Genomic DNA, 144179 nt, shown 5'->3' on the forward strand with positions numbered 1-144179 from the left:
GAAGTCCGCTGTGTGAGAAACGCTTCAGTGGCTCAAATGAGATAGCAACTCAGAGGGAGAAGGCAGCAAACACACTGCAGTATGAAATAAGTCTCTGTTGTAGCGTGCACGCTTAAAAGAAAAACTCGCCTCTGTAAAAGTTTATGTAGGCAAAATGAGCATATGAACCGGCAGTAAAAATAAGTAATCCCAAGGTAGTAGCTGGTTCAGAAATTGGAAGAAAAGCAGACTGGTTTGTTTTCAGAAAAAACACACAGCAAGTGGAAAACAGACAGACTTCAGAGCTAGTCTAGAAACTTAATAATTAAGCACCTGTCTGCAGTCAGCTGATGCCTTAAGTACAGGTAAGGCTGAAGTCAGGTGAATGGGAAAGGCATAGGTAAAACATGGAGTGGAATCCATACATAAGGTGAATGGGAAAGGCATAGGTAAAACATGAAGCGGAATCCTTACACAGACTATCAAAGGCAGAGCAAAGGATCTCGGACCTCGAGGACCTTACGCTATCCCAAAACACGAAATTGGAAACCTCTCTATCTAACTGGGTTAAATTACAAGACAAATTGGAAGACTTAGAAAACCGCTCAAGGCGGAACAATATAAGGATAATTGGGGTCCCAGAGGAAGGGCAGTTTGAGGACCTCAATAAACTCTTAACCATCACCTTACCACAGCTATTACAAATACCACAGTCTCAGCCACAGATAGTACTCGAGAGGGCACACAGGTTAGGACGGCCGTTAGAGGGTAAAGAAATTACTAAGCCCAGACCTATTATTGCTAGGGTCTTAAACTTTCAAGATAAAACCATGTTACTACAATTTTTTCGAAAAAATCAACCCATATATATACAAGATTCAAAAATCATGTTGTTCCAAGACTTTTCAGCTGAAACAGCTGCAAAGAGGAGGAAACTTGCTCCGTTATGTACAAAGTTAATTAACCAGGGGGTTCGTGCCACTTTAATATACCCTGCTAGGCTTAAGATTTGGGTGGAAAATAAGGCACATTTCTTTGACTCGGTGGAAGAGGCAGATAATTTTTTGGCCCAGATAGGCCCCTCAGCCCCTTGAGGCTATATGGTTGCTATGGGAAATTAGTACTGTAATACAATGCATAGTTAATATGTATTTTAGGTTAATACAGGTTTTTAAAGAAGTAATCAGAAACTCTTTGCTTTACCTTTTTTCCACCTTAATGGTCAAGGTAGTGGAATGGTTCCCTTGGATGTCAGCGGCTGGCCCCAGGGAGACAAGGGGTCAGGCAGGGCAAGGGTCACTTGACAAGATGGGCGGGGGGGTGGGCCGGGAGCAAAGAGGGGAAGTGGAGGTAAACTTCCCCCAGCAGCTTGCTTGGAATGGGATAATGTTCTATGTTTAATTGTGATTTTGTGTTTTTCGGGGGGGGGGGGGGGGTTTTGTATTGTTTTGTTGTGTTGTCTTGTTTTGTTTTTGTTTTTGTTTTGTTTTTCTTTTCCCCCAATATTTCAATATTTTTTAAATTCATATGGCTATTGATAATAAATTTAAATTAATTTCCTGGAATATAGGAGGCCTTACCTCACCCATTAAACGAAAGGCAATATTAACTTTTCTGAGGAAGAATTATGCTGACCTGGCCTTCCTTCAAGAAACTCATTTAAAAGCTGAAGAGGTGCTTAAATTAAAAGCCTCTTGGGTTAAAGAGGTAATATTTTCTGCCTCCTCTAACAGAAAGAGCGGAGTGGCAATCCTCCTGGGGAAAAAACTCTGCTATGAGATCATACAGGTAGATACAGATCAGGAAGGAAGGTACATTATTGTAAAGATTAAAATTAATAAAATTCTCTTTACCTTGTGTAATGTTTATGCCCCAAACGTTTTCAACTCCTCCTTTTGGGATATTCTTCAAAACAGGCTCATGCTATGTGCAGCAGGCTACCTAGTTCTTGGTGGTGATTTTAATATGGCCCCAAAGCATCCTCTAGATAGACTCAGGCAAAGTTCCCACATTATAAAAACTAAAAGAGATAATCTGGAAACAAAGCTATTTAATAAAATCTCACATAATTTAAAGATTACTGACATTTGGAGACTGAAAAATCCGGAAGCCAGAGATTTTACTTGCCACTCAAGGGCCCATAAATCGCTATCACGGATAGATTTGTTTTTGCTCGATGATAGGCTTTCTAACTCTAACATAATTGCAGAAATCTTTCCAATCACTATTTCGGACCATGCACCAATCTCTCTGCAGTTTCAGTCAAGCCCCACCTTTTTTAGAAATACGGGCTTTCGGTTCCCTCGTTATTTAGCCACAGATAACAAGTTTAAAAATTGGCTTATAGCCAAATATCATGAATTTTCATTATTTAATTGTGAATACATTACTAAACCGGCTATCTTTTGGGAGTCAGCTAAGGCGGTCCTGCGAGGCGAAATTCTAGCGTACACCATAGCAAGGACAAAAAAACTTAAGGTAAGAAAAAAAGAACTACTGAAATCAGTTACAAATACTTATAATCATTATATATTACTGAAATCATCTGAGAACTGGAGGAAGTATACAACTGCATTACGTGAAAGAGATTCATTCCTTCTCTACCAGTCATCCCAGAAAGACCTAAAGATGCAGGCAAAATTGTATCGCTTTGGGAGCAAAACTGGGAAGCTTCTTGCGAATCTGGTTAGTCGCGACAGGGCCTCTCCCTTAATAAGTTCACTGCGCCATGAAGGCAAAATTTATAAGACAGCCGAAGAAATCCTCGATATCTTCACTGAATACTTTAAATGCATATATGCACATAAGATTTCTGATTTTAAACAAAGGGAGGAATTCTGGGGGGAAACACATTTTCCAAAATTAACTTCTCAAATATTGGATCAGATCTGTGCCCCGATAACAGAGATTGAAGTATCCGCCTCAATAAAGAAGCTCAAGCTTAATAAAACCCCGGGTCCAGATGCCCTTCCAAATGAATTTTATAAGATTCTAATGTCAGAAATAACACCCCACTTAACTTCACTTTTTAACGATCTCTACATCAAAGGTAACACCCCCTCCTCTGATTTTGTGGCTTCATTCACTTCCCTTATTCTTAAACAGGGTAAAGATCCAGCTGAAAAAGAGTCCTATAGACCAATCGCGCTTCTCAACACGGACTACAAACTTTTGTCATCAATACTAGCATATAGGCTTCAATCTCATTTGCCTAGTATCATACACGAGGATCAAGCTGGTTTCCTGAAGAAACGCAACTCTTCAGCTAAAATAAGGGAAATGTTTCTTGTAATAGACTATTTCAAATCAGGGGAGGGACAGCGAGAGGTGGCTAGAGAGGGCACCCCTGACCTGGCAATTCTATCAATAGATGCAGGCAAGGCATTTGACTCGGTTCATCATGATCATATAGCATTTACATTACAACAATTTGGATTGTCAGGTCACTTTCTGACTTTTTTTAATAATCTATATAAGAATGCTTATACGAAAATAATAGTTAATGGCTCCCCCACTCAGGCCATAAAATTAGAAAAGGGTACGAGGCAGGGGTGCCCTCTCTCTCCGCTTCTCTTTGATCTAGCTATCGAACCTCTTGCTAATCAAATTCGTCAGCAAATTGAAGGGATTAAGATCAATAGAAAAGTCTTGCACAGTGCACTTTATGCTGACGACGTATTAATATATATGTCAAATACACAAAGAAACATTCCAAAACTCCTCTCTATAATTGAAAAATTTGGGTCTTTCTCAGGATACTCTGTCAATTCTGCAAAGTCAGAACTTCTTTGGATTAAACAAACCCAAAACTCACCTATATCTATCCCTTTTAAAATTGTTCAGGACTCTTTTAAATACTTAGGTATCTGGATATCGGCTAATCCGGAAAATTGGTACTCATTGAATATACTTCCAGTGCTAGGTAGCGTTAAAGAAGCGCTAAAAAACTGGCAAAATCTCCCACTATCAATGTCGGGCCGTATAGCTTTGTACAAAATGTCTCTCCTCCCCAGAATTCTTTATGTCCTTCAGAATACTCCCTTGCTTCTTAAAACAAAAGACGTCACTTCATTTAATTCTGCCTTACGAGTATTTATCTGGCAGAGGAGAAGACCCAGAATCTCGTTAGCTAGATTAGCTGTACCGAGAGATCAGGGAGGACTTTCTCTACCGGATCTTCGTCTATATAATCAAGTATTTCTGGCACGAATCATGGTAGACTGGCTTTCTAATAGTAATTATATTACAAGCGGGGAACTAGAGAGTAACATGATACATCCCTACTCATTAGTAGCACTGACTCATTGTAATAGTAAAATAATCCCTATTGAAATAAAGAAGATGAGCTCCATCTATAATCCTCTCTCCACTTGGAGAAAGATTGGCTCGGCTCTTCATATAAATACTGAAGTCTCAAGACATCTCCCAATTTTGAATAATCTCCAGTTTGTAGCAGGCGTACAGTCAGCTGTATTCTCCAAATGGGCATCACTAGGCCTGGTAAGACTGGAACAAGTATTAGATTTCGAGAGGAGATGCATTAAGTCTTTTGATTCTCTCAAACAGGAGTTCGCTATTCCTAATAATAATTTCTTTGCATATTTGCAGGTGAGACATTTTGCTCTCAAGCAGATAACTGACTACGGATGGGAATGGTCTCTGGGAGACTTAGAAAAGTGGCTGATATTATTTAAAAATGGGCTCACATCAATCTCTTACATCTATCAAATTCTGTCTGCTCTTAAAGGCCCTGATGTTTTGGAGAAACTCTACTATAGATGGTCCCTTCTGCTCCAACAGGACTCTTTGGACCCAGCTCTTCTCACTTTTTCGATTCAGGAAACTCTCCGGGTTACTCTCTCAGCTACGTGGAGGGAGTCACACTTAAGACTTCTCCACATGACTTACTTTACTCCTGAGAAAGGCTCTAAATGTAGGAATTTGGGGTTCAATAAATGCCCCAAATGTTCATATCCATCCGCTGGCCTGATGCACATGATTTGGGACTGCCCAAAAATCCACAACTTCTGGTTAAAAGTTCAATTTTGGCTTAATAACATAGTCAAGGTCCCTTCTTTCACATTTTCCCCCAGGAGGATAGTATTCTTTGCTGATGACCCCACGCCACCATACCATATTAGCAAAATTATAAGTATGGCCATCCTCGCGGTTAGATATTTGATTTTAAAGAAATGGAAATTAAAAGCCATCCCGAGCTTAACTGAGGTCAAAAATTGTTTAAAAAAGCAATGTATCATTGAGCAATTGGATACTAACTTGCAAAAAGATCAAGATATAAAGAATTTCTTTTCCAAATGGTCACAATTTATCAAAGCACTTCCTCCCAGTGAGATTGAATACATAATTTATCCTTTTAAAGATAGTGAACTTGTCTTACTAGGAATGTGGTAAATTCTAAGCATACCTTATTCCCCGGAAGCTGAAATTAGACTACCCTCCCCTCCCTTTCTCGTATAAGTTGGGGTTTTTCTTTTTTTTTTTTTTTTCTTTTCTTCTTTCTCTTTGTGTGTTTTGTTTTGTTTTTATGTTTTTTGTTTTTTTGTCTTGTCGGTTTTTTTTATGTCTGTGTCAAGCGTCTTATCTTCGTAGAATCATTGACCCCCCTGTTTGTAGCTGTGATTTATTCTATCTGACTTTGAAAACCAATTTGATTACAGCTGTTTGTTTAAAAAACAAGAAAAACCTTTTTTGGGTTCCAGTAAGGGGTTAACAAGACGAGTTTAGGTTTCATTTTAGGGTACAATGCTATGCCTTGCCAGAATTAGAGATGGATCTATTCTGGCTCAAATATTCTTGTTCTGTTTTAGGGGAGAGGTTATTATGAATTATCTATATACTTACAACGAGACCGGGATCAAGGCCTCACATTTTGTTTACTATTGTTTTCTCATTGGTCTGATTTTAAAAGCTTGGTTGTAGCGTATCCCCTGATATGTAATCACTGCTCTAAACCTTACTCCTTTTCTTTCTGTACCCTCATATGGATTACCAATAAAAAAATTAAATAAGAAAATTACATTCCCTATTTAAATCATGAGTTTTTTCTGGACTTGACTGTCCCTTTGAGGCTGGATTTATCAAACGCTTCTCCACCCTTTGACTGCAGGTTCACACAAGGGAACCTGTATTCAGGATGTATTAAGCATCAGACTGCTGCCCTGTTCTCCACCTCTTAGATGGAGAATTTCAATCTCCACGGTCTTGTCTGAACGTGGTGATTGACAGCTCCTGCCCGTGCATGATTGGCTGTGCATGGGCAGGGGGCGAAGTTGCACGCAAGCTGTTAAATGCGGGCAGCAGATTTCTGCCTGCCAGAGGAGAAGCCGGGTGGACAAGAGAGAATATGTTCACCCCTGTCCACCATGGAATGATAAATGGAATCCTAAGTATAGACATTTTTTTAAGACTTCTACCAGCTTTTGTTCTCAATTAAACCACATACCTATGCCACTGACTTTTTAAATGTTCATAATGTCATTATACTACTAGATGAAGCTCCTATGGTTTGGGTTCACCAACTCCTGGAATTAAACGGCTCTTTAGATTCAGTTTTGTCTTGGTCTATCTGAAGTCATTAAAGTTGAATTGGTACGGGTTGGAACTCCTACCTCTCTGAAGCCTTTGCTTTGTTGATCATTCAGATTGATTGAAGGATGTGAGAGCACAGACTAGAGAGGTATAATCTACATGTACGTGCTGATACACCTTCTGCTCATCAGGCACCTCAATCTTAACCTCCTCTTGCTCCCATATCAGTAGCTATGCCTGAACCAGTAGAGATTGGTATTGCCCGGGACCTCTTTCAGCTGAAGAATGGGCTAGAAAAAGAATGTTTAACCTTTGTATGTACTGTGGTAGTGCCAACCACTTGATTCACTCCTGTCCTTTAAGAGGTTGTTAATCTTCTGCTAAGTCTCAACCCCTGCCATCACCACTCCTTATACTGTCAATATCAGAGAATCCCATTTATTTTAATGTCTCTCTCTCTTATTACTTATTTGATTTGGTTCAGTCACCCATGTTTCCTCTGGTATTGAGTCTACCCTGACTACATCAACATAGTCCTATGGTGAATTGGGCCTCTGGGACCATTTAGTTTCCTTTCCTGAGTGCCTGGCACAATGTGCTATATTAACAGTTAACTCTACACCTGAAAATTCCTTGTCTTCAAAAAATAAGCAGTTTCCTGAGGTTCATATGTCTTTTCAAGATATTTTAAGCAAAAAAGATGCAGAAGTTCTTCCTCCAAATTGGCCATACGATTACCGTATAGATCTTCTTCAAAGAGCACCCATTTCCTATGGCCATATTTACCCACTTTCAGAGCCGGAATTAGCCACTTTAAAAACTTATTTAGATTATTACATTGCTAGAGTATTCATATGTTCTACAGCGTCTCCTGCTGGTGCTGGGATCTTTAGTGTGAGTAAGAAGGATGATTTCTTGAGTCCCTGTCTCGACTATCGACAGCTAAATAACATTACATAGAAAAACATGTCAACCTTTACCTTTATTACCAAAGCTTCTTGAGCATTTACGCTCAGAATGAATATTTTCTAAGCTCAACCTTCGAGGTGTATATAATCTTGTCCACATATGTAAAGGAAATGGATTTTGAATATTTAGTGATGCCTTTTGGATTATGTAATGCCCCTTCGTGCTTTTCAAGCTTTTGTTAATTATATATTCAGAGATCTGTTGGATACATGCATGGTGGTGTACATAGATTACATACTTATGTATTCACCTACTTGAGAAGAATATCAAAGATATATGGTCAAGGTACTCTTTTCAGATAATGTGCTCAATGCTCGTATGCAAAACTGGAAAAATGTACTTCTGAAGTTGATATCATTAAGTTCCTGGGATACATTATTTCACCCACTGGTATACAAATGGATCATCAGAAGGTCTCAGTGATTAAGGAATGGTCATCCTTCCTTGATAAAAAAAGAAGAATAGCGCGTTATCAACTTTGCCAATTTCTATCAGAGATTTATCAGAAAATTTTCTCCACTAATTATGGCTCTCACTGCCCTTATATGTTCTAATGTACTGTTTGTTTGGTCATCTGAAACAGCTATTAAAGGACCAGTCAATACAGTAGATTTGCATAATCAACAAATGCATGATAATAAGACAATGCAATACCACTTAGTCTAACCTTCAAATGAGTAGTAACTTTTTTTTAAATAATTTGCAAAGTTATGTCTATTTCCACTCCACCTGTATCATGTGACAGCCATTAACCAATCACAAATGCATATACGTATATGCTGTGAACTCTTGCACATGCTCAGTAGGAGCTGGTGACTCAAAAAGTGTAAATATTAAAAGACTGCGCACATTTCTCTTGTAAAGGTGTATCCAGTCCACAGGTTCATCCATTACTTGTGGGATATTCTCCTTCCCAACAGGAAGCTGCAAGAGGACACCCACAGCAGAGCTGTCTATATAGCTCCACCCCTAACTGCCACCCTCAGTCATTCTCTTGCAGCTCTCGACAAGAAAGGAAGTATCAAGAGAGATGTGGTGACTTAGTGTAGTTTTTACCTTCAATCAAAAGTTTGTTATTTTTAAACGTTACCGGCGTTGTACTGTTTTTACTCTCAGGCAGAAATTGGAAGAAGACTTCTGCCTGGAGGTTTGATGATCTTAGCGGTTTGTAACTAAGGTCCATTGCTGTTCTCACACATAACTGAAGAGTATGGAAAGAAAACTTCAGTTGTTGGGACGGTCTGCAGATTGCCTGCTTTGAGGTATGTTCAGTATATTTTTTTCTAGAGAGATAAGGTCTAGAAAATGCTGACAGTGCCTGGTATATTTAAGGTAAGCCTGATACAGTGATTTAACAACAACTGGGATCATGCTTGCAAAAAGGGATAATATTCATGTTAATACTCATATTACTTAGTGTAAAAACGTTTGCATGATTTATAAATAAAAACGTTTTTTCTCTGAGGGTGATAAATCTTTATTTGGGGCCTAATTTCCACATGGCTTGTTAGATTACTCCTAGGAGTACTTTTTTAAGGCCCTCTGACTTTGAGTGCATGGTGGGAGGGGCCTATTTTCGTTTTCAGTCTGAGAGATCCAGCTTCCCTGAAGGAGCCCTCTGGCTTATAGGACCTCTATAGAGGGTTTTGATCCTGCAAAAATCGTTTTTAAGGGCAGGTAGGAGCCACAGCAGAGCTGTGGCAGTGTGTTTGACTGTTTGTTAATAGGTTTAATGTTTTTCTAATTCGTTTTTGGGCCTGATGGGTTAATCATCCATTTGCAAGTGGGTGCAATGCTGCTTTAGTCCCTTATACACACTGTAAAAATTTCGTAGAATTTACTACTTTTTTTCACTGTTTTGCAGTTTATGTGGTAGTTTTTTTGTCTTAAAGGCACCGTACCGTTTTTTATTATTGCTTTTTTCACATTTATTAAAGTGTTTTCCAAGCTTGCTGGTCTCATTACTAGTCTGTTTAACATGTCTGACATAGAGGAAACTCCTTGTTCATTATGTTTAGAAGCCATTGTGGAACCCCCTCTTATGTGTACCAAATGCACTGACCTTTCTATAAGTTATAAAAACCATATTATGGCTTTTAAAGATTTATCACCTGAGGTTTCTGAGACTGACAAAAGGGAGGTTATGCCATCTAGCTCTCCCCACGTGTCAGAACCTATAACTCCCGCTCAAGGGACGCCAAGTACATCTAGCGCGTCCAATGCGTTTACTTTACAAGACATGGCGGCAGTTATGAATCATACCCTCACAGAGGTATTGTCCAAACTGCCAGGGTTACAAGGAAAGCGGGACAGCTCTGGGGCTAGAACAAATACAGAGCTCTCTGACGCTTTAGTAGCTATGTCTGATATACCCTCACAATGTGCAGAAGTTGAAGCAGGAGAGCTTCTATCTGTGGGTGACTTCTCTGATTCAGGGAAGGCGTTACTTCAGTCTGACTCTGAAATGACAGCATTTAAATTTAAGCTTGAACACCTCCGCATGTTGCTCAGGGAGGTTTTAGCGACTCTGGATGACTGTGACACCATTGTAGTCCCAGAGAAATTGTGTAAAATGGACAAATACTTTGCAGTGCCTGTTTACACTGATGTTTTTCCAATCCCTAAGAGGTTTTCAGAAATTATTACTAAGGAATGGGATAGACCAGGTGTGCCGTTCTCTCCCCCTCCTGCTTTTAAGAAAATGTTTCCTATAGATGCCGCTACACGGGATTTGTGGCAGACGGTCCCTAAGGTGGAGGGAGCAGTCTCTACCCTAGCTAAGCGTACAACTATTCCTGTCGAGGACAGTTGTGCTTTCCTAGATCCTATGGATAAGAAATTAGAGGGTTTCCTTAAGAAAATCTTTATACAACAAGGTTTTATTCTCCAGCCTCTTGCATGCATTGCCCCAGTCACTGCTGCAGCGGCTTTCTGGTTCGAGTCTCTGGAGGAGGCTTTACAGGTAGAGACCCCGTTGGATGATATCCTTGACAGGCTTAAAGCTCTTAAGTTAGCCAATTCATTTATTTCTGACGCCGTTTTTCATTTAACCAAGCTAACAGCTAAAAATTCAGGTTTTGCCATTCAAGCACGTAGGGCGCTATGGCTTAAATCCTGGTCAGCTGATGTCACTTCAAGGTCTAAACTTCTCAAGATCCCCTTCAAATGGCAGACCCTTTTTGGGCCTGGACTGAAGGAGATCATTTCTGATATTACTGGAGGAAAAGGCCACGCGCTTCCCCAGGATAGGTCCAACAAGTTAAGGACCAAACAGACTAATTTTCGTTCCTTTCGAAACTTCAAGAGTGGCGCAGCTTCATCTTCCTCTTCTACAAAACAAGAGGGAAATTTTGCCCAGTCCAAGCCAGTCTGGAGACCTAACCAGGCTTGGAACAAGGGGAAACAGGCCAAAAAGCCTGCTGCGGCATCTAAGACAGCATGAAGGAGTAGCCCCCAATCCGGGACCGGATCTAGTGGGGGGCAGACTTTCTCTCTTCGCCCAGGCTTGGGCAAGAGACGTCCAGGATCCCTGGGCTCTGGAGATTGTTTCCCAGGGATATCTTCTGGATTTCAAAGCTTCATCTCGAAAGGGGAGATTTCATCTCTCACAATTATCTGCAAACCAGATAAAGAGAGAGGCATTCTTACATTGTGTTCAAGTGATCCTCCCAGTTCCAAAGGAGGAACAGGGGCAGGGCTTCTATTCAAATCTGTTTATAGTTCCCAAGAAAGAGGGAACTTTCAGACCAATCTTGGATCTCAAGATCCTAAACAAATTTCTCAGGGTCCCATCCTTCAAGATGGAGACTATTCGAACCATCCTACCTATGATCCAGGAGGGTCAATATATGACTACCGTGGATTTAAAGGATGCTTATCTACATATTCCGATACACAGGGATCATCATCAGTTTCTCAGGTTCGCCTTCCTAGACAGGCATTACCAGTTTGTGGCTCTTCCCTTCGCGTTAGCCATGGCACCAAGAAACTTTACGAAGGTTCTAGGGTCCCTTCTGGCGGTTCTAAGACCGCGGGGTATAGCAGTAGCCCCTTACCTAGACGACATCCTGATACAGGCGTCAACTTTTCATATCGCCAGGTCCCATACGGACATTGTTCTGGCATTCCTAAGGTCTCACGGGTGGAAGGTGAACGAAGGAAAGAGTTCTCTCTCACCTCTCACAAGAGTTTCCTTCCTAGGAACTCTGATAGATTCAGTAGAAATGAAGATTTATCTGACAGAGGTCAGGTTGTCAAAACTTCTAACTTCCTGCCATGCTCTTTATTCCATTTCTCGTCCGTCAGTGGCTCAGTGTATGGAGGTAATCGGATTAATGGTAGCGGCAATGGACATAGTTCCGTTTGCCCGCCTACATCTCAGACCACTGCAACTTTGCATGCTCAATCAGTGGAATGGGGATTACACAGATTTGTCCCCTCTACTAAATCTGGATCAAGAGACCAGGGATTCTCTTCTCTGGGGGCTATCTCGGGTCCATCTGTCCAAGGGAATGAGTTTCTGCAGGCCAGAATGGACTATAGTAACGACAGATGCCAGCCTTCTGGGCTGGGGTGCAGTCTGGAACTCCCTGAAGGCTCAGGGTTCATGGACTCAGGAGGAGGCCCTCCTTCCGATAAACATTCTGGAACTAAGAGCGATATTCAATGCTCTTCAGGCTTGGCCTCAGCTAGCTGCGGTCAGGTTCATCAGATTTCAGTCGGACAACATCACGACTGTAGCCTATATCAACCATCAGGGGGGAACAAGGAGCCCCCTGGCAATGTTGGAGGTTTCAAAGATAATTCTATGGGCAGAGGTTCACTCTTGCCATCTCTCAGCTATCCATATCCCAGGAGTAGAGAACTGGGAGGCAGATTTTCTAAGTCGGTAGACTTTTCATCCGGGGGAGTGGGAGCTCCATCCGGAGGTATTTGCCCAGTTGATCCAACTTTGGGGCAAACCAGAACTGGATCTCATGGCGTCTCGTCAGAACGCCAAGCTTCCTTGTTATGGGTCCAGGTCCAGGGATCCCAAGGCAGCGCTGATAGATGCTCTAGCAGCGCCCTGGTCCTTCAGCCTGGCTTATGTGTTTCCACTGTTTCCTCTGCTCCCTCGTCTGATTGCCAAGATCAAGCAGGAGAGAGCTTCGGTGATCTTGATAGCCCCTGCGTGGCCATGCAGGACTTGGTATGCAGATCTGGTGGACATGTCATCCTTTCCACCATGGACTCTGCCGCTAAGGCAGGACCTTCTACTTTAAGGTTCCTTCAAACATCCAAATCTAATTTCTCTACGTCTGACTGCTTGGAGATTGAACGCTTGATTCTATCAAAGCGTGGTTTTTCCGAATCAGTCATTGATACCTTAATTCAGGCTCGAAAGCCTGTCACCAGGAAAATCTATCATAATATATGGTGTAAATATCTTCATTGGTGTGAATCCAAGGGTTACTCATGGAGTAAGGTCAGGATTCCTAGGATATTATCTTTTCTCCAAGAAGGATTGGAGAAGGGATTGTCAGCTAGTTCCTTAAAGGGACAGATTTCTGCTCTGTCTATTCTTTTGCACAAACGTCTGGCTGAGGTTCCAGACGTTCAGGCGTTTTGTCAGGCTTTAGTTAGAATCAAGCCTGTGTTTAAACCTGTTGCTCCGCCATGGAGTTTAAATTTAGTTGTTAAAGTTCTTCAAGGGATTCCGTTTGAACCTTTGCATTCCATAGATATTAAGCTTTTATCTTGGAAAGTTCTATTTTTAGTAGCTATCTCCTCGGCTCAAAGAGTTTCGGAGTTATCTGCTTTACAGTGTGATTCCCCTTATCTGATTTTCCATGCAGATAAGGTAGGTAACCTGGGTTTCTGCCTAAGGTGGTATATAATAAGAATTTCAATCAGGAGATTGTTGTTCCTTCCCTATGTATTACTCCTTTTTCAAAGAAGGAACGTCTATTACACAATCTTGATGTGGTTCGTGCTTTAAAGTTTTATTTACAAGCTACAAAAGATTTTCGTCAAACATCTGCTTTGTTTGTTGTCTACTCTGGACAGAGGAGAGGCCAAAAGGCGTTGGCAACTTCTCTTTCCTTTTGGCTAAGAAGCATAATTCGCTTAGCTTATGAGACTGCTGGCCAGCAGCCTCCTGAAAGAATTACAGCTCATTCTACTAGAGCAGTAACTTCCACATGGGCTTTTAAACATGAGGCCTCTGTTGAACAGATTTGTAAGGCGGCGACTTGGTCTTCACTTCATACCTTTTCTAATCTAAATTCTATAAATTTGATACTTTTGCTTCTTCGGAGGCTATTTTTGGGAGAAAGGTCTTACAGGCAGTGGTGCCTTCCCTTTAAGTTTCCTGCCTTGTCCCTCCCTTCATCCGTGTCCTAAAGCTTTGGTATTGGTATCCCACAAGTAATGGATGAACCCGTGGACTGGATACACCTTTACAAGAGAAAACAAAATTTATGCTTACCTGATAAATTTATTTCTCTTGTGGTGTATCCAGTCCACGGCTCGCCCTGTCATTTTAAGGTGTTTTTTATTTTTAAACTACAGTCACCACTGCACCCTATAGTTTCTCCTTTTTTTCTTGCTTGTCTTCGGTCGAATGACTGGGGGTGGCAGTTAGGGGACGAGCTATATAGACAGCTCTGCTGTGGGTGTCCTCTTGCAGCTTCCTGTTGGGAAGGAGAATATCCCACAAGTAATGGATGAACCCGTGGACTGGATACACCACAAGAGAAATAAATTTATCAGGTAAGCATAAATTTTGTTTTTGTTAATGGAATTAAATTGGAAAGTTGTTTAAAATTGCATGCTGTATCTGAATCATGAAGTTTAATTTTGACTTGAGTGTCCCTTTAACAAGCTCAAGGGCCTGTTCACTCAAGCACCATTTTATTTGGGAGGAGGTTGATGCCTCAGGACATGCTGTGGGAGCTGTGTTATCCCAATGTCAGCCAACTCAGAATTATTTACGTTCAATTGCCTACTTTTGTAAATGTCTAACTCCAGCGTAAGTCAACTATGACGTAGTGGATCTTTAGCAGTCGCCAATAAAATCTGCACTTGCAGAATGGAGACATCTTTTGGAAGGGGCAAAACATCCTTTCACCATCTATACAAACTACTAAAAACTTGAAATACCTTTGTACAGCTTGTCGCATCTGTCAAGCTTGATGGGCATTGTTCTTTTCTTGATTTCCGTTTCGCATTACTTGCTAGCCTGGATATCATAATGGAAAAGCAGATGCCTTCACTCAAATTCATGCACAGCCGAATGATACCTCTGAGTCCATTCTTCCATCTCATAATTTCCTTGCTACCCACTCTTGTCTGTGGTCAAATCCAACAATTACCTGATGATCAAGCTGTTCCACCTGTAGAATTCCAATGTCAAAAGAAATATGGACTGTTCTTCTTTCAGAACAAATTATATGTACTGTACCTCTTCCTTTTTAACTAGAAATATTACGTATGGTTTATAATGCTCCTCTGGCAATTCATCCTGGTATATGTAAGACAATCCATGTTCTACAGCGGCATTTCTGGTGGACAGGCTTAAAGAAAAAGGTTACTAAATATGTTTCCTCCTGGGACACTTGTGCCAGGGCTAAAAATCCTGTATCAAGTTTCTGTGGACTTCTTGTTTCTCTGCCTGCTCCAACTAAACCTTGGGCTTTATTAGTTATGGATTTCATTGTGAATTTGCTTTCTTTCTCTGGTCATAATACTATTATTGTAGTCATTGATTGTCTAACTAAGATGGCACATTTTATTCAATTAACCGCCTACTTTCTGCTGCTCAAACAGCCTCAGCTTTTATCAAAGAGAAAGTCAGACTTTCTTGTTTCTGGAAATTTTTTTATCATCTGTGGCATATTCAGTCTTCAATCACTACTGCATATCATTCTCAAAGTAGTGGTCAGATGAAAGAAATTATCAAACTTTGGAACAATATCTCCAATGCTACTGTACTTATTACAAGTTACTGGTATTCTCCTTTTTTCTATAGAAGAATTTGCATACAACAACTCCCAGAATGACTCCACTACTCTTACTCCTTTTTAATGTAATTATTGCCTACTCTGCCTACCTCATCTTCTATGACTGAAGTTTCTGAATGTTTACAAAGATTGAGAAATATACATACCCTTGTTCAGGAGCTCTACAAAAAAAGCCCAATAAATGTATAGACCATTTACTGACTGTAGATGTAAACCTGATCCAATCTACAGTGTAGGAGATAAAGTGTGGCTATTTACAAAGAATCTGAGACTCACTTGTCCCACCAAGGGTGCTAATTTTGTGGAACCTTTCTCTGTTTTGGCTTCGATAACTTGTTATAGAGGGGGATTGCCAAGTATTTTGGGACTGGACTGCACTGTTTAGTCAGGATCAGACTAAAATACTACATGAAAGTTCTTCTGTGTTAAAGGCACATGTTGAGCAAAAAGAGGCTACTCCTTGGGTGGTAACTAGCCATAGAACAAGATATTATTCTATTGTTTGTTCCCAAGTTGAGCTCTTCTCTCTTTTTATTTATGCAAATTATGACCCTGAGGGAAGTCTCCCTAAGGGTGATGCGGGAAGACAGATGTGAACCCGTTGTTTAGTGTTCCTAGAGGGATATGGCTGCACCTCACTGACAAGGCCCACACTTGGCCGAAACATACATTTGGGGTTTTCCGTTTCTCTTGTTCAGAGGGGGATTGTCTGGTATTTCGGGAATGAACTGCACTATTTAGTCAAGATCAGACTGATATACTACTGGAAAGTTTTTCTCTGTGAAAGGCACATGTTGAGCAAAAAGAGGCTGCTCCTTGGGTTGTATCTAGCCATAGAACAAGCTATTATACTATTGTTCATTCCCAGGTTGAGCCCTTCTCTCTTTTTATTTATGCAACTTGTTAACTACAGCCTGCTTCCTACAAGATCCATCCTGTGTTTCATACATCACTCCTCAAAGCATTTGTCTCAAACCCTTTCCCTCCCCATAGTCACCATGCCTGTTGTGAATGGAGAGTGTGAGTGTAAGGTTGAAGCTATTCTAGGTTTAAGAGTAAGTGCTGGCAAGCTTGAGTACCTCATTCACAGGAAGGGTATGGTCCTGAGGTGTGCTCTTGAGAGCCTGTGGACCATCTGCATCCAGATGCCCTTGTTCAGGCATTTCTTGTGGCCCATCTAGATCATCCGGGTGTTGTCAGGAGGCCAACTCTTAGGAGGGGGCACTGTTAGGTACCTATCCTGATGGGTCAGTGGGTGTTCATCTCTGGTCGATGGGGTCAGGAGGCCACCTCTTAGGAGGTGGCTGCTGGTGTTCGTGTGCTGCACCCATGTGGAGATGTTTCTGGGTCTAGCAGTGTGACAGGTGTTTTTTCTTTCTCTCATGTTCGCTATCTGCATGCATGCTCTTCTTGCCTTCCAGGAGGTCAGCGTCATAAAATACTATGCTTATGCACTCATGCAAGTAGTGTCAGTCTGCTTTTGCGTTGCTTGTTTGTTTTGACTAAGTTACCTGTTATAGCATTATACCTGTTCTCTGTCTGCTTGTTCTTGTACAGCCCTGACCTCAGATTGCTTAACAACTTTGCCTTGCTAACCACCAGCTTTTCCCCTGACTCTTGCAACCCCGGTGTCATGAATACCTCACTTTGTTTTTTCAGAAGAAATGTGTTGCTGTGTTTTCCCGTAGATAAGCCAAGCTAAAAACATTTGTTATTTAGAAGAAATGTGTTGCTGTGTTTTCCCTTAGATAAGCCAGAGTCTTAATAAATTGTTTGTAAGATCCACAAGAGAGAACTTTATGGTCTAGTTTTTCAGTTTATTGGCCCCAACCTTTCAGCACCAAATGATGGAACACAGTGCCTCTATCCAGGAACTATACTGAGGTCATTGACAGGACAACCAGTCTTGCAAATAAATATACTTTTATATATTATAATGCCTCAAAAACATAAAGAATGCAAAATATATGGTGTTTGGTATCAAAAGACTTCTAATGACTTCAAAAGAAAGGGGATTGCCTATCTGTGTGTATGGGTTAGATATACATAACAGAAGATATAAGGTGTTCTATAATTTCAGCCAAAGACTCTGAACGTTATGACATGTCGTAAAAGAGGGGAGTGGATACTTCTGGCAAAAGAGGGGAGTGGATATTTCTGGCCCCTCTGTAAGTAGGTTGGGTCAAGCAATTTGATATCAGAGCGACAGATATAAAATGTTGTGTCTAACAATATAAGTTGTTCATTCTACATGGGGGGCTGTATACCAACAGAGTGAGTGAACATCTTTTCCTTCCAATCTCCCTGGCACAGACAACTAAGCTAGTAAAGTATAAAATCTGTTATTTCTCCTTTTTATTTTTAAAACTCTTTGCTTGTGTATAATTCTATTTGTCTGTTAACCCTTTCTGTGCAAAACATGTGACTGGTGGGGGTTGGTTAACCCTGGTCTTTACACCCGGCCTCTGTTTGTTCTAAGTATACTTCTGTCACTGTCACTCCTGTTTTAGGCATCCCTCCACCTGATTCCGACTAGTGGACAGGAATAGTGAGGGTAAACTTTAACGTTGTAGTTTTATTGGCGATCCTGGCAGTCTGTCTCTTGTAGGTTTTTGCATTTTTGACAGAAAGATCTTGTATGCATAATTCAGACAACTTAAAGTGCCATAAAACATGTTGAGATCTGTGCATATCCTAAAAGTGCTAATTAAGTAAAAATAGTTTGCATAACAAAAAAATTAAAAAAAATTGCTGGCAAGTATTTTAAAATAATTTTCAAAAATAAGCAAAAATACTTAAATAGTCATGCTGTCTAGAGAAGTTTACTCCACCCCCCCCCCATCAGTGTTTAGATGCAGGCATTGTATTTCACCTGAGTTCACACCTTTTAGGCATGCTCCAGCAGATAATCACTGTGTACTTCTGCATTCTACCAAAGCAACAATAGATATAGATACAGCCAAAAAAGGAAATGTGTGGGGGAATTTAGAGCTTTACAATTCGGAAACTAAAATGAAAGGGTTAATGGTGAGACACTGCAGCATAAATTTGCAGGTAAAGTAATTCAAGTGCATTTTATTATATTTTGTCTCTATTCCAACTTGTTTTATGTCCCTTTAACTAATTAAAAAACTATGGCTATTCAGATTGCTCAGAAAATCATTAAAGCTCAACACAATGGCGAAGATCCTTTTCAACAGGCTGTAATGAAGTAATTAGAAAAAAATAAATAACAGCAGATTTTTCACAGAAGCTCCATTTAGCAACCTGATAATACTACTATTATTTAGTGACTGAACACTATTTGCTTCTCCTACAATAATAGTTCTTATGGCAGAATTCTAAGGCCAGCTATCTGACACCAGCTTACCCAACTACTATAGCACTGGTACCTGTATCATGCAGTTTTATAACTAATTAGCCCTATCCAGCTCTGGCCTGATACACCCTTCACAATTAACCCTTAAATTAACATTCCCCAAGCAAATAAACCTAACTGTACCTCCTGATGCCTCCATCATAATAAGCCTTAACTGTAACCTCCCAAACTTAAAATAGATCTAACTGCACTGTGCTTATGCATCTTACTAAAATTAGCTCTTAGCCGTGACCTCCACCACCACCACAAATACCCTAATGGCTGACTCGCGATCTATCTATCTAACAGTTTATTTGAGACTGATGCTAAAAAATTTGTGGTTTTCCATGCTTACACTCACAGGGCCAGTCCTCATGGAATTCTAGGAAAAATGGGCTATCCCTGCAAGTGGCGAGATGTCTGCCATAGAAATAATGAGAGCTCTCTGCTATGTAAAAGTTTGCAATGGACAACGAAGTACACAGGGAGACCCCGGACAGATAGCTCAGCATGCTAAGCACTGTGGCTAAGCTCTGTAATAGACCAAGGGTTGCAGGTTCAATCCCGGCGAGGTCCACTCAGCCTTTCATCCTTTCTGAGGTTGATAAAATGAGCAGCGCCTTGAGACCCTTATGGGTGATTAGCTGCTCTTTACAAGTACCCAATACATACATAGTATGCCTAATACAAATAAAATTATGCTTTTTTTCAGTGCACAATACTTTAAAATCACTGTTATTTCCATATGCATAGGTTTACCTTTCAGAGTAATTAATGCTTTGAGTATTTTTGATAAAAGCTTGTCACCTTTTAATTTGCTAGAAAAAACAGTGAGATCTGTAGAGCAAATATGTTTAAATAATTTCATATATTGGACACCAGCTAATTTTACAGAACAACAACAATAATGCTAGGTATTTTGTACTTCTATGTGTTTTTTGCACATCCAGTGAAATTGCATTTATTCTGTGCATATTTAATACAATTTATTCCTGAAATTACATGCAAATTTTAGGTTTTTGATCAAATATGATTTTTGGTGAACACTTTTTGTTACGATTTTTGATGCATCTTAACAATAACATTTTTTTCTTGTTTTTTATGATTTTTAAATTACCATTTTTATTGAGCACTTTTGTAATGTATGCATCTACTTCCCATACGAAAATTCTGTGGCTTTAGATAATTCCACCAGAGGAAAATAAAGCTCAAAGTACTGCTATTTTAATTTAATTCCAAAGCTACAGACTGCAACTGCTTAGACCCCCCCCCCCATATTTAGTTTTAACCATTTCACTATTTCAATATTTCATGCTCGACTGGGCTATACTCAGTCTGAGTATACCAGGGATATATAGAGATCCTATCATTGCTGTAAAGAGGGAGATAGCATGGAGCATAAGGGATAGTAACGTATACATTAAAGGACTCCACTTATCAAGCTTTGAAGGCAGCTTTGGAGCCCTTCCAATACTAACCCTGAGTTAAAAAGCAGGAATAATTAATCTGGGGTGATTGACAGACCCTTCTCCTGCCCGATTAGTTGTGAGAGATCAGAGGGTGGGGCTTCACAAGCATTTACTTGCATAATAATAAATGTAAGCACTGCCTGTTTACTGTGAATGCAGACAGACAAGTTCTCTTTTGGGTATTATTTTTCACCCACCACTTGATAAAATGAGCCAATAGTTTTTACTGAAATACTGTCTAGTAAGTATGAATTAAATATACACACCACAGAGTCTGTGATATGAACAGTTGCCAGCACATGTAGAATATACTTTTATCATTTTTCTTACTATAATGTCTGGTTTTAAATGCTAGCTTCACTGCATGCTGAGATTTATGTTTTAATTTAAATTCATTTTACTCCCTCAAACACAATGGTGGGACACCATATGGCTAAAGGTATGTAGACACGTGGCCATCACATGAGTGAAAATAACATTCCTTTAAGCTGAGCCTTTTATCAATTGATTTTTTTTTTATTGGGGGGGGGGGGTTAAAATGTATTTATGATAATTATTTTAACAAATCCTTATTTTTTAGACTAATTAAATATGGTTAAGCTCTTCTTTCTTGAAGTCTTTAATCATCCATAATAATACTATTTTATGAATTGGGTTGTTTAATTTTCGTAAATTTGATTCAAAGTCCTAAATATCACAAAATTCTATTATCTTCCGAGCCTTTCAAGTTGTTAACTGTAAAATCTCTCTAGATTTGTCTCATGTAAAGAACATGCACCATGCACATTTCCCAATATACAATGGTATAGATATTCCCCAAAATATTATCTTTAATAAATTTGCTCTCTAGTTCATGTGAGTTCTATTTGTAATAATATTAATGTATTTATTATTGACACTTTATTCAAAAAATTAAGTGAGTGCAAACCATTTTCAACTGATTTTATATTATCTCTGTTTGATTTTATATCTCGCTTAGGACCCTGGTTATTGTATTTAATTTTTGGTGAGGTGGCATACCTTCTGGATTTTTATATATATCCACAACAATACCTTTACTATTTTATAGACAGAATTCTAACAAATTGTTTTAGAAATTCCTTTCAAGCTATTGTACATATTTAATCGCAATAAAATTACATTTTATTCATACATTTATGTCCTTTTACCATTGACAGTATCCTATAAGTCTTTCAAGCTTCTGAGTGACACTGAACGCTAACATGTATGTATGTATGTGTATATATAGATATATATATATGTATATGTGTGTGTGTGTATATGTATATATATATATATATATATGTATATATATATATATATATATATATATATATATATATATATATATATATATATATATATATATATAAATGCAATTGCTGAATTCGTCCTCCTGGGTCAACCAACTGAGCTTGCACTCCAGTAATACATCCACAACACAAACAGTGAAGACACAGGAAATTTTTCAAAAGTTTAAATATAATTAATTAAAAATTTCCTGTGTCTTCACTGTTTGTGTTGTGGATATATATATATATATATACACACACACACACACATATATATGTTTTATTTTTTAATTAACTACACCCCTGTCCTAATTACACAAGGTTTGGAATTTACCCCCAAGCTCCAATATATATATAAATACATATACATACTGTAATTCACAAGATTCACAACCTCCTTTCCCAAATCTTATTGCATTGTCATACTCCAGGTAATTTGTATATCTGTGTAGCAATTAAAGGGACGGTCAACACCAGAATTGTTGTTGTTTTAAAAGATAGATAATCCCTTAATTACCCATTCCCCAGTTTTGCATAACCAACACAGTTATAATAAAACATGTTTTATCTCTGTAATTACCTTGTATCTAAGCCTCTGTAAACTGCCCCCTTATTTCAGTCTTTTTGACAGACTTGCATGTTAGCCAATCAGTGCTCACTCCTCGGTAAATTCACGTGCATGAGCTCAATGATATCTATATGAAACACATGAACTAATGCCCTCTAGTGGTGAACAACTGTTAAAATGCATTTAGATTAGAGGCGGCCTTCAAGGTCTAAGAAATTAGCATATGAACCTCCTAGGTTTAGCTTTAAAAGTAAATTGGAAAGTTGTTTAAAATTGCATGCCCAATTTGAATAATGAAAGTTTTTTTTGGACTTGACTGTCCCTTTAATTAAAGTGTTGTAAAATCATATAAACAATTAGAAAGAAACACTTTTTTAGCTTTCACTACAAATATACATTCTTCTTGGAATAACATTTAAATTACACAAGAAAACAGAAAGGGGAAAAATCTTGCCTTTTATTTTCCCTGTAAATTATTTTTTTTATAGAATATAACCCAAATTCCCAGCTTTAATCAAAAGATAACAAGTTATTGCGATGTGTCAATCTAAAGAAAACAGATTGAAAAAGCATTTAAATTTAAAAACAAAATAGTAAAAAAAGGAAAATATAATAACTCCCTGCCCAATAATCTCAGACATACTTTAGATTCAGTATTTTCACAGATGTTGCTAAAAATGATTTGACATGTTGGTGCCAAGCACTGTGTATTGAAATCAAACGAGTCTTATTTCTGCATTATTTGTCTGCTATATAACAGATACATTTTAGTGATAAATTAATTCTATAATTAACCCAATTATAGCAGAATATCCTGCAATGCATTGAAGTATAGACTGTTCTGGTAATAATAAGGTTACATGTGGAGAAAGGAAGGTGCAATTGTAACATTTCTTTAGGACTTTTGCAGCATTTTATGGCTCAGCCTCTTCTCAGTTCGTGCAGTTTGTGCGCAACTTTTTCCAGTTCTGCTTCGATAGCTGCAAGACTTTCCAGTTCCTGATCCTAAAAAACAAAAAAATATATAACAATGGACTGTTGTCAGCTGATTGCTCATGACAAACTATGGGGCTCCGAAAGGAGCTTGACGGCCCGTGTTTCTGGCGAGTCTTCAGACTTGCCAGAAACAGCAGTTATGAAGCAGCGGTCACAAAGACCGCTGCTCCATAACCTGTCCGCCTGCTCTGAGCAGGTGGACAGACATCGCCGGAAATCAACCTGATCGAGTACGATCGGGTTGATTGACACCTCCCTGCTGGCGGCCTATTGGGCGCGAGTCTGCAGGGGGCGGCGTTGCACCAGCAGCTCTTGTGAGCTGCTGGTGCAATGCTGAATACGGAGAGCGTATTGCTCTCTGCATTCAGTGAGGTCTGGCAGACCTGATCCGTACTGTCGGATCAGGTCCGCCAGAATTTGTTAAATAGAGGCCTATGGCTCTCCGTATTCAGCATTGCACCAGCAGCTCACAAGAGCTGCTGGTGCAACGCCGCCCCCTGCAGACTCGCGCCCAATGGGCCGCCAGCAGGGAGGTGTCGATCAACCCGTTCGTACTCGATCGGGTTGATTTCTGGCGATGTCTGTCCGCCTGCTCAGAGCAGGCGCACAGGTTATGGAGCAGCGGTCTTTGTGACCGCTGCTTCATAACTGCTGTTTCTGGCGAGTCACGGGCCGTCACGCTCCTTTCTGAGCTTGATAGATAGACCCCTATGTCTGCTTTTTGGAGAGGAAAAACAACCTGAAGAATAATAAATAAAACCCAGGACTTTTGTTTATAAATGAGGTTGACTTAGATCTGTTGTGCGCAGGATTTTAATCTCTTTTATTGTGTAGATTTTTTTTAAATTATTATTATTTTTTAATCCAATCAGATTAAAGTTTTTGGTTGCAACCATTGTAGTTCTAGTTTGTATTTTTTGTGAGGGGACACATAGATAAAAGGGACCCAGTGCTTAAGAAAAATCTGTCATCCATTTGAAAGTGCAGCATCTAAACTTGAGATTTTTTACATTTAAATTGAAAATAATTCTGTTGTATCATTTGTAAAGCTCATATTAATGAGCAGGGACATGATTTTTTTTTTTTTTTCTTTCATGATGATTAAAATCTCGCCAAATCTTTGTGGGCTTTTTTTGAGCATCCTTCACATCTAGAACTCCACATAGAGATGTAAAAGAACTCTCAAGAAAAAAAACTACCTTTTTAAAAAGTTTGTGAGGGACCTCGCGGTACTAAGACGTATTGGATCATCTCGCCAGCGTGGAGAGGTTGAGATCAGGCTCTCAGGCAGAGCTTACAATTTGAAATAACTTTCCAATGTACTTTAATGTAATTTGCTTGCTTTTCTTGGTATCCTTTGTTGAAGGAGTATCAATGCATTACTGGATGCTAGCTGAACATGTTGGGTGAGCCAATGAAAAGAGGAATATGTATGCAGCCTCCAATCAGCAGCTAGCTCTCAGTAGTGCTTTGCTGCTCCTGAGCCTACCTAGGCAATAAGTATGCTTTTCAATAGTGGATACCAGGAGAACAAAGCAAAATAGTTAACAGAAGTAAATTGGAAAGTTGTTTAAAATTGTATGCTCTATCTGAATCATGAAAGTAAAATTTTGGGTTTCATGACCCTTTAAACTCTGACATTCACTAAAGTTGTTTGACATTCAATGGTAGATATCACTTGGGTATATCTAATATCTACAACAACAGCATGGGAGAGCACTTTATAATGTCCCAAAAATATTTCTTAGCCTAGTATATTAAATTGACAAAGGTGCATGTGCATTTATTAAAGGGGTAGTGAAGTCAAAATTAAACTTTCATGATTCAGTCAAAACAAGTCATTTTAAACAACTTCCCAATTTACTTGTATTATTTAATTTACTTTGTTTACTTGGTATCCTTTGTTGAAAAGCCTACCATGTAGGCTCAGGAGCTGCAATGCTAGCATATATGCGTCCTACCATTGGATCACTAGATGTACTCATCTGGCTCCCAGTAGTGCATTGCTGCTCATCAGAAAAGTATACAGTGAGAATGAAGCAAATTTGATAATATAAGCAAATTGGAAAGTTGTTTAACATTGTATGCTCTATCTGAATCAATTCATGGTTACAGCACCAACCTCAGTCTTCCTGTTTGCACTCCCTTCTTCCTCCTTTCTTTCTTCTGGCTCTGGTCTCTTTGCAATTTGGGGTGCACTGTCCTCTGTTGATGTCTGCCATGGTTGTCTGTCAACACTTCCATGGTTAGTGGCTTCATAGTTGTCCTTGAGTGGATTTTTCATGGATTGATCTGGATCTTCTTCACTGCTATTTTCCTCCAAAGATTTCTTGGATGTCAACTGTTTAGCAAGTTCATCCATTTTGTTCCACCTCTTAGAATCTTCTAGTTCTTTGGATGAAGTCTCTTCTTCGCTCTTGGGTAGACTCTGGTGGGAGTTGCCAGCTTCAAGTTTCTCCTTATCTTCATCATTTTTACTGGTTTCGTCCTCCTGCATATGTTCTTGTTTATCTTCATCTTGATCCTCAGAGAGCTTCATGGAGTCTAAAAAAAATAATTTTTAAATGTGAATGCTATACATAGTAATGAACTGTTATACTGATGAAACATACTAGATCATAAATTACTTCTAATTAGTCAGGATAATTACCATGAACTGCTGGTGAGACAATCAGCAGTGGCAGTCAAAGAGCAGTATTTGGCGAATACCGCTGTTGATTGGGTCACAGGCTGTTGGGTCCCAGACACTACTTTAACTATGTGTTTAAACCTATAACGGGTGTTAAAAATATAGTTGTAGGGTCACTAGTGCTAAAGTTACATGCTCTAATTAATTAGAGCATGATATTTTTGCACTATAATGGGCCTTCAAGAATTAAAATATTTAAGCAGTCAGCACTGCATTGCAAAGGATCTACATACAAAATTGATGTTAAACATTCGTCTTCTCAGTACAATGTGCAGGGTTTTGCAAACAAAAATAAACCACTTTAAAACCCCCATTGAGTGTGTTTACCTTATGTCCTATAACTGTTGCCATTCATGACTAGGTGTAAATGAATCGGTGCACTACTCTAAGCAATTAGTGTGTTCCTTGTAGTCCATCAGATCAATTGCAGTATAAATAACTATATAATTTTACTTCTAGTCTCCATAGAGAGCATGAGAGAAGCACAATTTTTAGAGCTATTTTACCTAATATTTAATTATCTTTCGTACATTAAATTAGCTAATTAATTAATTAAGTTAATTAATATGTAACTCAAATTTAAAAAAGTTACCATTTACTTCTATTATCAAACCTATTACCTGGGTAGGTGTCGGGAGTACTACACAGCAGAAACCAGTGCTGCTATCTAATGCTCTTGCAAAGGCATAACATTCTTGCAAAACTGCTGCCATATAGTGATCCAGAAACGTGCACACTCCTAAGCTTACCTTCCTACTTTTCAATAAAAGAACAAAAAAAAATTAAATAATATAAATAAATTAGAAAGCTGTTTAAAATTATATTCTCTATCTGAATTATAAAAGAAAAATGTAGGTGTTATGTCCCTTTAAGGTTAAATGTAATGTCCTTTTACTTTGCTTATTATATTTCTAAATCTAAGATTGCTAGACATGAATACTACGTGTTAACATATTCCATTTATGATGAACTGAAAATGTAACATAATGTTCCTCTTTTTTGTTCCTGAATATAAACGTTTCAAAATTCACACCAAAGAGAGAATCAACATGTTGCATATCACATTGTTGTAGCTCTCTCGGGGGCTTTATTCAATCTCAACTAATTAATTTAATTAACTATAATTAATATATTTTGTTTTTTGAAGGCCATAATTATATTTTTTATTATTTAAATTAATTTGCATGAATCTTAATAATTTAGAAATGTTAAGTACATATTTATGTCACTCCATTACACAGTTCAGTAATTATGAATTAACAGTAAATGGAAACTTGGATTCTATTCTTGAAACATACTGTCTTCTTGTTGGGTGTCATCCTCTTCATCATCTGTTTCATTTAATTTATCGTTATCTGAGTCATCTGCTTTAGAAGCCTCAATATTTTTCTCATTTATGTTAGAAACCTCTTTTTCTTCTGAACTTTGAGATTCACTGGTGTCTTCTGATACTTCTGGCTCAGTGGGTAATTTGTTGATCTCGTCTGTGATGCGATTGTCTATCTCTTCATCCCTGGAGGTCTCTTCTCGTTTACTGATGTCATTACTTTCCAGTTCCTCACCATTGTCATCCTCTCGACTGTTTTCTGGGAATTCTTGTTCGGAACTTGTCTTCCCTGCTTCCTCAGGTTGCCTATTAGCACTTTCTGCTGATTTACCGTTAAAAGACCTCTCATGATCCTCAGCAGGGATTTCTTCAGACTTTCCTGTAAAACAAATGAGACAATAATATTTTTTTTTATTAGATTCATATAGTTTCTAGAAAAACTTTAATTTACAATGAGAATGTCTTGGGTTTTTTTTTACAAATATTGGGATCCATGTAACAATCATTTTGTGAGACTAAAACAATGATTTGAAACAATTAAATCAGTTCCAAAATTCAACTTCCTTGTGCAATGCAATTAGTTGGATAGGAAACTCCAGCATTTCATTTTCTTTCGTGATTCAGATAGAACATAACATTTTAAACAACTTTCCAATTTACTTCTATTATCAAATTTGCTTCATTCTCTTGTTATTCTTTTCTGAATGAACAGCATTGCACTACTGGCAGATAGCGGAACACATTCAGTAAAGTTATCCAATCACAAAAGAGAAAAGTGTGCAGACACCAATCGGCAGCTAGCTCCCACTAGTGTAGGACTTGACTTTCCTATCCCTTTAATAGATAAGATTATTATTGTTTAGATATTATGTAATATCTGTACTCTAAATTCTTTTGAAGGGTTTTCTTGCCTTTTGACAAATATTGGGATCCATTTAACAATCATCATGTAGCACTAACTCCAAAAGTCAAAACAGTTAAATTAAAGGGACGTCTAAACCTTAATACTTACTCTTTATTACTTATTGTTACATATCAGACAAACATCTTGCAGTGCGTTCCACATCTATAAGGTTATAAGAAGTACATGAAACGTTTAAATGATTGTTTGTTAGCAAGCGAAACTGGCTGCCAAGTTCTGCCCACAGCTAAATTCTTGTCCAGTTAGCTGTTTTATGGTATGACAGTTTAGCAGTGCAAGTTTTATATTTTTAGTTAGTTATTTCATATAAAAAAGGTTTCCTACTTGCACATGCTGATTTGTGCACGTGCAAGTAGGAAAACGTATTTAAGAGTCGATCGTGATTGGAGAAACTTAAAATTCCAAAATATACATGCAATAGGTGGGTGGAGCTTGAGAGCCATTTTCAGCTTCTAATAAACCATGATTATTTAAATGTTTTGTGTACTTCTTACAACCTTATAGATGTGGGACTAGGGATGGGCGAATGTTTCACAACGTTTGGAAAATGAAATGAATTTTAACACGTTCGTTCGAATCGAATTTCAAATGTTTACATAACATTCTAACATTTGATTTTCGAATGTTCGGTTTCGAATTTTACGATTACATTTAAAAATATTTGTTTCGAAAAATTTGAATTGATATATTTGTAAGAGTATTTCTAATGCTTTATTTAAATGTAATATTTTGAATTATGCAATATTCGAATTCGAAAAATTTGAATTTATATGTTTGTAATAGTATTTCTAATGCTTTCTTTAAATGTAATATTCAAATTATGTAATATTCGATCGAAATAGAAATATTCGAATTGATATATTTGTATCTATTATCTATCAATTTACTAGATTCCCTACCACATGAACTATTGAACTTCTGAATAGTATTTGTTAAATAGAATGTTAAATTCGAAATTTTGAATGTCGACATTCAATCTAATTATAAACATTCGAATTCGAAAGTGACATTCAAAAACTGTAAATAGCATTCGATTATAGAATTTTTAAGAATATTTGTTCGTATCAACACTCGGATTTGTAATTTGAATTTCGGTAATAACATTCGTTCTAACATTCGAATTCGGAAATTTACACATTCGCCCATCCCTATGTGGGACCAGTTGCAGGATGCTTCTCTGGTATGTAACAATAAGTAATCAAAATTATGTATCGGGTCTAGACTTTAATTCCAAAATGCAACCTCCCTACTGTATATGTTGCAATTAATAGATGTGATTTAATTTGTTGTACTTTAATTTCAGCAAAGAAGGCTCAAATCAAGGTCTTCCACAAGGTGTTTCTGTGGTTTGTAAATTACCATATCCTGGCAAACAACACCTGATTTAAAGGGACATGAAACCCAATTTTTTTCTTTCATAATTCAGAGAGAACATGCAATTTTAAAATGTACTTCTATTAAATAATACGTTTTGTCCTCTTGGTATCCTTTGTTGAAAAGAATACTTAGGTAGGCTCGGGAGCTGCTGATTGTTGGCTGCACATAAATGCCTCATGTTATTGGCTCTCCCATGTGCATTGCTGTTTCTTCAACAAAGGATACCAATCAAATTCTGAAGTAGACTGTCCCTTTAACTCTACTAGACAGTTCTTTCAAATGGAAGTAGGTGAGCTTTCCCCCACGTGTGCAATAATTACCATTGTATCTAATATTATTGTCACTCACTGCACATTTGTGGGACCCAAAGACAATATGGATAGTGCTGTGTTTTTTTTTAATCATTGGAACAGAAAATGCTTAAATAATGTTTCTTTAAGTGTGCAATGAAGGAGACAAAAAAAGCAACTCAACACTCAATTGTAAAAAGTGAAGAAATGACTGTGAATAAACTAGATTAAACCACAATAGCCCTCAGTAATATTGTTAATTCTCTGATAGGATATCTTGCTTGAACTGACAGCTCTAGATTATGCCTCATTTATACACCAAGGTTGTCAGAAAGAACATCCGTGTTTTTCCGATTTACAGGTCAGATTAACACTAACCAGAGCGAATGGATTTCATATTCTGCTTCTCAAGGACTTCTGATAGTTCATCCTCAAAACCGGTGCTTTTTTTCGGTTTCTGGGACCTTTCAGTGGCACCTGAATTGTCAGAAAGATAATATGTTTTGAATCAATTTCACTTGCCCAGTCACAGAGCTTGCAAATTATGATTAGACTAAGATATGCAAATGATATTACTTTAAAAACGATGCATTTGTGAGATCTTGCCACAGTTTCTACGCAAAATACCCTTCAGTGACTATAAAGCCCCATCTCATTAAAACTAATTTCTAATTTACACTTCAACACTCTTGTCAGAAACTATTGTATTAAACACGATTATTAGTTACATAATGGGACCAAAAAAATCTATTATGCATATTGAAAAACAGCAGTTAATAATTGAAAATACATTTTTCTTTTTTGCTTGAAAAAAAAAAAAAAAGATTAAAGGGATAGTCTAGTCTGGAGTCTTAATGCTTCTTGTTTATTCTGTTACAAACCCACAGAGATTTCAAGAGACCATTTTCCTTTGAACTACAACCTAGTGTCTAAATATATTAAGTAGATATATATATATTTAAATAACCTAATCAGTGCTTTCATTTCATTGCTGTAAGCCTTAATGGATACAATGTTAACTAATATTTTCAAAGAGATAATTACATGGACAATACATTCAAAAACATCTTTGTTCCATGTAAAAGAGATTATTACATAATAAATTACTAGTTGTTTATTTTTCTAAAAGTGAACATTTTGTTTGTCCCTTTCCAGCAACATCAATACAGCATTATCAGTTCACAAACCTGCATTTCCAGCTAATTTCAATTACATTTAAATGGATTTTTCTTAAAGAAATAGTCTAGTCAAAATTAAACTTTCATGAATCAGATAGAGCATTCTATTTTAAGCAACTTTCTAATTTACTCCTATTATCAATTTTTCTTCGTTCTCTTTATTTGAAATAGCAAGAATGTAAGAATAGGAGCCGGCCCATTTTTGGTTCAACATCTAGGTAGCGCATTCTGATTGGTATCTAAATGTAGCCACCAATCAGCAAGCGCTATCCAGGTGCTGAACCAAAAATGGGGCGGCTTCTAAGCTTACATTCAAATAAAGATTACAAAGAGAACGAAGAAAAATTGATAATAGGAGTAAATTAGAAAGTTACTTAACATTGAATGCTCTATATGAATTATGAAAGTTTGATTTTGACTAGATTATTTCTTTAAGAAAAATCTATTTAAATTTAATTGAAATTAGCTGGAAATGTAGGTTTGTGAACTGATAATGCTGTATTGATGTTGGTGGAAAGGGACAAAACAAAATGTTCACTTTTAGAAAAATAAACAACTAGTAATATATTATGTAATAATCTCTTTTACATGGAACAAAGATGTTTTTGAATGTATTGTCCATGTAATTATCTCTTTGAAAATATTTGTTAACATTGTATCCATTAAAGGGACATGGAACCCACATTTCTTTCATGTAATTAGCAAGAGTCCATGAGCTAGTGACGTATGGGATATACATTCCTACCAGGAGGGGCAAAGTTTCCCAAACCTCAAAATGCCTACAAATACACCCCTCACCACACCCACAAATCAGTTTTACAAACTTTGCCTCCTATGGAGGTGGTGAAGTAAGTTTGTGCTAGATTCTACGTTGATATGCGCTCCGCAGCAGGTTGGAGCCCGGTTTTCCTCTCAGCGTGCAGTGAATGTCAGAGGGATGTGAGGAGAGTATTGCCTATTTGAATGCAGTGATCTCCTTCTACGGGGTCTATTTCATAGGTTCTCTGTTATCGCTCGTAGAGATTCATCTCTTACCTCCCTTTTCAGATCGACGATATACTCTTATATATACCATTTCCTCTACTGATTCTCGTTTCAGTACTGGTTTGGCTTTCTACTACATGTAGATGAGTGTCCTGGGGTAAGTAAGTCTTATTTTCTGTGACACTCTAAGCTATGGTTGGGCACTTTATATAAAGTTCTAAATATATGTATTCAAACATTTATTTGCCTTGACTCAGGATGTTCAACATTCCTTATTTCAGACAGTCAGTTTCATATTTGGGATAATGCATATGAATAATTAATTTTTTTCTTACCTTAAAAATTTGACTTTCCCTGTGGGCTGTTAGGCTCGCGGGGGCTGAAAATGCTTCATTTTATTGCGTCATTCTTGGCGCGGACTTTTTTGGCGCAAAAATTATTTTCTGTTTCCGGCATCATACGTGTCGCCGGAAGTTGCGTCATTTTTGACGTTCTTTTGCGCCAAAAGTGTCGGCGTTCCGGATGTGGCGTCATTTTTGGCGGCAAAAGCATTTAGGCGCCAAATAATGTGGGGCGTCTTTTTTGGCGCTAAAAAATATGGGTGTCACTATTGTCTCCACATTATTTAAGTCTCATTATTTTTTGCTTCTGGTTGCTAGAAGCTTATTCACTGGCATTTTTTTCCCATTCCTGAAACTGTCATTTAAGGAATTTGATCAATTTTGCTTTATATGTTGTTTTTTCTATTACATATCGCAAGATGTTCCACGTTGCAACTGAGTCAGAAGATACTTCTGGAAAATCGCTGCTGGGTGCTGGAGCTACCAAAGCTAAGTGTATCTGCTGTAAACTTTTGGTATCTGTTCCTCCAGCTGTTGTTTGTACTGTTTGTCATGACAAACTTGTTAATGCAGATAATATTTCCTTTAGTACTGTTACATTACCTGTTGCTGTTCCGTCAACATCTAATACTCAGAGTGTTCCTGATAACATAAGAGATTTTGTTTCTAAATCCATTAAGAAGGCTATGTCTGTTATTCCTCCTTCTAGTGTGCATAAAAAGTCTTTTAAATCTTCTCATTTTTCAGATGAATTTTTAACCCCTTAATGACCGGACCATTTTTCAATTTTCTTACCCTTAATGACAATGGCTATTTTTACATTTCTGCAGTGTTTGTGTTTAGCTGTAATTTCCCTCTTACTCATTTACTGTATCCACACATATTATATACCGTTTTTCTCACCATTAAATGGACTTTCTAAAGATACCATTATTTTCATCATGTCTTATAATTTTACTAAAAAAAAAAATAATAAAATATGAGGAAAAAATGGAAAAAAACACACTTTTTCTAACTTTGACCCCCAAAATCTGTTACACATCTACAATCACCAAAAAACACCCATGCTAAATAGTTTCTAAATTTTGTCCTGAGTTTAGAAATACCCAATGTTTACACGTTCTTTGCTTTTTTTGCAAGTTATGGGGCAATAAATACAAGTAGCACTTCACTATTTCCAAACCACTTTTTTTCAAAATTAGCGCTAGTTACATTGGAACCCTGATATCTGTCCGGAATACCTGAATATCCCTTGACATGTATATATTTTTTTTTAGAAGACAACCCAAAGTATTGATCTAGGCCCATTTTGGTATATTTCATGCCACCATTTCACCGCCAAATGCGATAAAAAAAAAAAAAGTTCACTTTTTCGCAAAATTTGTCACAAACTTTAGGTTTCCCACTGAAATTATTTACAAACAGCTTCTGCAATTATGGCACAATTGGTTGTAAATGCTTCTCTGGGATCCCCTTTTCTCAGAAATAGCAGACTTATATGGCTTTGGGGTTGCTTTTTGGTAATTAGAAGGCCGCTAAATGCCGCTGCGCACCACACGTGTTTTATGCCCAGGAGTGAAGGGGTTAATTAGGGAGCTTGTAGGGAGCTTGTAGGGTTAATTTTAGCTTTAGTGTAGTGTAGTAGACAACCCCAAGTATTGATCTAGGCCCATTTTGGTATATTTTATGCCACCATTTCACCGCCAAATGCGAGCAAATAAAAAAAAAAACTTACCATTTTTCACAATTTTAGGTTTCTCACTGAAATTATTTACAAACAGCTTGTGCAATTATGGCAGAAATTGTTGTAAAAGCTTCTCTGGGATCCCCTTTGTTCAGAAATAGCAGACTTATATGGCTTTGGCGTTGCTTTTTGGTAATTAGAAGGCCGCTAAATGCTGCTGCGCACCACACGTTAATTATGCCCAGCAGTGAAGGGGTTAAATTAGGTAGCTTGTAGGGAGCTTGCAGGGTTAATTTTAGAGATCAGCCTCCCACCTGACACATCCCACCCCCTGATCCCTCCCAAACAGCTCTCTTCCCTCCCCCACCCCACAATTGTTCCCGCCATCTTAAGTACTGGCAGAAAGTCTGCCAGTACTAAATAAAAGAGGTTTTTGTTTTTTTTTAAATAAAAATAATAAAGTATTTTAGCTGTGATGGACCCCTGCCTTAGCCCCAACCTCCCTGATCCCCCCTCCAGCTCTCTAACCCTCTCCCCTACCTAATTACCGCCATCTTGGGTACTGGCAGCTGTCTGCCAGTACCCAGTTTGGCCCCAAAAACCCCCCAAAAAGTATTTTTATTTTATTTTTTACTTAAAAAACTATTTCTGTAGTGTAGCAGCCCCCCACAATACCCCCACCCCCACCCCCTCCCAGATCCTTTTATATTTTTTAAAAAAAATTCCCTTTTTTTTCCCCTTTCTGCCCTCATTCATTGGTGTCAGTGTGGCTAATGGGTGCACGTGCACGTGCACGCGCATCGTGCACCCGGCGGACACTGGCACTATTGCTACCGGTGCAGAGAGGGCCACAGAGTGGCTCTCTCTGCATCGGAGGCTTGTAAAGTGGTATTGCAGGATGCCTCCATATCGAGGCATCACTGCAATACCCTCAGAGCTGCTGGAAGCATTTGTGATCGCTTCCAGCACTCTGTTTGACAACTGACGTACCAGGTACGTCCATTGTCATTAACTGCTTGTTAATGCATGACGTACCTGGTACGTCAGTTGTCATTAAGGGGTTAAATGAACATCATCATTCTGATACTGATATTGGTTCTTCTGATTCAGAGGATTCTGTCTCAGAGGTTGATGCTGATAAATCTTCATATTTATTCAAAATGGAATTTATTCGTTCTTTACTTAAAGAAGTCCTAATTGCATTAGAAATGGAGGATTCTAGTCCTCTTGATACTAAATCTAAACGTTTAGATCAGGTTTTTAAATCTCCTGTAGTTATTCCAGAAGTATTTCCTGTCCCTGGTGCTATTTCTGAAGTAATTTCCAGGGAATGGAATAATTTGGGTAATTCTTTTACTCCTTCTAAACGTTTTAAGCAATTATATCCTGTGCTATCTGACAGATTAGAATTTTGGGACAAAATCCCTAAGGTTAATGGGGCTGTCTCTACTCTTGCTAAGCGTACTACTATTCCTACGGCAGATGGTACTTCCTTTAAGGATCCTTTAGATAGGAAAATTGAATCCTTTCTAAGAAAAGCTTACTTGTGTTCAGGTAATCTTCTTAGACCTGCTATATCTTTAGCGGATGTTGCTGCAGCTTCAACTTTTTGGTTAGAAGCTTTAGCGCAACAAGTAACAGATCATAATTCTCATAGCATTATTATTCTTCTTCAACATGCTAATAATTTTATTTGTGATGCCATCTTTGATATCATTAGAGTTGATGTCAGGTATATGTCTCTAGCTATCTTAGCTAGAAGAGCTTTATGGCTTAAAACTTGGAATGCTGATATGTCTTCTAAGTCTACTCTGCTTTCCCTTTCTTTCCAGGGTAATAAATTATTTGGTTCTCAGTTGGATTCTATTATCTCAACTGTTACTGGAGGGAAAGGAACTTTTTTACCACAGGATAAAAAATCTAAAGGTAAATTTAGGTCTAATAATCGTTTTTTATTCCTTTCGTCACAACAAGGAACAAAAGCCTGATCCTTCATCCTCAGGAGCGGTATCAGTTTGGAAACCATCTCCAGTCTGGAATAAATCCAAGCCTTTTAGAAAACCAAAACCAGCTCCCAAGTCCACATGAAGGTGCGGCCCTCATTCCAGCTCAGCTGGTAGGGGGCAGATTACGTTTTTTCAAAGAAATTTGGATCAATTCCATTCACAATCTTTGGATTCAGAACATTGTTTCAGAAGGGTACAGAATTGGCTTCAAGATAAGGCCTCCTGCAAAGAGATTTTTTCTTTCCCGTGTCCCAGTAAACCCAGCGAAGGCTCAAGCATTTCTGAAATGTGTTTCAGATCTAGAGTTGGCTGGAGTAATTATGCCAGTTCCAGTTCTGGAACAGGGACTGGGGTTTTATTCAAATCTCTTCATTGTACCAAAGAAGGAGAATTCCTTCAGTCCAGTTCTGGATCTAAAAATATTGAATCGTTATGTAAGTCGTCACACTATGTTTGGAAACAAAGATATCTAGAGAACAAAGAAGAGAACTTCGATTAGACCACAGCTGCTGAGATTTAATATTAGAGATGTTGCTTAGGAACATATGGAGAACACATTATGTACCAATGTGGTTGATGTGCCCCAATTAGGTTACCAAGCAGTTAATGTGAGGTTACAGGAAAGTTAATATGGAAGCTTATAACTGTCACCAATGAAATAACATTGTAACATACAGCTAAGCCTAAAATCAGAACCGAGTGTGGACTAATGACAGAAGTACACAAGTGAAAATAGAGTGCAGACTGAGAGCTGCTAGTGAATAACTTTTCACCACTGAATCAAATACAGGTATGAATATCTTTAGGATTAATAAAGGTAAACCTACAGGCACAATATACTGCAGAACTGATTAATGCTAATGCTTTACAGGCGAAGTTGCGTGACTGAACCGATAGTTGTATCAGCTCAAAAGTTGAAAGGTACCTTATGGAAGTGAGGTCAGGTTGAGGGTAGATAGACAGAGTTCTAATGCCAAATTCGGGGCTCTGGTGTAGCTGTGAGAAGCGGCAGTTGTGAGGCTCCGAGCAGCGGCACTTGCGAGGATGGTCCGTTCCGTTGGCGTGTGACGTCACCGCGGATTAATCCTGTAGTTCCGGCAGGAGAGATTGGAGGTATCGTAGCTGCAGGGTAAAGGTAGCAGAAAGAGAGCTGCAAGGTGAAACAGAAGAGCAGACTCAGGATAAGAGTATATTCAGCAAGCGAAATCTGTAGGCAGATGTGAGAGCTTAATAGAAAAGTGAACTTCAATACCAAGCAATTTGATACTGAGGAGTCAGTCTTTTATAGGAGACAGGAAGTACCACATAAGGCAATTAAAGGTACAGCAGCGTAGAAGGTTGTTAGCCAGAATCCTAAGGAGAATCCTGACATAAGGATACCAACATTCAAGATGGTAACTATAAGGACTATCCTGCCTTTTGTTCAGCAAGAGCATTATATGTCCACAATAGATTTACAGGATGCATATCTGCATATTCCGATTCATCCAGATCACTTTCAGTTTCTGAGATTCTCTTTCCTAGACAAGCATTACCAGTTTGTGGCTCTACCATTTGGCCTAGCTACAGCTCCAAGAATTTTTACAAAGGTTCTCGGTGCCCTTCTGTCTGTAATCAGAGAACAGGGTATTGTGGTATTTCCTTATTTGGACGATATCTTGGTACTTGCTCAGTCTTCACATTTAGCAGAATCTCATATGAATCGACTTGTATTGTTTCTTCAAGATCATGGTTGGAGGATCAATTTACCAAAAAGTTCATTGATTCCTCCTTTTTAGGTTTCCAGATAGATTCAGTGTCCATGACTCTGTGACTAACGGACAAGAGACGTCTAAAATTGATATCAGCTTGTCGAAACCTTCAGTCACGATCATTCCATTCGGTAGCTTTATGCATGGAAATTCTAGGTCTTATGACTGCAGCATCGGACGCGATCCCCTTTGCTCGTTTTCACATGCGACCTCTTCAGCTCTGTATGCTGAACCAGTGGTGCAGGGATTACACAAAGATATCTCAATTAATATCTTTAACACCGATTGTACGACACTCTCTGATGTGGTGGACAGATCACCATCGTTTAGTTCAGGGGGCTTCTTTTGTTCTTCCGACCTGGACTGTAATTTCAACAGATGCAAGTCTGACAGGTTGGGGAGCTGTTTGGGGGTCTCTGACAGCACAAGGGGTTTGGGAATCTCAGGAGGTGAGATTACGATCAATATTTTGGAACTCCGTGCAATTTTCGGAGCTCTTCAGTCATGGCCTCTTCTAAAGAGAGAATCGTTCATTTGTTTTCAGGCAGACAATGTCACAGCTGTGGCATACATCAATCATCAAGGAGGGACTCACAGTCCTCTGGCTAAGAAGGAAGTATTTCGAATTCTGGTATGGGCGGAATCCAGCTCCTGTCTAGTTTCTGCGGTTCATATCCCAGGTATAGACAATTGGGAAGCGGATTATCTCAGCCGCCAAACGTTACATCCGGGCGAATGGTCTCTTCACCCAGAGGTTTTTCTTCAGATTGTTCAAATGTGGGGACTTCCAGAAATAGATCTGATGGCCTCTCATCTAAACAAGAAACTTCCCAGGTATCTGTCCAGATCCAGGGATCCTCAAGCGGAAGCAGTGGATGCATTGTCACTTCCTTGGAAGTATCATCCTGCCTATATCTTTCCGCCTTTAGTTCTTCTTCCAAGAGTAATCTCCAAGATTCTGAAGGAATGCTCGTTTGTTCTGCTGGTAGCTCCAGCATGGCCTCACAGGTTTTGGTATGCGGATCTTGTCCGGATGGCCTCTTGCCAACCGTGGACTCTTCCATTAAGACCAGACCTTTTGTCGCAAGGTCCTTTTTTCCATCAGGATCTCAAATCCTTAAATTTAAAGGTAGGGAGATTGAACGCTTGATTCTTAGTCAAAGAGGTTTCTCTGACTCTGTGATTAATACTATGTTACAGGCTCGTAAATCTGTATCTAGGGAGATATATTATAGAGTCTGGAAGACTTATATTTCTTGGTGTCTTTCTCATCATTTTTCCTGGCATTCTTTTAGAATTCCGAGAATTTTACAGTTTCTTCAGGATGGTTTGGATAAAGGTTTGTCTGCAAGTTCCTTGAAAGGACAAATCTCTGCTCTGTTCTTTTTCACAGAAAGATTGCTAATCTTCCTGATATTCATTGTTTTGTACAAGCTTTGGTTCGTATAAAACCTGTCATGAAGTCAATTTCTCCTCCTTGGAGTTTGAATTTGGTTCTGGGGGCTCTTCAAGCTCCTCCATTTGAACCTATGCATTCATTGGACATCAAATTACTTTCTTGGAAAGTTTTATTCCTTTTGGCCATCTCTTCTGCCAGACGAGTTTCTGAATTATCTGCTCTTTCTTGTGAGTCTCCTTTTCTGATTTTTCATCAGGATAAGGCGGTGTTGCGAACTTCTTTTAAATTTTTACCTAAGGTTGTGAATTCTAACAACATTAGTAGAGAAATTGTGGTTCCTTCATTGTGTCCTAATCCTAAGAATTCTAAGGAGAGATCATTGCATTCTTTGGATGTAGTTAGAGCTTTGAAATATTATGTTGAAGCTACTAAGAATTTCCGAAAGACTTCTAGTCTATTTGTTATCTTTTCTGGTTCTAGGAAAGGTCAGAAGGCCTCTGCCATTTCTTTGGCATCTTGGTTGAAATCTTTAATTCATCATGCTTATGTCGAGTCGGGTAAAACTCCGCCTCAAAGGATTACAGCTCATTCTACTAGGCCAGTTTCTACTTCCTGGGCGTTTAGGAATGATGCTTCGGTTGATCAGATTTGCAAAGCAGCAACTTGGTCTTCTTTGCATACTTTTACTAAATTCTACCATTTTGATGTGTTTTCTTCTTCTGAAGCTGTTTTTGGTAGAAAAGTACTTCAGGCAGCTGTTTCAGTTTGAATCTTCTGCTTATAATTTCAGTTTTTTTCATTTAATCTTTATTTTGGGTGTGGATTATTTTTCAGCGGAATTGGCTGTCTTTATTTTATCCCTCCCTCTCTAGTGACTCTTGCGTGGAAAGATCCACATCTTGGGTAGTCATTATCCCATACATCACTAGCTCATGGACTCTTGCTAATTACATGAAAGAAAACATAATTTATGTAAGAACTTACCTGATAAATTCATTTCTTTCATATTAGCAAGAGTCCATGAGGCCCACCCTTTTTTGTGGTGGTTATGATTTTTTTTGTATAAAGCACAATTATTCCAATTCCTTATTTTTTATGCTTTCACACTTTTTTCTTATCACCCCACTTCTTGGCTATTCGTTAAACTGATTTGTGGGTGTGGTGAGGGGTGTATTTGTAGGCATTTTGAGGTTTGGGAAACTTTGCCCTTCCTGGTAGGAATGTATATCCCATACGTCACTAGCTCATGGACTCTTGCTAATTTGAAAGAATTTAATTTATCAGGTAAGTTCTTACATAAATTATGTTTTTTTTTGTTCATGATTTAGAAAGAGCATTCAATTTTAAGCAATTTTCTAATTTACTTCTATCATCTAATTTGCTTAATTCTCTTGATATTCCTTGTGGAAAAGCATATCTAGATAGGCTCAGTAGCTGCTGATTGGTACATAGATGTCTCATGGGATTGGCTCACCAATATGCATTGCTATTTCTTCAGCAAAAGATATCTAAATAATGAAGAAAATTAGATGATAGAAGTAAATTGGAATGTTGTTTTAAATTGTATTCTCTATCTGAATCATAAAATATTTTTTGGGGGTTTAGTGTCCCTTTAAGGCTTACAGCAATGAAATTAAAGTACTGATTAGGTTATTTAAATATACACCTATTTAATATATTTAGACACTGGGTTGTAGTTGAAAGGAAAATGGTCTCTTGAAATCTCTGTGGTTTGTAACAGAATAAACAAGAAGCATTAAGACTCCATGCTCACAAAGAATCCTCACAGGAATTAAACAAGACGTATACGTCTTAACCAGGCAGTAAATGCAGGACTCAGCCACACATAGAAAGTACAACCGGGAAACATATAGTTAACTTATCATCTTGCTGGGAAGTAAAAGCTTAAAGGTTCATTAAAGGAACAGTAAAGTCAAAATAATACATTCATAATTTCCTCTGTTTTCTCAGTGTCCTTTTTTTGAAGATTAAAGATGAGTAGGCATGCATAGCAGTGTGCATGCATCTTTAACATTACTATAAACATTGTTGCCAGGTGGCTAAAGACACATGCACGCTCCTGAGCTCACCTAGGATTACTCTTTAACAAAGTTTACCAAAAGAACTAAGCAAAACTGATAATATTAGTAAATTAGAAATTTGTTTAAAAGGTCATGCTCTATCCAATCTATTTGAATTTAACTTTACTGTTCTTTTAAAAGAGAAAATCTAACTCCACATAAAATGTAAAAAAAAACATTTTTGTAAATGTGTTTTTATTAACTGTTTTATCACTGCTCCTTAAAGATGCTGGAGGGGATCATGCAGGATCCACACCTGTGACCCTGCAAAATGATGCACAGTGTCTACTTGATCAGTTCAGGAGTTCATTAATATCTGTCCCTTCCTAAGAGATTTAAAAATATATTTATGTCATATTTCAAGACGGTATGTCATTGTACTGCAAAACAATGCAAAATATGCTGACAAAATGACCGTTTTAAATGCTTTAAACTATTTATTTTGTGTGGCAATCTGTCTATCTATCTATATATCATATCTATTTATCATCTATCATCTATATATCTATCATCAATATATCTGTCTATTGTTATCCCCATCCTAGAAAAAATAATGCAGGACAATAAAAATAATAAAAAATTGTGTATCTTTCGTTTTTATAAAATTTAATTTTGGGTTTGATCTGTGCTATGCTAAGGTCAATATGCTATAATAGTAAGGATCTTGGTAATGTTTTGTTTTGCAGGTGATCACTACACAACGTGACTAAATATAAATAACTTGCATCTGTGTCCCTTCTCTATGCCTATGGGACCACAATAATGTTCTCAAACCCTCACGGAGATCTGCAGGACTGAATGAAGAGGAAGACAGATTAGCAATCAGCACTGAATCCTGCAGATTTCTGCACTTCATTCTGTTTTGCTTTATTTCTGGCGGTAATACTTTCCAATCAATACCTCTTGGATATAGCTTTTTATTTGTAGATTGAGAAAAAAACACCCACAGATCACACTGTGAGATGAAGTGCAGGAAATAAAATAAATGTTATGTACAAAAGCAAAGAGAAGTGCTCAACCAAGGAATGAAAAATGAAAACCCATAATTGGCTCAATGTACTAAATATGTACTAAATGTACTAAATAGCATAAGCTATGGCATATTGAAATCACCCCAAACACGCTTGCCATCACCCCTGGAGCAGCCCAAAATGCTTCTTTCACATAGAATAACTTTTCTGCAATATATATATATATATATATATATATATATATATATATATATATATATATATATATATATATATATATATATATATATATATATATATATATATATATATATATATACACTGCTCAAAAAAATAAAGGGAACACTTAAAGGGACACTCAAGTTTTATTACATTTTCATGATTCAGATACAGCATGTAATTTTAAACAAGTTTCCAATTTACTTCCATTAAAAAAAATGTGCATATTCTTTTATATTTACACTTTTTTGAGTCACCAGCTCCTACTGAGCATGTGCAAGAACTCAGACTATACGTATATGCATTTGTGATTGGCTGATTGCTATCACATGGTACAGGGGGAGTGGAAATTAACACAACTTTAAAATGTGTTAGAAAAAAATCTACTACTCATTTGAAATTCAGAGTAAATGCTATTGTATTGTCTTGTTATCTTGCATTTGTTGATTATGCAAATCTACTGTGTTTACTGGTCCTTTAAACAACACAATGTAACTCCAAGTCAATCACACTTCTGTGAAATCAAACTGTCCACTTAGGAAGCAACACTGAGTGACAATCAATGTCACATGCTGTTGTGCAAATGGGATAGACAACAGGTGGAAATTATAGGCAATTAGCAAGACACCCCCAATAAAGGAGTAGTTCTGCAGGTGGTGACTACAGACCACTTCTCAGTTCCTATGCTTTCTGGCTGATGTTTTGGTCACTTATGAATGCTGGCTGTGCTTTCACTCTAGTGGTAGCATGAGACGGAGTCTACAACCCACACAAGTGGCTCAGGTAGTGCAGCTCATCCAGGATGGCACATCAATACGAGCTGTGGCAAGAAGGATTGCTGTGTCTGTCAGCGTAGTGTCCAGAGCATGGAGGCGCTACCAGGAGACAGGCCAGTACATCAGGAGACGTGGAGGAGGCCATAGGAGGGCAACAACCCAGCAGCAGGACCGCTACCTCCGCCTTTGTGCAAGGAGGAACAGAAGGAGCACTGCCAGAGGCCTGCAAAATGACCTCAAGCAGGCCACAAATGTGCATGTGTCTGCTCAAACAGTCAGAAACAGACTCCATGAGGGGGGTATGAGGGCCCGACGTCCACAGGTGGGGGTTGTGCTTACAGCCCAACACGGTGCAAGACGTTTGGCATTTGCCAGAGAACACCAAGATTGGCAAATTCGCCACTGGCGCCCTGTGCTCTTCACAGATGAAAGCAGGTGCACACTGAGCACATTTGACAGACGTGACAGTCTGGAGATGCCATGGAAAACGTTCTGCTGCCTGCAACATCCTCCAGCATGGCCGGTTTGGCAGTAGGTCAGTAATGGTGTGGGGTGGCATTTCTTTGAGGGGCCGAACAGCCCTCCATGTGCTCTCCAGAGGTAGCCTGACTGCCATTAGGTATCGAGATGAGATCCTCAGACCCCTTGTGAGACCATATGCTGGTGCAGTTGGCCCTGGGTTCCTCCTAATGCAAGACAATGCTAGACCTCATGTGGCTGGAGTGTGTCAGCAGTTCCTGCAAGACGAAGGCATTGATGCTATGGACTGGCCCACCCGTTCCCCAGACCTGAATCCAATTGAGCACATCTGGGACATCATGTCTCGCTCCATCCACCAACTTCACGTTGCACCACAGACTGTCCAGGAGTTGGTGGATGCTTTAGTCCAGGTCTGGGAGGAGATCCCTCAGGAGACCATCCGCCACCTCATCAGGAGCATGCACAGGCGTTGTAGGGAGGTCATACAGGCACGTGGAGGCCACACACACTACTGAGCCTCATTTTGACTTGTTTTAAGGACATTACATCAAAGTTGGATCCGCCTGTAGTGTGTTTTTCCACTTTAATTTTGAGTGTGACTCCAAATCCAGACCTCCATGGGTTAAAAAATTTGATTTCCATTTTTTAATTTTTGTGTGATTTTGTTGTCAGCACATTCAACTATGTAAAGAACAAAGTATTTAATTAGAATATTTAATTCATTCAGATCTAGGATGTGTTATTTTAGTGTTCCCTTTATTTTTTTGAGCAGTGTATATATATATATATATATATATAAAAAAGGTCAGGAGAGCTCTACAATAGCAGACACCCTCGCCCCTATTTATGCTTGTCCACTAGCATTCAACTTGGTTCAAGTACTCTGATGTAGCATCCGCTGCTGGAATTTATCATTGCACTAGACTTTTTGTAAAAGAGCAGGGTTTGTCAATCATTCTGGTTGAATGAGTCTGGAATTTCTGACATCTGCAGTGTCTGAAGTTGCGGCCAGGTTAAGAAGCTCTATCTAAAGCTTTGCCTCTGAATAAGAACACTAAAAAAATCAAGTCCTATCTTTCTGTGGGCCTCAATAGTCCGCAAGGGTTAAAACAAAGACAAAAAAGTTCAACCAAGGAATGAACAAAAGCATAACAGCTTTTTCTTGTGTTTAACCAGCCCCACAGGAGCAACCCCATTTAGCCAAATGTACCTTTAAAAAAAATAATCTAAATAAAAGAAAGGATTTTTCCTGGACTATATTGAGTCTGGTCTTACATACAATAAAAACCATTAACAATTTTGTGAAGTCTAAAACTGAATAGAATTTTCCCTCTGATTTAGGGAGACCTTTTCTTAAAGGTACATTGTACACTATATTTTTCTTTTCATACATGTTTTGTAGATGATCCATTTATATAGCCCAACTGGGAGTGTTTTTGTAACAATGTATAGTTTTGTTTATTTTTTAATAACATTATATCAGATGTATACATGCATTTACAGACTCCAGTTTGTCTAATCTGTCTTTTCATATGCAGGGGAGGGGGGCTGCTCCCAGTCCCTTTCACTGGGTGTTCCAGCTAACCTCATCAACAGTGTTAAACTGGAAACTTCTAAATACATTTTTAAGAGGTTTCATACTGGATTTTTAACATGCAGTTATACTGTCCCTTTAAATGTAAGCAGGACTAACATATTAGAAGCATGTAGTGCAAGCCTGTTAGCTCTGACATGGATAATGCAGCCTTTAAAAGGGATAGTAAAGTCCAAATTAAACTTTTATGATTCAGATAGGGCATGTAATTTTAAACAACTTTCTAATTTACGTTTATCATCAAATTTGCTTTGTTCTCTTGTTATTCTTAGTTGAAAGCTAAACCTAGGTAGGCTCATATGCTAATTTCTAAGCCCCTGAGGACTGCCTCTTATATGAATGTATTTGACAGTTTTGCACAGCTAGAGGGTGTTAGTTCATGTGTTTCATATATATAACATTGTGCTCACGCATGTGAAGTTATTTAAGAGTCAGCACTAATTGCCTGAAATGCAAGTCTGCCAAAAGTTTTGAGATAAGGAGTCAGTCTGCAGAAGCTTAGATACAAGGTAATTACAGAGGTAAAAAGTATATTTCTATAACAGTGTTGGTTATGCTAAACTGGGGAATGGTAAATAAAGATATTACAGTATCTATCTTTTTATACCATAACATTTTTGGTGTTTACTATCCCTCTAACCTGAAAAATGGTACCAATGCACCAAAACGGTTGTTAGAAATGTAACTCCTTTGCTGGCAGAAAGGGCACAATTTGCGCTTCGGCATTCATAAAAGTGCAACACACAAAGATCTAGATATGCACAGATCTCTGTGTGTTTCTCTTTCACACTGACTTATCCAGCACTGAAATTAAACAAAGTCCGCTGCCTGCAGTCATATTTGTCATTTGCTTCGCAAATTAATGCCAAATCCCAAAATGTTGCCCATACCTATACACACGCAATATTAATGTCCCTTAAAATATCGTGCACAACAAATGTTTTTAGCGAAAAATTCACAGAAAGTTTGTTTTTCAATTAGATACAAGTCAAACAGTCCTATACTAATTATCTGAATCTCCTTTATAGTTTTATTCATATAATACTAAACTTGCAACTCTTTGGGTCAGATGATCACAAATTGAACCTGGAAGCCCAGTGAGATGAGAGCTGACTCCCATAGAAATTAATAAATCTCAGGAATATAGATCCTCAGTAAATTAACAGGGAAGCACCTAGCTCTGAAATAAATTATCAGTTTGCAGCAAATATAAATTAAACTAAAATAATTTCACTACAGCTTAACTTATATTTGCCTCTAGTTTAGTATACACTACTTTTCTGATAGTTAAATAATTGTACTGTGAATTCTTAGCTGGTGAGGTAAATCAGTTAGATCTGCAGGTATAACATTCTTAGAGAATATACTGAAAGCTTTAGACACACTCTAGAGAGAGCTTTAGACACTCTGGGAACTCCCCTGTCCCTCCCACTTTCTGATACTGGCAGACTTATTTTGCATAGAACAAAATATGACCCTAATTTGTCGAAGTTATATAGAAACGTTAAAAGCATATTTAGCATTTGTAAAAATAAAATACTAAATACCATGCTGTATACAGAATCTAAATGGACAAAAATACAAATTTACAAAGCTTAAATGTAATATAATTTAAAGGACGCAATCTGAAATCTAAACAAATATAAAATACAAAGCACAAAGAGCAAATAGTACAAAACTCTAATTATAATTGCTACCTTGTGCCGCAAGCTCCTGGAGCTCCTTCAAGAGATTTTGATGGCGAAGAATGGAAATAATGCGTTCATCTGCAACAAAGAGATTTATTAAACTAAAGTCCAAAAATGTGCAATATATTCTGAGCTTGAATACCTGATAACATTAGTAACTGCAGGGCTGTGTATGAAAGGATGAAATGAATATAGAAAGGCAAAAAATAATGCACTACAAAATTGTATTATTGCTCAATTGCTTGCAGATAACTATGGTCGTTTTGATAGGTGCTATTAGTGTTAAACTGGTCTAAGGAGTTTGTAGCATAGGAACTTTATCAAGATGATGTAAAAGGTGGGTTTTGTGCTTGCAACCATCACCGGGGATCAACTCAGCTGCAATAGACATGCAAATATATTTTAAAGTATGAATTCATCTAATTCATTTATATCTATGGAAAACTTCTGCTTTTAGTTAGTATATATTTTTATGGTTTTAAATAACGAGTTCATATAATTATGCATTTTCAATTAAAGGGACACTGAACCCAATTTTATTCTTTCGTGATTCAGATAGAGCAGCAAATTTACGATTGGTCGTAAATCAGCAAGTGGCGGAATTGCACAAGCAGTTCACCAGAACTGCTTGTGCAATGTTAAATACCGACAGAGTATGCTGTCAGCATTCAGCGATGTCTGTCAGACATGATATGATACAGCGTATCATGTCGGACAGACATTGATAAATCGGCCCCTAAAACTTTACACTTATTTTGTCAATATTTAAAAGGCTAATGAAACTTTAAAAAATACATCTACATGATATTTTCAGACTAATCTTTTCTTTTCTTTGAATGCTTCAAGATTACGAGTGGAGCGCAAACCATTGCTCACAAGCGATATCAGGCTTTTGTGATCATTTGCACGCAGGTTAAATTGCGCTGGTATTACAAGATGAAAGTAAAGATGATTGCTTGAGCGCAATTCAAGTTAACGCTCATCGGGTTAGCACGTCCTCAGAGCTGTGGTTAACTGTTTTGTGAAACTAAAAAGTGTCACAAAACACATCAAAAATATTACATTAAAAAAGTATCTATGGACATGAATTCTGATGATCTAATTCGAACACTATTCCATTTGTAATATCATTTTACCGGGTTAGATCCTCGTAGTACATAACAATATGTTGGGGCCTCCCCTGTTGGAGAATGCAATCTATCTCACGATAGACCGCCTCGATATATAGCCGGTTTTGTGACTTGAATTATCCTTCGACTCATTGCTTCTGGGTAAACCATTGTATATATTAGTAATTTGATCTTTTTTTGAAGGGATTCCCTTCTGCTGATATTTTTTCTTTCTTTTTAAGAGTAAGTGGGTCTCATTGATGGTGTGGTGATGTCTGTGCCTTCATACATAGCCGTTGGAAAAATAAAGGAATTTATTGTGTGTGTTTATAACACAATGGTATGTTAAGATAACTGTTATTTAAGTGTATTGAGTTTAGCTCATACGTATTATAGATTTTTGTTAGTAGAAGAAAAGACTTACAACTAGTAGTTCGGATATTTTAATTCCGTTTTTTATGTTTACAATTCAACTATATGTGTAGACAAATGTTAGGAAATTTCCCTGAGTCTAGTCTATATATATCATAGATTTTCTCTATTAGAGGAGGATACTTAGGATTTAGGTCATTACTATTTTCATTGTATATACTGGAGTTTGTGTGGTTTTATTTGTGAGGGTTATTCACATCCGGTTTCCATATAAGCATGAATGGGTTACGTGCATGAAGACAATGTGATGTAGGGGGGGGGGGTGTATGTATTATCCAATAGGTTATTTGTTGAATCAGTTCAAATGCCACCTCCCTTCTAGCGCCTGGACATTCCTTGACAAAGGGGCTGAGACCCAAAATGCGCGTCGGAACCAGCAAGGACGCCATCACCTGGTCTTACCTGTGCTGTCGGAGCCACTCTGTGAGTTTGCTATACACGGCGTGCTAGATGGAAAAAGCGAGATGGGATCAGTGCGATAGCGGTCCATTTCCACACTGAAGATTTCTCCGGTGACAAGTCTCACGGTAATATTAGTCACACCAGCATTTGCCAATATAGGTAACATTATGTATCTCGTCTGTTCTGTCCCATATTGAAGAGCTTACTAATCACATATACGGCACCTGTAACCGATTGTTACAGTGTATCTCTATACATTGGGGCTGAACATAGAATACTGAAACTTAACTTTTTATGCTGTGTAAAAGTACTATTCCGTGAGTGAAAATAGACAAAGGGTGTGAGGTTGGATCTGCAGTCTGTATATACCTCGCTATAGCACTGCTGTTGATGTTTCAGAAATGTGGCAATTCACATGATAGTTCATACACAGGGACATTTAGAGACCTAACGCTGTTTTGTAACTAACGCCTGATACGTTTAACATCATTATGTGTACACAAGTGCTTCTGTAACTTACCTGTGACTCAAACTAACATGGATTACAAATACTGAAGTTTACAAATATTTAGGTATCTTGGGTTACTAACTGACATTACAACTCTTGAAGTAACCAGAGCACACTATTGAATGCTTCACACAGTATCTGGACTTATATGTAATGACTTTACTCCAGCAGTTTGGACACAGTGAAAGTGATCCTTGTTTTTCATAAATACAGTTTTTTCTTGTTACTCCTTGCAGTTACACTGTCACTGGATTTTTGACAGGCAGTGTGACAGGTGGTGCCGTTCTTTTTCACTCCCTGGGGACGCCCTGGGGGTGTGTTTTTCGTTTTGTGTTTCTTATATTATTTAGTATATTATATGGTACGGATGGGTTTGGTAGATGGGGTTTGTGTGGATATGAGTGAGCTTACCTCTTGCCTATTCCGGTGTTATTCCAAATATGCTTTTTCAGAGCATTGTAGCATAATAAAATATTGATATTTAAAAATTTATTCTAAGACTCATTGGCTAGGATTATTGAGTATTTATTATTATTGAGTTAAGGACCGACTCCATCCCGTGCCTGAGCATATTGTATTTAGTGGTTGGTGAGGTCACTTTTTATATTTGTACATCAAAAATATAATACATCTATCAAAAATTATTTATAAAAAATATTGCACAAAAAAGGGCTCATACATATATATATATATATATATATATATATATATATATATATATATATATATATATATATATATATATATATATATGTCAATAAATGTGTACATATGCATTTATGTATTTATATGTGTATATATGTATTTGCAAACATATATACACCTATAAATACATACATATGTCCATGGGGGCGAATTATCAATCTCCTGAAGGCTCGGCGGAAACAGAAGTTATGAAGCAGCGCTCTAAAGACCGCTGCTCCATAACTTGTCCGCCTGCTCTGAGACGGCGGACAGAAATCAACCTGATCGAATATGATTCAATTGGCTGCGAATCTGCAGGGGGCGGTATTGCACAAACAGTTCTGGTGAACTGCTTGTGCAATGATAAATGCCGACAGCGTATGTTGTCGGCATTTAGCAATGTGCAGCGGACATGATACGCTACATCGTATCCTGTCCGCTCGCACTTTGATAAATATGCCCCTATATATGTATACATATGTATTTAAGTGCATTGGAGCCCCTTGCAGTTAAGTAGAGGAAAGCATGTAAAAACATATTTATGCAATATTAATAAATTGTTATAATGTGTATTTACTGTAAATATTTCACATTCCAATATTCTAAGTATTTGTAAATAGATATTGCTATATATATATGTATATACTTTTTTTGCTCCATTGACTTCTCTGGGGGAATAGGTTATTGTGCATGCGGTATTGTAAGTTTGGCTTTTTGCGCGCGTCGGTTTAGCTCAAGAGCAATAACTTTTTACTTTAAGTTTACTTCTAGAGCAATTAGCACTCTAGTAAAAGCCCCCCCCCCCCCCCCCACTCGTAATCTGGCCCTTTGTGTATAATGTCCCTTTAAAACCAGCTTTGGAACAGGATGCACTACTGGACTGGAGTTGAACATGGCCTCTGAGCCAATCATAAGCTTTGGAATAAATTGCCAGTGTAAAGCTGACTTTAAACATGCATTTAAGCACTTTGTTGAGGTCAAACACATAGTTGTATGCAAGCAATAGTACAATAATAACATACTTGTTAATCCCTTTATGTCCCCAAATATACAAGGTGGATATAATTGTACCCTGTACAAAAGGTATATTTTTTTTACGTTTTATAAAAAAAATGTCAATAGACATCAGATATTAATGCTTTTTGATTTATCATTAAAAAAAATCTGATCATTATAATGTGAAAGAATAGAGATTCAAATAAACTAAGATATTTCTACATGACACATGCACAATACATTGACAACTCTACTGGACATAGTCAACAGAAAATGCACTAATTTTAAAAAATATACATATCACTAATAGATTTATGATAAATATAAAAAAATATTAAAAATTAGGGGTTTTTTTTACACCAAACAAGGCAAAAAGCAGCAGCACTTTTCTCAATGAATTTTATTCAGGACCAAGCCCTTAGTCATGACTAAGGGCTTGGTCCCTACTGTTTGTAACCTTTCTCTATCCTGAATAAAATTAATTGAGACAATTGCAGCTGCTTTTTGTCTTGTTAGGATTGTTGATGGAGTCTCTCCCTTCCTGCAGTGTGCACTGTCATTTTGATGTGCTGGACTCTATATTGCACCTTTGTAAGGTTTTTTAAACTGAGTATCAAATCACAAAGTGTTGACAATGCATATATTATTCTGCAGCATTTAATTCAAAGCATTACATTGACACAATGTACACATAAAGTATACAACGGTACTTAGTAGAAAGCCAAAGTTCTTTTTAAAAGGACAGTCTAGTCAGAATTAAACTTTCAAGATTCAGATAGGGTATGTAATTTTAAACAACTTTCCAATTTACTTTTATCATCAAATTTGCTTTGTTTCCTTAGTATTCTTAGTTCAAGGCTAAACCCATATGCTAATTTCGAAGCCCTTGAAAGCCGCCTCTTATCTGAATGCATTTTGACAGTTTTTAACCGCTAGAGGACGTTATATATAACATTGTGCTCACGCCTGTGGAGTTACCTACAAGTCAGCACCGATTGGTTAAAACGAAAGTCTGTCAAAAGAACTGAAATAAGGGGCAGTGGCTTAGATACAAGGTAATCACAGAGGTAAAAAGTATATTATTATAACTGTGTTGGTTATGCAAAACTGGGGAATGGGTAATAAAGGGATTATCTACCTTTTTAAACAATAATAATACTGGAGTAGAATGTTCCTTTTAAAGTAAGTAAAAATAGGAAACCCTTTTTAAATCAAATGTTATGCTACAGCAGAATATGTAAGCTTATTACATTGTAAGATTATTTGAGTTTCATAACTAAAACGTATTATAATGTTATAGGTATCAAAAATGCTGCAGAAGAAGCTTGTTAAAAAAACAAAAACAAAAAACAGTATTTGTGTATTATAAATCATGCTTTTGCAACAGTTGTTTTTATTGAACTTTTTTTTTTTTTTATACATTTTAGGAAACATCGGTTGTGTACATGTGATCTACCCCCTAAAGAGATATGAAACTTAACATTTTTTTTTTCATGATTTGAATAGAACATACAGTTTTAAACAACTTTTTAATGTACTCCTATTATCTCATTTGCTTTGTTCTATTGTTATCTTTTGTTGAAATGCATACTTAGGTAGGCTCAGCAGCTAGGAGCTAGCTGCTGATTGGTGGCTGCACATAAATATTTATTTTCTTAGGCTTACTGATTGCATTGCAGCTCTTTCACTTAAAGGGACACTGAACCCAAATTTTTTCTTTCGTGATTCAGATAGAGCATGCAATTTTAAGCAACTTTCTAATTTACTCCTATTATAATTTTTTCTTCGTTCTCTTTCTATCTTTATTTGAAAAAGAAGGCATCTAAGCTTTTTTTTGGCTCAGCACTCTGGACAGCACTTTTTTATTGGTGGATTCATTTATCCACCAATCAGCAAGGACAACCCAGGTTGTTCACCAAAAATGGGCCGGCATCTAAACTCAAATTCTTGCATTTCAAATAAAGATAATAAGAGAATGAAGAAAAAATGATAATAGGAGTAAATTAGAAAGTTGCTTAAAATTGCATGCTCTATCGGAATCACGAAAGAAAAAATTTGGGTTTAGTGTCCCTTTAAGGATACCAAGCGAATGAAGCACAACTGATAATAGAAGTAAATTGCAAAGCTGTTTAAAATATATGCTCTTTCTTAAAGGGACAGTCAAGTCCAAAAAAACTTTCATGATTTAAATAGGGAATGTAATTTTAAACAACTTTCTAATTTACTTTTATCACAAATTTTTCTTTGTTCACTTGGTATTCTTAGTTGAAAGATAATTCTAGGAGGTTCATATGCTAATTTCTTAGACCTTGAAGACTGCCTTTAATCTAAATGGATTTTGATCACTAGAGGGCATTAGTTAATGTGTTTCATATAGATAACATTGAGCTCATGCACGTGAAGTTACCCGGGAGTGAGCACTGATCGGCTAAAATGCAAGTCTGTCAAAAGAACTGAAATAAGGGGGCAGTTTGCAAAGGCTTAGATACAATATAATCACAGAGGTAAAAAGCGTATTTCTATAACAGTGTTGGTTATGCAAAACTGGGGAATGGGTAATAAAGGGATTATGTTCTATCTGAATCATGAAAGAAAAATATTGGGTTTCATACCCCTTTAAACTTACTTTGTTCACCACTTCCCCTTAAAGCCTATTTAGGTTAGAACTTCTGTATATACTATAAGCATAGCAGGTAAATATTTCGGAAAGAGAAGAAATGCAATAAACAGAATTATTATTCGGTGAATATCTCCTGTTATAGTTATATTATTTATACTGCCATATTGAATAGATGTTTAATAATATTTAGCACAACTGTACTATAGGATATACAGATTTGTATTGACATTAACTATGAGTTAAACCTCTTTGCAAAAGGTATAAAGGATATGAAACCCAATTTTTATCTTTCATGGTTCAGCTAGAATGTGTGATTTTAAACAACTTTCCAATCTAGTTCTATTGTTTAATTAGATAATAGAAGTAAATTGTAAGTTGTTTAGAATTGTTTCAGAATCATGAAAGAAAAGAATTTAGTAAAGGCTTTTAACACAAATAATACGTTCAGTATGTGTCCTGTTGATTGCCAGAGGGAGCTATAATACATTCCTATGCAATGTGTTGCAGCCATGTTTGATAGAGAATCTGGCATTTGCTTTAGGAAATGGTACCGTGTGTATATTTACCCCTTAAAGGGCCACTGTAAGTAAATATTTTCTATGCCTATTACTAACTAACTACCCCAAATACGCTTTTTAGCAATAGCATTTCATTAACATATCTCTACTGTATATCAGAAATCTTGTCTGCAAATTTAATTGTTTTCCAAACCCACTCCATTGGTATCCTTTGCTCTGTACCAATCCGTTTACAATACCTAGGTTTCAAAATGGTGCTTTAAACACAAAGTTATTGGTTTAAGTATTTTGAAAATGCAGTGCTGAAAATAGTGGGCAGGATAAAGTGACATCATCGGCGAATAAAAGATATAACTTTTAGAACGTTATGAAACTTCGTTTTGGAGAAAATATAGGTCAGTAGGTTTTAATTAATGTTTATTAACTTTAATATGTTTGTTGTTTAGCTTAAAAATTACAACAGAAAGTAATCCTTTAAATAAAATTCACTGTCTAATAAATGTAGACTTTTGTCTGAGGGCTGTGTGAACAGTTTGTAAAGTTCTTACCACCTCTGAGAGTCTCCAGGCATTCCTGACTGATAGGGATAGGGCTCGGCTTTGACAGGGTATCGGAGATCACCTCCACAATGCACCTCATTACCTAGAGTGAGACAACAGAAAGACATCACATGATCTGTCAGCAGCAGCAGCAGATGTATTGGGCAGGTTGGAATATATTGATCCTAGAGGAGCTGTCAAAGTCTGTCTGAAGTTTTTTTATGTTTTTTTTTTTATCCCATAGGCATCAACCTTAAAGAAGGTCAGTCTTCAAACCATATTTGTTTTCTAATCCAAACCAGTCTATATTTATATCATGTGTATGTGTGTGCGTGTATATGTATGTGTATGTGTGTATGAGTATGTGTGTGTCTGTGTATGTATGTGTGTGTGTATGAGTATGTGTGTGTCTGTGTATGTATGTGTGTGTGAGTATGTTTGTATGTGTGTGTATGTGTATGTGTGCTTGTGTGTGTGTATACTGTATATATCGTACTATATTATTTTAGCTACAACCTTCTGGGTGAGAGGATAGTGCAGACAAATAACTCAGGGATAGATCAACTCAAATAGCCATTAAAAAAAAATATATATATATATTTTAAATTAGTCGCACACAGATACACAACAGACACCAACCCCCATACAGACTACACTATACATCTACACAATACATACACGTGCATGTTATACACTTCACACACACACTCACACATAAACAAACACACATACTACACACTGCACACACATGGTACATACACTACACACCACACAAACAAACACACATACTATCCACTACACACACATGGTACATACACTACACACACACTACAAACACACTCTACACACACATGTACACACTGCACACACATGGTACATACACTACACACCACACAAACAAACACACATACTATCCATTACACACATACTACCCACTACACACACATGGTACATACACTACACACAAACTACAAACACACTCTACACACACATGCACACATACTACACACTGCACACATACTACACACGTACTACACACACATGATACATACACTACACACACTACAAACACACTCTGCACACACATGTACACACTGCACACATACTACACACACATGGTACATACACTACACACACACAAACTACAAACACACTCTACACACACAAACACACATGTACATACACTACACACACACACTACAAACACACTCTACACACACATGTACACACTGCACACACATGGTACATACACTACACACCACACAAACAAACACACATACTATCCACTACACACATACTACCCACTACACACACATGGTACATACACCACACACACTACAAACACATGTACACACACACTACACACACATGTACACACTACACACTGCACACACATGGTACATACACTACACACCACACAAAAAAACAAACACACATACTATCCACTACACACATACTACCCACTACACACACATGGTACATACACTACACACAAACTACACTCTACACACACACATGTACACACTGCACACATACTACACACTGCACACATACTACACACACATGGTACATACACTACACACACATGGTACATACACTACACACACACTACAAACACACTCTACACACACATGTACATGCTACACACTGCACATGTACATACTACACACTGCACATACTACACACACATGTACATATACTACACACTGCACATATACTACACACACATGTACATACTACACACTGCACATATACTACACACTGCACATATACTACACACTGCACATATACTACACACACATGTACATACTACACACACATGTACATACTACACACTGCACATATACTACACACACATGTACATACTACACACTGCACATATACTACACACACATGTACATACTACACACTGCACATATAACTACACACTGCACATATACTACACACACATGTACATACTACACACTGCACATATACTACACACACATGTACACAGATACACTCCATGCACCCTTTGACTAAGCCGGGTTACGGCGAAACATGTTAGGGCACTGGTGAGGAGCCTGGGAGCTCCTGTGTTTGTTAGGATAGTTAGCCAGGACTTTTCACATATATATTTTTGTTGCTCATTAGCGTGCTATAATGTACCGGATGTAATAGGTTATGATTTAACCGGAGATTCCTCTGAGCCTGTGAACTGTGAGCTCCATTATTATTTTGGCACTGAATATTGTGCATGAACGCTCTCAACACAGCTCTCATTCTTTTGTCTCCGCTATTGTTTCGTTTTGGTGATAAATTACTAATATAAGTGCTACTGCCATCTTACTTTTATTATATTATACTGCATACCCGCAGCCTAAGTTAAAGGGACACTGAACCCAATTTTTTTCTTTTGTGATTCAGATAGAGCATGGCATTTTAAGCAACTTTCTAATTTACTCCTATAAATAAATTCATCCACCAATAAAAAAAGTGCTGTCCAGAATTCTGAACAAAAAAAAAAGCTTAGATGTCTTCTTTTTCAAATAAGGATAGCAAGAGAACGAAGAAAAATTGATAATAGGAGTAAATTAGAAAGTTGCTTAAAATTGCATGCTCTATCTGAATCACGAAAGAAAATTTTTGGGTTCAGTGTCCCTTTAACCTCCTGGACTATATATGTTGATTGTTCTCAATGCACAATCAACTACTATCAGTTTGTTACCTAAAGAGTTAGTTCAACTACAATATATGTCCACAGAATATGTATGCACCCTTATCCATCCATCTATATTTATTGTGGATATTAGAGTCATCTTTGTACTATTAATAACTATTTATTGAGTACGTATCGACAGGGTATGATGAATGATTATTCCCTACAGGTGTATCACGCCATGGTAACAATTACACTCCTTGGAGCAGTATTCTAAGGCTGGTTATTAAAGTAACTTGTTACTTAGTATCTATGTTCACAAGATATTACTTTTACTTTATGGTGCAGTTGCTTATACTCGTGTACATTGAATTATTTACACAAGGAAGTTAACATTATTGTTTGAGATTCAGTTAGTCTCTCTATTCCTTTACTCTTCCTTCTGTAAGATTAGATATATAGGGACATTGTTATCCAGCAATCTAGTTGGCACTTTCCCTTCATGTGCTGTACTCTAGTACTGTTTACACCAATCACACGGATTAAGTCAAATATCACCTTGATCCTGAGCATTACAATTATTAACCATTTGGTACATGATATGGAATTATTTAAAGTCCTCCTTAACTGTTTTAATTGCACACCCCAGTTTTAAATTTTTGCGTTTTTTAATAAAAGTTATGTTTTAACGTCTATTCAAGTGAATTATCTCTCAGCCCTATTTATATCTGTTCATCTGAAATGATATATGAATTTGACTGCCTTGAGTGCTAGAAGTGTATTCTTAAATGGCCTCTCTCTTTCATTCGTTTGTTGTACAAGTTTACTCAATACACAGCACCTCCTCCCCTATGTCTAAATAAATAGATAATCTGAGAAGCTACTACCTTTTATAGGGAGCAGTTATATTTGCTAATAAGTAGTGCCAGTGGATTCCTTTTTTCTGCCTGCAAACACTCCACGCACACACTCCACATACACATGCACACACACACACACTACACACACACTCTACACACACTCTACACAGACACACTACACGCACACACTCCACATACACATGCACACACTACACACACACTATACACAGACACACTACACATACACATGCACACACTACACATGCACACACTACACACACTATACACAGACACACTACACATACACATACACACACTACACACAGTATACACAGACACACTACACACACACACACATGTACACACTACACAATGCACACACTATACATACACATACACATACATACACTACACAGACACACTACACGCACACACTCCAGTCATCATACACACACGCTATACACAGACACACTACACATGCACACACTATACACACACTCACACTATACACACTATACATGCACACACTACATACACTCATACAATACAAACACTATACACAGACACCACCTGCGCACACTCAACATACACATGCACAAACTACACACTATGCACACAAACATGCATACACTACACATATACACACAAACTATACTTATACCATGCATACACAAGCATACACAATGCTACACACACACAAGCACACAAACTACACTACACACTACACACATACTATAGACATACCATGCATACACAAGCACACACTACACTACACACACACAAGCACACACTACACACACACACAAGCACACACTACACTACACACACAAGCACACATTACACTACACACACACACACACTATACACATACCATGCATACACAAGCACACACTACAATACACTACACACACAAGCACACACTACACACACACACACACAATACACATACCATGCATACACAAGCACACACTACAATACACTACAGACTAGGCTGACCATATTGCCGCTTTAAAAAGGGACACATATGAAAAATACATATGTCAGGGCTGTTTTCAGGGCTGTTTAAAGAAATGGTTTTGTATAAGAACCCTCACAAATGTATTTTTCATATGTGTTCCTTCTTAAAGCGGCAATATGGTCAGCCTACTACAGACGCACACGCTACATTACACACACACTATACACATACCATGCATACACAAGCACACACTACAATATGCTACACTCATGCACAAGCAAACACTACACACACACTACACACATACCACGCATACACAAGCACGCACTACAATACACTACACACACACGCACAAGCACACACTACACTACACACACAGACTATCAACATACCATGCATACACAAACACACACTACACTACACAGAGTTAGAGCTGGAATTAGTGACAGTATGAACAGATATACACAGGGGGGCATCTACATCTTGGTTTAACCTGCTATTCACTACTAATATGCAGCGTGCAACAAATAAGGCTGCTTAGCAGAGGTTAGAGTTTGCATTAGACTATATATACTGTCACATTTTAGGCAAGGACAGGTTTTTATCCATTCCATGTTAGTGGTGAACTCGCTGGCACTAACAGTGCCTAAAGAATCAAAGTGTCCAATTAATCTTTAATGTGACAGTATTCTAATAAAAATGAGGTAAAACCAGCAGTCAGAAATATACACTCAATGACTGAATTGCATGGGTCCATGTAACAGTAACTTCAATATGTTACAATATTTACTGGAGACCGTCAGGTCTTACTTACTGGACAGGTCAGGTGCATTTTGTCATAAACTAACTTAAATGTGAAAATAAAATGCCACGATTCATTAATGTACGCTATGTTTACATTAATGTTCTGTCCTATTTATGGCCTACTTTCCATTGTTGTTGTAACGTAAAACATTAATGGAGATACTTGTTGTTAAACGTTTTCCCAGTTTACACAGTAATGTAAACCAAAAGGAACGCAAATTAGCGATCCGCTCGTGCATTAACTTTGCTAGACAGATGCTTTTTGCACACATAGGGTTGGGCTTGTATTACAAGTTAAAAGTAAAAAGTTTTCACACAAGCGCTAACCCGATGTGGAACTTAGAATATCGGGACCTTGTTAATGTATTCCCCATGAACTTTAATGGAGTGCGAAAACTGGAGAAAAAAAACCACTCATACTTACGTACAAACACAATGATGTTTAACCAAGTGCGCAAACCCGACATAAAATATTTCATATTTCAATGGTCTTCACATAAAAGAATATGTCCTATTTATTCTTAAATAAAAATGTATATATATATATATATATATATATATATACATACATACATACAATGAATTTTTGGTAAAATACATATCTATACCTATATTTAAACGAACAAAGTATCCCCTTCCTCAGACTTTGTCCCCGAAACGTCACTGTTCACAGTAAAGGAATACTTTTGAAAAGACCAGAGAGTGCAAGTTTTTTTGTTCGTTTGTATTGAGGTTCACTAGCACCCTGGCAGTTGCTTGACGGAGTGAGAGTGCACATCCCAGCTCTATATACCTACAGGTATAGGTATAGATATATACAGATATATATAGGAATATCTATTTAAAAGTACTTACAACATATTCCCCTGTGTGAAGAACATTGGAATGTGAAATAGTTACAGTAAAATACATAGCTAAACACTTTATTAAATATGAATATTGCATAAATATGTTTTTTCATGTTTTCAGCTACTTGACTGCAAAGAGCTCCAATGCACTTATATGTCTATATATGTATACATAATTATTCATTTGAAAATCCAATTCACCCTGTAATATATTAAAAAAACATTATTAACACGTTATTTGATGTTTTACTTTGTGAATTTAACTTCAAGTATTTTTTATTGGGTAAATGAATTTCACAATAGTGCAACAGATACCATTATTAACAAATCAACAGTTTCAAAGAAATACACTCTATGTTGGAACAGTGACCCATCATTTTCAGGGGTTAACCAGTTTGGTCCATAAAAAAATACAAATAAAGGGACGGGGAGGGCAGGGGGAAGTGGAGAGGGTGCGCAGGAAAAGGTTAAAATGGAGTAGGGGTAAAAATATCCTATCTTGTTCACTGTTTCTCGGGACCATACTATATCCACAAGTATAAATGTACCTCAAGGCCTGACAAGCAGAGTAAAACAAGTTAGTGCAATCCAATACATTTGTTTCTAGTCGTTCGCCATAACAAAATTTCAAATTTTTCATACGTTATTATGAAGCCTTTGTTCCCATAGGAATAGTATGTTAATTATGAGGCCTTGTTTGCCTATATAACAATAGTGCATTCTTTCAAGTGAGATGGTATGGTCTACTTCTGAGACCCATTGGGAAAAAGTGGGTCTCTCTTGTGTCTTCCATAATCTTGGAATTAACCTCTTAGCACAAGTTAGCATTATGAGAAGTAATTTCTTACGATAATTTCTTAGGTAGCCAAGCTATATCTCTCATATATTTGACTTGGGACAGATGACTCTCAATCTGTACCCACAAAGTGGTAGGGGGAGAGTGATTCCATGAGATTACTCCTGATAAATGTGCTGCTCTATAGTAGTTAGTTATATTAGGGACATTAAGTCCTCCATCCTCTTTACTAAGATATAAGGTGTGCTGAGCTACTCTAGGTCTTTTATTGGACCAGATAAACAAATGTATTAGTCTTTGTTGTGTCCTGAGATAAGCGTTGGGTAGGGCCATCGGTAGTGTTTGGAAAAGGTATAAATACTTAGGTACTATCATCATTTTAACCGTGTTGATTCTACCCAACCAGGAAAGATGTAATTGTTTATGCCAGGTTTCCAACAGATTTTTAATGTTCAATTGGAGAGAAGTAAAGTTGTCAGAGAATAAATTGTAAATGTTTTTTGGAATTATTAATCCAAGGTATTTAAGTTTATCTGTAATAGTGAATTTCTTATGACTTGTTACAAATTCTGTATCCTGTGATGACAAATTGATTGGTATTAGCCCAGATTTTTCCATATTAATGGATACATTAGAGACTTGTTTATAGTTTTCTAGGGTCCTAATTAAAGCAGGTAATGTGGTGGATGGGGATTGTAAAGTGAGGATCACATCATCCGCAAACAGGAGGCATTTTTGAGTAATGTTGTCATATTGTATACTTTGTATATCTGGATTATTTCTGATCTGTATTGCTAGAATTTCTACTGTGAGGACAAATAGCAGGGGTGAGAGTGGGCATCCTTGGCGTGTGCCATTGGAAATGAGTAATGATTGTGAGGTATTATTATTTATTCTAACTTTAGCTCTGGGTTCGCGGTATAGAGCTTGGATCCTGGTAATAAACGTGCTTAAAAAGCCAAATTTCGACAGGGTTTTCCACATAAACTGCCAGTCCACCCTGTTGAAGGCCTTTTCTGAATCAGTGGAAAGAAGGGCAAGGGGAGTGTGATTATCCTAGGCATTTTGTAAGGTGTGCAATAATCTAATAGTGTTGTCTTTTGCCTCTCGGCCTCTAATGAATCCTATTTGATCCAGATGGACAATTTTAGGTAAGATTATATTCATACGAGTATTTTGGCATAAATCTTTATATCGATGTTTATAAGCGATATTGGTCTATAATTACCTACTTGGTCTTTTGCTTTATCTGGTTTTGGGATGACAGTAATTAGAGCCTCTAGTAGGGGTTGGGGGAAGACGTTACCTTGGTCAATAGCAGTAAAGAGTGCATATAGGTGTGGGCTTATTTGATTCTGGAGGAGTTGATAGAATTTTGCTGTGAGGCCATCAGGGCCAGGGGACTTACTGTTAGGGAGTGCGTTTATTGTGGTTTTGATTTCTTGTAGTGTTATAGGGGAGTCTAAAAATTGTCTGTCTTCTTCTGTGATAGAAGGAATTTCCAATGCTGCTAAATATGTTTCTATTTTATTTATTTTATCAGGAGTTGTGTTATTATTTAGGTTGTATAGTTTAGAGTAATAGGAAACAAAGGAATCTGCTATATCTTCATTTTTGGTAATAGACTCGCCCGATGCGTGTGTGAGAGATCTAATAAATGTGGTATATTTTTGTTTTTTAAGTGATCTGGCCAGTAGGTGACCTGCCTTATTGCTCTCTACAAAAAAAATTGATTTGGTAGTTAGGGCTCTCATGTGTGCTTTTTGTATGAGAAATTTGTTAAGGTTATCTCTCGCTTCATTTAGCTTGGAAAGTTTTTGGGTAGATGTTGGATCTGATTTGTGAGTAGCTTCTCGGGTGGCAATGTCGTCTGTCAGTAAAGTGAACTGGGCAGATCTGAGTTTACGTTGCTTGGCATTATGTTTTATTAGTACACCGCGTATGTAGCATTTATATGCCTCACAATTATTTGCGGCCGACGTATCCTCAGGCTTATTTATGAGAAAATATTCATCCGAAATTTTTTTCATTTCATCTACTGTTTCTTGATTTGTGAGGATGGAGTCGTTAAGTCTCCAGTTGAATGTGTTTCGAGATTTGTTAGACCAATTAAATGTGGTGATGACCATACTATGGTCAGGCCAAGGTGTGTGAGATATTTTAGAGTGATTGAGATTTGATAGAAGTGTCTGATTACAGAGAATATAGTCTAGTCTAGAGAGTGTTGTGGGTGGGAGAAAAAGGTATAATCTTTCCGAGTTGTATGGACTGTTCTCCAAGTATCAAATAGATTAATGAATTGGAGAGCTGCACAATTATTCTTCAACAACTTATTACGGAGGTATAATTTCCCAGTAGAAGTGTCTAATACAGGGTTCATAGGAAAGTTAAAGTCCCCCCTAAAATAATTGGGCCTTTAGAGATGTCTACTAATGTGTTAACCAGGGACCTGAAGAAAAAGGGAGTGGGCTTATTTGGAGCATAGATATTTGCCAATGTGACCGGGCTTCTGTCGCACAGTCCGACCAGGATCAGAATTCTACCCTCTTTATCAGTGTATGTTTGCAGAAGTTCAAAGGGGGTATTGCGCTTGAGGGAGATGCATACTCCTTTTTTTCTATGGGGACCTGAACTACAGAAGTGTTTATCGTAGTATCTCGTGGCTAGTGCAGGTTCACTATGTTTTTTGAAATGGGTTTCCTGAGTTATGACAATATCTATCTTTTTTTTTATAAAAATCATAGTAGGCTATAGATCGTTTTTCCGCTGATAGGAAGCCTTTGACATTTTGAGTCTCTACATGTAGTGTACCTGCTCCATGGTGTGTTGTCATGTTCGTTGTGGACTAGAAACTCTTAAAAAGGTAGATAAGTGTATCAAAGAGAGCTGGATAGGATATTGGATTGGACGGGTTTTAAAGGATTAGAAATAAAAATAATCTGGTATGGATATCAGAGGGGAACATAACTGGATTGGAATATTACAGGAACTGTGTCAGTATAAAAACCACACAAATCCTGACTGTTGTTAATTAACTAGGGAGCTATATAACAAACCGGATGTCTATGTAAAAGAGAGAAAGTGTGAGGAGTTCACACAGCCCTAAGACCTCAGGTTAAATAGTCATTTAGTAAAAGTGTCACATCACTCGTCCTTAAAGTATATTGAGATATAGGGCAACAATGTTTCTATCATGAAAGTACCGAAGATAAAGTTATTAAATCCATAGAGTTAACCTTGTGAAACCAGTGTAGGTCAGTTTGCAATGTTTTATGTCACCTGCAAGTAAAACAGTATTAGTATAATTCTGACATTTTTGGTCTCAGAGGTAAACAGTGTTTTTAAGGTAAATCTTAACAAAATTCACAATGCCTCTAGAGCATAATAACACTAATCCAACATAGCAACTTTAATATTAATTTGAACTGGGTGAGACCTACCTAGAATATGGCGTCTCTTAACGGCTTAAATGACAACATAAATATAGAACCATTTCTGGGGTGTATTGTTACTCAAATATGGAGTATATGGATATATATGGAGTAACGGATAATTCTAATAAAGATGTAATTGATTTACTGCGTTATGTCTCAGAGTAAATGGGGAAAAACAGTCAAGTGTACCTGATATGTTGTAATAGCCTATACCTTGGCTAGTTTCAGAGGTATACATTAATATTTGAGAGTGTTTGTGTAATATACTAAGAAAAACAGTTGTTAGGATTGATGAGACTGCAGTTTTTCATATTTGGCCATGGAAGTAAACATTGCATTGTCTTCTGCTAATTCTGTAAAAAAAGGCTTTTAGATAATCTTGAATTTCGTTATTCATTACTGTTTCTGGAACTCCTCTGAATCGAAGGTTGCCTCGTCTAGAACGATTTTCCAAATCGTCTAGCTTGTCTTCGAGGTCGGTTATATGTTGGTTTTGTTGTGATTGCCTAGATGTGAGGGCCGCTATTTTTTGTGACATATCAAATTCGTGTTCTTCCAGCGAATCAACTCTATAGCTGAGATCATTGATCTCTTTCTTCAAGTCCGCACATTCATCTTTAATACAGGATTTAACCTGCTCAATTAGTGCTTCCATAGCTCTATAAGTAATTGGAGTGTCATCCCTGTTTCCCTGGGTTGATGGAGATGGGCAGCTGGAGTTGTCCGCCATATCACACAGGTTTTTGTCGGTAGGTGTCGGTGTTAACTCAGAGTCCTTTTTACTTTTAGTTTGTTCTGTGTGTTTGAAGAAAGTATTTACTGTACTTTGACCGTTCTGTGACGGTTTTTGCAGTTTATTATTTTTTGTGGCCCTCCTTTGTGACATTTTGTAGATTATGTGGCGATATATAGGTAGAGAGGAGAATACTCGCTGCTGGTGCCTTGTGAGTAGCTATCACACACTTCCCCGGTACACTATACTCCCCAGGGAGTTTACCCTCACAGGGCGATCACAGAAAAAGGTTTAGGGGATATGACCCGCTGCTACAGTGAAGAGCGGGGAAGGGGGGGAGTATGTGCCCTATAAGGTTAAAAACTAATGATAGTAGCGTGTCTCAGGTCACAGATGGAGTGCTTTTATAAATTGATATAGCGGGCATTAGAAATGTCAGAGTGATGGTAATGCAGGCAGGAATCACATTGATGTGCGGTTAAAACTTCAGAACTGCATGGGTGGTTATTTTATTGCAAGGTATCCTGCAGTATATGATGGTGCCAATTCAGTACAGTTTGATAGTTCACGCAACCTGATTAAATGTTCCACATGAGATTTATGGTATATCCTTAAGGGGAGTATTTGCCCTGTTAGTGTTTATCCCAGGACATGGACAGTGTGTGTCCTGTACTTCAGTGTCTCTATGCTGGTATATGTGGCGCTTGTGTATTTTTAAGATACGTCATTAGTATAATGTGTAGTTCAATGGGTACTCACTCCGATCTATAACCTGTGTGGGTGCCGTTTCCAAAAGGAGTCTTGTTCTAGGGCTTCTGATGTCAGATAGATCTTGTTACTGGAGCAGAGTTTCTCACTGTTTTGTATGACGTGGAAGATTTTGTAGTTGTAGCTGTAATTACCTAAGGGTCATCCTTTAGAGGGAAGGAGAAAGATGTTTTACTGTACTCGGTAGTAATGAGTAGCAGGGTCAGTTCATTGCAATAGGCAGCCCAACCTATGATCAGATGTTCATGTGTTGATGAGGTCAGTATAATAGGCGCAGTTCGTGATAGTATAGTAAAGGCCTCAGACCCGTTAATCGATCATAATTTTAAACAGGTTGCCCAGACAAGTATAAAAATGTTCCGATTTGACTGCGGAGCTCCTGAGTGACAACCCCAAGTCAAAGTTTGAGATCTTGTGCTGCGTCTGTATCCTTTAGCAGTTTTGACACCCAGTTTATTGTCGGATCTTTAATGTGGTGCGGCCATCTTAGCCGGCCGTTCACTCCGACCCCTACTTTGTGAATTGAATGTATTTTTAAAAAATGTACACTCATTTCAAATCTGATGACTGCCACACGTTCCAAAAAAGTTTGGACTGGGGAAATTTAGGATCAATAGCGATGTGACAAGTTGAAATAAGAAGGTGATGTGAAACAGGTGAGGCAATCGTGTAATCACAGTATATAAGGAGCCTTCAAAAAAGTTCTGCCAACAGATGTGTCAGCAAATAATCGCCGCTGACTTCTATGGGCCCAGTCACATTTGAGATGGACAGTAGCACAGTGGAATTGTGTTTTGTTGTCCAACGAGTCAACATTTCAAACAGTTTTTGGAAAAAATAGCCATTGTGTTCTTCGGGCAAAAAAAGAAAAGAACCATCCAAGCTGTTATGAGCGTCAGGTCCAAAAGCCAGCATCTGTCATGATATAAGGGTGTGTCAGTGCCCATGGCATGGGTAACTTGCATATCTGTGAGGGCACCATTAAAACAGAAAGATATGTATACATTTTGGAGCAACATATGCTGCCATCCAGACGTTGTCTTTTCCAGGGACGTCCCTGCATTTTCCAGCAGAACAACGCCAAACCACATTCTGCCTGGATTACAAGCGCATGGTTGCGTAAGCAGAGAGTGCGGGTGCTAGCATAGCCTGCCTGTAGTCCTGACCTGTCTCCGATTGAGAATGTGTGGCGCATTATGAAGTGCAAAATAAGACAATGAAGGCCCCATACAGTTGCACAGCTGAAGACATGCATAATGGATGAAAGGGGGAAAATTCTGCTTGCTAAGCTTAATCAACTGGTCTTCAGTGCCCAAACACTTAATAAGTGTTATTAAAAGAAAAGGTGAGGTTACACAGTGGTAAACAGTCAACTGTCCCAACTTTTTTGGAGTGTGTTGCAGTCATCAAAAATTCATTAAATTCACAAAATAAAATATCAAATAATGTGTTAATAATGTGTTTTACAGGGCAGGGTGAATTGAGTTTTCAAATGACTCTTTTTGTTGTTGTTTTTTTTTGCATTTTCCATACTGTTCCAACTTTTTTGGAATTGGGGTTGTAAATATATATATATATATATACATACTCACTGGTCACTTTATTAGGTACACCTGTTCAATTGCTTGGTAACACAAATTGCTAATCAGCCAATCACATGGCAGCAACTCAATGCATTTAGGCATCTAGACGTGGTGAAGACAACTTACTGAAGTTCAAACTGAGCATCAGAATGGGGAAGAAAGGGAATTTAAGTGACTATGAACGTGGCACGGTTGTTGGTGCCAGACGGGCTGGTCTGAGTATTTCAAAAACTGCTGATATACTGGGATTTTCATGCACAGCCATCTTTAGGATTTGCAGAGAATGGTCCGGAAAAGAGAAAATATCCAGTGAGCGGCAGTTGTGTGGACGAATATGCCTTGTTGATGTCAGAGGAGAATGGGCAGACTGGTTCGAGATGATAGCAAGGCAACAGCAACTCAAATAATCAATTGTTACAACCAAGGTATGCAGAATACCATATCTGAAAGCACAACACGTTGAACCTTGAAGCAGATGGGCTACAGCAGCAGAAGACCACACCGGATGCCACTCCTGTCAGCTAAGAACAGGAAACTGAGGCTACAATTCCCACAGGCTCACCAAAATTGGACAATAGAAGATTGGAAAAACATTGCCTGGTCTGATGAGTCTTGTCCTGATGATTAACATATGCCACAGTTGTGACATTCTGTTGTAGATTTGCTGGTGTGCTTAGGATCATTGTCCTGTTTCATGACCCAATTCCTGCCAAGCTTTAGCTTTTTGGACAGATGGCCTTAAATTTGACTCTAGAATACTTAGATATACAGAGGAGTTCATGGTCAACTCAATGACTGCAAGGTGCCCAGGTCCTGTGGATGCAAAACAAGCCCAAATCATCACCCCTCCACCACCGTGCTAGACAGTTGGTATGAGGTGTTTGTGCCCATATGCTGTGTCTGTTTTTTTGCCAAACATGGCGCTGTGTATTATGACCAAACAACTTTACTTTGGTCTTGTCTGTCCAAAGGACATTTTTTCAGGAGTATTGTGGTTTGTTCAGATGCAACTTTGCAAACCGAAGCCATGCTGCTATGTTCTTTTTAGAGAGAAGAGGCTTTCTCCTGGTAACCTTTCCATACAAACCATACTTGTTCAGTCTTTTTCTATTTGTACTGTCATTAAGTTTAACATTTAACATGCTAACTGAGGCCTGTAAAGTCTGAGATGTAAATCTTAAGTTTTTTTTTAAATTTCTTTGAGTATTGCACTGTCAGACCTTAGGGTGAATTTGCTGGGACGTCTTGAAGATTGGCAACTGTCTTGAAAGTTTTCTACTTTTGAATAATCCTTCTCACTGTAGAATGATGGACTTTAAATTGTTTGGAAATTGCCTTATAACCCTTCCCAGATTGATGGGAAGCAACGATTGCTTCTCTAAGATCATTTCTGATGTCTTTCCTTCTTGGCATTGTGTTAACACACACCTGAATACTCCAGACCAGCAAACTGCTAAAACATTGACTTATCTAGAGGTGGTCATACTTGCTAATGATCAAGTAATCAAGATCATTTGATTAGCAGCACTTGGATGCTACATAGCCTCTTAATTCCTATGGAAGCAGTAATGGTGCACTTTTCACACATGGCTTCTCCATTTTGGCTTTATTTTCATTAAATAAATCATGACACAGTGTAATATGTCATACATTGTTCATCTGAGGTTGTATTTACCTAATTTTAAGACCTGTTAAGGACCAAATGATTTGTATTATGTCCTGATACGTAAAACTATAGAATTCAAAGAGGGTGTACTTTCTTTTTCATGTGACTGTAACTATGTGTTTAATCCCTGTAAAGTTAGTTCCACAGCAGTTAGTCAAGCCATTGAAAATAGACAAATATGTGTAGCCACCAATCAACAGCTAGCTTCCAGTAGTGCATTGCTGCGGAGCATATATACATATGCTTTTCAACAAAGGATACCAAGAAAACAATGTAAATGTAGTAATATAATAGTCATGAAATTTTAATTGTAACTTCCATAACCCCTTTGTTTGTCATTTTACTCTTGGATCCTGGTAGCATAATTTCTTGAACCAGCCCGGATAATATATAATACAGATTTAGAGTGTCTGATAAATAATTTGTTTGTAATCCCTAATAACAGAGACTATAATCCCCAATATATCATTTATATTGAGGGCACGATCCCATAACAAATGTCACATGGGCTAATCACATGGCTAAAAAGGGGCACTAGTATATGAATTTCACCCTGTCTATTAAATAATTTTCTTGTATCCCCTGCTCATATTGCCATCTCCAATACATACTCTTTATTGGGGCAGAATTACTAAACAGACATAATTTAAGAGCAATACCCACGTGCACCATGAAATGGAAATATAGCTTTTAGTATAGGGTAGATACAGGAAGAGGGATAAGTTAATATAACAGAGTAATGAAGAAGAAAAGAGAAAAGTCAAGTAGTTTTGAACATTAAACAAAAGATTTAGCATATTCCATTGGGTATCTTAATTAACTGTTTTATCTCATATGAAAAACCACAGAATAATTTACAAACATATTATATTCAATTTGTCTAGATAATAGCATTTGATGGTTATATCACTATGTCTGTGACATTATTAATAATCTTGATTTCCATTCTTTGTTTTCCTGAGTTTACAATATTAATCTAAACATCAATTCTGTATCCCCACACACAGAATAACTCAACAGTTTGAGTTATTTCAACCATGCAACTATCAGGGGGCTGCGTGCACTGTTTCAGCAGAAAATGGCAACACTAGCAATAAATAATTGAATGTGTCTGTATGAACTGTTTAAATTCTGCATGTAACCTACATTACATGATGCACAATGCTTAACCCCTTGGCTGCAACAAAGACTGGGAGCTCAATGCTTTCATAACACTGCAATGGAGTTAAAGGAATTCATATTTTAGAGAAATACAGAAAATCCTCAAAACTAATGTATTAATTGATATGCAGGTCACAATACTCACTATTATTAAAGCAACTGCCTAAGGTTTGCTAACAATAAACATATATATTTTTCAAGCCCAAACTCTGAGTATGGTTTTTATCTGACAAGCAGACTTCTCCCTCTGACTTCTATTATCTAATAACTTCTATTGTTAAAAAAAATACTACAGGGAATTTGTTATAAGATAAAACATAACAGTCCTTTTTAGTCCATAACAGTCCTTTTTAGAAATCCTAATTATGATGAGGAAATGGAATACAGACAGGCAGAAATTGTCAGGAAAGGTGGCAATCATGAATAACTTGTATATTTTATACAGTAATGGTAGTTCCATCCTCACTCCAAAATGCCATTTAACTGCGACAAATGTAATTTTAGAATTATTTTATTTTTTAATAGATGCTCCTTAACCAAATAACCTTGTTTCTGTTTATTAATAGAGCTGTGGTAGTTGTCCTTACTGACCAATGACAATGAATACTGCAGTAAGCAACATATATTTCATGATAGCAAAATTTTCAAATTTACACTTCTATTTTTTTATGCACAAATATTTTATTATATCAGGGTCCACTTTTAGTACATCGATGTATGAAAAATAAAGTGGAAAGTCAAATATTACTTACAAGAATAATGCTAGCACTTATTTTGAAGCAGATAATTATTAAAGGGACACTGAACCCAAATTTTTTCTTTCATGATTCAGATAGAGCATGTAATTGTAAGCAACTTTCTAATTTACTTCTATTATCAATTTTTCTTCATTCTCTTGCAATCTTTATTTGAAAAGAAGGCATCTCAGCTAAGGAGCCAGCAAATTGTGGGTTCAGAACCATGGACAGCACTTGTTTAAAGGTGCTGTCCAATCAGCAAGGACAACCCAGGTCGTTCACCTAAAATGGGCCGGCATCTAAACTTACATTCTTGCTTTTCAAATAAACATACCAAGAAAATAAAGACAATTTGATAATAGGAGTAAATTAGAAAGTTGCTTAAAATTGCATGCTCTATCTGAATCACAAAATATTTTTTTTGGCTACAGTGTCCCTTTAAGTCTTTTAAGAGCCATTTGAAATTCACCAATATAATTGTACAATTTGTATAGGAATTTTTCAATTCATTTTTTTGTTATTGTTTGGAAGTAAACTTTAATTACTAAGAACATATTCACATATCTCTTGATCCAATCTTAAGTAATTTTTTTTTTTTTTTACTCAATTTATGTCTGTTATTGACATTACTTTTCAGTAAATACCACACACCTGTAGCATGTGTTGTGTAGCTTTAAGTTTTAGAATATAGGAATGTGGAGTTATTAAATATAGAATATGTAAATGTGGAGTTATAAAATATAGAATATGGAATGAAGCGTTAGAAATGTAATTAACATAGATAGGATTAGTCAGACTTTAGTTAGTAATGGGTTAATGTTTTTTAAATGACACTGTATTTAGGACTGTGACGTATACATTCAGTTGCTCTTATCAATCAAAACACCTTTGCTGCTAGCTAGACACTTATTATTATTATTATTATTAACTCCCTATAGACTGACTGCGCATGAACAAGTTAAAATAGTATTTTCTATATGCCAGCCAAAATTATAATGTCTTTTAAGGTAGATGACATATATAGAGTCAGCTTTTCCCTTAAGGTATGCTCTAATTTGATTGATTTAAATTGTGTATATAAAGTTTGAATTTGTATTAAGCTATTGTTATCTGTTAATCTTGTTGTGATTAATAAATGATTTATGTCAACTAATATTTGATAGATATGAGTATTAATTTAATCTGTTAGGTAACCCAGATTGAATATTTGTCTATAGTTAGGGTCTTTTGTCTAATCAAGGCATATAATAGTCATATTAAAGAATAAGCATCTCTTTTTCTATCCTCTCGTGAGCATCATACATACATCTGTTGCTAAACAGTCATTTAGTGACAACCCCTTAGACTGAGGAATACGACATGTGTATATGAGTGTCACAGAGATTTCTCTTAAAGGGACATTAAACTTGAATCTCTCTCTCTCTCTTTTAAACATCTTTCCGATTTACTTCTATTATCATAATGGTATCTTTTGTTGAAGGAGCAAAAATGGCTCTACCGGAGGCTTTGCTGAACAAATTAGGTGAGCCAATGACAAGGGGCATATATGTGCAGCCATTAATAAGTAGCTCTCTCCCAGAAGTGCACTTTTGCTCCTGAGCCTAGGCATGCTTTTCAACAAAGGATAGCAAGAGAATGAAGCACATTTTGACTTTATTAACCCTTTCAACCCTTAACCCCCTTAACGACTGGTCGTTTAGCTCTTAAGGACTAGTGATGTACCCTGTACTGCGGATGTGTCATGGACTGTTAGTGCGCCTGTGCTGGCCCTGTCGATGCAACGGCATAATGGAGTATACCACAGGCTTGTGATCACAAGGACAGAGTGCCCCTGTGTGCCCATGCTCTTAAGTGGGGTGCCTCCATTCATGAGATACACACTGTAAAAATAACAAGCTTCAACCTTCTGTACCAGTGAACACATACAGTGAATAAAGTGTAACATTTATTTTAATAAAGTGATTTTATATATTTTTGTTAAAATAAATACATTTGTGTTTTTTATCATTAAATTCTATTTGCTGCCTTTGGTGATAAAAATTCTAAACATAATGTGTCAAGATACTTCTTGATAAGTACCCTGGGGTGTTTAAATTATACAAAAATATACTTCTGGTAAATATACTTTTGGGTAGCAGTTTTGAATTGGGTGCTGTTCAGCTTGGAAACCAAGCATTGCAAATTATAGCATTAAACCAATAATTCCATCTTTGTAGTATTTGGCCTATATTTGCTATAATGGAATAGACATATGGGGTATTCCTCAAATCAGGACAGCATAATTAATATATTTAATGGTATTTTTCTTTAGCTACACTTGTTTTGTAGAAAAATACCAATATTTACAGTGTCATTTAAGCATGAAAACTGGAAAAAACCTTGGCCCTTAAGGGGTTAAGCACTGCTTTGGAAAATATCTGACCACCAAATGTTTTAAAATGATTTGTTTAGCAAAATTTGCATTGGGATTGTTTCATCTTATATCAAGCAATCACTGTGTAGCATGTAGCAATCGCTGCAGGATGCCTTCTAACCTCTCTCTGAGGGCAATGGAAAAGCCCAATTTTCAAGTAAGAAAAGAGAGAAAATATTGAAAAAAAATTCATCACTGCACATAATTAAAGGGACAGTCTAGTCCAAAATAAACTTTCATGATTCAGATAGAGAATATAATTTTAAACAATTTTCCAATTTACTTTTATCACCAATTTTGCTTTGTTCTCTTGGTATTCTTAGTTGAAAGCTAAACCTAGTAGGTTCATATGCTAATTTCTAATCTGCCTCTTCTCTCAGGGCATTTTGACAGTTTTTCAACACTAGAGGGTGTTAGTTCATGTGTGTCATATAGATAACACTGTGCTCACGCACTTGGAGTTCCAGTGAGCCAGCTCTGATTGGCTAAAATGAATGTCTGTCAAAAGAACTGAAATAAGGGGGCAGTTTGCAGAGGCTTAGATACAAGGTAATAACAGAGGTAAAAAGTGTATTTATATAACTGTGTTGGTTATGCAAAACTATGGAATGGATAATAAAGGGATTATCTATATTTTTAAACAATACAAATTCTGATGTAGACTGTCCCTTTACATATTTTTAATTTAACATCTCAAAAAAAAAAATGCTCTCTGAAGACTTTTCTGTTCAGAGAAGCCTACCACCCAACTCAATAATATTTCTCTTACCTAACAACATTTCCCTCCTCTAACTCTGCATTAACATCTTTCTCAATCTTGCAGTCCTCACCTCCTGTTTCTCAACCTCCTACCCTTCTAGATTGTAAGTTCCCACAGGAATAGGGCCCTCAATTCCTCCTGTATGTGTTTGTAAATGTTGTCCTGTGTCTTAGAAGTTTCATATTGTTTTATTTAAATGAATTGTATCCATGGACAGCGCTGCAGAATATGATGACGCTTCATAAATAAAGTATAATAATAAATAATAATAATAATAATAAAAAAAGAGTATGCATTTCTTTATATGTTACACTTTATATTGCCAATTGCTTGGGATAGCAGTTGGCAATATAAAGTGTTACATATAAAGAAATATATAAATAACGCACCTTCATAACCAATTATGTCTTCTTCCTATAGATTGGCATATCATAGCATCAACTCTAGAGTTTTGAGAGGTTTATCTCATTTTCAATAAGCAGTTGCCTCTTTTTTTTGCCTTTACTCCAATACCTCAGTTGGAGCTGTCTCCATGTTTTAATTCCTGAAATTATCTTGCCAAATAGTTCTTTAAAAATTGCTAAAGGAAATGTATTGAAAATTAATTTAGATTTCACAAGATTAAAGTGTTACCAATAATGCAAATGAGTACTGAAGTTCTATTATTATATATTGTAGAAACAAAAGAAAAATAATGTAAAAAGCTAACAATACAGAAATACAATATTAATGTCTTCCTGTCATGTTGTAAATACATATATCGGATTGCTCTCACTTGACCAAGGTAAGAAATGTTCACATAAATCAATCTGATTGGCTGATGCAGCAATCACAAATTGCCTACTGCTATTACAATATTATAGGCTAGATGAACAACACCATAACCCATTATCATATAAAGTTTCTTTCTTATTTTAAGCATACTGACTTGCTATATGTGCAATACCTGTTTTTTTCTGAATATTTCAACATAATCTTGTTTTAATACTGTAAGAGGATGTATCACATTTCATAAAGGCTTAAATGTCTCAGCTCCCATGGTTATTGGGCATATGACTATCATAGAGAATAATGCTGGTGTTTATTTTTTTACTATAACAGATAATCTTTGCAGATTGTAAAAAGCAGACATCTGTTTCAGTCTCCATTCATCTCTACCTTGCACTTCATCACTTTCAAATTTATATATCCTAATATAATCTTAGCTTTTACAAGAACTAATAAAAGCCAGTGTACAATTTATTCCAAAAGTAAAGCTCATCTATGTTTCAAAAAACATATAACTAAGTTGTATTAGCTGTTTCATGTATACAAATTTTGTCAATGATTTAAATGTAAGAGTAATAGGCTTTAATTTAATTTGCATTTGTCAGTACCATTTATAAATGTCCATTGATTGATGCACCTAGAAATAAATTCCAGTGCAAATCTGTGAATACAGACTGATTTTTATTATGTTCCATATAGAACAAGCAATATTTTTAAACTGTATTTGTTACTTTTAAACTAGAGCACAGGAATCTGCTTATGGCTATTCTTTTAGTAAAACTTGATGAATTAGTACTTAAATGTATTTACTTACCTTCTTAGTATCATCTTCATTCATTGGGTTTGTTAATGGAAATGAGATTACTGTAAAAAAAATGAGAGACAATAATTTGTTTCAGTAAATCAGGTAATAACACTTTATTTGGCTAACAAGTCTATGGAGACAAATATATAATTTATGAAAATGATCATTGCTTTGATGAGGAATATAAATTACAAGGGGCTACACAGCTCTCATATAATTAATTCTACTTACATACATACATGCAATATATATATATTATTATTATTTTTTTTCTAATTTCCTTTGTACATTATTCCTAAAATATTCATATAATGAAAGGTGACCTTTCTAAGTGACACGAGTTGGTACAGTATTTGATTTGGCTCTGTGCTGGAATGGACATCCAAGCCGCATGTAAAATCACAGCCTAATCCTATTTACTGTCTGAAGCAGGTTAATTCAAGGTGCTAATACTAAACATAAAGGTCCCATCTGCTGCAATGCAAACGCGAGCTGCTGTCCTTGGTGCTGAAAGGAAAGACACTGCGGAAAGCCATTGTCCCCATGCAAAAGTCTGCATTCTTATCATGTCCTTACCTTGCACAGCATACAGAGCTATGGAGATCACTCCCAAAGAAAGCATTCTCAGTGCTATATAAAGGCAAATATGTAATCCTGTATGTAACAAAATCCTATATAATATATATATTTATATATATTACTTGATGGGCAAGGTAAAGGGTGACGGGGATTTCAGCTAACTGTAGGGAGGAGGATTTGCTTGCAGTGATTATGTCTGATCACCTTGCTCGTTCTGGAGATATCTATTGAGCACTGCAGCACTCTCACTTATATATTCTTGCCCTACTGGAAGTGACGTCAGATCCAGATCTGTCCCCTCCCTGGGACAATATTGTAGTTAGGAGGGGGTGAGCACACTCAGTGCTGGAGGGTACTGATAGGAACAGTATGTGGCTGTGAGAGAGTTAAAAAACAAACCCATTTGCACCTTGCTGAATGTTTATATAAAGAGTGCTTTTACCTGCACGTCTCTTAAAATGATTAAAAACAGTCACTAACCCTCTGGAAACTAAATAACCATCTGCTTTACCTCGATTGTACATAAAAAAAAATCTAGACAATTTATGTAAGATATCCACATACTGTAGTTCCTAATTGAATTCGCTATCTGCAAAGATATAAACAAATGTGTAAAAATATAAGTGGTCTTACAGGTTTTTTTTTAACGAATGGATACTGAAGTTAATTACATTGTTTCTACGAGCTTACAGCTGTACATAGTTTAGTAATTTAATTGTAGCACTATTATGTAATTATTGCTTTTACATTTTCTTTATTATTAGACCCATTATCCTGAGTATATAAACAAGCATCATCTAAATGCTGTCAGGTTTACTAGAAGTAGGTTTCAGCATCTATGGAGTTCTCATAGCAGGAAATTAAAAACGTCTATCGTGTATATAAAGCAACATTGATTTAGCATTATATTTTTAAAATAACAAATGTTAAAGGAACACTAAACCTATTTTCTTTCTTTTATGATTCAGATAGAGCATGCAATTTTAAGCAACTTTATAATGTACTCCTATCATAATTATTTTTTCTTTTGCTTTTTTTTTAAAGCAGGAATGTTAAAGGGACACTAAACCCAATTTTTTTCTCTCATGATTCAGATTTAGCATGAGATTTTAAGCAACTTTCTAATTTACTCCTATTATCAATTTTTCTTTGTTCTCATGCTATCTTGATTTGAAAAAGCAGTACTGTAAGCTTTATAGCCAGCCCATTTGTTGTACAGCACCTGGGTAGCACTTGCTTATTTGTGGCTAAATGTAGCAAACCAATTAGCAAGCGCTATCCAGGTGCTGAACTAAAAATGGGCCGGCTCGTAACCTTTCATTACTGCCTTTTCAAATCTAGATAGCAAGAGAACAAAGAAAAATTGATAATAGGAGTAAATTAGAAAGTTGCTTAAAACTGCATGTTTTATCTGAATCATGAAAGAAAAAATTTGGGGTTAGTATCCCTTTAAGCTTTGGAGCCAGCCCATTTTAGTTTCAGCACCCTGGATAGTGTTTGCTTATTGGTGGCTACATTTAGCGCCTAAGCTTTACATTCTAGATTTTTAAATAAAGATAGCAAGAGAACAAAGAAAAATTAGAAAGTTGCTTAAAATTGCATTCTCTATCTGAATCATTAAATATTTTTTTTTAGGTTTAATATCCCTTTAAGTGGTCTGTTTAAATTGACATGTAAACAAAAAAAAACAGGGTACATATACCTAAGAATGTATCGTTCATTGATTGGTAGTTATAGACAGACTTCAACAACCACAATAGCCAAAACATGTTTGGTCACTAACATGGACATGTCCAAAAAAAAGAAGAAGAAGAAACGCCCCAGAAAACTAGGAAATATTTTTAAAATGTTAAAGGGACGTGACACAAATTTTTTAAATCAAAGTTTTTCTGTTGCAATAAACAGGTACATAAAAAATGGCACAGGTGGTGTTTGAATACAGGTTTCTGAAGTATATCTAGATATGCTTAATGTCCAATAGTTAAAATGAAAAAGACATGAGCCAAGATAAGTAGAGTATCTGGCTTTTTCTATCTTTCAGCTATTAGTCTTATGATCAGTATTCTATGTTAAATAATGATTTTCTAATGGCTGGGACTTTTGAATCGATACATAATCTCTGCTCTCTGCACACCTGGGGCAATCTTGTGCAGCACTGAACAATGGCACAAGTCATCTGGCCACTGGCTGTATCCTTATCTGCAGTGACACGGAAGCACACCAGGTGTGAGACTTTATTTAGGTGTTTATCCATTAGAATGGATTGAACACATAATGCACAGGAGCTTTGTTAAAAACTAGTTGCTCTAATGAAATACAACAGTTTATTTTAAAAAGTACCTTTAAATCTTAACAAGTCATTAAAGGGACAGTCTACACCAGAATTTCTATTGTTTTAAAAGATAGATAATCCCTTTATTACCCATTCCACAGTTTTGCATAACCAACACTGTTATATTAAAGGATTAGGAAAGTCTAAATTAAACTTGCATGATTCACATAGAGCAGGTCATTTTAAGACACTTTTAAATTCACTTCTATTTTCAAATGTGCTTTGTTCTCTTAGTATCCCTATAAATATGCACATATCACACACTAGTGGGAGCTGCTGCTAATTGGTGCCTGCACACATTTGTCTCTTGTGATTGGCTAAATAGATATTTTCAGCTTCCTGTCAGTAGTGCAATGCTGTCCCTTCAGCAATGGATAACAAGAGAACGAAGAAAATTTGATAATAGAATTAAATTGGAAAGTTGTTTAAAATTGTATGTTCTATCTGAATAATAAAAGAACATTTTCGGGTTTACTATCCCTTTAATATACTTTTTACCTCTGTCATTACCTTGTATCTAAGCATCTTCTGACAGCCCCCTGATCACATGGCTTTTTATTTATTATCTATTGACTTGCATTTTAGCCAATTAGTGCTGTGTTGTGCTGACTCTTAAATAACTCAACGGGCGTGAGCACAATGTTATCTATATGACCCACATGAACTAGCAGTCTCCTATTGTGAAAAGCAAATAAAAAAGCATGTGATAAGAGGCTGTCTGTAGTGGCTTAGAAACAGGCAGAAATGTAGAGGTTTGAATGCTATAAAGTATATTAATCTAACAATGTTGGTTGTGAAAAGCTGGGGAATGGGTAGTAAAGGTGTTATCTACCTTTTTAAACAATAACAATTTTGCTGTTGACTGTCCCTTGAAAGCCATATTTGTTCTAACTAAAAGTGGTTTTAAAATATTTGACAGTGTTTATTTTTTTGTGATGTTCCAGTACGTAAATCACTTTTTTTCTTTATGCTTGTGTAGATATGTCCCTTTCCATTGCTAGAGTTTTGGGAGCCTTATCAGCCAGTGGATAATCTATCCCTAGGGTTGAGTTGTGTGCAATCTTATTTTCAAGGATAATCCAATTTGATTTCTCTTCCTATATATGATGATGAACAGTTTTTGGACTAAATGTTGAATTAAATGAGCAATCAAAATGTTCCCCAATGATTGTTGGATTCGATATAAGCCACTAATTTATTGCAAACAATTATAGCTTTATATTCATATATATATTTTTAAAAAAGGAATATTTAATTTTCCCTGTTGCAATCATGAAATTGGATGCATTAAAGGGACAGTAAATCAAAATTAAACTTTTATAATTCAGATAGAGCATGCAATTTTCCGATCTATTTTTATTATCTAATTTGCTTTGTTCTCTTGGTATCCTTTGTTTAAAAATATACCTATTAGATTAAACATGCCTTTTAGATCATCCCATGATGGACTTGATAGTACTGACAAATCATTTTAAATCATCTTTCCTGAGTATAGAGCTTTAGATAATCTGGCCCTACGAGTGATAAATACAGCCAGACATGGACTCCTTGCGTAATATGTTTAGTTTAAGCGGATGTAGTAGAATCTTACTGATGATGCCCATATAGGCCAAAACATATGCCTCCCTGTTTACATCCTTATTTCAGTAGAAAACTGGTGAGTATTTAGGGGCTGACCAGGTGATTTGGATGGGACCAGACTGATAAATTAGAGGAAAAATGTTCTCTGTAAAGGGCAATAGTATAGGCTAAATAAGGATACACCATGGGAGGGTATCAATCTATAGATCAAGTTCAAAATCTATGTGTTTTTTTTTTTGTTTTTGTTTTTTTACAAATGTTGTTGCTTATAAAACAATCTTTGCCAGTCAATAACCAACCCTCTGAGTTATTTGCAAGTGTAATGTGATAATACCTGGAACAGAAAACTGTAGGTCCCTGCAAATGCAAATCCACTCATGTAGCAAACTGCTCTTTAGTTAGTATTGCGTATCATCACTTATTATTATTATTACCATTAATTATTATTTTATTTTTACTTGTTTAAGAAGTCATTATTAATGGTATCTCAAATTGTAACACAAACATACCAAAAATGCACAGTATCTACAAAAATAAAAATATTTATGGGATACAAGACTGCTTTTTGATAGAAAATACATATTAATGATCCACTTGTTTAAGTGCAGAATACAGTAGAATATTTTTTTTTATTATTATTTGGGATTTCCAAGGTACATTAAACACCTCTTAGTTTAAATTGTGCTTTGTTTTACCCTCTTTAAAGGGACTAAAAAGCTAATTCTGTAACCTTTTAAAATTATGCCATTTGCCTGAATCCTCTATTTGAATTGCAGTAAATATTGGTTTTAGAATTTGCTTTTTGGTCTCTCAAGGCAGTGCCGGACAAGAACAGTTTTACACAAGTAAGAAGTGTTCAATGCCCTTTTAATCTTGAAGTGACAGTCAACTAAATCAGTCAAGTAACATTACAATAACAATATATATATATATATATATATATATATATATATTGGGGTGGAAAATATATACACAACGTTTGGTTTAGCACACCTTACAAAAGTAAAGTATATTAACATCTCTGGGAGTGCTGGAAACATGTATATCATAACTCTCAACATGTCTGGCTAGGTATTAGGGGCTCAGGAGGTTGAGGGAGCATTAGTATTTTGTGGGTGGGGTCATGGGTGGATATTGGGCAAGATCGTAGACGTGTAGGGTGTAAGGACAATTCTGCAAATTGGTAATATAGCTCTTGTAGAGGTACTGCCAGATAGGTCAAATATATATATATATATATATATATATATATATATATATATATATATATATATATATATATATATATATATAAATTAACTGGAGAAAATAATTAGTAGCAATTAAAATGTCTTTAATATTTCTGGAAAAGCTGAATTAGTTTTATTCAGTGAGGAGATCAAAGTAACAAGCACCAGTTTTTTTTTAACTTTATACAAAAATCAAATCTGTTTTATGGTTTACTACTTAGAACCTAGACTATAATCACAGTTAAGTTTGTAACCGGCAGTGTTTCCATGTCTTCTGTAAAAGATTCATTAATATCTGTTCCTTATTTTATGCTAAAAGTATTATGTCTTCTCAATAGACAAGTGCATTTATTTTTGGACAAATGTAAAAAAACAACAAATTTTTCCATATTCATCTGAAAAGATAAATGAATAGCCCTTTAACAAAAAAACTGTTGAACAAATGAATGTGCAAAAAAAACCATTTGCTTCATGAGCTCAAATTTACACTATTTAATAACAATTTTTTTTTTTTTTTTCAGTTGATTGATTATGGTGTCAGTGTCAGTGGCTGGCAGCCATTTTACTCACCTCTCTTCCTGACTATGGTGCATTGTGGGGAGTGCTATTCATTTCCTGCACTTCCTTTTATGGCCAGACTGGTGTGCATCATCCATGTGAGACAGGATGCAGTTTTAGAATTGTGATGTAATCACTTATTATTTAAAGGGCCTCTGTTCAGTATGCTTTGCCTTTGCGTTGTCTCAGCCCTGTTTGTGAGAGTTCCTGTGTATTACCTGGCTGCCTGACGTCCTTCCTGGTTCCTGATCACTGGCTTGTTCCTGACTCTGCTGTTTTCCTTGTTGCTGATTCCGGCTCGTCTGACTATTCGCTTTGGCTCCTGACTCGGCTCATCTGACTACCAGCTCTGGTTTTGACTCCTGGCTTGTTATTTGACTTGTGGACTTTTTATAATTTTTTGCTATTAATAAAGGTGTGATTATTTTTGCACTTCTCGTCTCAGTCTGATTCCTGGCACCCTGACATTAAGCAAAGGCCATGAATCCTGATGGTGCTAATAATCCACCTTTACCTGCCATTATTTCCAGGATGGATGTACAGGATTGAGATGTTACCTCAGGCGTTTCCCTCTGACAGAGCTAAGGTGGGATTTCTCATCTCGTTACTCTCTGACACAGCTCTTGCCGGGGCTAATCCCTTGTGGGAGTCAAATAAACCAGTAATTTCAAATTACCCTGAATTTGTGGCCTCCTTTCGAAGGGTATTTGATGTTCTGGCTCGCTCCTCCTCTGCTGCTAAAAGACTCATGTCCATTCAGCAAGGTACAAGATCTGTTGCTCAGTATGCTATTGAGTTCTGTACGCTTGCCGCAGAGGTAGGTTGGAACAATGAAGCTCTTGTTGCCGCCTTCTTTCATGGGCTCTCTGATGCGATTAAAGACGAAGTTGCTGCCAGAGGATCTCGAGGCATTGGTGTCTTTTTTGATCCTAATTGACATCAGACTCAGAGAGAGGCCCTCTTTCAAGGAGCGCTTGCGGAAGCATCCTTTTCTGTTGTTCTCTACGTGTTCGTTCCCAGCCATGCCTCCCTTTCCTCCCATGCCTCCTGGTCCCGAGTCACCAGGTACTGCTGAGCCGATGCAGTTGGGATTCACACGTTTCTCCGTGGCAGAGAGGGCCTTTAGGAGGAGGGAGGGGCTCTGCCTCTATTGTGGGTTACAGGGCCACCTTTTGAAGTCTTGTCCTACACGGCCAGGAAACGCTCACACCTAAGGTCCTGTCAGGGGCAGACCTTGGGTGGTTTATCCTTGTCCCCGGAACCACTTAAGGAGAAACCTTTGGTCACTGTTGTCCTTTCCTGGGTGGACTCCTCCATAGTCACTCAGGCTCTTGTTGACTCCGTTGCTGTGGGCTATTTCATTGACAGTGCTTTTGTATCAAAGCACTCCATTCCTATTTTGCCTCGGTCCGTTCCGCTTGCTATTGAGGTCATTGATGGCAGGCCCCTTCAGCCCGCACTCGTTACTCACGAAACTGCTCCATTGTCCATGGCTGTTGGGGCTCTCCATTTTGAAACCCTCCAGTTCCAGGTGATAAACTCTCCGCATTTTCCGGTTGTTCTGGGTTTTCCTTGGCTCCAAAAGCACAATCCCAGTCTCGACATGCGCAGGTCCGAAATTTTGTCGTGGTCCCCGCAATGTATTTCCACTTGTCTTTGGAAACCAGTTAAAGTCTTGTGCACTTCTTCGTTATCTCAATTGCCAGAGGAATACCGAGAGTTCCTCCTCACCGGTCTTACGATTGGGCCATAGACCTGCAACCCGGAGCCATTCCTCCTCGGGGCCGGGTGTACCCTCTGTCTGTTGCAGAGAATTGTGCTATGGAGGAGTATGTTGCTGATGCTCTGTCACGGGGGATCATCCGCAAATCCTGCTCTCCTGCAGGGGCTGGCTTCTTCTTTGTGAAGAAAAAAGACCATGCATCGATTATAGGGGTCTTAATCGTCTTACCATTAAGAATGCTTACCCTATTCCGCTCATTACGGAACTCTTTGACCGCCTCAAGGGATCTACGGTCTTTACTAAACTTGATTTGAGAGGAGCGTACAATCTCGTTAGGATTAAGGAGGGCCACGAATGGAAAACAGCATTTAACACCAGGAGCGGGTATTATGAGTATCTTGTAATGCCCTATGGCCTATGTAATGCTCCTGCTGTTTTTCAGGAATTTATTAATGATGTCCTACGAGATATGTTGCAACAGTGTGTTGTGGTGTACTTAGACGATATCCTCATACACTCACCCACACTTGAGGCTCATCTATCTGATGTTACACGGGTTCCTCAGAGACTACGTGAGAACGGCCTGTTTTGTAAACTCGAGAAATGTGAGTTCCATCAGACTCAAGTAACCTTCCTAGGTTATGTTATCTCCGTTGCAAGTTATCTGCAGTTCTGCAATGGCCTCGTCCAGTTGGTCTTCAGTTTATTCAATGTTTTTTGGGGTTCGCCAATTACTATAGAAAGTTTATTAAAAACGTTTCTTCCTTGGTCAAACCTATCACAGACATGACCCATAAGAGAATGATCCACTCCATTGTTCACCTACTGCCATTAAGGCCTTTGATTGTCTGAAGACTGCCTTTGCTGCTGCTCCAGTTCTGGCTCATCCTGACCCTGTCCTTCCTTTTGTTCTTGAGGTCGATGCGTCTGAGACTGGAGTAGGTGCCCTCTTGTCTCAACGTCCTACGCCTGACGGTTCCTTGCATCCGTGTGGTTTCTTCTCTAAGAAATTGTCTCCAGCAGAGTGCAATTATGAAATTGGTGACAGGGAATTACTGGCCATAATTTTGGCACTCAAGGAATGGAGGCATCTTCTCGAGGGTACTAGCGGGTCAGTGCTCATTCTTACTGACCACAAGAATTTAACTTATCTATCTGAAGCAAAACGTTTGTCGCCCGACAGGCCAGATGGGCGCTATTTTTGTCTCGGTTTAATTATGTGGTCTCCTACCTGCCTGGTAGTAAGAATGTTAGGGTTGATGAACTGTCTCGACAATTTTCGCCTCTGTCCAAGGAGGAGTCTGTACCTACTGCTGTTATAACTCCTGACCATATTTTGGCTACCATACGTACTAATTTGACTTCTCCCTTGGGGGAGGAGATCCTGGCTGCACAAACCAATGCACCTCCTGAGAAACCTAGTGTTAAGTGTTTTGTTCCTGAGAATCTTCAAACTAAACTTTTGCACACTTACCACTATCCTAAAGCTGCAGGTCACCCAGGCAAGAACCAAATGATTTGGTCTGTCACTCGACAATTCTGGTTGCCAGGTCTTCATTCTGATGTTGCTGCGTATGTTGCCTCCTGCTCAGTTTGTCCACAGAATAAGACTCCTCGACGTCTTCCTGTGGGTCTTCTTCAACCTATCGCTAATGGTGAGCGTCCTTGGACACATCTTTCCATGGACTTCAATGTCGAGCTCCCTGTTTCCAATGGCAATACTGTTATCCTTATGGTGGTTGACCATTTTTCTAAAATGTCACATTGCATTCCCTTGATGAAGCAGCCTACGGCTCAGGAGCTTGCTTAAATTTTTGCCCGGGAGGTCTTCCGTTTACATGGGTTACCCAAGGAGATAGTGTCGGACCATGGTAGCCAGTTTGTCTCCAGATTTTGGTATTCCTTTTGTGCTCAAATGGGGATCCAGCTTTCCTTCTCCTCGGCATATCACCCTCAATCCAATGGGGCTGCGGAACGGTCTAATCAAGCTCTGGAACAGTTCCTCCATTGCTATGTCTCATATCACCACAATAATTGGTCTGAACTGTTACCTTGGGCAGAGTTTGCTCGTAATAGTGCTATTAATGCTTCCTCCAAGTTATCCCCGTTCATGGCGAATTATGGGTTTCAACCATCCTTGTTGCCCGATTCATTCATGTCTCAGGGTATTCCGGCTTTGGAGGAGCATTTCCGGCAACTCCGTTCCACGTGGGTGAAGATTCAGGATTGCCTTCATCATTCTGTGCAGTTCCAAAAGTTCCAGGCTGATCGTAGGCGTCTGCCTGCGCCTTCCTACCAGGTTGGTGAGAGAGTTTGGCTGTCCTCCCGCAACTTGAACCTTAGTGTGCCTTCCAATAAATTGGCTCCCCATTATGTTGGTCCTTTTTGAATACTCCAACGGGTTAATCCTGTGGACTACGCTATTGACCTTCCTCCTGCAATGCGCATCTCCAATGTTTTTCATGTCTTCATCTTGAAACCATTGGTTTGTAATTGGTTTACCACTGTGTTGCCTTGTCCCCATCCTATCTTTGTTGACAACCAAGAGGAGTATGAGGTGAGCAGCATTATTGACTCTCGTATTTCCAGGGGCCGTGTACAGTATTTGGTTCACTGGAGGGACTACGGTCCGGAGGAGCGTTCTTGGGTTCCCTCCTCTGATGTTCTTGCTCCCGCCCTCCTTCGTGCCTTCCATGCCCGGTTCCCCAATAAGCCTTTTGTCCTCCCGCGGGGGAGGGGTCGTTGAGGAGTGTGATATCCCTTTAAATCTAAACCTGCATTAGCACTTCCTTCCTATTTAAGGAAGTGCTTACCCCTCAATCAGGGCCTGAAAATTGAAGCTGTTTTTCACTTCTCCTTGCTCCTCTGTGGAGCTACTACCACATTGTGCTATTGTTGCTTAACCTTCAGGTCTTTTACTTCGCCTTCGATACCCGCTGGGTATCTACTATTACCTCTATCCTGACCGGGACCATCTTCCGGATTCATCCGCCAAACGGAACTTCTTTCACCACGCCGAAGTCGCGCTCACACCAAACAGACGCTGAACCTAAGAGCTGCAACTTACCTCTCAGCCTTTATTTCCAAAAGGCATTACCGCTCCCCACGCTTCTTACCACCGCTACTGTTAAGATAAGTACCGCTCTCCACGCTACAATTTATTCATTCATAAAGGTTAAACCTTAAACACCATTGTTTGTTATTGGAGATATCTATAACCTTTATTGTGATTCTCATCTGACTCAGTAGATTGCGGTTTGGGATTCAAGCTAGTATGTCTGGACTGTGTATATATTTTATTGCGTGAAAGTGTGAGTGCGTGAAGAAATTACCTTTACTTTATCAAGCAGTCTAATCCCTTGCTTTGCTTTATCTGCTTTAATCAGCATTTACTGTTGCATAATTTTGTAACTTATGACTTTCTCTGAACTTAAATCTCAGTTACTCATAATCTTTCCTGAATATTTATATATTCATACCTTAGTGAAGTTTCATAATATTCTATCAATTACAAAATTAATGACTCACCTTAAATAAGTAAGTTTAATAAATCATTTTCTCTTGCTTATTTTAAGAAAAGAGCAACAAAACCTTTATTTTTCATATTCAAATCATCACACTATTAGATAACTTTTGGTTATCACAGAATTTTCAGGCCTATAAGGTTATAACCTGTAAAATATAGGATGGATCCTAGTGAAATAAAAAATGAATTCACCAACATCCATCAAAAATTAGAATATCTAGCCAGGGCCTTAACTGAGGTACAATCAGAAAATAAAGCACTTAAAACTCTAGTAAAAGAATGTTTACCAGCCAAGAGCTCAGAAGTCCCTGAACCTCACATTAACTATCCTCAACCCCTTTCTGGTAAACGAAGTGAATATAGAGACTTTAAAAATGCTTGCAAATTACTTTTTTCATTAAGGCCTAAAACTTATCACTCTGAGAGAATCAAGGTTTGTACTACCATCTCCTTCCTCCAGGGGGAGCCTCGCTCATGGGCTAATAGATATTTTGAGAATAACCATCCAATCTTAGATTCCTTGGAAGAATTTTTTTTAGCCATGACATCCTTATATGAGGACTCTCATTCACAGATGACGGCAGAAACGAAATTGAGATCCCTAAAACAGGGTAAGAGGAATATAGAAGACTATATTACTGAATTCCAAATGTGGATAGATGATTCTAAATGGAATGAAATTAGTTTGAAGAACCAGTTCAGACTGGGCCTTTCAGAATTGTTAAAAGATGAGTTGTCCCGTTTGGAGATGCCCGAAACCCTGAATGGACTGATGAAATTAAGTACTACCCTGGATCGGCGAATACGTGAAAGGAAGGCTGAGAGAGCTACCTGTGACGTACCACCTAGACGTCCGTATCTTTACACACCCAACCAGGAAAAGGGTACTTCTAATCAGACCCCAATGGAGATTGGAGCCATAAAAGGACCTTTAACACCTGAAGAAAAGGCCAGACGCAGGTCTGAGAATCTATGCTTATATTGTGGGCAAAAAGAACACTCAGTTAATAATTGCCCAATTCTTCAAAAGCAGAAGAAGGGTAAGATTCATTCAAAACATAATATTTTATACTTCACTCAAAACCCTCAATTGACTCTTAACCTTTCTTTACAGTGGGATCAGAAAAACGTGCAGTCTAATGCATTGATCGATTCTGGGGCAGCCGGAAATTATATCGATATTTCTTTTGTTGATTTAAATAAAATTCCTACTGTTTGCAAGGCACAACCAGTCTCTGTTAAACTTATTGATGGTTCCCTCATACAACATGGTCCCATTACTCATCAAACGATACCTCTACTAGTGACAACTGACAATGGACATACTGAATATCTTACTTTTGACTTAATTTCCATCCACATGCATACACTTATTCTTGGCTTTACATGGTTAAAAAAACATAACCCCAGCATTGACTGGTCCACTCCACAGGTATCATTAGCATCACCATTCTGTTTAAAAACATGTTATCCATATCAGTTAATCTCTGCTATTGAACCCGAATTACCAGAAATTTATCAGGATCTGGCAGAGGTGTTTGATCTAAAAGAGGCAGAAAACCTCCCCCCTCATAGGGAGTTTGATTGTCCAATTGATCTGATACCGGGCTCTCAAATTCCTCACGGAAAAATATACCCACTTTCACAAGAGGAACTTACTTACTTACGTTCCTATTTAGACGACAATCTCCGAAAAGGTTTTATATCCCACTCAACATCTCCAGCTGCTGCTGGAATGTTCTTAGTACGCAATAAGGATGGTACAATAAGACCCATTATTGATTATAGAGCTTTAAACGAAATTACTGTTAAAAACAGGTATCCTCTACCCCTCATACCCGAATTATTGGAACGTTTAAACGAAGCTACAATTTATTCAAAACTTGATCTTAAGGGGGCTTACAATCTTATCCGTATGAAAGAAGGTCATGAGTGGAAAACCGCCTTTAGAACCCGTTATGGGCTTTTTCAATATAATGTAATGCCCTTCGGCTTAAGCAATGCTCCTGCAACATTCCAGCATTTTATTAATGAAATATTCCACGACCTTATGGACATCTGTGTTATAATTTACTTAGATGATATTCTAATATACTCCAAAACACCCTCTGATCACGAAAAGCATGTAAGATGGGTACTCACCCGTCTCAAGGAGCACAAATTATATGCTAAATTAGAAAAATGTGTATTCCATGTCTCTAAGATAAAATTTTTAGGTTATATAATAACTCCTAACCATGTACAAATGGATCCTGACAAAGTGTCCGCCATTAAAGATTGGCCAGCTCCCACTACTGTAAAAGCGTTACAACGCTTTATCGGTTTCGCTAATTTTTATCGAAAGTTTATTAAAAACTTTTCTTCAATAGTAAGACCACTGACACAACTGACTAGTGTTAATCAAAAATTTAAATGGTCTCAAAAAGCTCAAGAAACCTTCGAAAAACTTAAAGAGTTATTTTCTACAGCACCAATCTTATCACTACCCAACTTTGATCTCCAATTCCAACTTGAAGCAGATGCCTCTAATACTGGCATAGGAGCAGTACTCTCCCAACAACAAGTTGAGAATGGGGAAATTCACCCCATTGCATTTTATTCAAGAACCTTAACTAGTGCAGAAAGTAATTATAGTGTGGGGGACAAAGAATTGTTAGCAATAAAGAGTGCCCTTGAACAATGGAGACACCTCCTAGAAGGATCTAAACTTCCATTCATTATTTTTACTGACCATAAGAATCTTGAATATTTAAAAAAGAACAAGACTTTGACAGCCAGACAAGCGAGATGGTCTCTATTTTTAGACCGTTTTAACTTTATAATTACCTACAAACCAGGCAGTCAAAATACTAAGGCTGATGCTTTATCACGTATAAACGAAAGCTTAACTCATGAACCACCTAATTTTACTATCCCTCCTGAAAAAATCATAGGCGTCCTGACACCTATAGAACAAGAGGTTCACAAGGCTTTAAAACAAGATTCAATACCCCACCAAACTTGTGTTAAAGACTCTCAATCTGGATTGTACTATCATAACAGTCAATTGTATATACCCAAGAGCATGAGATCTTCAATACTCACACACACCCATGATGATACAATGTCTGGTCATCCTGGAATTAAAAAGACCATTGAACTAACCCGACGTAATTTCTGGTGGCCTGGCATGAACAAATATATATATGACTATGTATCAGGATGTGAAAATTGTGCCCGAAATAAATTAGTTCATAAGAGACCAATTGGTCTACTTACACCTCTGCCTATCCCAGATAAACCATGGAGTACCATAGCCATGGATTTTATTGTTGAACTCCCACTCACTCAACAATATAATACTATCATGGTAATAATTGACCATTTAACCAGACTAGCTCATTTTATCCCACTTAAGGGATTACCCTCAGCTATGACTACGGCTAAGGTATTTATCGATCATATAGTCAGACTACATGGTTTACCCTCCAACATAATTACAGATAGGGGAACGCAATTTACCTCATCCTTCTGGAGATCTCTGTGTAAATTGCTAAAGATTGACCACCTTTATACCACTGCTTTCCATCCCCAGACTAATGGACTCACAGAGAGACTTAATCAGACCATAGAACAATTCTTACGATGTTACATATCACATCTCCAAGATGATTGGACCGTTTTTCTTCCCATGGCCGAATTCACATATAACAATTCCTTAAGTACTTCAATCAAAACTTCTCCCTTTTTTGCAACATATGGTTACCACCCAAACACTATATCTCTTTCTAACAAATCTGTAAACTCTCCCACAGCTACTGAATTTACATCTAACCTCCACGAAAGGTTAACTGTCCTGAAAAGACATCTACATGAAGCCAAACAATATCAAAAATCATACTATGACTTAAAACATCGTAGGGGTCCTGATTATAAGGTTGGGGACTTAGTACTTCTCTCAACAAAAAATCTTAAACTCAAAGTTCCTAGCAAGAAACTTGCGAATCAATTCTTGGGTCCGTTTCCAATAGAACGGTAAATTCCAATGTGGTTAGACTTAAACTGCCAAAAGACTACAAAATACATCCTTCTTTCCATATCTCATTGTTGAAACCATTCCCAACCAAAAACCATCCTTCTTCTATTCCGCCACCACCTGTTATGGTTGATCATCAAGAAGAATTCGAGGTTGAATCCATACTGGATTCTAGGATACACAGAAATAAACTGGAATATCTCATTAAATGGAAAGGTTACGGCCCTGAGGAAAACTCCTGGCTCATTCATTCCGAAGTCCATTCGCCCCGATTGATCAAGTTCTTCCATAAGAAATATCCACTTAAACCTCACGCAGAATCCCCAGGGGTGATTCCCTGAGGAGGGGGGCATGTGATATCCCTTTAAATCTAAACCTGCATTAGCACTTCCTTCCTATTTAAGGAAGTGCTTACCCCTCAATCAGGGCCTGAAAATTGAAGCTGTTTTTCACTTCTCCTTGCTCCTCTGTGGAGCTACTACCACATTGTGCTATTGTTGCTTAACCTTCAGGTCTTTTACTTTGCCTTCGATACCCGCTGGGTATCTACTATTACCTCTATCCTGACCGGGACCATCTTCCGGATTCATCCGCCAAACGGAACTTCTTTCACCACGCCGAAGTCGCGCTCACACCAAACAGACGCTGAACCTAAGAGCTGCAACTTACCTCTCAGCCTTTATTTCCAAAAGGCATTACCGCTCCCCACGCTTCTTACCACCGCTACTGTTAAGATAAGTACCGCTCTCCACGCTACAATTTATTCATTCATAAAGGTTAAACCTTAAACACCATTGTTTGTTATTGGAGATATCTATAACCTTTATTGTGATTCTCATCTGACTCAGTAGATTGCGGTTTGGGATTCAAGCTAGTATGTCTGGACTGTGTATATATTTTATTGCGTGAAAGTGTGAGTGCGTGAAGAAATTACCTTTACTTTATCAAGCAGTCTAATCCCTTGCTTTGCTTTATCTGCTTTAATCAGCATTTACTGTTGCATAATTTTGTAACTTATGACTTTCTCTGAACTTAAATCTCAGTTACTCATAATCTTTCCTGAATATTTATATATTCATACCTTAGTGAAGTTTCATAATATTCTATCAATTACAAAATTAATGACTCACCTTAAATAAGTAAGTTTAATAAATCATTTTCTGTTGCTTATTTTAAGAAAAGAGCAACAAAACCTTTATTTTTCATATTCAAATCATCACACTATTAGATAACTTTTGGTTATCACAAGGAGAGGGTACTGTCAAGGTTTTTTCCCTGTATTGTTTGCCATGTGCTGCTGGCAGCCATTTTACTCACCTCTCTTCCTGACTATGGTGCATTGTGGGGGATGCTGCTCATTTCCTGCACTTTCTTTTATGGCCAGACTGGTGTGCATCATCCATGTGAGACAGGATGCAGTCTCAGAATTGTAATGTCATTATCAGCCGTAAAGGGTCAGCCCAGGATTCAACCCAACTGCTAGCGTGAAAAGTAAAACACACGCTAGCACACTGAGAAATATCCAGGACGTGACCCACTCAGGAAAGATAAAAACAAATGTCCCTTTAAGTAGGTTGGAAAGCAAACAGATAAGTACTCCTTCTTGTAGGATTGATAAAGCAAATGTCCCTTTAAGCAGTTTAACAAACAAACAGAGAAGTAATCCTTACAGCAGGTTTGGAATAAGCAAATGTCCCTTTAAGCAGGTTTAGAAAACAAACAGAGTGGTATTCCTTTTGTAGGTTTGATAAAGCAAATGTCCCTTTAAGCAGGTTAGAAAACAAACAGAAATATTCCTTAAGGTAGGTTTGATAAAGCAAATGTCCCTTTAAGCAGGTTAGCAAACAAATAGCAATATTCCTTTAGGCAGGTTTGATAAAGCAAATGTTCCTTTAAGCAGGTTAGCAAACAAATAGCAATATTCCTTTAGGCAGGTTTGATAAAGCAAATGTCCCTTTAAGCAGGTTAGCAAACAAATAGCAATATTCCTTTAGGCAGATTTGATAAAGCAAATGTCCCTTTAAGCAGGTTAGCAAACAAATAGCAATATTCCTTTAGGCAGGTTAGATAAAGCAAATGTCCCTTTAAGCTGGTTAGCAAACAAACAGAAATATTCCTTTAGGCAGGTTTGATAAGGAATAATGAATCCAGAAGGCAATTCGTGGGATCGGTAAAAAACAAGTCTGGCAGAAAAATATCAGAAGCCAAGGTACTCACAGGTTCAGATGTCAGGAAGACAAACGGGCCCCGCGAAGATCTCCCGCCGGTCTTTTGAAGGGAGAGAGAGAGAGACGTAGACGTCAGGAGGAGGTACAGAGAACCGCGTCACGTTGCTAGGCAACGTGACGTGACACAGAAGAGATCCATGAGCCGCGGTGACACAGCGATGAGCGGATGGGATGTGACAGTCATCACTTATTATTTAAAGGGCCTCTGTTCAGTATGCTTTGCCTTTGCAGTGTCTCAGACCTGTTTGTGAGAGTTTCTGTGTATTACTTGGGTGCCTGACGTCCTTCCTGTTTCCTGATCCCTGGCTTGTTCCTGACTCTGCTGTTTTCCTTGTTGCTGATTCCGGCTCGTCTGACTATTCACTTTGGCTCCTGACTCGGCTCGTCTGACTACCAGCTCTGGTTTTGACTCCTGGCTTATTATTTGACTTGTGCACTTTTTATTATTTTTTGCTATTAATAAAGGTGTGATTATTTTTGCACTTCTCGTCTCAGTCTGATTCCCGGCACCCTGACAGTCAGCTAATAAGTATAAATGATTCCCTTTTGTTCTTGGAGTGTCCTAACCACATTAAAATAAATAAATAAATAAAGTTGTACTGCTGCTGGCTTGTTTCAGTAGCACTAGCTACTATTTTAACTTTAATTTTAAATTGCTGTCCATATGCTCCTCTGCTATCCTGAACATGTTTCTCATAGAAAATATTGAATAAATTGATTTTCATTAACAAATAAATATCATATGAAATTAAATATTTATTTTTTTGTGACGTATGATTCATCCCAAAAAATTTTTTTGTGCATGCATTTGTATAGTTCTCAATAATCAAACTATTTAAGACAAACTTGTATTATTTTTATGATTATTATTATTATTATTATTATTAATAATAATAATAATAATAATAATATGATTATTATTATCATCAACTAGCAGTGTGAGTATTTTGTTCTTAGATTGATTGGTAGGTAGAGAAAAGTTGGAGATTCAAATGGGGCATTTAGAGTAATTAGACATATAAGAGAGCTGACATATAGGTCCACTTGTACTAAGAGCCACGTGGGCAAGGTTCTCAATTTGAGAACTAGCTTACGCTTAGTACCTGGAGCTCATAAGCTGCATTTGCTCTGTTTATATGTTATACAAGCTCTTAATTAACAGATAGATTAATAGCTGAACAGACACACATATCTATAGAGAGATACATAGCTTTCAGCATCATTACTCTTTTGAATGCATTAGCATGATGCTTGCTACATTTCTACCTGACAGTCAAGTAGTGTGGCATCCAGGTCCAGCAGTCTCATCCTTTCACTCTCCTTGGAAAGGTCCCATACACAGTGTTTGAGAGACAGTGCACTGTCTGTTCTAATGCCTAATGTGGGTATGTGGCTGATGGAGCGACTATAGGACCATGGATCTGATCATATGGGGACATGGGAATGACCGAGGGGATACAGGGTAAGATGTCTCATCTGGGTTCTGGTTTTGTTATATGGGGACTAGAGGGGCTGCAGGGACATTTGTTCTGGTTTAAGATCTGACAAGTGTATGCAGTTTCTAGGTGTACTGTTGGTACAGCAGGTCTGATGTGGGTTTGGAGGTGACAAGTGGGCTGCAGGGCTTGGGTATATATAGATATATCTGTGTGTGTGTTAAAGAGACATAAAAATCAAAATCAAACTTTCAGGCTTCAGAGAGAGAATGCAATTTTTAAAATCTTCGCAATTTCCTTCTAAAAATAAATTGCCGTCGATGTTACACATTGTTGAACATTACGTGGCAGCAGCATTTGGATAAATATATAACATTGTTACAAACATGTTTGCAAACACTTCTGCCATATAGTGCTCTACACACTCCTGAATCCTTCCTAGGTAGGCTCTTTAAAGGATTTGCATAATCTATAACAAGACAATGCAATAGCACTTAGGGGCCGATTTATCATCGGCCTGTCCGACATGATCCGCTCAGTGTAACATGTCCGACAGACATTGATAAATGCTGACAGAATATACTGTCGGCATTTATCATTGCACAAGCAGTTCTGGTGAACTGCTTGTGAAATGTCGCCCCTGCAGATTTGCGGGCACTGGCAGGGGGTGTCAGCCCGATTGTATAGGATCGGGCGGATTAATGTCCGCAGCCTCAGAGCAGGCGGACCAGTTATGGAGCAGCAGTCTTAAGACCACTGCTTCATAACTGCTGTTTCCGGCAAGCCTGAAGGCTCGCGCAGGAACAGGGGCATCAAGCTCCATTTGGAGCTTGATAATTAGGCCCCTTAGTCTGAACTTCAAATGAGTAGTAGATTTTTTTGGGACAAATTTCAATGTTCTGTCTATTTCCACTCCCACTGCATCATGTGACAGCCATCAGCCAATCACAAATGCATATATGTGTATTCTGTAAGTTCTTGCACATGCTCAGTAGGAGCTGGTGACTCAAAAAGTGTTAATATAAAAAGACTGCACACATTTTGTTAATGGAAGTAAATTGCAGGCTCTGTCTGAATTATGAAATTTTCCATTTTTTTCATGCATTGGGTTTTCACTATCTTTTTCTTTCAACTTGTAATACCAGTACAACCTGACAAGTGCAAAAAGCCTCCTTTTAGTGATGGTAATGCGCGAGCAGGAACGCTAAATAGTGCTCCACACTTAATCTAGACCTTAGTCAGTGAACTTTGTGTGACTTACCTACCCGTGGCCAACTGTCCACATGGCACAGGTGTGACCATAAATTACCCATATTTATATTATAAAAATTGTGTTTGTATGTTCCTTCAAATGGCAAAAGTGTGCAAAAAGAGCCAATTGCTGGTCCCAGCAATTGGTTTTAATTAATTTTTACATATTTTACTCTTTGATGCCTATTCATTGAGCTGCTAAAGGAACAAACTAGTCATTGCACTGGAGTTGTGTAGTTCAGACAAGTTGCTGGATGTTTTAATGAGTTGGGCCACATTGAGAGCCCAGCCTGTCTATTTCAGCAAAAAGTGGTGCCTCAATTTTTGTCCCTTTGCATTTTACTGTTTCAAAACTGCTTATGGTTTATACTGAAATGATCTGCACAATGTGGCACGTTCTGTATTTGGCTTTTTGTCTTTTCACCTGTTCATGACCCTAGAGACTTTCTCTTTTGCCAAAAAAATCTTAAGCTTCTACAGTATACATTAATTCTTGCCAAGCAATACCAAAACTTTTTGTGGGTAAGCCTCATTCTCTTGCTTCTTCTTATGTTTGTGGTGACAATGCTTTGTTCTTAACTGCTAATTTGAAGTTGACTTGTCCTTCCAGGAAGCTGGATCATCATTTTGTTGGTCCCTTTAAAATTGCTCATATTGTTAATACTGTTGTGGAATTTGGATCTTCCTTCTAATTATTGTGTGCATCCAGTATTTCATCTCTCCCATCTGAATTCTTGTACAGCACACCTGTTTCTTCAACAGCAGCTTCCACATCCTTTTCCAATTACTATTGAGGATACTTAAGAATTTTTGATTGAAAAGATACTGTGTGCTCATATTCTCAGGGGACGTTTGCAATATCTTTTCCATGGAAGGGTTATGATTTGGAAGAATGTTCATGGGAACCTGTCTCACATTGTAGTAGAAATGCCAGTCATAGCATGAGTTGTAACTATTTTCAAGAACCAATGTGCCCTGAAGATGGTGCTGGTTCCATCTGCAGAAGTGCTAGACTTAGAGCAAGTAGCAAGGCCAATAGTGTGAATGGCCCTATTTATAGTTTGTATCAGAAATTATATTTATTCAGAAAGAACGCCAAAAGCGACAGGAACGTATGAAAGGCTTTTGATAGCATTATTTGGCATTTGGTTATTCTATAGTGATGATCCAGGCATTCCTGTTCTTGACACCCCCTTTTCTGGTGTGACCTCAGACTGTTTTCTGCACCACTTTGCTCTGTTGCCTGATCCTTATTGGCTACCTGACTTCTCACTTCTGGAACTGTGCTTTGCTCTACTCTTGTGTATTTTACCTGTGCATCGTTACTTGGCTACAGATTGATCTCTTGGTTCCTGATTCAAGCTCAAATTCTGACTAGTCTTCTGTTTCTTGATGGATCTACTGGTTCCGGACTTCAGCCTGTTCCTGACACTGCTTCTAGACCATCTCCAGAACATATAAATCCATAACATACTTTACATGCCCCATTTGCTAGAGCATCCAATGTCACCTGTGCCACTCCTGCCCCAGGTACCAGCACATCCAGGATGACAAGATATAGCCCCTTTGTTCACTAGTGTTACTTACAAGAGTCAGATTGTTGTTACTATCTTTAGAACAACTTTATCTTCAGCTCTTTAAACAGGTGTTCGTATTTTTGGGGCATCTTCAGATATTTAAAAAGCTGTTTATATTTTTTGACATCTTTAGCTGTGTATTCCATGTCCAGTTACAGGGTCTAAAGATGGGTTGGATTCTGGTGGAGGTTTTATTTTTGGGGCATAATCACCATTGGTTGGATAATTTTATAAGAAGCTTCCAAGGGCGAGGGGGAAGCTTAAAGTGGCATCATAAAAACACATAGTTAAAGTACCACCCAGTCTCAAACAGGCACAGCTGGTCGAGCCAATCAGCAGTGACTAAGTAGTGTTCTACTCTAATGTGATAAAGTAATCCAACTGAGGGCAAACTGATAGGCTCCTCAAATAAATACACAAATATAGTGCCCACACAGCAGTTTTCAAAAATACTCAGTATTTATTTTTACATATTTGGGGAGACAGCACTCCCTTTCAGGATTTAATGAACATAATCCCACAGATTTATCAAAGTAATGCTTTAAGGCTTTTGAGGTATTATGTTGTAAGAGTCTAAAATTCACCAGAATTGAGTTTAATATCCAGCTGACTCTGTTAAAGGGGCTCTGAACCTGGCACGTTGTGAAGGTCTCTAAAATGTAGGGGAAAGTGAATGTGACTGGTCAAAAACTACTACTAAACATGTATTCTTTTACCATAACTATTAAAAAGACATGCCAGGATAGAGTGTAACTGCCAGGATAGAGTGTAACTGTCAGAATAGAGTGCAACTGTCAGAATAGAGTGCACCTGTCAGGATGTTAAATAGATTTTTCCCTTCAGGAGGCATTGTTACTTTCCAGGATTTCGTCCTTTCTGGATATTTGATGGAGAAGCTGTTAATTTAAACAGCGATGACCAGCTTCCAGCAATGGACCTACATGATCTATCTGAACTGCACTGCGTCTGTTTTTTTAAATTTGAATGATACATATCAAGCTTTATTGTACAAATTCATAAAAACAATAATAGAATATCCCTGTTCTAGTATAGCAACCTCTGGATCAGGGTCAGCTGCTGCACTAAAAACCAAACCAATATAAAATAACAAGCATCATCCACTGTTTAGAATGCACAGTAGTCTAGTAAGTGTTGTCTGACGCTTGCTGAGAGCTTTATAGGATAAAATTGCTTTAGAAATAAAAAATAATGGTAATTATTTTTATTATGTTTTATTGCAGTAACATCAGCAGTTGCTAAGGATGTACAACAGCCCAGTAGGAGTTAGTCTCACAAACTTTGCAAAGCATTATGTAAGCAAAATTGCTGTCCTTTAGTTGTTTTGCAATAGCCTTAAAGTGACATGAAACACATTTTTTCTTTCATGATTCAGATAAGAGTACAAATACAAAATGTCTTCTGTTATCAAATTTGCTTTGTTCCTTTTGCCTTCTTTGTTAAAGGGACATGAAACTCAAATTGTTTTCTTTCATGACTCAGATAGAGCACTCAATTTTAAACAACTTTCCAATTTACTAATATTATCTAATTTGCTTTCTTCTCTTGATATCCTTTGCTGAAAATCATACCTAGTGGAGACCCCAAAGTGCAATACTCTTTCCATAGCTAGGATACTCCTTCGTAAAGCAACCAATCAAACTCTCCATTAATTTATTAATTGTGACATGAGGAGTTGGGGTCAGTCCTCTCCAAAGCCAAGTGGGGAAAAATATTCAACTTTCTTCTCTACTAAATTTTTTGAGCTTAACTTTAAAATATTGGCTTGAAGGTATAAGACTCCCACTAAACTAAATGTCCTGCTTTCTACCCTTTCAGGTATCTTGTAGGGGCTGTGGGAAAAAAATCACTATTTGCATATGTGGTGGAATTGTCCCAAATTGAAACCCTTCTGGTGCTTTCTGGAAAGTTCTTACATATCATTCTGGGGCGAGACGTCACACTGGCTCCGGTAACTGCATTACTAAATTTCCCTGCCAAATACGTCTTAGGCTCACACAGTTTGTTCTAAACTCAGCCAGATTGTTGATAGCACATAGGGCTAGATTATGAGTGGGGCAGTAGTTTGCTCTCCCGCTCGCACGTTAACTCGGCTAGACTTGCTTTTTGCGTACGTCGGGTTGCACGTATATTAGTTGAAAGTAAAAAAATGTTTCTTGTGCAAACCCAATCACATAAAGTGCGCTAACCCGACATGAAATATTAATATTTCACATTCCAATGTTCTTCACATAGCATAATATGTTCTATTTATTCTTAAATACATATTTCTATATATATTTGATGTTTTTTTGGTAAAATATATACCCCTATATAGATAATTATATGTATACTGTAGGTATATATACAGTGAGGAAAAATTATTTAAACCCTGCTGATTTTGTAAGTTTGCCCACTGACAAAGGAATGATTAGTCTATAATTTTAATGGTAGGTTTATTTGAACAGTGAGAGACAATATAACAACAACAAAAATCCAGAAAACGCATTTAAAAAAAGTTTTAAATTGACTTTCATTTTAATGAGTGAAATAAGTATTTGACCCCTTTGCAAAACATGACTTAGTACTTGGTGGCAAAACCCTTGTTGGCAGTCACAGAGGTCAGATGTTTCTTGTAGTTGCCCAGCCCACCAGGTTTGCACACATCTCAGGATGGATTTTGTCCCACTCCTCTTTGCAGATCATCTCCAAGTCATTAAGGTTTTGAGGCGGATGTTTGGCAACTCGAACCTTCAGCTCCCTCCACAGATTTTCTATGGGATTAAGGTCTGGAGACTGGCTAGGCCACTCCAGGACCTTAATGTGCTTCTTCTTGAGCCACTCCTTTGTTGCCTTGGCCGTGTGTTTTGGGTCATTTTCATGCTGGAATTCCCATCTACAACTCATTTTTAATGCCCTGGCATAGGTAGGTGCTCACCCAAGATTTAACTGTACATGGCCCCGACCATCGTCCCTTTTATGTTGTGAAGTTGTCCTGTCCCTTTAGCAGAAAAACACCCCCAAAGCATAATGTCTCCACATCCATGTTTGATGGTGGGGATGGTGTTTTTGGGGTCAAAGGCAGCATTACTCCTTCTCCAAACACGGCGAGTTGAGTTGATGCCAATTAACTCGATTTTGGTCTCATCTGACCACAACACTTTCACCCAGTTCTCCTCTGAATCATTCAGATGTTCATTGGCAAACTTCAGACGGGCCTGTACATGTGCTTTCTTGAGAAGGGGGACCTTGCGGGCACTGCAGGGTTTCAGTCCTTCATGGCGTAGTGTGTTACCATTAGCAGAAAAACACCCCCAAAGCATAATGTCTCCACATCCATGTTTGATGGTGGGGATGGTGTTTTTGGGGTCAAAGGCAGCCTTCTTCCCTCTCCAAACACGGCGAGTTGAGTTGATGCCAACAAACTTGGTTTTGGTCTCATCTGACCAAAACACTTTCAGCCAGTTCTCCTCTGAATCATTCAGATGTTCATTGAGAAACTTCAGACGGGCCTGTACATGTGCTTTCTTGAGAAGGGGGACCTTGCGGGCGCTTCAGGACTTCAGTCCTTCACGGCGTAGTGTGTTACCATTTGATTTCTTGGTGACTATGGTCCCAGCTGTCTTGAGAGCATTGACAAGATCCTCCCGTGTAGTTCTGGACTGATTCCTCACCGTTCTCATGATAATTGAAACTCCACGAGGTGAGATCTTACATGGAGCCCCAGACCGAGGAAGATTGATAGTAATTTTGTGTTTCTTCCATTTGTGAATAATTGCACCAACTGTTGTCACCTTCTCACCAAGCTGCTTGACGATGGTCTTGTAGCCCATTCTAGCCTTGTGTAGGTCTACAATCTTGTCCCTGACATCCTTGGACAGCTCTTTGGTCTTGGCCACGGTGGGAAGTTTGGTATCTGATTGATTGATTGATTGCTTCTGTGGAAAGGTGTCTTTTATACAGGTAACAAGCTGGGATTAGGAGCACTCCCTTTAGGAGAGTGCTCCTAATCTCAGCTTGTTAGCTGTATAAAAGACACCTGGGAGCCAGAAATCTTGCTGACTGATAGGGGATCAAATACTTATTTCACTCAATAAAATGCAAATCAATTTATAACTTTTTTTAAATGCGTTTTTATGACATTTGTTGTTGTTATTCTGTCTCTCACTGTTCAAATAAACCTACCATTAAAATTACCATACACTACTACCATTCACTGTATATATATATATATATATATATATATATATATATATATATATATATATAGGAACATCTATTTAAAAATACATATACCCCTATGTGAAAAACATTGAAATGTGAAATATTTACAGTAAATACACAAACACTTCATTAAATATGAATATTGCATAAATACGCTTTTACATGTTTTCATCTACTTGACTGCAAAGGGCTCCAATGCATATATATATATATATATATATATATATATATATACATATGTATTTATGTGTTTGTATATGTTTATATGTCTGTAAATACATACTGTATATACTGATATAAATACATACATATAGATGTACACATATATAGACATATATATATATATATATATATATATATATATATATACATCTTTAGCCATGTATATGTATGTATCTCTTTGTTATGTTAAAGCTCTTTGCCTCATTTTTTTCCCTAAGACCTGAGACCTCACATCTTTGAGCCATTAAAACTTTTTAGTGCAATATTTTTTATGAGATTAGTGTTATAATGAGTGTAACTGTACTTTGTACTGATTTGTGACACTTTTTTGTTTTGCAAAACAGTTAACCAGAGCTCTGAGGTCGCGATAACCCGATGCTCATTAACTTAAATTGCGCCCAAGCAATCGTGTTTACTTTCAACTTGTAATACGACTGGAAGACCCAATGCGTGTAAACACCCGCAATAAACCCCATATGGCTCGTGCTTAAAGGGCCACTGTAAGTTAATATTTTCTATGCCTGTTACAAACTAACTACCCCAAATACGCTTTTTATCAATAGCATTTCATTAACATATCTCTACCGTATATCAGAAATCTTGTCTGCAAATTTAATTGTTTTCCAAACCCACTCCGTGGGTATCCTTTGCTCTGTACCAATCCGTTTACAATACCTAGGTTTCAAAATGGCGCTTTAAACACAAAGTTATTGGTTTAAGTATTTTGAACATGCAGTGCTGAAAATAGTGGGCAGGATAATGTGACATGATCGGCGAATAAAAGATATAACTTTTAGAACGTTATGAAACTTTGTTTTGGAGAAAATATAGGTGAGTAGGTTTTAATTAAAGTTTATTAACTTTAATATGTTAGTTGTTTAGCTTAAAAATTATAACAGAAAGTTATCCTTTAACTTAACACACCACTCATAATCTGGCCCTTTATTTTATAAATTTTGCAAATACAGCTGCTATATAGTGCTCCTCATTGGATTATAACTGCTGCCATACAATGCTCCAGAAATGATATCCCGAGTCTACCTATGTGCTTTTCTACAATTCTAGGTATGTGGATTCGGAGGTTTCAGATTCCTCTGAATGCGGAAGAAGATTATTTGCACAGATCTTAGTGTGTTGCACTTTCAGAAGCAGAAATCCGACTCTCATAAGAGTCGAATGACAAGAGCATCCAAAACATTCTAATGCACATTAAATTTGATAATAGAAGTAAATTGGAAAGTTTTTTTTAACTATATGAAAGACCTTTTGTTCTTAGAGTCTGTGTTTTGCGGATAGGTATAGGTATTTAAAATATTTTTAAGGTATTTTGAATATGTTTAACCCCTTAGCTACCAGGAATTTCAGTGAAAAACTTGCCCAAAGTACTAGAGCCTTTTTGTAGACAACCCATGGTCTAGGAAAATTTTTGGTATATTTCATGCCACTATTTAGCCACCAAATACAATCATATTAAAAAAAAAAAAAAAAAGTTAACTTTTTTGCAAACATACGGTAGATTATGAGTTGTGCGTTAGGGTAAAAAAAGCAGCATTAAGAGGTCCTAACGCTGCTTTTTTATGCCCGCTGGTATTATGAGTCTTGAAGGTTTAGGGTCACCGCACACTTCTTTGGCCGCAAAAACGACTTACGTAAACTTCGTAAAGTCTTTTTTCTATGGGACTTCCATAGCGCTGATATTACGAGTCTGTCCTGGGAGGCTAAAAAGTAAGCAGTACACCCTACCCTGTCAAGATCTGTAACGCATTCTAAAGTCAGTAGTTAAGAGTTTTATGGTACAACGCCGTAAAATAAAACTCATAACTAAAGTGCTAAAAAGTACACTAACACCCATAAACTACCTATTAACCCCTAAGCCAAGGCCCTCCCGCATCGCAAACACTATAATACAATTTTTAACCCCTAATCTGCCGCTCCGGACACCGCCACCACCTACATTATATTTAGGAACCCCTAATCTGATGCCCCCAACATCGCCGACACCTACATACTGTTTATTAACACCTAATCTGCCGTCCCCAATTTCGCCGCAACCTACCTACATTTATTAACCCCTAATCTGCCGCCCCCAACGACGCCACCACTATATTAAAGTTATTAACCCCTAAGTCTAATACTAACTCTAACACCCCCTAACTTAAATATAATTACAATAAATCTAAATAAATATTACTATCATTAACTAAATTATTCCTATTTAAAACTAAATACTTACCTATAAAATAAACCAAATAGAAAATGGAGTAAAATTACACTTTATTTAACAATTATGCTTGAAAACAGACGTTACTCATAGGGGGTAATATATAAGGGAAATAAATCCAGGGTTATGCAACCTCTGAACCAAATTCATACAGTTCCGATTCCCAATATGCCCCTATAGGTAATTGGACAAGTTAAAAAATAAGGTAATATAGAAAACTAGTGAAGAATGGGATTATCACTTCCATAATTCAAAAATTCATTGCCTATATTCTATAAACCCAAGTATTAAAATTAAGGCTAGTGGACAGGTTTAGCGTGTCTAGTCAGACAATAACATAAGAAAGAGAAGTTACTGAACGTGACTTCGTCACGTCGGTGGGTGTGGACAGCGTTGTAGCTAGCGTGGTCTAACCATACCGGTCACAAATGCTCACATACTAATTCAGCGGTCTGGCACATTTAATACCGCCTTACTTAGCCTATATTGGGTTATATACAGGGTTTTTTTTGCTGCTGTTGTACCACCATTTATTAGCACTCAATGTAAGGTTAACAAGTTTGTCTAAACTCTATACATAAAACGCTACTACGCTATATGTTTGGTTACATAGTAACCTCTGATTCTATGATTCATGACCAAATGTAATTACTTGCATTGAACCTAGTGCAATACTAGCGGTTAGGTTACTCTCAGCATAACATCTCTACTGAATAGTTGCTAAGCTTTGAATACGGATATTATGTATGTGAACTAGACCTATCTGACAGGGGAATAGTTAGAAATCGGCTGACTCTGTTCAATCAGAGCAGTACGCAGAGAGGAGGACGCCTTTGAGCGCATAGATAGTGCATATTTGTTTATGCCTGTATGATTGAAACCTCTTGTGCATATGTGATTACTTTTTTGCTAACTTCTCTTTCTTATGTTATTGTCTGACTAGACACGCTAAACCTGTCCACTAGCCTTAATTTTAATACTTGGGTTTATAGAATATAGGCAATGAATTTTTGAATTATGGAAGTGATAATCCCATTCTTCACTAGTTTTCTATATTACCTTATTTTTTAACTTGTCCAATTACCTATAGGGGCATATTGGGAATCGGAACTGTATGAATTTGGTTCAGAGGTTGCATAACCCTGGATTTATTTCCCTTATATATTACCCCCTATGAGTAACGTCTGTTTTCAAGCATAATTGTTAAATAAAGTGTAATTTTACTCCATTTTCTATTTGACTTATTCAGTGTATAATTCTACACTTGACTTCAATGTCACAAATCCCCTTTTGGTTCCCTAACCTTACTACTATAAAATAAACCCTAAGCTAGCTACAATATAACTAATAGTTACATTGTATCTAGCTTAGGGTTTATTTTTATTTTACAGGCAAGTTTGTATTTATTTTAACTAGGTAGAATAGTTATTAAATAGTTATTAACTATTTAATAACTACCTAGCTAAAATAAATACAAATTTAACTGTAAAATAAAACCTAACCTAAGTTACACTAACACTACACTATAATTAAACTAAATTAAATACAATTACCTAAATTAAATTAAATTAGCTAAAGTACAAAACCCCCCCCAATAAATTACAGAAAATAATAAACAAATTACAAGATATTTAAACTAATTACACCTAATCTAATAGCCCTATTAAAATAAAAAAGCCCCCCCAAAATAAAAAAAAAACCCTAGCCTAAACTAAACTACCAATAGCCCTTAAAAGGGCCTTTTGCGGGGCATTGCCCCAAAGTAATCAGCTCTTTTACCTGTAATAAAAAATACAACCAACCACCCAAATAAAATACTATCTAAAAGAATCTAAGCTCCCCATTGCCCTAAAAAGGGCATTTGGATGGGCATTGCCCTTAAAAGGGCAGTTAGCTCTATTGCAGCCCAAAGTCCCTAACCTAAAAATAAAACCCACCCAATACACCCTTAAAAAAACCTAACACTAACCCCCTGAAGATCGACTTACCGGGAGAAGTCTTCATCCAAGCCGGGCCGAAGTCCTCAACGAAGCCGGGAGAAGTCTTCATCCAAGCCGGGCGAAGTGGTCCTCCAGATGGGCAGAAGTCTTCATCCAGACAGCATCTTCTATCTTCATCCATCTGGCGCGGAGCGGGTCCATCTTCAAGACATCTGACGCGGAGCATTCTCTTCATCCGATGACTAAAGCTGAATGAAGGTACCTTTATGAAAACTTCTGCCCGTCTGGAGGACCACTTTGCCCGCTTTGGGCTGCAATAGAGCTAACTGCCCTTTTAAGGGCAATGCCCATCCAAATGCCCTTTTCAGGGCAATGGGGAGCTTAGTTTTTTTTTAGATAGTATTTTATTTGGGGGGTTGGTTGTGTGGGTGGTGGGTTTTACTGTTGGGGGGGTTGTTTGTATTTTTTTTACAGGTAAAATCGCTGATTACTTTGGGGCAATGCCCTGCAAAAGGCCCTTTTAAGGGCTATTGGTAGTTTAGTTTAGGCTAGGGTTTTTTTTATTTTGGGGGGGCTTTTTTATTTTTTTTTTTAAATAAATTTTTTATTGAGGAACAAAATAAGTTTAACAAAAACAAGATGACAAAGCGAAACATAAATGTAGAAGTTACAAATTTTGTGCTGTCATCTAACAGAAATCAGTATTAGAATATAAATGATACAACATCTTTGGTCTATTATATTAATATACTTGGTGCATTTTAAAATAAAGAGAGAAAAAAGCCAAGATGTCTTTATCGAGTATTGATGACATATATCCATACATGTTCTTTCCTCATTTTTTTTTTCAATTTTATGCTTTTGGAAGGATACAATCTAGCTCAATAGCTAAAGGAGGAGTAGAATCAACTAGTAGACTTGTATCTTAGTTTCTATATATCCAGCGTACCCCTGTCAAAATAATAATCATCGTCCCCTCTGTTTGGGTCTGCATCAGACTGTACTTAATGTGGCTTTAATACTCTTAAGTAAGAGGACAAAATTACTTAGTTGGAATTGATATGTAGTCGCAGTAGGTATTCTAGGTTATGTGCATTTACTATAGCTTTACTACAGGGGGAGAAAGGAGCAAGGAAACAAAAGAGGAGGGGGGAAGGGAAAGAAGGAAGAGACCAGGAGGAAGAGAGAGACAAGAAAGAAAAAAAAAAAAAAAAAAAAGGAAAAATTTCTCATTCCTTTTCCTCATTACTTTTAGGGGTCCCTTAACGTGCAATGTACTAAATAGTTCTCTGTCATCTATGAGTGCTGTAGCGCATTCCATTTGCACCAAATTTCATGGAAGAGTTCTAGCTTGTTTAGGTATCTGAATGCAAATTCCTCCATTTGTCTAATATGGTCTATTATAGCTATTATTTTTTTGGGTGATGGAGAGGAGGTTTGCTTCCAATCTCTGGCTATAGCCAGCTTTGTAGCCATAAGAACGTACAGGGCAATATGTTTGTCAGGTTCTAACATCTTCGGGAATTCGTGATGCAGGAGACCCATTGTAGGGGTTGGACAGAGAGTTATGTCTAGTGATTTGAGAACATCAAATGCAAATCCCCAAGTTTTCCGAATTATAGGACAGTCCCACCAAATATGGACCTGTGTTCCTAAGTGCCCACAATTACGCCAACATAAGGGAGAGGCCTGCGGGTAGTATTTATTTAGTGTAACCGGCACAAAGTGCCACCTAGTGGTAATCTTATAGTAAAGTTCCCACAGTGTTGCACTATGTAGAATTTTCCTCGCGTTAATTAGCTCTCTAAGCCATACTGTGATCTCAATGTTAACATTAAGCTCCTTCTCCCAGGCCTTGTATTGACTGTGCTTGGTTTTATCTGTAGGAGTTATCAGTAGATTATAGTGAAAGGAGAGAGATCCTTTGAGTGATTTGCCTAAATTCCATCTTTGTTCCCATCTAGTAGGAGGTCTAACTGTTTGACCTGATAGTCTCCATGCCTTGAGAATACTCGCCAGTCTGATAAATTCAAAGTGCAGGGAAGAGGGTATGGAGAGCTTAGCCTTGGCCTCTTCAAATGACAAGAGGAGATCTTCATTATAGAGAGATGTGACTGGTTCATTAGCTGCCTCCTTCCATATGTGTTTCAGGCATAGAGACCAAAATGTGCCTTATTCTATAGAGTGGGGAGGGATGCGGTGCAACTGATTCCATATTTTTTCTGGAATCCCAGTGCAGAAGAGTATTCAAAATGAGTGGGTGTACAATTTGTAAAGATCTACGCACGTGTATCGGTATCCAAGGGAGATCCTGAAGTACAAGGGCCCCAGGGAGCAGAGACTGCTCCACCTCATACCACCTGGGCCTGTCACCCTCGAGGCTCCACCCAACCATATGGGCCAGTCGTGCAGCGTCGTGGTAAATTAGAACGCTAGGGTAGGCTAATCCCCCTCTGTCTAAGGGTTGCTGAATCGTAGTAGTCGCGATTCTGGGTCTTCCTCCCTTCCAAACATAGTTTGAGATTAGGCTCTGTAGTTTATTCAGTATAGGTCTGGGAACTGAAAGGGTTATGCACCTAAAAAGGTAAGTAATTTTAGGGATGAGCGACATTTTGACCGCCGCTATACGCCCTGTCCATGAGAATTCTCTGAATTCCCAGCTTTCAAGAAGTTTCTTAAATTCCGGAATACGGTCTGTGAAGTTTTTCTGGATCATAGTTTCCGGATCTGGGCTCAGGTGAATGCCCAAATGTTTAACAGAAGTAGCCGACCATTGGAAATCGTATTTTCTTTTCAAGAGTATCAACTCAGATTCGGGGACATTAATGTGTAATACTTCGGTTTTAGAATAGTTCAATTTATAAAAACTACATTTAGAAAATGTGTCCAAGCAGCGGAAGACTGCTGGTAATGAAGTAGATGGGGATGTGAGTAATAGAGTGACGTCGTCAGCAAACAACGCAATCTTGTGTGCTGACCTCCCGAAGTTTATGCCTACTATATCGGGGTTTGCTCTGATCAACTGGGCCAGGGGTTCAATAGCCAACGCGAATAGCATCGGGGAAAGAGGGCAGCCCTGTCTGGTTCCATTGAGGATATCAAACTGGGCGGACTGAAAACCGACACCATTAATCCTCGCTGTAGGGGCTAAGTATAAGACTTTAACCGCTTTAAGAAATTGTGGGGGAATTCCAAAAGCCTCCAAGGTGCACCAAAGATAGTCCCACCTGACCCTGTCAAACGCTTTTTCAGCATCAAGCGACAGGGCCAGGAGGGGGATCCCTCTTTTCTCAGCATCGTATAAGATATCAAATAATCTTCGAGTATTATCTGGGCCTTCTCGGCCTGGGACAAAGCCTACTTGGTCCGGGTGAACTAATTTACACAAGACTCTAGCCAATCTATTAGCCAGAATTTTGGAAAATAATTTTGTATCAGAGTTTATCAGAGAGATTGGTCTGTAGCTCTGGCATAGACTAGGGTCTTTGCCTGGTTTCAATATGGTGATGATGTCTGCTTCCAAAAATTCATTTAGGCAGACTCCAGTGTTAATAAAAGAGTTATAAGTTCGTAATAAAATTGGTTCAATAGTTTCACTAAAAGTTTTGTACAAGTGACCCGTGAATCCATCCGGACCCGGGGCCTTGTTTCTCTTAAGCTGAGCGATCGCGGATTTTAATTCTGCCAGAGAGATCTGTGAGCTTAACATGTCAGACGCCTCCTTATCTATACATGGTAAGTGTAAAGAATTCAGAAGAACTCTAATTTCATCTATGGAGTAGACTTTACCAGAGGTCTCATCTGCCAGGTTATACAGATTAGCGTAAAAAGCTCGGAATGCCTCTCCAACATCTACAGGAGATGTTACCCGTTTATCTTCCCATGTTATGGAAGCTATAGTTCTCTGAGCTTGCCTTAGTCTAAGTTTAGAGGCTAACAAAGTGTTAGCTTTGTTATTATGATAATAGTAGGTTTGTTTAAGCCTGAAGAGAGATTTTTGTATCTTAGCGAGCTCACATCTATTTAGTTCTTGTTTTAGGAACTCAAGTGTCTTTGCGCCCTGTACAGATGGGTTTGCCTTTAATATAGATGTTTGATGTCTGAATTCACATGTTAATTCTGCAAGTGATTTGCCCTGTTTTTTCTTTAGGATAGCAGCTCTGTTAATTAGAGCACCTCTAAGGTAAGCCTTGAGAGAGGCCCAGATGTACTGCACATCTGTCTGTGCATTATCATTGAGCTGAATAAACTCCTGCAGACTATTTTTAACTTCCTGCAAAGTGAGGGGATGCGATATCAACCATTCCTCATATCTCCACTTTTTAAAAATTGTAACCTGAGGAGTGGAGAAAGTAGCTATCACGGGGTCGTGATCTGACCATGGAATGACTTCAATTCTGGAGGAACTAATTTCATTCAGAGTGAGCGGCTCAACAAAGATAAAATCAATTCTAGAAAACATCTTATGGGCACTCGAGTAGAAAGTGAAATCATTGTCCGAGGTATGCTTAGCTCTCCATACATCATATAGGCTATATTGGGCCATCAGATTTCTAAATGCAGCAGATAGAGAACTGGTGGAGCGGGCCGGAGCTATTCTGGGGGTCCCTTTTTTGTCTTTAAGAGGATCCATAACAAGATTGAAATCTCCTCCAATAATTAATGTTCCCTGTTTAATTGTGGCAATAAGTTTAAGGACATGTTTTAAAAAAGGAATTTGTTTAGAGTTCGGGGCGTAAAGATTAGCTAGAGTGTATTTTCTTTCATTTATTTTACATATAAAAATAATGTATCTAGCTTCAGGATCTACCTCTGTATGTATTTTCTCAATCTGAAGGTTATCTTTGAGGAGAATAGCCACTCCTCTAGATTTAGTGGAGTGAGAGGCCTCTAATTTAGTAGAAAAGTTTTTAAAGGAGAAGGGGATGCTTTGAGTTCTGATCCAATGGGTCTCCTGGAGCATAATGATATTAGCTTTGAGTCTCCTAATGTTGGTTAGTAATAGACTTCTCTTGGTCGGGGAATTGAGGCCTTGGACATTGTGAGTGAGGACTTTAATTTCCATATTGCGAGAGGAAGAGGAAAAAAAAAAAAAAAAAAAAAAAAAGGGGGGAGGAAGTGGAGGGAAAGAGGAAAGTAGGGATAGAGGGGGAGGTTGATAAAGCTATATACTATCTGTGCGTGTGGACCTGTTATAAAATTCACATTATGTGAGAGGGGGTAGATGAAATTTTAATGAACAAGCTATACAAGGTCAAACAGGGACTGAGAATGGATTCTTTTAAGTTCAGGGCGTGCTGGAGATCTGAAGATAGTAAATAATAGTTTGGGGGGAATAGGGGGGTATTCAGCGGGTAAGCACCGCTATAAGTTAGGGATTTAGGTAAGGATATGTTTATGTTCTATATGTTAGAATGCTGAAATAGAAACAATGGTTACCACCTAAAATAAGGGGGGGGGGGCGGGATAACCAACTTATATGATTATTAGACATATAGAATGTACATTTCAATTGAACAACAATAAACTTGGGACCGGATTAATTCCGGATCCAACTCAACCAAATAAAGTATAACCTTAGAAACAATAGCTCATACCTTGTCACATGAAGATCTAAAATATAATAAAAAATATGTTACAAGTATATATTTTGAAAAGGCAAAAAAACAAAGGAAAAGCATGCAGGAGTACATTGCAATAACACTTCGTCAATTGTGAGGAAGATAGGATATTATTAACAACTATACACCAGTCCATAGCGTAAAAATATAGTGCTCAACTACCTAGTTACAGGGTAGAATTGCATACAGGTCAAAAGTTTGTGCCTGGTATAGGGTGGAACGTTTTATTGGCGGGAGACAGTCCTTACAGGACTTTTTTTTTTTTTTTTTTTTTTTTTTAGAGATAAATCTTATTTCCATATTAAATATTATTAGTGCCCATAGTAGTGTTATAAGTTCAAGTTTTCAGTTATACAGTATATAATATATCCTCTCTTTTTAGTTTTAGTTTAATCTTACTGATAAAGAGGATATTAGAGGACACTTAAACTTTGCTTTCCTAGAGACTGAGTAGCTTTTAACCTCGTGCGTAACAGCTATGAAGATGAGGCTGCTACAGAAATTAGATATGGTAAATACATGGGCTAGAGGAATATTAACTATCAGAATTAAAACATAAATTACATAGTCTCTACTATAAGTTTAAAGTGGACCTGAAAGGGAAGAAGAGTAGTATGACACAATAAGACTCTACAATTTTATATGTTATAGGTCTGAAAATATCTTGAGTTCGCTCTTAGTAAGCGTTGACCACCATTATTGTAAGGGATGTCTTAAGGGAAATGGTGGCTCAGGACTGGAAGTTGCAAGGGCAAATGCATAACTCCTACTTAAACTTAAAGTTAACTCTATATAATATAGAACAAGTGTATATATTTGTGCTATATAAGCAAACTGTCATTGTCAATGAATATAATATATAGTATCAGTTTCAACTCATAGATAAACCTGAAAGGAAAGAAAAACATTAGCAAATATCAGCACTTTGTATTATTGAATTAAGAATGTCTGGATACAACACGAGTTCATATGAAATGAGGGTTATCTCTCATTATAAAAGTTCTTCTTCTTCCTCTCCCTTCCTCCTTTACCTTTTTAACTCTTGCTAAGGTATTTAAAATAAGGAATAGGAGCTTAATACTTATTCATGACCAGGACCATCAAATTATTATTCCGCTTGACAGTGTGAGTTAATGACCTGCTGGGTGGTGTTTCGTCTCTTTGAGGCAGGAGAAGATCTTCTGGGTTTAGGACTCCACTCCGAGGCATCAATCCGTAGGGAGGTAGGTTCCAGGGTTGTGGGGCTGTTAGTAGGAGGGTCATTTTGAAGAGGTTTGGGGTCCTGGTGTGCAGGTCCTGAAGCTTGGGGTTTTTGTAAAAAGTTTAGTTTGCTGAGTATTTCCATCCCCTGAGTCAGGTTAGATACATTATAAGTAAGTCCATCATATTGGAAAATAATCCGGACTGGGAAACCCCATCTATATTTAATGGAGTGCTTGCGAAGGCATTGTGTGATCGGCTGAAATGATCTTCTTTTTGATAGAGTATGAGTAGATAAGTCAGGAAAAAATTGTATTTCTTTATAGGGATCTGATAAGTCTTTATTCATGAAGGCTGCTCTAAGAATCTTTTCCTTAAAGGTATAGTGGTGAAATCTGACAATTATATCTCTCGGTTGTGCCTGGTTAGAGTTCCTTGGCCTGACTGCTCTATGAGCTCTGTCAATTTTTGCGTCTTGGTCTAGTGGCGAGTTGAGTAATGCTGCAAACAGCTCTTCCAGGTATTTATTCAGGTCTACGGTTAAGATACTTTCAGGAATGCCTCTGAGACGTATATTATTGCGTCTAGACCTGTCTTCAAGGTCAGCTAACTTTACTTCAAGGTCAGATATCATTTCAGCTAAGGATTGAGAATAAGCAAGGAGATTAGAGTGATCGGTTGCCAAATCCTCATGTTTGTGTTCCAAGGTGTCGGTTCTATCTCCCAGAGATGAGATTTCTCTTTTAAGGTCTGCAACCAAGGTTCTTATTTCTTGCTTCAATGAGGAATGGTGGGAATCCATTTTAGCAGAAAGTGAGTTCATGAGTTCTTTGAGAGAAGTATCTTCTGAATTATAGATAGATTTTTTTCCAGTAGGGGGTATTTCTTCATCTCCTGGGCCAGACGGGGAATCTCTGGAATCATCATCTGAAAGGTCCCCTTCTAGTAGAAATTTACTATGAAAGTGGTCTGCTACAGTTCTTTTTGGACCTATATTATGTTTACCAATGTTTTTCTTTCTGTTAGAATGAGACATTTTTAGTACGTTATGTCTCTGGTATAATCAGCAATCTGCCTCAGCGATTCTCTGGATGTAGAAGGTGTTGGCAAGTTACTCTCCCTTCTCTTCTCTCACCTCTTCCTCTTATTCTCCTTTCTTTATCACTTCTCCCTCTCTCTTCCCAGATACGCTACTCCTCAGGGTAGTTGCCCTCACAGGGCCATCACGGGAAAAGGAACTTGGGGTATGACCTACTGCCACAGCTGACAGCAGGAAAGGGAGGAGGAGAGCATATCATAGGCGGCAGTAAATCAAGAAGCTTTGTGAGAGGTACCTTCCTCTTTTTTTTTTTTTTTTTTCCTCTTTCCCCTTTTTTTTTAGGTTCCTGTACTCTTTCAGTGGTAGGTGTCACAATTATATATGAAACAACAAATGGGTGCTAAGGCACAACAGTGCTATGAAAATATACTCAAGAGCTATCTGGGAGCCCCTTTTTTCTATTTTCCTTTCTCACTCTTTGTAGTGCAGTTGTGGGAGTCTAAGCTATATTATGCTTATTATACAGGGCAGTGAAAATGACACAAAAAAACAAAGCAACAGAAACAGCAAAGGGGTACAAGGTTCCCAGGAGTGAGTTGTCAAGGGTTATGCTCAGTTTGAAATAAGCAAAAATTTGTAGCAGTTTGTGGCCTCTTCAATCATTAATACTTTATAAATATTTGCAATGAGAGATATTGGTACATACAAGTATATTCCCTTAGAGTGGTGTGAATTGGTACCTCTAGGTATAAGTGACCAAGAGCAGCAAGCAAACTCTTATGTATAATCTTAGCTGCTAATTAGTAAACTCTTACAATACTTATAAGGCTCCTGTCTTTTACTGCAGCAGTGTTGTAGTTCGTATTGGTAAAGGAGTATAAACTAGTAAGCAGGGTCAGCGCCTATGGTTGCAGCTCTGCTTCTCTATTAGGCAGTTAGAAAGTTTATGAGTCCTGCACGCTGATTGCTGATGCCGTATGGTGTCTTACAAATAGAGCCAAATAAGTCTCAATTAAGGGGAGATTTGCCAGGCGTATATGATTGAGTAATAGGGCTAATTAGATATGAGTGCCCTTACCTTTCTCCTCTTCTGTTGTCTTGGTGCAGTTTGCGCTTCTGTGTAAAGTGCTTGTAGTCCTCCTGGATTGTAATGGCGGCTGTTCGCGCCAAAGTAGTGTGAGGAAGATGCGGCCTACAGAAATTCTTTCAGAGACCTTTGGATTTCCACAGTGGTCCGGTTGTGAGCCAATCTAGCTCCAGTTTCAGGTGTCTTACAGATGTAGTCACTGTGGTCGTTGCGGAGAGGAGATCTAGCAGTTAGGCATTGACCCGGCTTCTCCGGCTTCTCCGTGCTGTAAATTTGTCTTATGTGTTGACCTGCTGCTCCGGAGCGGAGCCCCGACCCTCCGGGCAGTAATTGCAGGCAAGCTGGGCAGACAAAATAGGAATACCGCTGATTTCAGATGCTCCTATTCTCTGAAGCCTCTTATGCGGGTTTAGCTTGCCGGAGGTGGTGTGTCTGCTACAGAGCGGGCCCCCGCTGCGATCTGCTCCCGGTCAGTGTAGTTCAAAAATCCTGTCTATAGTTATCTAGGATATCTGGAGGTGCAAAAGTATATATATTTTTTTTTATTTTTTAGGCTCTAAGGTCACCTAATATATGCCTAAATTAGCTAACTGAGGGAGAGCTCTTTCTCAAGACGTCTCTCCTGCTTGGCAGTTGGCTCCGCCCCCCAGGGCTTTTTTATTTTAATAGAGCTATTAGATTAGGTGTAATTAGTTTAAATATCTTGTAATTTGTTTATTATTTTCTGTAATTTAGTGTTGTTTTTTTTTGTACTTTAGCTAATTTAATTTAATTTAGGTAATTGTATTTAATTTAGTTAATTTATTTAATTATAGTGTAGTGTTAGCTGTTATTGTAACTTAGGTTAGGTTTTATTTTGCAGGTGCTTTTGTATTTATTTAGGCTAGGTAGTTATTAAATAGTTAATAACTATTTAGTATCTATTCTACCTATTTAAAATAAATACAAACTTGCCTGTAAAATAAAAATAAACCCTAAGCTAGATACAATGTAACTATTAGTTATATTGTAGCTATCTTATGGTTTATTTTATAGGTAAGCATTTAGTTTTAAATATGAATAATTTAGTTAATGATTGTAATTTTTATTTAGATTTATTATAATTATATTTAAGTTAGGGGGTGTTAGGGTTAGACTTTAGGGGTTAATAACTTTGATATAGTGGTGGCGACGTTGGGGGTGGCAGATTAGGGGTTAATAAATGTAGGTAGATTGCGGCAACATTGGGGCAGCAGATTAGGGGTTAATAAATAGTATGTAGGTGTCGGCGATGTTGGGGGAAGCATATTAGGGGTTAATACATATAATGTAGGTGGCAGCGGTGTCCGGAGTGGCAGATTAGGGGTTAATAATTATAATGTAGGTGGCGGCGATGTCGGGGGTGGCAGATTAGGTTTAATAAGTGTAAGATTAGGGGTGTTTAGACTCGGGGTTCATGTTAGGTGTAGACATAACTTTTATTTCCCCATAGGAATCAATGGGGCTGCATTAAGGAGTTTTACTCTGCTTTTTTGCAGGTGTTAGACTTTTTCTCAGCCGGCTCTCCCCGTTGATTTCTATGGGGAAATCGGGCACGAGCACGTACGACCAGCTCACTGCTGACTTAAGCAGCGCTGGTATTGGAGTGCAGTAATGAGCAAAATTTGCTCAACGCTCACTTCTTGTCTTTTAACGACGGGTTTCTGAAAACTCGTAATACCAGTGCTGCAGGTAAGTGAGCGGTGAGACAAAACTGCTCGTTAGCACCGCACAGCCTCTAACGCAAAACTCGTAATCTAGGCCTTTGGTTTTCTTTCTGAAATTATTTATACACAACTACTGCAGTCATAAGGCGAATGGTTGTAAAAGCTTGTCTTGTTCAGAAACAGCAGACATGCATGGCTTTGTCTTTAGTTTTTGGCAATTTGGAGGCTGCTAATTGCAGCTGCAAACCAAACTTCTGAAATTCCTGGTAGTGAAGGGGTTATTCAGTTGGCTTGTAAGGTTAATTTTTAAAAACCCAATGTTTAGATATACCAAAGTATATCTACCCCTAGGGGGCGCTCAAATATAAGTTTTAAAAAGTGTGTGCACTTAATATCATCTGTAACATTCAAAATGATACAATATAAAAATAATACAGAAACATAATTGTGTCACATATAACCAAAAGATATTTATCTCAAATATTAACAAATAATAGTAAAAATCATACATATTTAAAGACTCATCAGTCCAAAGTCTAATAAGAAAACACTTCACACAATGCAGCTCTTTTCTTCAGTCAGCCTCAACGAAGTCAGACGTCCACTAAATCAAAAAAGAAGAGAAAAGGCGCTTCCTTGTGTGAATCGATCTTAAAGCGACAGTCAAGTACAAAAAACCTTTCATGATTTAAATAGGAAATATAATTTTAAGCAACTTTCCAATTTACTTTTAGCACCGATTTTGCTTTGTTCTCTTGGTATTCTTAGTTGAAAGCTAAACCTTGGAGTTTCATATGCCAATTTCTTAGACCTTGAAGGCTGCCTCTAATCTGAATGCATTTTGAACACTAGAGGGCATTAGTTCATCTGTTTCTTATAGATAACATTGAGCTCATGCACGTGAAGTTACCTTGGAGTGAGCACTAATTGGTTAAACTGCAAGCCTGTCAAAAGAACTGAAATAAGGGGGCAGTCTGCAGAGGCTTCGATACAAGGTAATTACAGGGGTAAAAAAGTTTATTTCTATAACACTGTTGGTTATGCAAAGCTGGGGAATGGGTAATAAAGGGATTAACTTTCTTTTTAAACAACAAAAATTCTCGTGTTGAGTGTCCCTTTAATGATTATGTACAGACTGACATTTTGCAAGATTATGGGTACTTACAAAAGTAGCAACATTCCAATGTGCTGTTAGAAGTTTGCTGAGGTACTGCAGTGCCTCAGCTCACTTGACCAAAACTTGCAGGATACCTCCCACTTTCATCCTTTCATTCAGGCTTGAGGTAGGAACTCTTCATATAGACAAGCAGGATTTTGGATGGATAAACAGGCACTTCAAGTGAAAGTTTGCTCCAAGTTTAAAATGTATTTAGTACAATAAAAATTACAATATGAGTTGCACAACAGTGTGCTCCACATGCTACGCATTTCTCAGCTTTCTGGCAGTTTCCTAAGGCATGACTCCTCCCACCCCTTATTCCATACCTTTTCCCTCTCAATCAGCTCTCTTCTCCCCCTCCCCCCCACCACTGTTAACCACCATCTTAGGCACTGGAAGTCTGCCAGTGTGCACTTTAGGGCTTTTTGTTAATATATTTATTTAAATTATTTCTGTAGTGTAGGGGCCTCTCGTCACCCTCCCACCTTCCTGATCTCCCCAACACCTCTCTTATTAACTATTTAATAACTACCTAGCTAAAATAAATACAAAAGTACCTGTAAAATAAAACCTAACCTAAGTTACACTAGCACCTAACACTAAACTATAATTAAATAAATTAACTAAATTAAATACAATTAAATAAATTTAATTAAATTAGCTAAAGTACAAAAAAAACAAACACTAAATTACAGAAAATAATAAACAAATTACAGAAATTTAAACTAATTACACCTAATCTAATAGCCCTATTAAAATAAAATAAGCCCCCCAAAATAAAAAAAAACCTAGCCTAAACTAAACTACCAATAGCCCTTAAAAGGGTCTTTTGCGGGGCATTGCCCCAAAGTAATCAGCTCTTTTACCTGTAAAAAAATACAAACAACCCACCCAACAGTAAAACCCACCACCCACACAACCAACCCCACAAATAAAATACTAGCTAAAAAAAACTAAGCTCCCCATTGCCCTGAAAAGGGCATTTGGATGGGCATTGAGCTTAAAAGGGCAGTTAGCTCTTTTGCAAGCCCAAACCCCTAATCTAAAAAAATAAACCCACCCAATGCACCCTTAAAAAAACCTAACACTAACCCCCTGAAGATCGACTTACCGGGAGACGTCTTCATCCAAGCCGGGCGAAGTGGTCCTCCAGACGGGCAGAAGTCTTCATCCAAGCCGGGCAGAAGTGGTCCTCCAGACGGGCAGAAGTCTTCATCCAGACGGCATCTTCTATCTTCATCCATCCAGCACGGAGCGGGTCCATCTTCAAGACATCTGACGTGGAGCATCCTCTTCTTCCGACGACTAAAACAGAATGAAGGTACCTTTAAGTGACGTCACCCAAGATGGCGTCCCTTAGATTCCGATTGGCTGATAGAATTCTATCAGCCAATCGGAATTAAGGTAGAAAAAATCCTATTGGCTGATGCAATCAGCCAATAGGATTGAAGTTCAATCCTATTGGCTGATCCAATCAGCCAATAGAATTGAGCTCGCATTCTATTGGCTGTTCCAATCAGCCAATAGAATGCAAGCTCATTTTTTAAACGTTTTTTTTGTTTAATTAAAATTCTGATTTGAACTGATTTGAACTTGATTAAGGTTATTTTCTTTGGAATAAGATGGACCAAGAGGCCCTGCAAGCTGTTGCTTGTTCTCTATGTTTAAATACTAATGTTGAGCCTCCTATCCCTTTTTGTTCCTCTTATATTGAGATAACATTACATTACAAGGATAGACTTTTTGATTCTGAGCCTTCATTGTCTAGGGCAGATATTGTTCAGGAGTCTCCTGTTCAGGCTAATCCGCAGCTTTCTCCTCATACGTCCCAATCTTCTGCAGTGCCCTGTGTTTCGTCTCAGATTGTTTTTTCCTTGCAGGATATGGCTACCCATATATCCTCGGTAGTATCTGAGGCTTTGTATGCTTTTCTATGTTACAGGGGAAGCGCAAGAGGAAGTATAAGATTTCTGATTCTGTTGCAATCGTGTCTAGTGTTTCTTCTCATAAGTCTGAGGAGAAAGATACTTCAGTTGCATCTGAGGGTGAGATCTCGGATTCTGATAGTGTAAATGCTTCTTCTGAACCTGAGGTTGTTTCCTTTAGGTTTAAGCTGGAGCACCTCCGTTTGTTACTCAAGGAGGTTTTGGCTACCTTGGATGACTCTGAGGCATCAGTCATGGAGAAATCTAAGAAATCTAGTAAACTTAATAAGTTTTTTGATGTCCCTTCCTCAGTGGAACTTTTTCTATACCAGATCGTGTTTCAGATATTATTGCACGAGAATGGGAGAAGCCTGGGATTCCTTTTTCCCCTTCTCCAATTTTTAGGAAGATGTTTCCTATTGCTGATTCTATTAAGGAATCTTGGCAGATGGTTCCTAAGGTGGAGGGAGCAGTTTCCACTGTGATCAAGAGTACCACTATTCCTATTGAGGACAGCTGTTCCTTTAAATAACCTATGGATAAGAAGTTGGAAGCTTAAAAAGATTTATGTTCACCAGGGGTATCAATGGTAACCGGCTGCATGTATTGCTATGGTGACTAGTGCGGCAGAATATTGGTTTGATGCATTGTCTGATTCTATTCAGCAAGATACTCCTCTTGAAGAAATTCAAGATAGAATCAAGGCTTTGCAGTTGGCTAATTCCTTTATTGCAGATGCTTCTCTTCAGGTCATCAAGTTGGGAGCTAAAATTTCTGGTTTTGCCATTTTAGCTTGCAGAGCTTTATAGTTAAAATCCTGGACTGCGGGTGTGTCCTCTAAGTCTAAGCTTTTGTCTGTTCCTTACAAGGGTAAGACCTTGTTTGGGCCAGGTTTAGCTGAGATTATTTCTGATATTACAGGAGGGAAGGGGCATTCTCTTCCTCAGGATAAAAGAAATAGACAGAAGGGTTGGCAGAGTAATTTTCGTTCCTTTCATAATTTCTCTGGTAAATCTTCCTCTTCTTCCTCCAAGCAGGAACTGTCCAAGCCATCTTGGAGGTCAAATCAGTCTTGGGATAAAGGGATGCAGTCCAGGAAGCCTGTTGGTGATTCAAAATCAGCATGAAGGGTCTGCCCCCGATCTGGGAATGGATCTTGTGGGGGGCAGACTCTCTTTCTTTGCTCAAACTTGGGTTTGAGATGTTCAGGATCCCTGGGTGATAGATATCGTGTCCCAGGGTTACAAACTGGAGTTCAAGAATTTTCCTCCCAGAGGCAGGTTTCTTCTCTCCAAGTTATCTGTAAACCAGATAAAAGGAGAGGCGTTCTTACATTGTGTTCAGAATCTTTCCAACATGGGAGTGATAGTTCCTTTTCTGGTTCAGGAACAGGGTCTGGGTTTTTATTCCAATCTCTTTGTCGTTCCCAAAAAGGAGGGAACTTTCAGACCTATTTTAGATCTCAAGAGTGTAAACAAGTTTCTCAGGGTTCCGTCTTTCAAGATGGAAACTTTTCCTTCCATTCTTCCTTTGGTTCAGGAAGGTCAGTTCATGACCACAGTGGATCTAAAGGATGCGTATCTGCATTTTCCTATTCACAGGAATCATCACAGGTTTCTAAGATTTGCATTTCTAGAGAAACATTTTCAGTTTGTAGCTCTTCCTTTTGGTCTGGCAACAGCTCCCAGAATTTTTTCAAAGGTCCTGGGAGCATTGTTGGTGGTGCTTCGATTGAAGGGTGTTGCAGTGGCTCCTTATTTGGATGACATTCTAGTTCAGGCTCTATCTTTTCAACTAGCAAGCTCCCACACGGAGTTGTTGTTGTCTTTTCTGCGCTCCCACGGTTGGAAAGTGAATTTAGGAAAAAGTTCCTTAATTCCGGCTACAAGAGTGGTATTTTTCTGACAGAAGCAAGAAAGTCAAAGATTTTCAATACATGTCTTGCTCTTCAGTCCCTTCCTCGGCCGTCAGTGGCTCAGTGCATGGAGGTTATTGGTCTGATGGTTTCAGTCATGGACATCATTCCGTTTGCTCAGTTCCATCTCAGACCTGTGCAGTTATGCTTGCTCAGGGAGTGGAACTGGTATTATGCGGGTCTATCTCCAAAGATTGTTCTAGATCAGATGTCCAGAGATTCTCTTTCATGGTGGTTGTCTCAGGATCTTCTCTCTCAGGGAACTTGCTTTTGCAGACCTGCCTGGGTGATTGTAACCACGGATGCCAGTTTGCTGGGCTAGGGTTCATTAAGGGCTCAGGGTCTATCGGGAGGAGTCGGTTCTTCTAATAAATGTTTTGGAACTGAGAGCAATTTTCAATGCTCTTCTAGCCTGGCCTCAACTAGCTTCAACCCAGTTTATCAGGTTTCAGTCGGACAACATAACGTCAGTGGCTTACATCAATCATCAGGGAGGAACTTGGAGTTCCTTGGCCATGACAGAGGTAGCCAAGATTATTCAGTGGGTGGAGATTCACAACTGTTGTCTGTCTGCTATCCATATTCCATGGGTGGACAATTGGGAAGTGGGTTTTCTGAGCAGACAGACTTTTCATCCGGGGGAGTAAGATCTTCATCCAGAGGTATTTTCCAGCTTGACTCTCAGGGCAGTCAGAGTTGGATCTCATGGCATCTCATCACAATGCTAAGCTCCCGAGGTACGGGTCGAGGTCAAAGGATCCTCAGGCTGTTCTGATAGATGCTCTGGAAGTTCCTTGGACTTTCAGTCTGACATATGTGTTCCCTCCATTTGCTCTTATTCCTCGGGTCATTGCTCGGGTCAAACAAGAGAGGGCATCGGTGATTATCATTGCTCTAGCGGGGCCTCGCAGAATCTGGTTTGCAGATCTGGTGGAGATGTCTTCCCTTCCACCTTGGCATCTTCCATTAAGGAAGGACCTGCTTCTGCAGGGTCCCTTCCTTCATCTAAATCTCATTTCTCTGAAGCTGACTGCTTGGAAATTGAACGCTTGATTCTTTCTAAGTGTGGTTTTTCTGAGTCAGTCATTGAGACTATGATTCAGGCTCGTAAGCCTGTGACTAGGAAGATTTATTATAAGATTTGGCGTAAATATTTGTATTGGTGTGAATCCAAAGTCTACTCGTGGAGTACAGTTAGGATTCCTAAGATTTTGTCTTTGGAGAAAGGTTTATCTGCTAGTACCCTGAAGGGTCAAATTTCTTCTTTATCTATTTTATTGCACAAGCGCCTGGCGGATGTGCTAGATGTTCATTCTTTTTGTCAGGCCTTGGTTAGAATTTGGCCTGTGTTTAAGTCTACTACTCCACCTTGGAGTCTTAATTTGGTTCTTAGAGTCCTTCAACAGGCTCCGTTTGAACCTATGCATTCTTTGGATATTAAGATGTTATCTTGGAAGGTTTTGTTTCTGGTGGCTATTTCTTCGGCTCAAAGAGTTTCAGAGCTTTCAGCCTTACAATATGAATTGCCTTTTCTTATTTTTCACTCTGATAAGGTAGTTCTGCGTACTGCCTTGGGTTTTCTTCCCAAGGTTGTTTCTGATAAGAATATTAATCAAGAGTTTGTTGTGTCATAATCCTTCTTCTCATAAGGAGCGTTTGTTGCACAACCTGGATGTGGTTCATGCATTGAAATATTATTTGCAGGCGACTAAGGATTTTCACCAGTCTTCTTCTTTATTTGTTGTCTTTTCTGGGAAGCGTAAGGGTAAGAAAGCTACGGCTCAGCAGCCTCCTGAGAGAATCACGGCCCATTCCACGAGGGCTGTTTCATCTTCTTTCAAAAATGGAGCTTCTGTAGATCAGCTTTGCAAGGCTGTGACTTGGTAACCTTTGCATATTTTTTCTAAATTTTAAAAATTTTATGCTTTTGCTTCAGCAGAGGCTTCTTTTGGGAGAAAGGTTCTTCAAGCAGTGGTGCCTTCTGTTTAGGTTAACTGTCTTGTCCCTCCCTTATCATCCGTGTCCTCTAGCTTGGGTATTGGTTCCCAACAGTAATTAAGATGATCCATGGACTCACCCTGTCATTAGAAAGAAAACATAATTTATTCTTACCTGAGTCCACAGCCCACCCTGTTTTTCAGACAGTTTGCTTTTCTACAAACTTCAGGCACTTCTGAACCTTCGATTACTTCCTTTCTCCTTTCCCTTTGGTCGAATGACTGGGGATCGTGAGTAGGGGGAGTTCTATTTAACAGCTTTTGCTGTGGTGCTCTTTGCCTCCTTTTGCTGGTCAGGAGTGATATTCCCAACAGTAATTAAGATGATCCGTGGACTCACCATGTCAAGAAATAAATAAATTTATCAGGTAAGAATAAATTATGTTTTTTGATATTTTTCTGTAGTGTATGCATCCCTTATCACCTACCCACTTCAAGCAATTGCTTTTTTTCTGTAGTTAAGAGACCCCCTCCTCCAGCCCATATTTTTTAGCGTAGGGCCCATCCCTCCCTCATACTTCATAAACTATTTTCTGTAGTGCAGGGAACCCTGTCTCTCATTTCCCGTCTCTGGTGGGCCGATTCACTTGCCTCCCTCCTTCTCTGCTACCATAGTCACTCTCTGTAACAATAGGTGATCTGGCTTCTTATGGTATGGGAGTATGATTAGTGCTCCCTTACCATATGAAAACAGATGCCTTCTGACCCCTGGTTGTGGCTCCCGCTCTCTAGACTCACAGTGGGGACCATTACAGGTGCCTCTATGTTGGATGTAGGTACTACGTCAACACAGTACACTGGGAAAGTATTGTGTGACGTAGTACTTATGTCCAAATGGTACAAGGTGTTAAAGAGTCATGAAACCCAAAAAAATTTACATGAGTCAAGCAAAGCATAAAATTTTAAACAACCTTCCAATTTTTTTCTGTCACCAAATTTGCTTCATTCTCTTGGCATTCTTGGTTGTAGGAGCGGCAATGCACTACTGGAAGCTCGCTGAGCACATTGACATGAGGCATATATATATGTGTAGCAATCAATTACCAGCTAGCTCCCAATAGTGCACTGTTGCTCCTAAACTTAATCTATGTATGCTTTTCAACAATAGATACCTAGACAACAAGCAAATTAGATAATAGAGGTAAATTGGAAAGTTGTTTAAAGTTGTATGCTCTATCTGAATAATAAAAGTTTAATTTTAACTTTTCTGACCATTTAAGTACTTACTAGTCTTTTTTATTCATATACTTTTGTGCAAAAGAGGATTTGCTATGCATAGTATGATGAAAATGTTACATTATTATTACTAGTGTGCATTGAGATTGTTATTGTATATATTAATATCCTGCAAATTGTTTGTAAAGTATTATCATTATTTTTTTATTAACAGCTTTTTGTAGATGTTTGCGATTTCAGAGACTCACTTTCTATGAAGAGTTAATCATGGGAAGGTATATTATCCAATAAACTTTCACTACTGTAATTTAAAAGTCAGCCAGTTCTGTTGTGGTATAATGGTCTATGAATAAGGTATATAGCCAAAATGTGTAATATTGTGTTGTACTGAGTGGAAAGAGTGCACTTTTTCTTTCATTATGTGTCCATGTTTGCTTTAAAAGGATTGTGATAAAAGTGGATTTTAAATTTTTTTTTTTTTTTTTTTTTTTTTTTATTTAAACATTTTTATTGAGGAATTGCATTTTACAGCAGTTTGAAACACCAGGATATCAAAAAAAAAAAAAAAAAGAAAATACACATATAAGAAAATAAGTAAAGAAATACTTTCAGCAGTATAGAAAACAATCTGGCGTTCTATTAGGTTATTTTCCTCTTTTTAGTCCCTTTTCGACATATTATGGACCTCTCTTGGATCCATTCATACAATATATAGGAAACATGTTGGGATAATTAGTTACAAACATAACATACATAAAAACTGGTTGAATAGTAAAACTGCATTCGCCTAACCTTATCAGCAGAAAGATTGAAGATAGAGTGTGTTATTAGAGAGGGTGGTTGGCTTCTGATGATATGTAAACTTAACTGGGGTTATATCTAACAGGACCTCATAGGGAAATTATCATGGGGGGGCTATAAGAGGCTTATGCCTGAGGCAAAGAACAGGTTAATAGTCGATGACCTTGAGTGTAAGTGAGGGAGAGAGGCCAAGACTTTAAGTATAGCCAGAGGTGCGATGCTAAGTCATGTGACATTCTGGCCGTCAGCAACACAGCTAATTATACAACAAGGTTGGCCAACCCCTCCTGCTACCCAGACTTCCCCTTTGCCAGAGAGTAATGTCATTAAGATCAAAATGTGTTCCCCTATATTACGGTAGAGACCTCTGCTGACGGTGCCCACATATTACACAAGTGCACATGTAAAATCATCCTCCAACATATTATCCTCATAATGTGATACCGTTAAAACAATAAGCAACAAACAGTCAACGGGGCTTCTGAACTAAACTTATACACAGCGCTACTACTTTATATGATAAAACAGGCTGATATTTTTGTTCAGTAAGGCTCTCAGCCATTATCAAAACACCCGTGTGCCCATACCAACATCGCCACATAGCAATGAAAGTGCTGTGCATTTATATAGTTGGGACGATGTCTCCGAGTCCCAGATAAGCATAGAAGTAGTCCGGTGGCTATCAGTGTCTCATCAGGTGGGTCTATTACCCCGCCGACCGCTCGTGCTGCAGAACATAATAGCATCCATAATTTTGTGTCCACAGCGGTCTGTAGTGGGGGGGTGCAAATGTGTTTCCCCAGATTAAACAGCAGAGTCACTTGATGCGGTGGTAACTCCGCTATATGGTGCAGGGTAAGAGGCAAGAGAGCCGACTCATCGGATCGCTGACATTGTAGATCAGGCTGATATCTGCTTGAGGAGCTCCTGAAATTAGATAGCGGGTCACGATCTTTGCGCTTTGGTGGTGTAGTATGTGTGCATGGGATCATCTTGTTTGGCATCGTCTGCAGGGAGTGATATTCCCCCTTAGACAGAGCGCTGGCGTTTTCCTTGCAGTAAATAATTCGTAAGTTTTCGTCGCCATCTGCATCTGCTAGACTAGGATGTTGTTTTGTTATAATGTCAGATGTCTCAGCCAGGTGCCTTGTATCCTCTTCTGTCGCTTGTAGTCTGTGCATTAGATTATCGTAGGGTGCAGACTCCATGAGCCGGCGCATAAGGAATACAAGTTTTACCGGTATGTCTTCCCAGAACTCTGGGTTGTCCACTGTCGCCATTAGTTGTTTATTTACCCTCTCAGAGGTCGGCCAAAGTAGAATTTTACTAAGTAATTTGTCGGCACTCAGTCCAGTGTTGTGGGTTGTAGAGACACAGTAAGTCAGTTTGTTCTGACAGCACTGTTCACCCGGCTCTACCCGGGGGGGAGGTGAATGCCTAGGAAAAGTAGGCCGCCGCCATAGGCCCTTGTACTCCGATCTGAACCTCCAGTATCATGTAAACAGCTGAAAACAGGAAAATATAATGCCCCAACAGTCAGTACTGTGGGGTGTTTAGGTGATATAATCTTTTCTTGCTGTTTAAGGATAATAACCGGCGGGTTATTAAGGTTTCCTCTGGAGCCCACAGAAAATGCGTCCTATCCAGAACACAGCTCGGACACGCCCCCCGGATTTTAAATTTTTTACTTGTGCAACACTATTTTTGACAAACTACTAAACCTCATGTCTATAATCATTAACATTAAAAGTGATGGTAAACTTTAGCTAATCAAATGCCATATATATAATCTCTGCCATTAAAACGTATATGTGTACCTTTTTTTTTTATCTATCCACGAAAAAGGTTAAATCGGTGCCTACAGTAATGTTTCTATTAAAATGTAATGCCGGCCCACTGGGATGAACTCTTTTTTTTTTTAATGACAATTCCAATGAACATCCACACAGTGTGTGTAACCTGATACTCGTGATGGACTTCAAAAGTATCATATGACACACACACTGATTGTATGATGCCCTTTGAAAGCCAGTTGAAAGCCTATGTAGAAAGTGGGTGTGATTGCTCTCTTTGTCCAATCAAAATAGAAAATGAAGGGGAGCAAAGGAACAGACGATACAAAGTAGGATTATAAATCTTGTATTATAATATATATATATATATACACTTTAAAAAAAACAATAATGTGGTTTTGCTTGTACACTAATATATTTTTCATTGCAACTTTAAAGGGACACTGAACCCAAAATTGTTCTTTCGTGATTCAGATAGAGCATGCAATTTTAAGCAACTTTCTAATTTACTCCTATTACCAATGTTTCTTCTTTCTCTTGCTATCTTTATATGAAAAAGAAGGCATCTAAGCTTTTTTCTTGGTTCAGAACTCTGGACAGCAGTTTTTGATTGGTGGATGAATTTATCCACCAATCAGCAAGGACAACCTAGGTTGTTCACCAAAAATGGGCCGGCTTCTAAACTTACATTCTTGCATTTCAAATAAAGATACCAAGAGAATAAAGAACATTTGCTAATAGGAGTAAATTAGAAAGTTGCTTAAAATGTCATGCTCTATCTGTATCACAAAAGAAAAAATTTGGGTACAGTGTCCCTTTAATATAACTACAACCCCCTTTGTCTGCTTGAATGATGATTTTTCCTTTATTATTTTGTAATTTGTAAAGAGCCTAATTTATCAAAACTCTTATCTTCTTTTATTTTTTCTCTTAAAGCAATAAATTATTTTTTGGATTTAATCTAAAAACATCTACTAGTAACATATTGTTTGTACTGAATACAAGTTAGACTTTTTTGTAAACGTGAACAATTTTTCATTGTGCATTGCTATTAAACATGTCATTTTGTAAATAAGTGCATTTAAATTTAACAAATCTTGATACTTAAGAAAAATGTGCGACAAAAGTGTTAATCATTTGTGTGTTTTCTGTTTGAGCATCAGTAGAAAAACCTTAAAATGTTTCCTAAGTACCATTTTTTTAATACAAGTATTTACATCAACCACCGGATCCTCAGGTACATGTGAACAGTGGCCTCCTCCTAAAATGCCTTGGCAGGTCTGGATTGATGTGCAATATTTTTTCTTTTTTTTTTAAAGTTTTTATTTATAACCAACAAATGGTACAGTAGTAATATACAAAACAATGACACACCACTCAGGGTGTGGTACTATAATATATGATTGATAAGGCACTATGATATAACAACGTACAACAACGCAATTTTATCAGATATAGTAGCATAACGTGCTCATATTTGCATTGAAGTCTGGAAAAGATTTATACGAGTTAAGAATATTCTAGTATATGTATTCGCTTATACCACAATGTTGGGGTTTTATTTTTATGTACACTAACACAACCAACCTAACCCTAATCTACCCTAAAATACAAACAATCCCTAACCTAACCTAAAATACATACACACAAACCACACAAGCGAACAAGTCCAAACAGTCAAATCACAAATAGGTAGTCCCCTCTACAGGGATGCTGAGGACCCTAGCACGATGTACATTGTCCCACCTTATGTTAGTAGTAAGGTTTCAAACAGTGTGGGATAGCATATTGAGGTGCTACATATATACCTGGATTGTATAAAAAAAAAAAAAAAAAAAAGGAACAATAACGAGATCTATATTATTAGCCATAATGACAGACATATTTAAAATTAATAGCTTTCCTAGTCATCATGAAAGGTACATTGAGGCTCAGATTAATATTCAGTTTTCAATATTCAAGAGCAAGGATTTTTGCGAATCAACACATGTACATAAGAATTTGCGATATCCTGAGTGTGGGAACATAACAACTACCTGTTGTATAGCTACACATTGATGAGAGGCTGCTTATATTTGAAGGTACTGATATTTGCAGTGTTCTCTAAGAAGTACTGACAGGGTGAACAGTGTGCTTACATAAATAAAGAGCTACTTATGCGACGTGCTTTAACCACCCAGATGGTTGCAAAATCTAGCGTGCCAGGTTATACATTTCTCGCTACTTAACCCACAGCGTCCCCTAGGGGGTGAAGATAAAACTAAACAATAAGGAAATAATAACAATAGTAATCCAGTTAAAACTGAGTAAAACTTTAGCACACACAAAGCTTAGCCAGGCTTAAGAAAAGGAGAACAGAAACAAGTGTTAGAAGCTGCTAGCCAGCAAGTTAACATAGTTGATGGAGTTCACGCATATACTGATAGTCTGAAATGCTTATTATATTACATTGGTATAGCATGGGAGTCAGCTCTTAAAGGGACACTGTACCCAAAAATTTTCTTTAGTAATTCAGAAAGAGCATACAATTTTAAGCAACTTTCTAATTTACTCCTATTATCAATTTTTCTTCGTTCTCTTGCTATCATTATTTGAAAAAGAAGGCATCTAAGCTTTTTTTTGGTTTCAGTACTCTGCACAGCACATTTTTATTGGTGGATGAATTTATCCACCAATCAGCAAGGAAAACCCAGGTTGTTCACCAAAAATGGGCCGGCATCTAAACTTACATTCTTGCATTTCAAATAAAGATACCAAGAGAATGAAGAAAATTCGATAATAGGAGTAAATTAGAAAGTTGCTTAAAATTTCATGCTCAATGTGAATCACAAAAGAAAATTTTTGGGTACAGTGTCCCTTTAAGGTTGTCTTGATACATAGTCAGCTTGGACATAGGCAAGGAACGACTACGCGATTCCAGCCCGGGATGCGACCCGAGGTTTCTGTCTCAGATGATAGCTTTTCTGCAGAGGGAAGGGGGGCTGCTTCACAGTGAGAGTAACAGACATTAGCACACCTAGTGGATAATTGCCCCGTCTCGAGATCAAATCCGGGTTTTGCATGGCAGTAGTATCCCATGGCGAATCAAAGGGACAACAAACAGGCGGCCAGTTTGCTCGATGTGTGAAACAGACCGGGAGAGATAGTCCCCCCAACATCCGCCAGCGCTGGGGGGGAAACATTGCCGCGCCTCTTGTAAATGCAAGGGTTCCAAATAGTGTACCAAGACTTGCGGGCAGCCGTGCATCCAAATAGCCGCCATCCATTTCAGGGGCTGGGTTCATAACCTTTACAATGGATAGGTCCTGCCACAACTCAGGCAGTGACTCCGTGCCCTGCCTCTCAGTGTCCAGAGTTGGAGCCGGTAGATACAATGAGTGCAGCGCCTGTTCCATGTAGCAAGACAGTGATCCCTCGGGCAAGTCCGGGGTAAGGATTGTTGGGTCATCAGCTGCAGCGGACCCTTGTAAATTTGTGGCAGGTAAATGTTGCAGATCTCGCGCTGGGGGGCAAAATCGCTCATTCACAGAGTCACAGTTCTTAGGGCGGGTTCCTTCGATTGATTGAACTGCTTCATGTAAGGTTTTAAAGCTGAAGAGTAAGCGATCAAATATAGGCAGGAAAGCCTCAAGTATCTGTGCAGCAATATAGTTTTCTACCTCCATCAGGAAGGGGGCCAGCAAATATGATTCTGTGAGAATTACTATATACAGTATGGCGCCTAAGGATACGCCACTATGCCAAACGGCTTTTTACTTTTAATATGACTTCCGTGGGAGAGAAGATGATGGATTCTCTATCCGCCTTGGTTCTCGGACACGTAGCTGTCAAGAGATATGCAGATGGCACTAGGTTCAGGCTGCTTAAGGGTTTTCTTTCTCGAGCTATCTCGAAGCTTCAGAGGAATGCAGCCATCTTGGGACGCCACCCACCGGAAGTCCGCAATATTTTTTCTTATCAATCAATCATACTACATTTGCTACCATGCACTTGACACATTTCCCTTGGGTTGACTTAAAAGGCTTGTTATTGAGGTATACAGGACTTCCATAAGGTCAGCAGGACTGTTAAATACTCATATGGATAATGTTGTTTTGTTATTTAAAGTATGGCTTACTATAAATCTAATTTAGCATTTTGTTTGCTAACTGCTGGGTATTTGTGGGTTATTTCTCACTACTGTCTAGCTACTGGTTTCTGTACCTTTTTCTTTTCTCCTAGTTTTCACTAGGCCTTTCACTGGCCTTTCTTAGCTGTAGTCCAAATTATTTATGTGCATTCTATGTTATAATGTTATTAAGGGATACAGCGGGGGCTGGAACATTATTGCTTTTGATCTGGCAGCTGCCTTTAGCCATGGGCTATGATGCCGGATCTAATGGATGGACTCTCATCTCCCAAATGTTTATCTTATTTCCCAGCTTGCACTGGAAATTGATTGTGACACTGTATGTTAATTGCTATTGTACTTTCCTTTCTTTTCATCAATAAAGCTGGTTGAAAACAAAAATAAACAACAAAAAAATATTGAGTCTCTAATTAGATAATGAAAAGCAGACATATGTGTAACCATATGTTCATTAATATGATATTTTAATGGCTTCAATTAGAGAAAAGGTCTTATTTCACATTACTCTTTTAAGTGCTTAAATTCCATAATCTTAATGATAAAAGTTAGCCAGCTCTAATGTAAAGATTACATGACTTATCCAGCATACCAAGAGGTATTATCTCTGTTTGTGTCTGATATCTGTTTTCCACAACTCCAATTGTCTTGAATGAGTAGGTGATATAGGTTTATTGTTTATAATAGATTTTAATTTGTTCTTCTGTTGGCAAATGTATTCATGCATCTTGCATTTGTATCCATGAAGAAGTCACTCGTTTTTTAAAAAAAACTCTATGGACATATATTCATTGTTCACACTAATGGAGGTTGTATACTACCATGAGTCACATGGTTTTCTACTCTAATACTTCATAGTAGTATTGCATGCACTTTAAATCTCAAACTTCTAACAGAGATTCTATCACAAAAATACCTACAGCGGTCATTAATTTCAAAACTGCTACACAAAAGTATATGGGCTAAATTTTATTGTAGATAAATTAAGATTTGTATAGGTTGAACGCGATGGGTTTCTGTCTTTTTTCAACCTCGTCTTCTATGTTACTATATCGATTACAAGTGTAGTGCAAAAATTTAGTGCTGTTGAGCACTTACACCCCTCAACATAAATTAATAGTGCTCCCATGTTTGCGCTGGTATTACAAGTTGAAAGTGTAAATTTATTGCTTGAGTGAAAGACTCAGGCACCCTAACATCTAGATATCTGATAATCATGCTAACTCCCTTTTGTCATAGATTTATAAGATGCATGCTAAAAAGCCTTTTCTGTCTTTCACTTGATTGATAACCCAAAGGTGTGCTAGGACAACTGCTCTAAAGCCAAATCTGCATTAACAATATTTCAAATACCTATGTTCTTCACTTAGAAGAAAATGTTCTTTTTCTTTTTAAATATCTATCTATGTATATATTTTAAAAAATAAATATATATATATATATATATATATATATATATATAAATGTGTGTGTGAAATATTTTTAATTTTAATAAGTATTACATGTGTTTTGTGAAACTTTTTTGCAGCTCTAACATTGTACGTCTCATGTCACGCAAATTTTTCTAGCACCTTTAACTTTCTGTAATATGTGAAATATAGGACGCGCTAAAGGGATGTTGGCCACGCTAAACATTCTCTGGTAAATTCTGTTTTACCATGGACTTGTAATATCAATTTCTGCACTAATTTTAGCGTGGTCAAGCAATTTTGACAGTTACTGTACTGTTGTTGGATAGCAGGCATTCAGCAACAGCATGAGATACACTCTGATTGTACTGTGTATCTTAAGTACCCCATTGGCAGGCATGGGATCACAGGGATACCCTGTTCCTTTAGTCAATAGCCTGGGGTGGCCTCCATTATACTATTTCTGCAAAGCCTCCCTCTTGAGGCATGCAGACACAGTGCGGTCTTCCCAACAACAATGAGACTGGTGCTCTAACACCCCAGGGCACAGCCACCTTTACAGGGTATGGTGCATGTCCTTAAGGGCTAAATGACAGGTGCAGTACCCTTACAGTACCTGTCATTAAATGGTTAAAAATGCATGCTCTATTTGAATCAACAATTAGGTTTAACTTTACTGTCCCTTTAAAATAGTTCTGATAACAAGACACCAATCAATCCAAGTGTCCCTACATATGTTCCAATTGTTTTGCACAGATAGCAAAACCCCACCTAGATTACCAGACCTAACCCTAGACTTGCTGTACTGCAAACTTCTACCCATTTACAACCAAGATTCAAACCCTTAGATGCCCTAATGCTTGTGCACATAGAAACTGCCAAAATACACTGAAATATTATTTTGAAAGGAGAATACAAATTATATCAATTTTTACACCACTGTGATACATTTCAACAAGGTATGTTTTATTCACTGCATATTTGTGTATGTCCTATGTATTGTGTATGATAATGTAGTATATACATCATATTTTTTTTAAATCTATGCTATGTGTAGAAGTATATTGCATTTTTTTCAGGAATGCAAGAGGTTAAGCTATACTCTATAGCATCATATTACATATTTTGTATGCTAAGAGCATTCACTGCTCTAGGAGATTAGTACATTTATCTGGTCATGCACTGTCTTGTACGGGAGGCAGCTGTTTCACTAATTCAACAGATCCCTTTTTGGTTTCAGAGCAGATTCATTTACCAAAATATTATTATCTATGTCCTGATTTCTGGTGAATGATGCATTATTGAATATATAATGTTTGGGGAGTAACAATTACATCAAATTAGATAGTCTCTCTTTCAGTCTTAACATTAAATAACAAGGTTTTTAAGAATAAAGTCACCTTTCATCCTGAAATTACTTTTGTAAATTAAAAAAGATCTCTTCCTGAAAACAACAGATAAAATAATTTAGCGGATGTGCAAACATAAAAGGCCAAAGCAATCTGACACTGTCTTTTTTTTTTTAATGACATTTTTTTTTTTCAACGGTGTATGGCTAAAAGATATTATGAAAACAAAGACAAATACATACATAACAATGGAGACAATTCATTTCATATGGCTGATTACTGCTTTAGGAACCACTAACGTCAGCCCTATATATTACCAGAATAGAAAAAAAATAAATTCTAAGCAATATGCAAGGCAAAAAGGGTTGGAAAAAAAAATAGTAGTTTAGCTTCTTTTTTCAATGCCAACTTCAGGGTTCTGTGTGTGAGAGGTTACAGGGTGCTGATTGGTAGCTATGCTCCTGTCTACTCTTCTTATTGAAGGAGGGTGATTTACAATGGGGGGGGGGGGGTAATTTAAGTGGGCTTAGGGGTTAGCGCTAAGTTAATTTCAATTTAAAGGGACATGAAACCTGATTTTTTTCTTTCATGATTCAGATAAAGCATGCAATTATAATCAACTTTCTAATTTAATTCTATTACATTTTCTTTGTTCACTTTGTATCTTTTGTTACAAAGCAGGGAGTGTGCATGTGTCTAGAGCACTATATGGCAGCAGTGTTGCAACAATGTTATAAAAACCATTTGCAAGAGTACTAGATGGCAGCACGTTTTCCTGCGCCAGACACCTACCTACCTAGGTATTTCTTCAACAAAGAAGGCCATGTGAACTAAACTAATTTAATAATAGAAGTAAATTGGAAACTTTCATAAGTTTCATATCCCTTTCAATCGAAACAGTTTTTTACTTTCTGCTCTTTCAGACAGATTAATATGCTTACGACAATGTCTATTTACATATGCTGTAAATGTACTTGGGCTACTTGGCTGAGTTCCATTTAATTCATGGTTTGATAATAATTGGTATCTTAATGGCTGCCAACGAGCTGTTTGTCACCGTAGACGTGATCGCAATCATTGTTACTGTTTATCAGCAGCACTTCTGTTATGTCCCTATACAAGTGCCAGTCCTGTTTTTTCTGATCTAAATTCTTACTAAACAGCACATTTACAGGGCCATTTTCACTTATTAAATTCAACTTCTAAAATAATTGAGAAGACTTTTTATCTTATCACTGAGAACATTAACATTTTTTGTCAAAGATGATGTCTTGATCACAAGCACATACCTGTTTCAAGGTCCCGTCTAGGCCTAAAACACCAGGTAGTGAATCTTGCATTTCTGCTGTGTTCACATTGTTATGCTCATTTGCACGTTGTGGTCACATCATTATGCTCATGTGCATGAGTGTACACGAGTATCGGTTTTATCAAAGACAGTATATACTTGTTTCATTTTGGCGCCCTAAATTATTCTGTAAAAACTCAGACACCTCTTTGCCGGAAATTCTGATACCAAAGTTTCCTAGCTTCCAGTTATATTTCATGGATTTCCTGATTCTCTCCTTTGATATCACACCCTCCTGTAGTTCTGTTTTCTTCTGGCTCCCTGACCTCCAGATTCTTGTGGTTTTGCCCAATTTTAACGTAGCAGCCTCCATTTTTGGGGATGCTAACAAAACCCATGTCTCCAACTAACCAGTTATGTGATCAGAACTCGTCCACAACATTTTTACTTACCGGCTTCCCAATTTGCTTATACATTTGCACCAAATTAGATGCTCTTTTATTATCTAATCAATGTCATATTTTAATACATCACATGACCCCACTATGCTACTGTCATGTGACAATACACCATTTAAATTGGGCAATGATCAAACATATGTTATGGCTTTAAAAAGGTTGGCCATTTAGAATTGCTGCTGACCAATAAGGATGGTTTATTGATTAGGATTAGACCAGAAATAGTCAGGAATATGCATTTTATGTTATACTGCCTGATGAAATGTGCTTTTTAATATTTTATTGTTTTAATATATCTCCTGGTTATTATTTAGCGGTCGATTTATTAAGCAGCGGATGCTGCATGGATGCCCCATTGTTTCTGGTCCGCCAGAAAGGGAAGTTAAGAAGCAGCAGTCGTAAGGCAGACTGAAATCATCCCGATCCAATCCGATCGGGATGATTGATGGTCCCTGCTAGCGGCCGATTGGCCGCGATTGAGCAGGGGGTGGCATTGCACAAGCATTTCACCAGAAATGCTTGTACAATGTTAAATGCCAACATCATATAGCGAGGTCAAGCGGACATGATTCGCTACAGCGAACCATGTCTGCTCAACCTTTGGTAAATCTACCCCCTAGTATTTAAAAACAACAAAAGACCGGCGAGCCTCTAAATGCTTAATATGAAAGATTTAATCAGGAGAATAAAAGTACATTAAAAGTCCATTAAAGGGACATGAAACCCAAATTTTTTCTTTCGTAATTTAGAAAGAGCATGTCATTTTAAACAACTTTCTAATTTATTTCTATTATCTCATTTGCTTCATTCTCTTGATATCACTTGCTGAAAAGCATATCTAGATATGCTCAGTAGCTGCTGATTGGTTGCTGCACATATAGGCCTTGTGTGATTGGCTCACACATGTGCATTGCTATTTCTTCAACAAAGGATATCTAAAGAATTGAGCAAATTAGATAATAGAAGTAAATTGGAAAGTTGTTTAAAATTGCATGCCCTATCTGAATCATGAAAGTTTAATTTTGACTAGACTGCCCCTTTAAGTGTCACAGCATAAGAAATGCAGTCTTATGCATTTCAGCAGCCATCTGCCTTATTCATGGACATATCAACATAGTGGATAACCATGTTTAAATAGATATATAAATAAAGTGTAATTAAACAAGCTGAACACTTAAAGGTACATACCTCTCATTAGCTTAATCATTGAATCTAATAGCAATTGGAATATGGAACATAATAATCATTTCAAAAACACATTATTGTCAAGGTATTTGAAATATTATTAAATAATATATAGAGGTATATTTGTCTTTATTTGATAGATCTGTGGATGTGAACATGGTCTGTAGGACAAAGGATTGTTTCTAGGAGACCTCACACACTCAATATGTTAAATTATGCAATTGTATAATTTAGCAAGGAACTAAAATATAACACAGTTTCAGGATACAGGCAAATATATGGAGACGAAATGTCTGGGTTACCCTTTTGGAGCTGATCAGGGTCGTGGAGAGGCAGCTTTTATGCACATGGGTGTTAATTATCAAATACACATCTGTACTGCTGGCTAAACAGGAAATATGCTGTTTTAAAGACTTTTACAACTCCTCATGGATTGACCCCATGTGGAGCAATAGAGGCCTTGGGAAACAAAGACAAATGCTAAGGTGTGAACATACAGCACACAGTGAAGACACATGACTTACATTATGATTTTAAAACAACTGTATATATTTTAATGGATATGAGATGTGTATATGTGTGTATATGTATATATATGTATATATATATATATATGTATGTGTGTATATGTGTATATATATGTGTGTGTGTGTGTGTACATATATGTGTATATTTTGAAGGCATGAATATCTTGGCCTCTGTGTGTTTGAAAACATGAGTGGATGTTTGTGGACCTGAGGAGAGGTGATTATTGACATTTATTTATTTTTTTATTTCAGATCTACATAGACAGGATTCACTTGGAATACAGTACAATACTGAAATAAAAATAGGCTGTTATTTGCAAAGAAGTGCCAGAATGCTGACAAAGTTGTGATGCATTTTGGGCTAGTAATTGGCAGTGTTAAATTACCTTAATATAATAAAATGTTAATAATATAACATATTTGGTATCAGAATAATCAGAAAAAAATAACCTAATATTAACCATCTGTAATTGGGGTTATATATGATTAATGCAGAGAGTGTGATCTGATTAAATAACCATTTTATGAAGAAAAAAATTTTTTTTTTTAACTTGCTTGAAAATGTTAGAGATGGTCTTGTTGTATTTATTTGTTTGTACGTCTGCTGCCACCTAGTGTTATGATGCGGAATTGCAACCATGAGATGATTGGTTGTTGCAAAGAATGCATTTCCTTGACAACACATTTACCAAATAAACCAATCCATGTTCAGTTGCAAAGAACTAATCCAAGACAAGGCCGTGGGCGTTTCCAATATTCACCAATGACTGATAAATAATCAAAAAGGGGAGGGGTGAGATCAGATGATTTAACCCCAGCATAGAGACTAAGAAAAGGTTGTGTTATTTTGATGCAGAAAGGAGTAACTGCGGCAGTTATTAATCAAAAGCACACATCTACCATTGGACTCCATATGCTTTACCCCAATTTTGAATTTCTGAGGTGAATTGGATCTGTTGCAAAACATTGGGAACTGGATTGCTGTTTATTTGGGTGATGTATACAAGGTTTTTGTAAGATAAATTATAAGCATAGCCACTACAGTAAAATTACAATTTTTGAATTGGAAAGAACAAATTGGGCTTTTAGATTGTATTATATAACCTTAAATAGCTCTTAGCCTGCCTGTTTGTATGCAAGCATTTAAATTAAACATTTATTATTACTGTACTTAGCAGAGTTAGGGAAATATTTCAAGTTAGCATTTCATAGCCTATGTATTGTTATACTAATCCCAATCCTAAATTGTTTATCTATGCAAATATATAATAATAATTCAGAAGTGTATATTGTATTTCAAATTGCTAGTCACAGCCTATATATTGTATTGTTGTTTAAATCTGTGTCTGATTGGCTAAGTAACTCATCTATGCAAGTTCTGATATTGTCAGTTAATTTTGTATTAGGATAAATTGCAATTAAATAGCAGAATATATATTATCCTATTGTTTTATAAATACTGTTTAGAATTGTATTGCTTGGATGTTAAAGGTTTTTAGTCCCATTGTGTTAAATAAATAAAAGGCTGAATTGTGAAGGTATATTTTTCTGGGTTTTGTAAGAAGGATAGCATATCTTAAGAGTTGGTTTTAACGCATATAAATTTTGTTTCATTTCCTTTTATTGCAAATATACTTCAATATGTTTATGGATATTAACTAAATAAAAGAATTCAGGTATTTATATTAATTGTATGGTCTAGTAGATGCACGGTTGATTAGGGTTGCTATTTTTTTTTATATTGTGTTTGTAACCCTGCCATAAACTGATTTATTATTTGGATAGCACTACTAAGATTCTTATAAATATACTGACAAAATAATTGGAGGCATTGCATGAGATTTAATAATATCCATCATAATTGATATAATATATTTGTAAGTAAATAGAAATTATTATAAAAGAGAAAAAAAAAAAAAATTCATATTTCGATATTAATATTTTGAAGATATAATTTTTTTTTGAAAAGTTGAAATATTAATTTTCATATTTCGAGATTGACATTAATATCTTGAATTATTATTAAAGATTAATTTTGAAAAATTAATAAAAATATTAATTTTTCATATTTCAAAATTAATCAAAAATATTAATTTTTCATATTTTCAAAGTTAATCAAAAATATGAATTTTTCATATTTCGGAATATTAATTTTTCATATTTCAAAATTAATAATATATATTTTTTTAAATATAAAATTTTTCTCTCTTTTTATTGGCAAAAATTGTATTAGCATTTTAGTTAAATAAATACTAAACCAATACAATAATGTCTGTAGCCAGAAGTGACTCATTTAATTCTATACATAGCAATGAAATTGGTCCCATAACCATACCTATTACTAAAGGTCAGGTCCTTAAGAAAGATATCTTAAGTTACCTTAAAGGGAAGTTTAATATTGCGGGTGAATTAAATGATTTTATGGATATGCTTGAAACTAGGGCTAAAAATATTACCGTTAATAATAATATGTGGAATGAAGAGAATTAATTCTTCCAGGAATTATTAATGATTAATCAATGCGAAGCTCCCAAAAAGCGAGATGAACTAATACTAAAATCCTGGCCCCTTTTAATATGCATAATTGACGAAATGTCGTTTTGTGTCACAGACAAACGATTGCAAATACAGGAGCTAGAAAATAGTATTCGTTCCTCGCGCAGACGCGAAGAGGGTTTAAAAATAGCCAAAAATAAAATGGATGAATTTGCCCAAAACCTAGCCACCTTAGATAAGCACAATATGGACTTAATCGCGCAGATACAAGATTTAAATAAACAGCTTGCGCAAAGCCAGAGAGAATTAAGCGATTTAAAAAGGTCATATCGCCATAATGAAAACCCCTATATTAGCAGTGAGAATAATACAGATAATGCTAACTCCTTTAGCGAACGCGTCAGGGACGAGGTACGAAAATATATAGAACAACATAGACAAATGACCCCTAACGGGTCAGAAGTATATTTCCCAAATAGACAATCCCCTCAGGATGTAAATCCAGAGGACAGCTGTAGCGCAGCTGATGCGGGGGAGGGAAACTCTAACAGAGAATCCCAAAATAAGTCTGATAAAGTCTATGATTCCCATAAAATAATCACCTTCGTACAACGCGCAGTACCTATATTCTCCAATAAGGGAACAACATCTGTAATTGATCATTTACAGGCTTTTGAAAATGCGTTAGCTATAATGAATGTTACAAGTGAGAAATTGAAAATTGAATTTCTGCCTTGGGTATTTGACAGTAAGCATCACAAATTCTTTGCTTCACTAAAGGATATGAATATTCATTCCTGGAATGGGGTAAAACAACAATGCAGAAAAGAATTCGGGCAATATCGCACTAAAACTGCCGCAAAAATAGCGGTATATGGTTTAAAGTGTTGTGCGAATCAGAGTCCAGTCGAATTCCTTTCTGTATTGAAAAATGCGTACAGTATGGCTGAAGATAATCCCAGATTTGATGGCTCAGAATTTGTAAATTTATTTTTTGAAGCATTGCCTACACCCATCAAAATCAACTTAGCTAGAGATTTTGATGAGGACTGCTCATTGGAATGGCTGATCAAAGAGAGTACGAAGTTATACTCTATTCAGCAGTCCAGTGAGCAGGGGGTTAAAAAGGAGTCAAAACCCAAAATTGTGGCAGAAACTAGGGTGTCACCTAGCCCCCTCAATTTGGAGTCTAACAAGAGGACTTATGCAGAGGTGGCCAGTCAAAACAGGCCATCTCCACAGAGGTTTAATTCTGCCCCTCCCCCTACACAGGTTGAGGCGCAGGGAGACTATAACCAAAGTGGGGGACATAATCAGGTGAATAATTACACACAAAGAGAATACTCACCAAATAATTGGTATCCGCGCAAGGGTAGATACAATAAACGGCGAAGATATTCTCAGGGTAACCAGACACCCCAGGTATATAATGCTCCCCAAAATATTAATACTGAACAAGCTGAACCCCAGGGGCAACCACGCCAGAATAGAAATAGTGGCCCTGATTCTGAGGGAACGCAATGGTCCAGGAATCAGTACAATGGGGCACCAAGAGATAGGCCCAGGGGTAGAGGTAACTTGTACAATCAGGTAGATATGCTGTTTACCCAATTAAATCGGTTGAGCGAACAAATCGCTAATATGAGTCAAAAATCTACGGCTCAGCAACCGAACAATACTTTTTTAGGGGTACAGCCAGTGGTCAGCAGTGGACCACAGGCACAGTCATAAATACTGCAGTATCACCTGAAGGCGAGGGGAGAGATATACAAAATGTAGTAATAAATATCAATGATACAAATCATGTTATCTCCCCACAGACCGGAAACGGACAAATTAGCTGTGACAATGAGCGACATCAGCCGGGAAAAATTAACCAAACTTTTCCTCTGCAGTGTTCTCTTAACATTATTTCCACAGATGCAGTACACAAGAACCCAGCTGACCTTGTCATAGGGGAAACAGGTAGGTATGAAATTTCCTCTGCATCGAATGACACAGTGGAAACAGGTAAAACGTGGCGAAGCCCACAGATGTACAAGAATGCAAATTTTATGTGTGAAATGATAGAAACTGCAGGAAGATATTATGTACTAGTTGAGCTGCAAGATTCAGTCTCCAACCCTATCAGGGGATTAATTGACACTGGGTCACAGGCAACTATCTTATCCCACAGGTACTACACACAGCTAAATGAGCTAACACCCCACAAACCTAAAATAAAAGAATTTGACGGTTCTCTAATAGGTGTTGGGGGTGACTCCCTAAAAGTTTACGGTACTGCCTGGTTAAAATTTAAATTGGGGAACAGGGTCATAAGACACCCCGTCATTATAGTGGATCTGCCAACTGATCGTTTAATTATTGGTAGTGATCTCCTGAAACGATTAAGCACCATAATTGATTGCATAAATAATGTAATTTGGTCGCAAGTTAAACGGCCTATCAATTATGAAAAATCTGGTATATCTCGCGCCCGACATAGCTGTCACGTGGTGGAAGAGAAACCAGATGCTGTGGAGATTCATTTCAGGAATAACTCTACACCTGAAATCACTATTCTACAAATAGATGATCAGACTCCTTTTAGTGGCTCTGATGGTAATACTTTTAAAATATCGCCTGGAAAGATAGCGAATATTTCCCTAGATGGCGATGTATTAACCATATCACTCCACAAGGGGGATCATAAAGTCCCTAAGGGGGGAGACCATGCTCAATACCTCACAGGGATTGAGAGAGTTAAAGAGGATCTATTTATTCCTATACAAGTGCATGACCTTGGTAAAACCAAGTATGCTAAAATAAACTTAAAACAGGAAGCTAG

The 144179-nt window shown here is 37.7% G+C and overlaps 1 protein-coding gene across 1 annotated transcript; it reads right to left on the reverse strand.

Moving 5' to 3' along the window:
* Positions 1–22623: 22623 nt before the first annotated feature.
* CHGA (chromogranin A) lies at positions 22624–77252 on the reverse strand. The gene is made up of 8 exons (XM_053689393.1): positions 77054–77252; positions 76487–76536; positions 54755–54848; positions 46947–47015; positions 30164–30262; positions 27168–27575; positions 25303–25724; positions 22624–23189 (listed from the first exon to the last, which is right to left on the reverse strand). The coding sequence occupies exons 1-8, from the start codon at positions 77097–77099 to the stop codon at positions 23106–23108; spliced, it is 1272 nt and encodes a 423-aa protein (XP_053545368.1). The 5' UTR covers positions 77100–77252; the 3' UTR covers positions 22624–23105.
* Between the last annotated feature and the right edge of the window lie 66927 nt (positions 77253–144179).

Source organism: Bombina bombina, chromosome 1, assembly GCF_027579735.1.
Source record: "Bombina bombina isolate aBomBom1 chromosome 1, aBomBom1.pri, whole genome shotgun sequence".
Taxonomy (NCBI): Eukaryota; Metazoa; Chordata; class Amphibia; order Anura; family Bombinatoridae; genus Bombina; species Bombina bombina.

Bases quoted from the DNA above. Each gene is read 5' to 3' on its own strand.
- CHGA (XM_053689393.1), bottom strand. From the start codon at position 77,099: ATGCTTTCTTTGGGAGTGATCTCCATAGCTCTGTATGCTGTGCAAG. The intron at 54,849-76,486 runs GTAAGTAAATAC...GTCTCACTCTAG, and splicing joins ATGAAGATGATACTAAGAAG to GTAATGAGGTGCATTGTGGA. The intron at 27,576-30,163 runs GTTAGTGTTAAT...TTTGTTTTACAG, and splicing joins TATGAAATCCATTCGCTCTG to GAAAGTCTGAAGAAATCCCT.